The 144179-nt window shown below is 38.6% G+C and overlaps 1 protein-coding gene across 5 annotated transcripts; it reads left to right on the top strand.

The window, feature by feature from the left end:
• Positions 1-28602: 28602 nt before the first annotated feature.
• HAPLN1 (hyaluronan and proteoglycan link protein 1) lies at positions 28603-99858 on the top strand. 5 transcript variants are annotated; one of them, XM_019836379.2, is made up of 6 exons: positions 51093-51104; positions 53034-53036; positions 66746-66876; positions 87211-87582; positions 95519-95821; positions 98037-99858. In XM_019836379.2, the coding sequence occupies exons 3-6, from the start codon at positions 66774-66776 to the stop codon at positions 98324-98326; spliced, it is 1068 nt and encodes a 355-aa protein (XP_019691938.1). In that variant the 5' UTR covers positions 51093-51104; positions 53034-53036; positions 66746-66773; the 3' UTR covers positions 98327-99858. The 5 variants fall into 5 exon arrangements, with proteins under 5 accessions (XP_019691943.1, XP_019691931.1, XP_019691938.1 ...); XM_019836384.3 differs by lacking the exons at positions 51093-51104; positions 53034-53036 and adding an exon at positions 28603-28965 and having other exon boundaries at positions 66748-66876; positions 87214-87582; XM_019836372.3 differs by lacking the exons at positions 51093-51104; positions 53034-53036 and adding an exon at positions 28609-28965 and having other exon boundaries at positions 66748-66876.
• Positions 99859-144179: the final 44321 nt, after the last annotated feature.

Here is a 144179-nt window from a genome sequence, read left to right as displayed (position 1 = left end):
ATATTTTTGCATTTGGTGTCCCTTAAGCAAACACATTACTAACACTTTGCTAAAATCAAAACATCTTTTCTGTGAGTGACAAACATTGCAAATGCAAATAATTTATGTTAATAGGATATGCAGATTTGGAACACAAAGAAAAAGAATGATGGCAATATTATCCTCCTCTACCTTATTTATAAATTTTTATATATTCTGATTATACTGCTTATTTCAAAGCAGAATACGATTTTATCAGAATTTAATCTATTCGACTTATGCTATTACTATTTTTATGCATGTTTTGTTTCATTAGTTGACTTGTCATGGTTGCTGGTTATTTTTGGGAGTTTGGTAAGATACTGATGCAAAAGAAATTAAAGGAAAAAATGCTACAAAATAATCCTAATATTTAAAATGCTTCACAGGAAATGAAATGAGTATTTCCAAAAATGAATATTGTTTAATAAATCATAATTATCTTTTTCTGGAGAAGAGTCAAACTTAACTAAGCCTTGGCTACTGAAAATTCTTTATCTCTGTCAAGGAGCAATGAAATGTTTCCTAAATGGCTTTGGAACTAGAGTGCAGGGCACAATACCTACATGAAGGGTGGTTCTTTATACAGTTGGGAAAAATAAGCATAATGATTCAAGTGCCTTCTATAGGAAATGTTCAAGTATGTTAAGAAAGCTTGCAGAGTTGATTGATAAGTAATCTTTAGATAATAAATCTCTTATGCAAAATGAGCTAAGTCTTTGGGCCTGAATTCTGAAATGAGTAAGAATTTCTCATGCGAGGCAAACCCTGGACTTTAGTTTCCACCTCCCCTATTAGTGCTGGCTTTGTCTTTAGATCATCTCTGCTCTGGGTCCATCAAGGTGACTGAGTGTGGCTCAATGTCTGATGCATTAGTTGCAATCTTTTCACTCTGATGATGTGTTATGAGTGCTGTTGCTAGCAGCTGTGATTGTTGTTTGTAATTATCTCTATTTTCCTGATAGGCGGTCTCTTGCTCCTACAGCTCTGAAGCAATCATCTGCAATGTTGACTTCTCAAAGCAGTAATACTCAGGACAGAATTGCCTCCCACTTTATTTGTCTACAAATGTCAAACGTGTATTGCCTGAAGCTGCTGTCATGCACTATGTGAAATGGAGAGGGTCAGTTATTGCCTAAAAATTTAAATAAAATAAACATTAGACATTAAACTGAGGAAGACGAAGGCCAGGATGACAAGTTTTATCTGGACTGAACGTTTGGATTGGTAATGGCTGCCTGTGCTGAAGACGGTGAATCTGTATTTAATCCTAGCAGAAAGCTGTTAATTATTCATTAGCAATGTCTACCCTCAGTGCATGGGTCGTGATTCAGATCTGTTCATTTGGGCAAAGGGATTCTAGACAAATCTGATTGTCATCAAGAGTTGTTATATAATCTGTGAAGTAAATTGCTTTTAAAATCCATCAGTAAGCAGTGTAATATATACAGGTATGGGTTAACTTTAATACTCAAGGCAAGGGCATCCAGTTAGCATTTGAAATAGATTAAAGAGGAATCCACACTCAGAAAGTACACTTAGGCATTTCAAATATTTTCTCAAAATCTTTACAAGAAATTTTGTTAATCACAAAGAAACTCAGCAGTAAATTTTCATTGCTAAAATGAATGATTTCTGAAATATATGGTTGGCTAAATGCGAGACTAAATGAAGATGGCATAAAAATTCAACAAACCCAAATTGGCAATCACTTGATATTCAAGACTCCAAAGGCCTTGGGCCACTCCATTTCAGGAACAACTCTGTCATTTGACCCCAGTAACCAGTGACTGACATGGCCATCAAAATATTGTAGCATTGGCCTCAGGTTAAATTTTTCATGTACGCTACCTGTCAGAGTGGCTAAGGACAGAGAGATGGATGTTCCAGAGAAATCAAGAACAGATTTGATGCATATGTTTTTTCCTATTCATTAATAAAGGTTTATACATTAGGCAGAACTGGGGTTTAGGCTAAGACTTGCTTTCAACATCAAGTATCACCCGGGAACATCAAAGGTAGCCTCCCACATATCTCTATTTATCTGATGTGACATTGTTGAGCCAAACTGGCTTAGACTGGTTCACAAAAGTGGTTACTCTTTTGTTTGAGCGGGTTATCCCAGCTCCCTAGGTTTCTTTGTTCCTTTTTCTCAGATACATTTGATGTGTAATGTTTTGTTGAAAATTGTTTTCTCCACCATCCTTCTCTGTACTTCTTCCTTGCTATTTTTTTATCCATAGCATTAAAGGAGGCATTTTAGTAGAATGTAAGTTTCAAATGGAGTAATGACAAATTCTCTCCCAAGTTTAAACTCACAGAATTTAGAGTTATCAAAGTCTGTAAGAGCCCTGATATGCTTAAGGCGTATGCACTCTTTTTTTGCAGGCTAAAAGACCAGTCATCTTCTATTTGTCAGGTATCTAAGCCACTTAAGGAAGAACAAAACACAGCATAGGTTCTAGGCCAAGGAGCTGGAAGACCAGTTTTGAGCCACTGCCAAGTCCAGAGCACCACTGGTCACACAAATGAAACGGCAGCTTCCCTTCTGTTTTGCCAGGAAGTCAAGAGCTTCGCTGCCCGCAAAACAAAATTTCAAACATTTTACTTCATCAGTATGACCCAAGACATGTGTGAATTCTACATTTAAATCTTCCACCTTTGACTATGAAAGAAGATATTATTTGTTGTTGGGTAATTATCTGTGATATCTTTATTTCCTCAGTCTCTATTTTATATTTATTGAGAGTCTCTGGTCTGAGAGGTCCAGTTCAAGTAATGACAAAGTAGTTGGTATCAGAGTAACTCTCCCACATAAAACAATTAAAACTTTGAAAAAAATTATTAAACTGGAGATAAGAACTGCACTGAGGGATATCCACATTTACATGGCTTTTCCTCTATAGTAGAGTCTCACCAGCACACAGCAGCAAAGTAGAAACCAAGCAGAAAGCAGAAGGTTTTTGAGGAGGAGGTGTCACAGGACAAAGTTCAATTAAAGTTATGCCATTTTGTGCAATTATTAAGAAAATTGAAGGTATTTGTAAGTTTGTCATATTAATTGGAAGTATTTACTATTCAGAAAGATGATTTTTTTATTTTGCACGACTGTACTTTTGCACAAGTGAAATATTTAAGAAGAATATTCAACATATAGTATATAATCTATAAATTCAGCTAAGTATATTTGAAGATGTCAATTAAGTTTCAAATGGTGCCAAATATTATTTCAAAAGTAATTCAAAATGATGGTTAAAAGTTGCCAAACTTACAAATTACAATAGTAAGATGTGTAAGCTAAAAAGAAGTTAAAGAACTACCAAGTCTTTGAATTCACATAACTTTAAAAAATAGTTCTAATTATTGGAACCATAAGTTAACCTTTGGGTAGTTATTCAATGAAAAAAGAAGAATCGTCAGAAATACTAAACATCTTACACTGTCAGAGACAGGAACAGAACTACTCCAACAAGGTGCCAATGGAAGTTCAAAGTTCAAGCAAATAGGCAAGACTGAGGATCTGAAGGAGCTGACAAGCCAGAAAGAAGAATGCAGCAAAACACCAAATATAGCAAAAACAGGAAGGATCTTGATGACTACCAAAGTCACCCTTTGTTCTAGCCAGGAAATGTGTGTGTTGGGGGGTGGGGGTGGAGGTATTAGTTATAGATACTTAAAAAAAAAAAAAAAAAGAACTGGGCAGTAGTCAGCCTTTTCTTCCTTTTTATGAAGCCAGAACCTATCACAAACTGCAGTCACCGAACTGTAGGAGAAAGTTACAGGCCACAGAGAAAACCTGCACCAGAGTAAATTAATGAACCCTACAGATCCATCATTATTTATTCTTAGAAATCAACTGATTCTGTTCAATAGCAGAACCTTAACCAGAGTTTGGACAATAAGCTACTTTTCTTTACCATGTGATTTCTGGCTTCACTTTTTATTTTTAATGCTACCACATTTAGGAATATACACAAGAACCTAGCATAGTTATGTACTTGTTCGTTTTAAAACCCACCTTATATTTGGGAGAGTAAAATCTCTATTTATAACAACACAGATCACTAGACAACAGAGTCCTGCCTTAAATTATTTTCATCTCCACTATGAAATATATTTTCCTCCCATTTACATTTTTTCTCCAAGGCATATTAGAGTTTTCTCAGTATCGTGGAAACTCATTGAAAATAGATATTGACGGGGGCCTGGGTGGCTCAGTCGGTTAAGCATCCGACTTCAGCTCAGGTCATGATCTCATGGTCCTTGAGTTCGAACCCCACGTTGGGCTCTGTGCTGATGGCTCGGAGCCTGGAGCCTGCTTCTGATTCTGTGTCTCCCCCTCTCTCTGCCCCTCCCCCATTCATGCTCTGTCTCTGTCTCAAAAATAAATAAACATTAAAAAAAATTTAAAAAATGGATATTGACTTAACTTTTCTGATTGACTCACACTCCTAGGTACTGTTGGGTGTCCAAAAACACTTTTGTTATTCAAGTAATTATGTTTATACAGACTCTACTGCATGTGCTGTCAAGTAAGTAGAGCTCATGGGCTAGAGACTCATTCAGCCCCCTCATTATTATTTTAAAAAATCTAATGGTATCAACCAGTTGTTCTCAAACATCTCCCTTCCCTGCACTCTTGGGATGTGTGATAATTCCTATCAATAGCAGGGGCTCGCTCTGGCTAAAGTAAGGGTAGGGACCAACAGGAATGGATTTTTAAAGAAGCTTAGATGAATTTTTACTATTACCCTTCACCAAAATTCCCCTGGAAATAACTTGTACAAATGGTAGGTTAGTGGTCGAGAATGATAAGCAATTTAGGTGGGTAATTTGCTTTTAGGAAAATAAAACTTTATAGAAGCACAGAATTATTATAATTTGCAAATACATTGCTCTTACAGCATGGTAGGTAAGAGCTTCTACTCTTGAGCCAAATGATGGGTTCAAAGATGCTACCACTTACTTAGTTCGTGGTATTCAGTAAGTTCCTAAAACTCTTGTGCCTCCCATCTCCTCATTTTGTAACACAGGAAAAACAGAAATGTGAGTACCAGCTTAATAGCCTTGTGACACTTAAATGGGTTGATACTAGCAGAGAGGTTGAGACTGTGCCTGGCCAAAACAGAAGACAAACAAGCAGCAGTAGCAGAATTCAGGAAGTATAAGCTGTTATTGTTTTCATAGCGTTAAACAAATATGCAGCCCATCTGTAATTATTTTATATGCTTGCAAGTACTAATATGCATTATTTTATAATACATATGTATTAATCTGCTCAGGCTGCCATAACAAAATATCACAGATTGGGTGGGTTAAACAACAGAAACTTACCTTCTCACAGTTTTGGTATCACAAAGTCCAAGACGAAGGCCTCAGAGGTTGGGTTCTGGTGAAGGCTCTCTTCTTGGGCCTTTGTTCTGTGTGCGCACACACACAGGCAAAAAGGGGAAGACAGGGAGCAAAGGAGAGGGGGAAAGAAGGAGAGACAGAGACATGTGGGGAGGAAAGGAAAAGGGGAGAGTGGGAGAGGGTAACAGGGAGAAAGGGAGGAAACAAGGAGAGAAGGAAACAAGGAAAGGAGGGAGGGACAGTGGGAGAGAGCTCTTCCATCCTCTTCTTCTAAGGACACTAGTCCTATTCAATTAGGGCCCCTCTTATGACTTCATTTAACCCTAATTACCTCCTTATAGGCCCTGGCTTCAAATACAGTCACACACGGGGTTAAGGCTTCAAATTGTGAATTTGGGGGTAGGGAAGGGTATACAATTCAGTCCTCAACAATTCAGTCCTCTACATATAATCCATGTATTTCACATTTTTTAGCCAATCTCACCACAATATCCCTCCCCACTAATTAGCCCACATTACTTTAGCTGAATTACTCAATAGAAGAACTATTTAATGATGCTTTGTAAAATTAAATTCCTAGTTGCTACCTTCCTATAAAACTGACATTTTCAGGTAGAACTGAATTAATCATACCTCTAATCCAATATTTGCCTATGTCCTACCTAAATACTTCATAAGGGAGGGCGGATTGGGCAGAGGAAGGGGTAGCAGCCCATAGATGGTACCACAATAATTAAGTCACAATTATCTTCTGGAGCTTCCTCAAAATATACCTTTTTCACTAACCTCTCCAACTCCGCGAAGTATTATGTAGTTATCTTTAGATACTGTTCTAAGAACTCCCCAGATTTCTCCCATGACTTCCCTCTCTCCAGAAAATTATACAACAATTATTTCCCTACCAGACCCATTGGCTGCCAGAGCCCATCAGCCTCCAATTCTCAGCGAATATCAAACACAGTTATTTAGAGTTTTCTAGCAATGAGCCAGATACCTTCTTATTCTCCAAGCCTATGAACCCAATTATTTTTCAGAAGAGATTTTTTTTTAAAGAATCAGATCGTGTCTGATATATTGATGCCATTAGCTTTATAAATACTTTTAAAAAATAACTTCAACTTCCTTCATCTGGCAGTTGTTAGTTTTCCATCACTATTGTAAGGTCTTTTTGTTCCTGTTCAAATCACATTCAAGATGTGTAACTCTAGAAAAACAATTTATCTGAGAAGTGTACTGGCCACGCTAACACATCAAAATCATAATGGTGCACAAAGAGCAGCAAAAGGGGGAAAATGCATGGAAATATGAATGTTGGCAGGGACCTGGAGAAGAAAGTAGGTACTGTTCACTACAGTGTTTCAGAGTTAACTTTGAAATAACAGATATAAATACAATAGTTTACATATAAAATCAGCAGAGCTGGCTTATACTGGTTCGTAAGAATGGACTTATTAAAATTTTAGGAACTTTGTGGTAGTTTGAAATTGATCAACATGCAAGTATTTACACCACAAAAGTAAGCTAATTTTACACATTAGGACTTTTTCCCAAAGAGCTAGTGGTTCCAAATTTGCAAACTTATCACCATGATATACAGTGTAATTTATTTATGCACATGTATCACTTTAATTATGGGCAGGCGACTATGTAAATACCAGAATTCTTTCCCTTTTTCTCATCTATTCACTCCCAGTGCATCTATATAAAACTCTCTGATGATTTTTTTTAAAAATTTTTTTTTCAACGTTTATTTATTTTTGGGACAGAGAGAGACAGAGCATGAACGGGGGAGGGGCAGAGAGAGAGGGAGACACAGAATCGGAAACAGGCTCCAGGCTCTGAGCCATCAGCCCAGAGCCCGACGCGGGGCTCGAACTCACAGACCGCGAGATCGTGACCTGGCTGAAGTCGGACGCTTAACCGACTGCGCCACCCAGGCGCCCCTCTGATGATTTTTAAAGGAAGAAAAACTGAAGTGAAAAGCATATTGACTTGGTAGAAGTACTCTTATTCTCAAGTAGCAATATGTCTCTGTAGTCTTCTCACAAAGAGTCATCTGCACACCATGGAATACCTGCATCTCAGAGTCTACATCTGTAGCTTCTTTATGGAAACAGACTCTTCAATGTTCACCTCTCTTACTGTACAGCACACAGTATGCTGTAAGTCATGGATTCTTAAGTGCTAATAGACTTGGGATTACTCGGGGTCATGATAAAAACAGTCAGATTTTCCCATGTCACTCTCAGAGATACCAATGCTGCAAACCTAGGGTACGATCTAGAGGCCAGACATTTCACAGTATCCCCAGTGCTTGTGCTCCAAGTGATCCTCAGCCTGCACCTATGAAACACTGCCATAAGGTGGTGTAGAAGGTGGTGGCAGAGTGTCTGCAGAATTTTGGTCACCTTGCCAAAAATTAACTTGAACCTGCCTACTCTAAGGAGCAGTATTTGTTCCGTCTCTCTAGGTCATGCTTACATGTCAATAATAACCTCTCTTCTAGGAGCCCTGATCAAATTATCTCCTCCTCCAATTTGTCTGGATAATTCTATCCCAGCACTTTTCCTCTCCAAAATGTATTATTTTACTTGCCAGTTGATTGCTGAACAGCTACTGCTGGGTTTCTTTATTTTTATTATTATTATTATTATTATTTTATTTATGTATTTTTGGGACAGAGAGAGACAGAGCATGAACGGGGGAGGGGCAGAGAGAGAGGGAGACACAGAATCGGAAACAGGCTCCAGGCTCTAAGCCATCAGCCCAGAGCCTGATGCGGGGCTCGAACTCACAGACCGCGAGATCGTGACCTGTCTGAAGTCGGACGCTTAACCGACTGCGCCACCCAGGCGCCCCTACTGCTGGGTTTCTTGACTAAGGATCAGACTTATGTGTCCAACCTTTAAGTAAAAAAAGACTTTACTGGGTTGGGACTTCCCAAAGATCACACAACTTCTGTTCAAAATCATGCTTCCCAGGTTGCAATCTTTTCCTTAGAGCTCCTCAGAGACACCTAGTAAGAAATTTAAAGGCTTTTGAACACTCTTTTTTTTTTAATTTTTTTTTCAATGTTTATTTTATTTTTGGGGGGACAGAGAGAGACAGAGCATGAACGGGGGAGGGGCAGAGAGAGAGGGAGACACAGAATCGGAAACAGGCTCCAGGCTCTGAGCCATCAGCCCAGAGCCCGAGGCTGGACTCGAACTCACAGACCGCGAGATTGTGACCTGGCTGAAGTCGGACGCTTTACCGACTGTGCCACCCAGGCGCCCATTGAACACTCTTTAAAAAAAAATTATTAGGTAAACTCTACAACCAACATGGAGCTCAAACTCACGACCCTGAGATTAAGAGTCACACCCTCTACTGCCTGAGCCAGCCAAGTGTCCCAAAGGCTTTTGAATACTCTTAACGGTCTTCTCTTGTCTCCCTTGAGGAGCAGAACAGCAATTCAAACTACTTACTATCAATCTTTTAGTATCTATGAGGTTAATATTTGCCTAACAACTTCAAATACAGTGACTGACCAGGCTTCTGTCTTTGCTGGAGTTCTGATACTGTACTGCACACTATTCATTACCGGTACCACAGACCTATATCCCAGAGATTCGTTCTATCTGAATCCTTCATTCATGACTGTATGTACTGGCCACTATCCTAGGTATTTCCAAAGCACTCTTTTCTAAGTGATTTCCAGCATATACACACATGGTAGTATAATATTTCCAAATTTAAATCTGTTTTCCCTATATGCACACCTTGTCTGAATTTAGCTCCCTGAACTTTTCCAGTTGTTTCCTCCAGGGGCCTCTTCCCTCTCCCAAGGCTTCACAGGGAAAAGTAGATGTGAATCATCCAATGCAGAAACATAAACAGAGCCTGAGAACAACGGAAGATAGAAAGATTCAGTTATGGCAGAAGAAGTTTTCCACTGGCAGAAGCTCTGGAAGGAAACTGTTGGGAGGAAGGTATATAACACGTAGAAAAAAAAGAAAGTAAGGAAACCACTAGTCCCTGGAAGCTAACTTTTCTGGAATCTAACTAAATATGCAGCTGTTGCCTTTTGAGAACCATTCCCTTGAGCAGTCAGCCAGTTGCCCAAGTTTCCTTCAGTTTGTATTAACTTTGATCTAGACCAGAGAGACAGCCCAGAGCTCAGATCAGCCCTTTCCGTCAGCTTCTGAATCTGCTAGCTCTTTGCTAGCAGGAAATCTCAGGATTTGTGGAAGCTTCCGGAAGAGAGGGTAAAGGATGTTAGATCTTAGAAAATTTGTGAGTTAAAGAGGATACCAAGAGAAGTTCTAGTCCTCTGACCAACAGTGGAAGGTTAACAGTACAGTACCGTCACAAAAATGGCATAATTTATATAAATACTTTGTATAAATGTATAAGTGCCCCTTCTGAGTGAACCAACACAAGAAGGAGCCACACTCAACAGAGAGATTACAGAAAGGTGCCTCCTCTGGGCAGATGAATTACAAAACAGCGTATGAGAGCAAGGCAGATCATCAGGAGCTGGACTTCAGGGCACAGCCTGTGCAACTGCATCCAACATGTTGGCCATGGTGAGACTTCTAACTTCATGGACCACCCTCTATGTGGCTAGTTTTTATCCCTGAAAACTGAGTTTAAGCATTACCTCATCTTACCAGACACGGTCAATACTCTGTTCCTCAAAGTATTTGTAATGTTTCTGCCTAAATACTAATTTAAGACAATTATATCAAGATAACTTGTTCATGGATCTGTTTCTCTCTCCAAACTATAAACTCATTAGACACAAAAACCACCAACCATTGATCTTGGGGCTTCCAGCACCCTCTATAGTGCTCGCTACATAGTAGGATCTTGCTACATGTTTGCTTAACTGCCTATCCCTTGCAAAGTTGTGGCATATTTACAGTAGCATTTGTTTCTCTGTTAAACACTTCTAAACAGAAGACGAAAGCTAAAGGTGAAGAGACTTCAGTAATATACAGACATTCCACTCAACAGATTCAGTGAAGAGTTTTTTTAATGAGGCAAGTATAAATGGTTGCCTTTTGAATTATTAATGCACATGATCTCTTCTTTAACGTAAGTACATATTCAGGTGGATTCTTAGAAATAAAATCCTCCAACCTTAATCCATTCTGTGAAGTTATGTATTTCAGTGCAAATTTTGGAAATATCATGAAAGGCACTAACAAGCTACAAGCGATTATTTTAACATCTGTATTTACAAGGTACATGTAGAGACTATGACCATTTTTTTTAAGCACACAAAATGCCATCACTACAATTGGTGGGATTGCACTGCAATTACAGGAAAAATAATCTGCATATTAAATTTTTAGGTTTATAATTCATAACACAATAGTTAGTAAATGAAATATTTGAAAAAAATCATTATCATGTATTGTTCCAAAAAGATGTGTCAGGAATTCCTAATGACAGCATACTTTGCAACCTCATGATCCACTGGAGTCTATAAAGCTAGGGATGTGTAGAGCCCAGGACTGTCGTGACATTTTCATAGTGTTTTCAGTTTTTGTAAGTAGTCATTTACGTCCAAAAGTAATAAAGCATAAAAGTGGTGCTATGGTGGCAGTGGTTTCATAAAACTGCCTCAACAATGAAATTAGTAATATACTGCAATGGTTTGATAGTCTATCTTTTTCAGATATTATCTAAATGCAACTTTCAAAACCCCGGGGAGAAAGGCATTTACATTTTAATTTTATGGGTGAACTATGGTAGGTTTAGTATACATTAATTGAAATTCCTGTATGCTTGGTCAACATGATAGCCAATGATTACCCAGACTTAATGTTTTTTAACTTTTCTCTGTTTTTTCTTCATGAAGATAAGGAAGAAAGGATGGGAAAATTAGTGAGCAAAACTTGCTAGGGAAAATCATCAGAATATCGTTTAAGAAAAATGGAAACTATTATACATGTCCTATAACAGGACATAGGTTTTATCAGTTATGGTATGGCCTTGCCATGGAGTCGACTTTGCATCCATAGGACAAATGCTGCAAAATGTATTTATCATCTTAAAAGTATGTACATATTTTGGTCGGTTTAAGAATGGATAGACTATAAACCTTGAAAATGTAAAAAGTAGTAATATGCTTGACAAAAGCAGTATAAAGTTGTTTGATAGGAAGTAGCAAATTGTGTGCGCAATTCATTCCTAATCATTTACAGCAGTCATTTAATTGATAGTATCTAAAGTTACATTTTCCGAATGGCATTGCTTAAAAGATAACTCACTTTTATTTTAGAAGCCGTGGGCAAAATTATGCAGGAACAAACTGCACAAAAATTCTTTTTATTAATGCCTCTCTGAAATACTGCCTATTTTCATACTCAAACCTTTGAAAATTGTATTTTCTTCTCATGTTTGTACATTGGACTGATATGCTAATATATACACCTTGCCAAAGCTTTAGTCATAAAGCAATCAAAAAGACCAAAAGATAGTGTAGTTAAATAAACTGATTGCAATCATGTACAGAAATAGACTGAGTGTCAAAATGGGTATGAATGAAGAGCTAAAGGAGATGGTAGAACTTTAGGTCCTGAAGTGTGTATAGGATAAGGACAGAAGAGCTTTGAAGGCATAGGAGATCCAGAAACAGCTCTGCTAACAGGGACCAAATTCTTTTGCCTTTCAGTAAAGAAATGCCTTGATTCATTGATTCTGCTCTGGTTTGGGAAGGAGGGGGGAAACTAGTGTGCAGGGTATCAGTGAGAAAGCAGAGATAAAAGAGAAGAAAACCCAGAAAATAAACAGATAAATAGTTGAAAACAACCTCCATATGTACTCCATATGTACTCCAAGCACAATTGGATGAAACAGGTTGGCAGGAACCAAGCATTAATGGCAGGGTATGGATTCAAACATGGAAGGCACAGAGAGATAAACAGAGTAGTAGATTTTAGCAAGAATGAATCATCACTTCTGGTTTTTAAGCTAGACTCTGGAAATATTTCAATGGTGCAAAATGAACTAGAAGTACAAAAGAGGGAAGGGAGAAACAACCTCTCCTAACAATCAAGGGACAGAGCTTGGTAACTTCTCTTTCATTATCTATAGTAACCCGATGAGGCTTATGTTATGGTTTTCAATTTACAGATGAGGAGATTAGGGCTCACTGATGTTAAATAACATGCTTGATCAAGGTTGGCAGGAAATGAGACTATAAAGATGCTGTTGAAGAGACAGGTTTCTGGGACGGTAGGATAAGGATCTCCAAAAATCCACTCCTCCATACAAGTAAAGAAAACACGGACAAAACCAACTTTCTCAGACCTCTGAAAGTTAACTAATACACGCCAGAATCCAAGGAGTGTTTATTCAAGAAAAAATAGTTAAGTTTTGGTAAGGGCAGTGAGCTTTGAGGTGAATTCTAACAAACATTTAAAGAAAAGTAAACACCTATTCTTCTCAAACTATTCCAAAACATAAGGGAAGAAAACTTCCAAATTCATTCCATAAGGCCAGCATTACCCTGATACCCAAACCATATAAAGCCCACTACAAAAGAGAACTACAGGCCAATATCCCTGATAAACATCGAAGCAAAAGATCTTCAACAAAATACTAGCAAATCATATCCAACAGTACATTTAAAAAGTCATTCCCCGTGATCAAGTGGAATTTACTCCTGTTTTTCAAGGGTTGTTCAATACCCACAAATCAATCAACATGATATACCACATTAATATAAGGATAAGAACCATATGATCCTCTCAATAGACACAGAAAAAGCATTTGACAAAGTACAAAATACATTAGTGATAAAAACCCCTCAACAAAGTAGGTTTAGTTTACCTTTTGTATGTTTTGCTTTGTCTTCATTAAACGTGATAATGTCTTCGGTAGTGGCTACAGCAAAATCAGAAAAGAAAAAAGTAAAGTAATAAATGAATATTCCCATAATAAACAGTCTCCTGAATCATTAAGAATTTGAGTCACTTTTTACCTGTCTTTTTTTTTATGTTTATTTATTTTTGAGGGAAAGAGACAGAATGTGAGTGGGGGAGGGGCAGAGAGAGAGGGAGACACAGAATCTGAAGCAGGCTCCAGGCTCTGAGCTGTCAGCACAGAGCCCAATACGGGGCTCGAACTCACAAACCCACGAACCCACAAACCCACGAACCTACGAACCTACGAACTGCGAGATCATGACCTGAGATGAAGTCGGACACTTAACCAACTGAGCCACCCAGGCACCCCTTACCTGTTTTCTTAAGCTAACTATTCTTCCAATGAATAAATGAGCAGTGCACCTACAGAGGAGAAGTAGAAAAAAAAAAAAAAACCAACCACAGCGGATTTCTATTTATATTTAAATCTGAGCATGCCCTCTTCCTCGAAATTCCCAGACAGGTGATTTAACCTTTGTAAATAGATGATGGGGATTAAGGAATGCACTTGTGATGAGCACCAGGTGTTGAATGAAAGTGCTGAATCACTATATCGTACAGCTGAAACTAATATTACACTGTATGTTAACTGGAATTTAAATAAAAACTATACACCAATAATGAAAGAACAGAAAGAGAAGTTATGGGATCGATCCCATTTACAACTGCACCAAAGCCAATAAGATACCCAGGAATAAACCCAACCAAAGGGGTGAAAGACCTGTACTCTGAAAACTATACAACAGTGTGGAAAGAAATTGAAGACCACGCAAAGAAATGGATAAACATTCCATGCCCATGAATTGGAAGAAGAGATATTGTTAAAATGTCAATACTACCCAAAACAATCTACGCATTCAATGCAATCCCTATCAAAATACCACCAGCATTTTTCACATAGCTAGAACAAACAATCCTAAAATTTGTATAGAACCACAAAAGACCCCGAATAGCCAAAGTAATCTCGAAAAAGAAAAGCAGTAAATAAGAAAAGCAGTGTGATCTACAGGTGTAAGGAAAAACCTAGTCCTTCCTGTGTTTCTTTTTTACTCTCACGCTACCAGACTCCCACAGAACACTTCTAGTCACCTGATGTGTGAAGGTTTTCCCCACACTACCAAACAGCACTCAATTCTCGTGTGTGCGGAGGGCGAGAGGATCCTCCACACCTCCTAGCAATGCCCAGGAGACCAACTGAGTGTCCTACAATTTAACTCAAATTTCAACTCAATTCTGACATTTTCTACCTAGAGAGAGCAGCAAATCCCACAGATTTAAGAGTTCAGTCCTACAACCATGGCCCCCCTTAACTCCCAACTTCAGATGACAGTCATAAGTACAGCTTGTTACCAGGGCTAGAACAGCTTACAGAACTCAGAAACACTTTACTTACTTGACTACCTGTTTATTTTAAAAAAAAAAGGTTTTATTCAAATTCCATTTAGTTAATAACATACAGTGTAATGTTTAGTTTCGGGTGATTAAACACTTGTATACAACACCCTGTCCTCTTCACAGCAAGTACACTCCTTAATTGCTATCACCTGTTTCACCCAACCCCTCTCCTACCTCCCCTCTGGTAACCATCAGTTTTTTGTCTATAAAGTCTTGGGGTGCCTGAGTGGCTCATTCAGTTAAGCATCCAGACTCTTGATTTGGACTCGGATCATGATCTCACAGCTCTTGAGTTTGAGCCCCACTTGGGGCTCTGTGCTGACACTATGGAGCCTGCCTGGGACCTCTGTCTCCCTCTCTCTCTATTCCTCCCTAGCTTTCTCTCTGTCTCTCTCTCTCTCTCTCTCTCTCTCTCTCTCTCTCTGTCTCTCTGTCTCTCTCTCTCTCCCCCAAAGGAAATAAACATTAAAAAAAAAAGAATCTGTTTCTTGATTTGCCTCCCTTCCCCCCCCCCTTTGATTACCTGATTATTATAAAATTTAGAAACAACCAGATGAAAGAGATGTGTACAACAGGGTATGAAGGAAAGGCATGGAGTTTCCATACCGTCTCAGAGTGCATTTCTCTCCCTGAATCTCTACCTGTTCACGAACCTGAAAGTTCTTCAAACGCTCTCCTTTTGGATTTTTATTACAGCTTCATTACATAGGCTTGATTACATAGGCATGACTAAACCATCGGCCACTGGCGATTGATTCAAATTCCAGCCCCTCCCCTCTCGCGGGACGCCCTGGGGTGGGACTCAAAGTTCTAATCCTCAAATCATGGTTGGTTCTGGCAACTAGCCCCATCCTTAGGCACTGTCCAAAAGTCACCTCATTAACATAAAAAAAGACATCTTCATTGCTCTCTTCACTTTGGAAATTTCAAAGGTTTTAGGAGCTCTGTGCCAGAAACGGGGATGAAGAACAAATCTACATTTGTTATTATAAATCACAGTATCCCATTTAGGCTTATGTAAAACAAGTGAAATGTGCACCATCCCTTGCCCCACCTCTCCTTTGCTTCCTGGCTTAGGTGAATGGGCAGATGGTGGTTTCCTAAGCCAGAGCATCTCTTCTGACAAGGTCTCATTGCTTTGATGGCCTTTGAGTTGCTAAGCAACCTACCTTTCTCACCCCCAGGTCTGTCCCCATCACTGTTCATCGAACTCTGGCCCTGTCGTCTTACTCATTCCATAAGCCAAATACATACATATACATTGAATTTCCACATTCCGAGGTTCTTCCACACTTAAAGAATATTTTAGGGTTTTTTTTCCTTAAATTTTACACAAATAATCTTGTAGCTGACATTGTTTAATCTCTTATCCATTCACCCTCCTTACAGGAATACCTTCTAATCCTTTTCTGAAATTTAGCAGGTCTTTTTAGAGGTTCCCCTGACCCTTTCTCAAATTTTCAGGTGGAAAATCTCTGCCTATTCAACAAAATGATAGCACATCTGATGTCATTTAACAAGTCCTGCCCCATAAAGGAGGTAGTATGCCCTTTTGTTTTCACAACAACCAGAATAAATAAGTTTAAAATGGGCCTCCTGGAGACACTTTAGCAACAACAACACACAACTCCAATGATGAGGATTCCAAAGATGCGGTAGCCAGGTGGGGGCTATTTTTGAACAAACACACCTCTCTCTGTCCCTCAAATTATACCACTGGCATTGCCTCCCACTCTGTTTATAAGTGGGATCACCCTACCTCAAACAAATTCACTAACATTTCTTATTAATAGATCTGGAAGAAGATTTGTAAAGAGGAGCAAGTAAATTAGAATAGGAAAATATTTTTCTCTCCGCTGTCAATGTGATTCAAAGATTCAATTAAGGACACTCTGTGGCTAAAATGAACAAATCAGGAGACTATAGATGCTGGAGAGGATGTGGAGAAACAGGAACCCTCTTGCACTGTTGGTGGGAATGCAAACTGGTGCAGCCACTCTGGAAAACAGTGTGGAGGTTCCTCAAAAAATTAAAAATAGATCTACCCTATGACCCAGCAGTAACATTGCTAGGAATATACCCAAGGGATACAGGAGTGCGGATGCATAGGGGCACTTGTACCCCAATGTTTATATCAGCACTTTCAACAATAGCCAAATTATGGAAAGAGCCTAAATGTCCATCAACTGATGAATGGATAAAGAAATTGTGGTTTATATACACAATGGAATACTACTTGGCAATGAAAAAGAATGAATATGGCCTTTTGCAGGAACTGGAGAGTGTTATGCTAAGTGAAATAAGTCATACAGAGAAAGACAGATACCATATGTTTTCACTCTTATGTGGATCCTGAGCAACTTAACAGAAGACCATGGGGGAGGGGAAGGAAAAAAAAAGTTAGAGAGGGAGGGAGACAAGTCATAAGAGACTCTTAAAAACTGAGAATAATGCTCTGGTTTCTCTTCAGATTGCATAAATCTTTCGCCTTTTAAAAATTGAAAATAAACTGTGGGTTGATGGGGTGGGAGGGAGAGGAGGAAAGTGGGTGATGGCACTGAGGAGGGCACCTGTTGGGATGAGCACTGGGTGTTAGTTCCTCTCTAATTTATTTGACAATAAATTTCATATTAAAAAAATAATAAAATAAAATAAAAATAAAAAATAAGGACACTCTGGAGATGAAATATAATTTTAGTTATGGAGTTTTTGATCTTTTTTATTTTTATTTTGTTACTTTTAATTTTTTAGTGTTTATTTTTGAGAGAGAGATAGAGAAAGAGACAGAGTGTGAGTGGGGGAGGGGCAAACAGAGGGAGATACAGAATCCAAAGCAGGCTCCAGGCTCTGAGCTGTCAGCACAGAGCCTGACGCGGGGTGTGAACTCACAAGCTGTGAGATCATGACCTGAGCGAAAGTCAGACTCTCAACCGATTGAACAACCCAGGCATCCCTTTATTTTTTTTACCTTTAAAATAAACTTTATTTTTTAACATTTGTCAGATATTTGTCATTAACTTTCCACATGCTAGTCACTGAAAATAAAGTGGTGAACAAAATGACTTAGTTGTTGTCCTAGGGTAGCTTAGACCAAGGAAGACAAATATCAAACAAGTCATAAAAACATGATGTAAAGGGGTTCAGGTTGCTAAGGAAGTATATGACACAGAAACTGAAACTATAATTCTGTGTGTGTGTCTGTGTGTGTGTGTGTTTTGGTTCCAAAATTTATTGTTATTGACTGCAGCACAATGTTCCATTTAACTGAAAATTTTCTAAGCCACTATCCCTACAGAAATATTAATAAGCATAATTATTCAAGATAATAAAGCTATAATTCTTAAGAGGAAAAATTTAGATATCATTTACTTCTAGATCTATTACAGTTTTCATACTTTAGCATTCCTCATGTGAAAAATATCACAAGAGAAGAAATGAGAGCAAAAGAGAATTTAATTGAGGTCCTTTTCAGATTCCTGTTCATATATAACTGCACTTTTAATTTCTAAATAGGGTTAGAACTTGGTAGGTAGTAATCTTACATATTCTAACTATAACAGCTTAATCTAGAGTATAATTTTAAAGAGACTGAAATTCAAAGACAGCATAAGCAGAAGTCTTCCAGTATTTTGACAGATCGAGTGGTTTTTCCCAAAAACTATTCCTCAAGTACAAATAAAAATAGCAGTGATTACAGCCCCTTTTACCACTGTGCTGGTAAACACTTCTAAAGAAGAGAAAATCATGCAATGTCTCTAAGAAAAACCAACAGAACTGTATCTGGCAAGGCAATTGGGGTTCTAAACTTACTGCCCTATTACAACTTTTCCAAGCATCAAATCTTCACAGATTCTGTCCTTGACACAACATGTATTCTTTTGAATAGGAGAACACAAAGACCTCTACAGAGAATGATTTACCAATAAATAAAGTACAAGTCCATCTAAGCCTGTAGCCTCAAAACTAGACAGAGGTACTGTAATGCTCACTTGTCCAATATACATATATTTATATACCTTTTATTGTATGAATTATTATTTTTTTTAAGTAAAATGGAGATGCCCAATGCAGAGCCCAACTGGGGCTTGAACTCATGACCCTGAGATCAAAACCTGAGCTGAGATCAAGAGTTGGATGTTTATGGGGCGCCTGGGTGGCGCAGTCGGTTAAGCGTCCAACTTCAGCCAGGTCACGATCTCGCGGTCCGTGAGTTGGAGCCCCGCGTCGGGCTCTGGGCTGATGGCTCGGAGCCTGGAACCTGTTTCCAATTCTGTGTCTCCCTCTCTCTCTGCCCCTCCCCCGTTCATGCTCTGTCTCTCTCTGTCCCAAAAATAAATAAAAAACGTTGAGAAAAAAATCAAAAAAAAAAAAAAAAAAAGAGTTGGACGTTTAACCAACTAAGCCACCCAGGCACCCCTATGAATTATTATTTTCATTGCATGAATAATCCAAATAGTCTCAATAATTGCTAATGAATTATTAATTCATTAAGAATACAAACTAGATGACTCACAACATAAAGAACGGACTATTGTTATGTTATTCTACTGATCAATTGATTAATGTCATTGCCCAATCCATGGTTTGGGGTAAAACCTGCTTCCATTTTCAAATGAAAACAACAAAAATTTTAACCAAAATAGTCATCACTTTAAAAACAACAAAGATGGGTTGTATCAAATTACCCCTTTTCTAGAGGTCAAGTGAAGAATGGAAATTATAGCCATGGATCTATTATTTCTCTTATTATTTGATAATACTAGCATACATAATATCAGAAAGATTACAGGCATTAAATTTAAGTGTTTTATTATTTAAGAGTCATCTTTTTTCTCTAAACCCTAAGGAAAAAAAGATATCTTTTGCCAACCAGAACTTTGAAGAATCAGTGAGATAAAATATCCTTCAAATTCAATTATTTTTTTAAATGGTAGACAGAAATCATTTTCACAGTTAACTTTCCAAAGGGCAGTTACAAAATGACATACATATTTTACATTGAAATGAAAATAAAGCCATGAACCTTAATTTTACCTTAAATCCTAAAGTTGATTAAAAATGATTCATGATTTTTAATAGCAAAACTACAAAACAAAATAATACCATCAAAGGTTAATTAATGAATTAACTATCAGGAATGTGAACCAGCCTTAATGATAGTCTAACAGACAGAAAAAAAAAAAAAAAAAAAAAGCTTTACCCTTATTAAAGGGCCAGGAATATATTCCTACTGCACTGATTTTACCTTAAAACTTATAGGGGCGCCTGGGTGGCGCAGTCGGTTAAGCGTCCGACTTCAGCCAGGTCACGATCCCGTGGTCCGGTAGTTCGAGCCCTGCGTCAGGTTCTGGGCTGATGGCTCAGAGCCTGGAGCCTGTTTCTTATTCTGTGTCTCCCTCTCTCTCTCTCTGCCCCTCCTCCGTTCATGCTCTGTCTCTCTCTGTCCCAAAAATAAATAAACGTTGAAAAAAAAAATTTAAAAAAAAAAAACTTATATTTATCCTTTCCTATATAGAAGCTAGACAACATTAGGACATATTCTAAAATAAATAACATGTATTTTAAGCTCCCAAATTTGTGCTTTATTGTGTTTTCTAAGTGGGTGCTAGTACTTATATTCATTCAGAATGGGATCTCATAGAAACTCATTCTTAGCTTCTTCAATTATCGAGAAGCATCAAAAATGGAAACTCAGTCAAGTGATTGCTAGGAGTTAGGTGGAAAGAGGGATGAATATGTGGACCACAGAGGATTTTTAGGGCAGTGAAAATATTTTGTAAGATACCATAATAGCAGATACATGTCATTACACTTTTGTCCAAACCCAAAGAATGTACACCACCAAGAGTAACTAAGAACTTTGGAGGATAAGGATATGTCAGTGTAGTAGATCCATCATTTGTAATAAATGTATCACTCCAGTGGGGTGTTGATAATGGGGGAGACTATGCACAAGTGAGGGGAAAGGAAAATTTGGGTGATCTCTATACCCTTTTCTTAATTTTGCTGTTAACCTAAACCTGCTCTAAAAAATAAGACTCAATAAGGCAATGTACACAGTTTTCTGTTTTTATTTTCTGTTTTTATTTCTGTTTTTATTTTCTGGGGGGGGGGGTGGGTAGCTTCTGAACTCTGTACACTATTCTAATAGCGATACTCAAATAATAAGTAATACTCAAATAGCTCAAGCCTTACAGCCACAAGTAAATCCACAAAGGGATCAAACTATAACACAAAATGATCAAGTATATTTTTTGGTCTACAAATATTTCTCTATTGTTTTTAGATACGCAGAAATATAGCATAGTAACTGTCTATGAAATTGGAGTACAAAATTCCATTCAGCAGTGACCTATATGTTTAAGTTTCATGCATAGTTATATAAGGAATCAAAAAATATATTTTAGGAGCTGCCGGAGTCTGATGAACAACTATATTCACTCAACTTTATCCAAAGATAGTTTCTACTTCCTCCAAACAACTTAATTAATTCAAAGAGTAGAGAATGCCACACTCAGGCCAAGTATAGTAAAGCAATGTGGTTTTTAACATCTAGATAACAAAACCAAAAATGCATCTCAGGTTTTTAGAGCTTTGCTATCCAGCAAGCTTTGTCAAAAAGGTTTTGATAAAGGCAGTGTTATGTTCAGAGTCATGACAGAGGGATATGGTATCATGACCAAATAGAAATGGATTCCTGATGAGAGCTGAGTCAGGGAAGGCAAGCAGGATGCTAATACAAGAATGAGGTTCAAATAAGAAAGGGACATTCAAAATGAGAGAGAGGTGACAGGTACGAAAAATACTTCAGACTTCTTTCTAGGGGCAATAGAATCCTGACATGTTAATTCAACTTGCAGGAATGCTCAGGCATTTGTGTGGCAAGGCACTGAGATGATGAAGAGAAAAACTAAGAGGGAAGAGGCCATAAAAATGAGTCGAGTCCCAAATCAAATCATATTGTTATTTTTTAACAGAAGATAAACCTGAGAGTGCAGTCAGAAATCACTTTCCAGGGGTCCCTGGGTGGCTCAGTCAGTTGAGTGTCCAACTTCGGCTCAGGTCATGATCTCACAGCTCGTGAGTTCAAGCCCCGCGTCAGGCTCTGTGCTGACAGCTAAGAGCCTGGAGCCTGCTTCGGATTCTGTGCCTCCCTCTCTCTCTGCCCCAACGCACTCTCATTCGGTCTCTGTCTCTCTCAAAAATAAATAAACATTTTAAAAAATTAAAAAAAAAAGAAATCACTTTCCAGTTTCTTCCTGCTAACATACTTCCTCTGTGGTTTTGAGGTGATTCAGTTCAGCAAACTTTCCTTCATTCCTACATGTAGAAGGGATTGTGCTTGAGGTGGGTAGTAGGCAACACAGGAAGGTTTCAAAATACATTTGACATAAGCAGTCAATGTGCTTATAGTATAATGAGGGAGATAGGTATATACCTAACTAATGAGTCGAACTATGCAAAATTCTGTAATAGAGTTATGAGGTAATAAACAGAGAGGAGGAAATAATTAATTCCTAGTTATGTTCTAGAAGAAATACATTAGTTACAACCGTATTCTAAGTACTCTGATTTACAGAAATAGGTGGCTGAGAATATTTCACATGATACCAGGGTGACTGTGGGACAATTCCTTAATCTCAGGAGACTCAGTTTACTTATCAAGAAAGTAAAGGATTGAGTTAAATCATTTTAGCTTACTTTTAATTCTAAAACTTTCTACTTCTACTTAAGTATTATTGGAAGGGGGTAAGGAGGGCTTAGAGTAGAGGACATTTACAGGATTCTGAAGTTACTGATGAGGTTTTCCCTGTGTAAGCTGAGAGGTAGTCACCTCAACTTTGCTGATGTTCAGAAGACTTCATGTTCCCAAATTACCTGCCTTTAAGCTCAAAAGAGATGTGACACTGGGTATTTACACCAGCAAGCATTTTCTAGTTGACATTTAAGGCAGGATTACTGAAAAATTACAGTGTGTTCAGCAGCAAGGCTAGTAGCAAGTAGACACAAAATGGGGGAAATACTTCCTTTTTTTCTTTGTTTACAAATTGAGTCTTTCTTCCAGTTTAACCTTTCCTAACTTAATTTAGCCATATGTTGGAAAAATTAGATTATGGTTAAGAAAGGAGTTCAGATTTCCTATTTACAATGGAATGAATTGGCTGAGCCAGGCTGTGAGAGCAAGCATTGAAGATAAATGTATGTAAAGCTATTTCTACTCTCACTGTTCAGAGGCTCCTTCTAAAATCCTTTTCTTTCCTCAGCACTTAAAATAAACCACAAGTGAGCTTTCTAATGACCTTGATGCAAAAAAGGATACATATCTGTCTATATATGATAGATGTATGTGTATATATATTAAGTCTTAGCTATTCTTTTAAATACTGTCTAGTGCCTGCCTTGGATATAAAGAGAGAATTAATTCTGTATATTTGGTCATATGAGGAAAAAATTAGCTTCTACCTATCAAGTTTAGCACAGATTTGTATATAAAATTTCAAAGCATCTCAATGTTTATTCCAATCCAAGCTTAAATCACAATTTACTAAGAGGCATGTTGCTCTAAGTATTTACGTTAATATTCTCTTCCAGCCTTCTGGTAGAATTGTCCTGAAGCTTGGCACTTGACTAATCTCTCCTTTTTGAAATTCTTCATAGGCTTCTGATACAATATAATCTTGTCTTTCCCTCCATCTGTCTGACACCTCTAGACCATTTCCTTCACTTTCAAATAATCAAAGCCCTACACTCCAGTCTCTCTTGGGTAGTCTTCTCTATGCCAACCTTAGCTAATTCACCCATTTTAGCCTAAGAAGAATTACATATTAATCACTCCAGCCCAATTAGACTTGACATCCTTTTCTTTAAACGTTGTAAGAAAAGAGAATACGAAAAAAAATACAAAAAGGACTACATTTGCTGATAGTTACAATTGGTTTAAATTTAAAATAACAATATTATAACAATATAAGCAAAAAAAATCAATTCAAATGGTTAATATTAGAATTCTAAGACAATAACCTTATTTTCTCCTAACCTCAACCTAGTTTCTTAGAAGAGTAAAACAGTTTACCTTTGTTTATTATCATTTATAAAATCACTCAGCAGCCAAGCATGGAAGAAAAATATGTATTATGTTTCTCCTAATTTTATTAGATCAATAACAATGATACAAATTATTAATCAACCTTCGATGATTTATTCTTTATGCCATTGGCTATTAGGTACAAAATACTCTGAACTAGCTTGTTCGATAACTAGCTTTCCTCATTTTTTTTTTTTTTACTTTCTCTGCTGAATTTAGACTCTCATCGTTATCTTCAACAATAGCAATAAACATTTTTTGATCAGGTTCTAACAGCAAGGCTGTGTGCTAGAAATTGAATATACAAAGATATAATATTGTCTTTCAGGAAGTTTATGACATAGCCGATTAAAAAAACTGAATATATGAAAATACCAATAAAATGCAAGGCAGCATAAAGTGGCGAGTGGGTGTTCTTAACACAGTATGCATTTGTGAAAGATGAAGAAATTTTCTGATACTAGGACAATCAAAGACAACATGACAAAGGTCATGGGACTGAATCTGGGCCTCACTGCAAAATGGGGAGAATCTGGTTAATAATGAAATAGACAGCAATTTATTGAAAAAGTGAAGAAAGAGTTTGGGCATTCTGGACAAAAGAAACACACTGAGAAAACAATAGATTAGAATAAAGTTGCTATGACACCAAAACCAATCCAACAGGCAAGCAGGGGACAATGTAGGCGCTCACTTCTCAGGAGCTGAGGATATTTATCACTTGGTATGATATTCATATGGCCTCACTAGCTTCTAGAACAGCTCTGCTCTTAACATTTGAACAATTTATTGCCTAATTATTTCATTTGCCCTTTTGAAGAGGCTCTCTACAGGACACTTTCTGGGAGTGAGAGCACAAAAAGGGGGCCCTTGGAAAGTTATCCTCTCCCCATTGCATTAAAAGCAAAATAACCTTTTATCAAATGCTTTGTGACCATTTCGAATATTGAATTTATATTTTAATCTTGGAGTTCAACAGGAATATAGCCAGTGGGAAGGACTTAATTACAAATGATGTCTTTCTCATGGTTATGCCCGCAATCCCAAGGGATGTTTTAATGAAGTTCTGAGCCCTCAGACAGGAAAGGTCAAATGGCTTTCCTCCCCTGGTACCTCAAAGTGCACATAGCTGCACCTTTATCCTCACAGATGTTCAACCAGGTATAATATTAGCCAGAGGCGAAAATTCCAGGAAATGTGAACTCACAGGGTTAAGAGTTCTTTGGAATTCAGTGGATAATAGAACAGCCTCTTTCAGAGTTTGAAGAGCAGATGAATTTAGATAATCACCATTTGAATACAAATGTATATTTCATTAGTGATATAATATGCCAGGAGGAATGCCATTCTCCTTGCAAATGTATCACATATTAAAAATTCATGATATTTTGGGCTGATATTTTTTAAATGGTGAGGATGTTTCTGCAATGTTTATGCACATATTTAAGTTTGTATTACGTTAGCTGGATGAAATTGCCTGTTTTTGTAGGTCAAAAATGGTTGAATATTCCATTTTATCTGGTTCAACCTGACTATTTAAGTTGTCTTACAATTAGGAAAAGAATGCAAAGTTACATTTTATAACACCATCCTGACCTAATTTATTCTTAAAAAGTATTTTTGCACCATGCTAAACAAGATCTTTTCAAAATGTGCTGATGTGTGTGTGTGTGTGTGTGTGTGTGTGTGTGTGTGTATCCATTAGCTCTAAATTTGTATTTGCTTTTCCTCGCACTGGCCTGGATTTTCAATTTTGATTTTTAGGTTTTGTATCGCGAGCACTAGCCAAGTAACTTAAGGTAGAACCTGACATATATTTTAAGCACATAGTCGTTTTAAAAATTAATACTGGAGAAAAGATTTGGCTTTTCTTAAAACGTTAAAAAGCTGGTTGCCCTGCCTTCCCCAAACAAAACCAAAAATACCTCAATATGCCATGAAAAGCATGTGTTTCCACATGAATTACTAATGTTAATAATTAGAAGATTCATACGCAGAATGCAAGTATTTGGGTCTTCCATTTTTTTTCACAACTTATACTTTCACAAAATATTTGGTCATGAAATAGATTTGAATTTATTTAGTTAGTTCCTTAATTAGACTTTTTAACCAAAATTTATTAATATGACTTTGCCCTGATCCATAATTATAGTAACAGATGAAAGTAATGTCTACCTCTATAAAGCATTATTTAGGTGAATATTAATTAACTTAAACATAAAAATATTTTAATATTCTTAAAGCTGATTCCAGTGTAAATTTTAAATAATTACTAAAATATGTGAAATTAAAAATGAATGGAAAAGTATAATGTCAAATTAAGTCTGAATAAGACTTAAAACACACACTTTTGGCAGGTTAAGTATCTGTGATTAAAAATACTGGAGATCTTTTAACAAAGACTAGTAACTAGGTAACTTGGAAAGGGATCTAGGAAATAAGGGTAGGATAACTCTTGTCTGGAACAGTAGAGGTAAGTAGCTGTGGTTATTTCTTGAAGCTTATCTCACTTGGTGGAGTTGTACCTGAGACTGAAACAAAAAAAAATTCTAGAAGAACTCACTGCGATCCAACCAAATCGCAAAACAGATGGTCTTGTGTGCCTAACAGACAATTTCTGAAGAGAATAAATTCATGGAGCAGACCACAAAATAAAGGGAACAAGTGCCATCCATGGGCCAGCCCATCTGATGGGCTCTCCAAGCAACTCCCAGAAATTAGGTTTTTAAGCTGAAAGAACAAGATTAGGGTCTAAGCTCTCTTTACACGATTTCATAACCACACACTACCAGCCTCGCCATCGTTATGAAGCTTTGATATAAAAATTGTAAGATACTTGTTTTTAAGTCTAATTCCTTTATGTTCCTTAAAATACGGATCATCATGAACATTTACAAGAAATGGCACAAAAACTCTTCTCATGATTGAAAAGCAGAGAGGTATCTTATTTTTATTGGCAGTTAATGTGGGGGCCTATACTATAACAGCTGTCTCAATAGCCATTAAATTAACAACATAAAATCGCAAAACCTTTAGCGGCCTGTTTTCTGTGGGGAGAAATAGAAAAAAATGACTAAAACGGCGTCTTCCCGGGGTTTTGGAACGACTGTACAAGAAAGGTGTTGTATTGGCTGTTGGGAGATTCATTTTTAATTATTTCAGTTTGAATATAACTGTCTTCTTTTAGTGAGGATTTATGGGTGTTGGGTTTGTTTTTGGAACAAAATCTTTCCAAGAGGCACGTGTTAATTTACCAAGCACCTGAATGGCAAGGACGACGAGTCTGGGGCAAGAATCAGTGAAATACGTCAAGGGAAAGCTGGGGGGGGGGGGGTGATTTTTTTTAAATTTATTTTAAGATCTCTTTCCCGCCTCTCTCCAAAGGGGAAGCCACCACCGCGGTTTAGGCTTAGACTTTATCTCTGAGACAATAGCGCCGCTCGCCGCCTCGGGCGCAGCTCAGACCTCTCGCCCTGCCCTGCCCTGCCCTGCCCGCGCCCTCGTCCCCCCGCCCGGCCAGCTCATCTGCCCCGCGAGTCACCTGCCCCGCGGACGTCCCTGCCTCACTGCGCCTGTGTCCCACTGACGCCGCCACTCCACTAGCTCATCTGCCCGCAAGTCCCCCAGCCGCGCCAATCCCTCTGCTCATCAGTCCTCGGCCCCGCCGGACCCTCTGCCCCACGGGTCTCCCCGCCCCACGAGCGCCCCAGCTGGGCTGCAGCGGTGGTCGTGAAGAGCCCGCAGTCAGTCCAGCCTGCGCCTTCCCCGGCCCTCGGGCCAGAGCCGGCATGAGGCCGCGAGCCCCTGGACGCCTCCCAGCGCCCCGCGCCCACGGTGCCCTGCACCCCCGGGCTCTCGGGCGGGCCAGCCCACGTCTCGCCTCCTCGCTGGCCCGGAGCCCCTCAGGCTTGTTTGCTTGTCCTCATCCCCGGGCCAACCCCGCTCCCTCCCGGCTGCTTCAACAGCCGTTTGCTTCCTGCGGTGTGTTTCTTTTTTTCCCCTCCTAGGCTCCATCAAAGGTGGCTCTGTTATTGAAATATGAAGCCATTTCCTCTCCAAAACCCTTGGTTACTCAAGGCGGGAATCAATGGACCTATATACTCTCCCAGGAGTTATAAATAAACGTCTGTTTGTTCAGGAGGCGTTTTCCCGCGTGTCCCAGCATCTTCCCCAGTGGTTATTTTAGGGGTGTGTGTGTGTGTTGCGCGCGCGCGCGCGCTCACCCTGTGCCCATCTGGTTCTAATCCTGGGTATGGATCCATAAGCCAACCCCACCCATCTCGTCTGCCCCTCGCATTCCTCACTCTATAAATAAATCCAGGTTCTTTGAGCTCTGTCATCCAAGGATACAATAGCAGTTGTTTGTTAAGGGAGAGTCAAACCCAGATTGATAACTGAGTCCAGTTAACAAGAAACTACACTTCTTGCAATTTGGGTGGAACGGTACCTCCAGTTTATGAAATTTTGTCTCCTGTTGTCATGATTCCCTCTCTACCTATTCACCCTAGGTCTACTTTGGGGAGAGGGAGGTGGAAAAGCCAGGACCTTTTCTACCTTTGGATTTTTCTTTTAACCAAGGCAAACATACACACACACACACACGCACGCACGCACACACACACACACAAGCTAGCGCGCGAAAATGCACTGTCCTGGAGTTTCTGTCTCACACTGCTGCCCCATAGACCATCCTCCAGACCCCTTACCCAGCCCCTCTGTACAGACCTAGGAGTGGTGAGAGTTCAGGAGGTGTGGTGTGGGTGGGGGTTGCGGCTGTAGCTGCTGCTTTCCCTGAACCCCTGAGCGGGATACTCAGGGATCTGAGCAGAGTGGAAAGTCATCTAAGAAGCTGCTGTTTCACAAGATCTGGGCACAGAGCTGCCCCTCCCTTCCTCCCTGAAGTTTGCATGAAGTGCACGTTAGGCTGTAATTAGGGGATCTGGGAGGAGAACTTTCCTGGTGACGCTTTGCTTTTCTTCTGCTCTTGGTGAGAAAGTGCCTCCTTCTTCCCAGGACCAGGACCTCTGCCATCCAGCGCCACAAAGACACATTCTGCGCACACACACACACACACACACACACACTTGCCCAGAGACAAACTTAAGGTGAGGAGAAAGAGCGCTAGCTTCACTTGATCTCCAGGCTCCAACCTCAGCAGGACTTGAGAGCATCTGAACTTCTGGATTTCAGGACAAGGTAAAACTTCCATAAATTTTTCACTCTTCCTCTCAAACCTTGTGCCTTTAAGATTTCAGAGAGCAATACATATTATGATGCATACATACATTAAAACAATTTTTCTTATTTTCTGTAGTTTTCTTTTGGGTTTAACATGACATCTCCACTTTTTTTTTTTTTTTTTTGAAGAGTCATATTGTCAGACAAAATGCTGAAGTGCAATAAAAAAAGTTCAGTCTACTTTGGGGTAAGGATTAACTCTAGTATCCTGGGTTTTGCTAGTGCTACTATAAATCTGGTAGGCATGTGGTTTCCAACTCTTGGCTTTTCCATCTGTGTTTCAACAAGCATTTTTATTGCACCTGAAATTATAAAAAAAAAAAAAAAAAGATAGTATAGATTGAAGGAAATGCTAATGAATGGGAATGACCATTCCAGACTTATGAGTTTTATTTTAGGGCATATATAAGTTTGTGTGGAAAAAAAAGATACGGCAATCATGTAGGTAATACCTGTTAGATTGATAATCTTTGAGGTGTTACCAGTTTTGTTCCCAGCTTCTCTGATTAATTGTGAAATTAAGATTATAGAATTATGTGTGTCATACATAGAATGATGTTGCTAGATAATTTTAAGGCACTGAAAAATATTTTAAAGTCATAGTTATTAAGATTACTTTTAAAAGTTGGTTAAACGATTTATGTATTGAGAATGTTCACCACCCTAAGCAAATCTGAACACTTTGGGGCTTAAATGAAGTTGTTTTCTTCCATTGAATTTGACTGTTGTGTTCAAAATGAGATGGTTTATTACTTTGAAAATAAGTTATTTTATTTTCATTTATCACTGGAAAAATACACAAAGTGGCTAGTACATTTGGGAATTTTTAGGGTGGAAAGTGTTCCTGTACATGTTCCAGCGTGATGTCATAAAATCAAACATACTGGCTGGCTTCTTGGAAGCTAACGGTTCTTAAGAAATAAAGCCTGTGAATTAATTTCTAAGTGAAATGTAATATTTATTCATTACAAATGTAGTTTCTGGTAATCATTCTATTTGATTATTTCAGTGTACTAAATTTTGCAGTAATTTTATACATACTCCAGTGACTTCAATATTTTAATGGAATCATAAAATGGGAATATTGTTGTACCAAAAATATATCACACAAGTTCCTTTTGGATAACTTTTAGTGTGATAGTTCTTAATTCTTACATTAGTTTTTATCCTCATTTGCATTTATTTCTACTAATAAAAAAAGTTTTCAATTCCATTCAGTGAAATAGAATGTATGCCAGAGGTCTATTGAACATTTATTAGTCTTTAGTCATTTGCGGGCTATCTGTTCTTAATAATTTAATTGTTTAAGCTAAGAGCTGACGTTACATTTTTGGTAACCTCTTCACAAAATTGGAAACAGCTTAAAAATGGGAAAAAATAGATAAGTAGGAGTAATTTTCTTTAAGCTTAATTAAATGAGCAAGAGAAAACCAACAAACTTAAAAGATCACTGGCCCCCTGGGAGAACATGCCCAGAAGCCAGTATTCCAAACAGAAGTGTCCAGTGGGCCTGGGCTTTCCATGAGAAAAGAAGAAAGAGGAGCGCATCATGTTCTTATAAAGTGAGCCGTTTATTTATTGTCAGCAGGCCCTGTCTTTCAGAGGAATGACGGACACTGTAATTTAGAAGTACTGAAGAGACTTTCACAGAGAAGAATCAATTCATTATATCCCTAGTAGTTTCACTTCCTCTTCCTTCCTTTGGGAGCAAGTAACACATCCAGGATAAATACATTTGGCGGAATATGCAGAAAGATACTTTATGTGTAGATGGTTTACGGAACAGTCCTGCCTTTTAACATCTTGGTTGTGGAATGCTGGTATTTTCTGAAGAGTTGAAGAAGTCTTTGAATCTTAAGGTAACACTGGACTTTGTTTCAGGAAAAATGAACGTGAATCATTTTCAGAAAATAACTCTCATTTCCAGAAAATGCTAGTGCCAGCTTTCTTTTCATCTCCTTTTGCGTGTTTCCCATGCATGTTTTATTTTCCAGATTACATTTTTAAGGGAATGGTATTCCACCAATTAAAATTCCAACACAATGCAAAGCAAATTTGAAAATAACTTTTACATCAGAGTCTTCTGTTGCCTTTAGTTGATTTTCCAACATCCTGGATTCATTATTAGTAACCATGGTACTTGGCTTGTGCTATTTAAATGTACTTAGTTTGTTATTTAAAGGTAACAAAATATTGTTGGAGGAAAATGGGGAGGGATGGAACCCTGAATATGCTTAGGATTTTAATCAATAGTGTTTAAGGAGAATTAGAGGAAACAGCTGGTTAAGCAAATATTAGGTGTAGAGTGGCCGTGATAGCATAAATTAATAATGCAGCTCTTTATTTACACCATGAAATGTAGACTCTGTGATGGTGTGTGTGAAGTACGGTCCCTGTGTGCCACCTAGTGGATGAGTCAAAGAAGGTTTTTTTTTTCACCAGCCTCTCTCCCTAAAAAAAATCTGAGACTTCCATTGGGTTGACACTGAACACTAACTATATGCCAGATGTTGGGGTAGGAGCTCAGAGTAGAAAATACGGTAAGTGACTTTCATATAATTTAAAAATCAAGGCACCACTTAACAGTTGATTAAATTCCCAGTGGTTGCATTTAAAATCAGCTTAATCTTTACTGGGTAATTTACCATCAACTTTCTGCCTCCATGAGGATATAGTTTAATAACTGTAACTCACTTCCAACACAGGATGTGTTTTGTAGAAGGATGTCATGACCTACCTAGCTCAAGAAAGGACTGGAGAGTTGGAATCTTGAATCACTCTTTCTCAAATGAAAATATATTTCTGTCTGGAATCACTGTTTCTCACATGGAAATATATTTCTGTAAAGTTCAGTGTTACTGAGTTTGAATGGGTAAATAAATACTAGATTAAAAGACTAGCACACATGTACTAGCATATATTATTACATATTCCCTAGACATTTTTTTCATTAAATGTAAAAGGATAGTAGTAAAATTTGTTTGGGGGTCCTGGAGGAATATTTTACAGAATATTGCCCTCAAACACTAATAATTCATGTAGAACAACGTCTTCAATACCTGTTGCTCATATGCAGTTTTGAAGTAGGAACATCGTTTTCATTAAATTGACATGATAGAAAAAATCCTAAAAAAAGAACTATTGCAAGGAAAGCCAGTGTTTGAAAGGAGCATCAGGAAGGCATAGATTAATCCATCAGAATACTGCATTGAGAATTTGGAAAACCTTTTCTCCAGGAGATACATGAATTATTATTCCAATTGGCTTTTTGCAAGATCTATGACTTAATGGCAACAGTGTTCAGCACACTGACATTAATCAAGACAAGTTCTGAAATTCACATTAGAAGGTAAAATGCCTCAGTAAGAAAAAAATGATTAATTTGTTACTTCCTGAGCTCTAGAGGTGTCATCCACAAATCGAGTTAGGGCATGCTGGTGTGGAATGGAAGTTCCCTATTTAGGGAACTTTGGTTTTGTGTATGGCCGTGAGACCTACACGGTGAAAGAAGGACAGCCTCTCATTAAGTCCTTTTTCATTAATTCCACAAAATTATAGCCTGAGTTGATCAGAAGTGGTGGCTGAAAACACTATCAATCATGTAAAATAAGGCATATTATCTTAATTCTTATTTCCAATAAGCTGTTATCCACCAGAAACAAACCATTCTGTTAACAATTTCCTCTGACCATCCTCGTGATTTAGAATGAATCCCATACTTGTAGTTTAAGCACCTAAAAGTCAGAGGCCGTGAAAGAAGAAGTTCAGACATGGATTACAAAATTGTCATTAATGATTTCAGATGACTTAAGGATACTAGAGTTTATGAGAAAGACCCAGTCAAGCTCTCTGAAATGCTCTGTTGCTACTGCGTTCTCAGCTATAAGTAGTAGGTCCACAGAATGGCTTCTCCTGGCGATGGAGATGAGGAGGCTCCTGGGATTGAAGACTTCCTAGCCATGTTCAGATAAAGCCAGGATTTGTTTAAAATATCAAATGGTGCTGGACTATTTTGAGCTTCTATTCATTGTTTTATAGTCTAACGGGGGGGGGGGGGGGGGGGGAGAGTGACACCTGATATAGGTAGGGGTGGCAGGGATTGCTAGAAGGCCAGGAGGCCATTTGCAAAACAAGGCAAGACAAAAACAAACAAAACAAACTCACAAAATAAAAGTAACAGAAAACTGACTACAGTTCAGGGGTTGGTTCTCAGTCTTGGAAGCCATAGAAATTTCCCTACAGGGAACACAAATCAGTTGATTTGTTACTAAATTCCAATTACTATACTCCAGTTACATTTACTGTATTGAATAAAATCCAATTAAGTTAAATAAAATTCAAATTATTTTTATGGTAAATCTGGATTTTCCTAAACTTTTAAAGTTTCGTGGATATCTTGGATCAGTTTCCACCTACACTGTCTGATTTTTTCTTATTTTGACTCTCTTATTTTGAATTGGGGATCACTTCATTTGATCATTCTTGCATTCATTTTGTTCATTCAATGAAAAGTTATCAAATACTTGCTATTTGCCAGGTACTATGCTAGCACTATGTGCTGGGACCCTTCCATGAAAACTCATTCTAAAAAAATCAGAAAGTCAAAATTAATGATAATGGATCTAAAATGCACAGGATCCTAAGGTATACTGAGAAACAGAAACAACTAAAAAAGTCTAGCCTCGTAGTTTTTATATTAAGAGAATTTGGGGCATACATCTTCAAAATCATTTTCCTTATTTGCTATCTAGCTGAGCGGATAAGAGCTTTGTTTTATTCGGTTGTGTGGGCACAGATGGGCCTGGGAGGGCAGCTCTGACACTCCAGAACTCCAGGAGGGCTAGGGTTCCAATAATCCGTCTGCTTGGATGGACAGGAAAAGCAAAAATTCATTTGCACACAGTTGCTGTCTGCCAGTTTGCAGCTAAATTCAGATTGAGCACAGGATGATGTAGTGCTTACCATTTGCACCAGGCACCATACTAGGGGTTGCACAGTAATTGGCTCAAGGAGTTCACAAGCTAGTGGAGAAGACAGATGGACGCACATCATGAATCACTAGTAAAATTTGCCACATAGGTGAAGTTTGGCTTCATAGTCTCCTGGGTCTCTTTTCTTTGCCTTTATCCAAACTTTCCACCTCGCCTCTACCTCATAAAGTGAGACTCCTGCTCTCTACCCCCACTCCGGAAGATCTGATACTTCTCTGGTTTATTGATTTCTTGACTGACTGATTACACTTCAGTGTGAATGAGTTTCACTCATGCATTTACATTTCAAGCCTTTTATGTCCCTAAAGCAAATGTTTTGTTTTCTGTAAAAAGAATTTCAAACATTTGGGGGCCTTCCTATCCTTACACCAAAGGGTGTAATTAAGCTGATTTAGTCCTCCATGGTCTTCAATCTCTCAGTTACCCCATTCCGTGTGTGAGGCTAGAGGGACTCCCTCAAGGCCCATTTCTAGAAACTTGAAGGATGTTGGATCCTGTTAATGATTGGCTCCTTTCAGCTGAGCCGGATCAACCTGTCCTTTCATCCTCTTCCCAGAGCTTTGCCCAGACCAAGTTTCCCCTCTCCTACCTGGAGGGGCTTCCAAAGCCCATCCCTTTACTTTGCCAAAACCTGCCCTCACGTCCTCTGCAGCACTTGGGTCGCTGCCCCTGGACAAAGAGGGCACCTAGAGCTTCTTATGTTCTACTCTTTGAGCCCTTAGGTCACCCTGAATGTCCAGGTATAGAGGGAAAGAGCAACAGGAATCCACATACTTGGTCCCAGGACTCCTCTAAGTGAAGGGGCTGAGGGAAGAAGATGAAATATGTGTAGGGCAAGCATAGGAAAGAGGCCTCGTGTTGAAAAGATGGGTCAAAGTCAATATCTTTTAAATTATGCTCAGGTACCTAACTATGATTAGCTACAGAGAAATTTTGACATTGATGCTGATTCTAGATTCTGGAAAACTAACTACAGGAAAAAAATGAAACATTTGCTTTGGCTTTATATAAGAAACACTAATCATAGTCATTTGTGTAAATTCCCGTTTTATGTTTAATTAACATACAGTATAACAATAGTCATATTTTATTGGTTGTTTCAGATTTATGTTCTCATTGATTACATTCCTTGGATTATGCCACCATAGTTTGCTAGTCCTGTAAGATACTATCTTTTCTTATATAAAGATATGCTCACCACTTTTTAAATTGCCAGGTCAGATAACCCAGATTTAGAAAGTCCCGTTTCCTTCCCTTTCTTCCCGGCAGCCTAGAGGAAAAGGAACATTTATCTGCATTAATTCACCTAGCCAGAAGATATAGATGCTCACATTCAGTAGGTGCCCTATAAATGCTTACTGTTGTTGTCAATGCACAGTACAGTGCAGAACATGGGGCTTCCTTCATCTCCTGGCCTTTTATCCCAAGTGCCTATGTTCCAGATGTCTGAACACTTCCCAACCTCAGGCCATTCCCTGACTCAGTCTTTGTTTCCTTTTTAGTCTTCTTCCCACTTTCAGTGTTGTTAAGTGCATAAAATCTTCTCAGATTTAAACAATAATAATTGGTGTAAAATGAATAATGTAAGTAGAAATAATTGATAATTTCAAAAAATTCTAAATTTAAGAAAAGCAACACTAAAGCCTAGAAATGAGTTTAGAGAGGCTTTGGAACAGTGTAGGCATGATCTAAAAAGGATGCATTTATTGGATGAAAGAAAGAAGTCAAGGATAGTGTGACTTTTTCATGTTCTCTTCTAACATGAAGAGAAATACAATAGACCAAGATTGAGAATAAAGGAAGAATAAAGGTTTCTTGAAGAATATTGTGAATCTAATTTAGGAAAGACTGACAGGACAGTGGAGAACCCATGTGAGTTGAATGTATATATTTTAAGCACAGGAGAGAACTCATGGCTGAAAATAGATTTGGAAGTCTTTAGTATTAAAATGGTAGTTGAAAATCATACAGAAGAGGGAAAGACATCATCCCAGGGAAGAACAAAGGGGAAAACAGCTGACCATGAACTGAAACCCAGGAAAAAATTGGTAAGAATGAGTTTTGCCATTGTGTGTGATTTTAACTCTCACTTTATCAATTATCAATGTCCACTGAGTTGGATAACATCAGTGTGTTATTAATCCTTATGTCTCAGAGTCTTAGTCAGTCCTCTGCGTATAGAAGGTGCCAGACATGTTTGTTAAATTAAATGAAATTAAAATGGTATTTCCGAGCCTTGATACTCTAATGACAGATTTTCATAATGATAACTCTGAACATGGGTAAGACCCCAAAATGTCTGAATTGTAGTTATTTATTCAATTTTGTCTGATACTGAGCTAGCTTTAAATATATGTTGTTGCATTTTGTTGTTTAAAGATCAGTAATCAATGTGTGGTGTAGATGGTAATTCACCAGAGTACTTGATTAACCTTAGCCCATGTTGTTTAGCTTAACATACAAATGAGTTCGCCACAGAATGCAGCCTAGTTCAGGTCCATTTATAATTCTTTTCCTAGTTCCTTCATCTTGAAGACCTCTAAATCTTAGATCAGATTTGGAGCCCAGAATCCTGGATTTCTCTGGTTTTTCCAGCAATTTGCTTCCCCCCTCCCTCCAGTTCTTCTCCCTCCCATTGTCCTCCCCACTAGGGCTGCCATATAAAAACCAAAGGATAACTGAATAATGTTTAGTAGAAATATGTCCCAAAGATCTCATGGTACATACTTATGCTAATGAGATTATTTGTTGTTTATCTGAAGTTCAAATTTATCTGGGTGTCCTGTATTTTTCATTGACTAAATTGGATAACCCTACCCTACACTTGAAGTTCTTACTACTAGAATATGGCAAACAAGAGTTTCTCCATGAGACTTCTGAACACTTTCCTTCTAAAAGTCACCAAATGAAGTTACTGAATTTATTTTCACTAGTTAAATGTATTAAAAAGATCATCGAAATAAAATTGTCTAACTACAATATACCAACTGATGCAAATTTATAAAACATTTATAACTATGGTGTTTTGTATATATAGCCTATACACCAACAGTTATAAAAATGACATAATGTATATTAGTAATCATGTGTTTTGGTCTATGTAAAATGTTATAAAATAATGTACATGTTAAAAACAAACTTTTTAATTTTCACTTTTGCAAGTCAGCAATAATGGTAAAACAAGCAATTATTTTTAAATGAAAAAGCATACGTTCATACAAGCATGTACAATGGGTATAAACTCCCAAATATTCTAACTGCAGAAATAGCTGAAAGGGATCTTTTCTCTTCTTAACTATGTCATTTTGTAGTTGTGCTGCCACCTTGTGATGTTTTGAGGTATGATTCAACTTAACTCAGTCCATTTACCATTTGGTCAATGTTAAAATTATTCCTCAGGTGATTAATGTTTTTCATTTTACCAAAAAATGTCATTTGTTTTTATACCTCAAAAGGGCTCTCAAATTTTTAATGCAAATATTTTCTAGAAGTTTATTGTCTGCAAATTAGTATATCATTCTTAAGATAATAAATTAGAAGTCATTTAGTACTGTTTTATGTTTTATGATAGAATTTTGGTTGTATGTGCATGTAAAGTTTACTTGACCTTTCTCCCTGAATTTCCCTTAAACTAGTTGAACTCAACATGTCCATACTTGAACTCATTATCTTCCTTCTACCAAGCCTGGTCCATTCCAATTCTATATAGATACCAAGGCCATATAATTTATTAGCCAACCGGGAACACTTTGAAGGTGAAATTAGTAAGGTGACTTATTAATTATTCCAGCAAAGTAATATAAATCAAGACTGCCTCAAGCAAACTGGTTTTCTTATACATAAGTCAAAAATTGTCATCATCCCAGTCATCCTAACAAGAATGTTTGGACTTTCGGACGACCGGTCCATCAAACTGACCTGAAACTTCCATCCCAGACTTCCTGTCTTTCTTCTACCTGTTTGCTCCCTCACCCTTTGCTTTCTCTTCTGTTGTCCATCAGCTTGCCAACATTCTCACTGTCTTTGACCTGTTGTCTACAGAGGGACCCACCAGCCAGAAATGCTTTTTCAGGAAAATCTAACAGCTCACCTCTTCTATACTTGCTCCAAATTGCTGGGGACTGCTAGGAAACCCTCCTAACACCTTGCATAATGGGTCATCATATCTGGACCACAGATCATCATATCTGACCTCAGATGGATCTTGAATGCTGTGTGGCAGTTCTATCAGATTTCTTAAAGGTTTTCTGTTTCTTGAACGCCCTGTAGCAGATATCTAAGCCTCCCTAATTCATACTAAAAATAGAAGCCATGTGGAAAGAATTTTGTCACTGTTCTGCCACCAAAACTTGTTTTTGACTACCAGCACCTCCATAGATTCTCTTTTCCTTTCTATTAGGGAAAGAAGAAGAAAAAAAAAAAAAGCTATGCTTTACCTCTAAGAGTCTAAGGCAGACATTGCACCCTGAGCTCAAGATCCCATATCCTCTTCTCAGAAACAGTCCCGATTAATTAAGGTTTTTCTCTCTGCTATCTTCAACCTCTCCACTCTGGTTATTTCTTCCTATTTATTGGCATTTAACCATGGTCATAACTTTTTGTCTTAAAAATATATAACTCTCCATAATCTCACATACATTCTATCTACCAATCTCTCTCCTTCCCATCAGAGCCAAGCTTCATGAATTAATTACATGTGGTCGCTCTCTACCCTTTCACTGCATCCACTTTTTTTTTTTAATATTTTTTTCAACATTTTTTATTTATTTTTGGGACAGAGAGAGACAGAGCATGAACAGGGGAGGGGCAGAGAGAGAGGGAGACACAGAATCGGAAACAGGCTCCAGGCTCCGAGCCATCAGCCCAGAGCCTGACGCGGGGCTCGAACTCCCGGACCGCGAGATCGTGACCTGGCTGAAGTCGGAGGCTTAACCGACTGCGCCACCCAGGCGCCCCTGCATCCACTTTTCAACTCACAACAATGTGCTTTTTCCCTCAACTACTCCAGTGGAACGCTCCTCATCAGAGTCACTAATGATTTCTTTTGATACATTTTCTTTCTCTGAAATTTGAACTGCTCCCAGTTTTATCTAGTGTAGTAAATTATACTGTTTTCTCTCCATTCTATTTCCAAAAACAGAGTCACCATGTTGATTCTATCCCATAAATATCTCCTTTTCTATCTCAATTAGCATAAACCCTACCTTCCATGACCATCCCCTCTTGTCTAAATTCCTACAAACCTTACCCATTGGTGTCTGCCTCTTCAGTCTTGTTACTTTCTAATGCACTCTCCCACACAGAAGCTAGTGTTTCTCAAGTGTGAATCTGAAAAAAGTTGCCCGCTTAACCCCTTCAACACCTTTCTATTACTGTGAACATTAAGTTCAAATTATTTAATATCATTAGCAAGGTTCTCAGGGACCAGTGCTAGCTTCACCTCTTCTCATCTACAGTTACGCAGCATACCAGATGGTAGGCCCAAAGGACCAAAACAAACAAGCAAAGGGGCACCTGGGTGGCTCAGTGGGTTGAACGTAGGACTTTGGCTCAGGTTGTGATCTCGTGGTCTGTGGGTTCGACCCCACATTGGGGTCTGTGCTGACAGCTCAGAGCCTGGAGCCTGCTTCAGATTCTGTGTGTGTGTGTGTGTGTGTGTGTGTGTGTGTGTGTGTCTGCCCCTGTTCCACTCACACTGTTGCTGTCTCCTTCTCTCTCTCTCTCTCTCTCTCCCTCTCTCTCTCTCAAAAATAAAAACATTAAAAAAAGAAACAATCAAAAAAATCCAGGTAATAAAACAAAAATAGAAACAGATCAATAAGAGATCTAAATATTAGAATTATCAGATACAGATTTTATGTGAGTAATATGTTTAAGAAATTAGACTCAGAGAATTTTGCCAAAGAACTGGAAACTACAACAACGAAAAAAGAGCATTCAAATGGAAATTCTAAAACTGGGAAGACAATAATTAAATACTAATAACTAAAATTAAAAACTCAATCCAGGAGTTTCTGAAAAGTTGAGACACACTGAAGAGATAATTAGTAAATGGAAAATAGGTCTGAAAAGCAACAATGACAATAAGAAGCAGACTGAAACCTAAGAGAAGAAGGGGAAAAAGTACTGGGCTTGGGAAGCTAGGTGTGTGGGGAAAGGAGAGTAAAACATCTATGGGCATTGTGGACATTGCCATCCATCCCAGAAGGAGAAACAGCAAATGGGGCAGAAACAATGTTTCAGAAATAAATGCTTGTGAGGCGCCTGGGGGGCTCAGTCTATTAAGCTCAGGTCATGATCTCTCAGTTGGTGGGTTTGAGCCCCACATTGGGCTCTGTGCTGACAGCTCTGAGTCTGGAGTCTGCTTCGGATTCTGTGTCTCCCTCTTTCTCTGCCCCTCCCTCCCTCACACTCTGTCTCTCTCTCTCTTAAAAATAAAAAAGTAAACATTTGAAAAAATAGCTTGTGACTGTCCATGTCACAAATTCAAGAAATACTACAAAGCCACAACAGAATAAATACAAAAAACAAAACAAAACAAAAACAAAAAACCAACAACCCACACCCAGGCACAGGACATAAAAAACTGCTGACAATAACAAAGACTGTTAATATGTTCTGGCAATAAAAGGCTTCAGGTAGACTAACAAGTAGCAAAATTCGCCAGCTGGAAATTTTGCCTTTTTTTTTTTTTTCCACATTCGAAAATTCCCAAAGTCAGCAGGTTGGCTTGACTGGGTGGCTCTTATCTGCTGAGCCTACTTTCTCTGAGAGAGCAAAGTCTTTGAGCCCAGAGGGCTTGAAGGGTATCAGAGAGATACCAGTTCCCTGAAGGAGCTAAACTGAGAGACTGAGACTTCGTGGTGACTCAGTTCCTGCAGTCTGTTTTCAGATGTCATCCAGTCGTATTGCTGTTTAGGAAAAATTATGGACACGTTTGGGAGGCTCATATCCATCTGTAATATGATCTAATGTTATTTATGTATTTATTTTGGTTATCTGGGATACTTTGTTGTCAAAAAAGTGGGAAGTGCAAACATCAGACACTCAGAAAAACGTTCTAAAGAGAACAATTAAAAGATGGAACCCAATAAATAGAGTATGGCTAAAAATAAACTTCCACATGAATTTTACAGTTATTTGACCCGAAATTGGGACCCGATGGATCTTGTGAGCAGATCAGACTAGGTCTATGATTTAAAACATTATTTACTGTTTTTTTTCCTTCTGAGGGAAGAAGCTTCCTAACTTTGTAACTTTATCACTCTCCAATGTTATTTTACATTACAAAGAGGAAATCAATAGAATGATCGTAAAGTTTATGATTTATATAGGATAGTTTACAATATTGTAACTATTTGTTTAAGGCACCAAGAGGCAGATCTTGGTAGCTAAAGTAAATGCAAATTTATCACAAAGATGATGACAATGACAGTCTCCAGACTTCATTCTCCAGATCTTCTCTTCCCAAACATTCATGCAGTTCTTTCACCCTTTGCTCCTTCACTTCTCTCAGGCAGGAATCGCTTACCCTTGATCCCTCCCTCCTGAACAATGGCTCCCAATAGGATCATTAATACAACACTTCCTCAGGCAACCTTACATTGTACCGCCTGCCCGCTGAAATTAGTCATTTTTGTCTCAGTTCCCTCTTAGTATTTTATTTGCATCACCATTACTCTACGTAGCACAGTTTTCTATGTATTTATGCTGTAATTAATTATTGACATGTCTTTCACTCATTTAGAGCCTCCTTGTTAATGGACTGTTTTATCCACCTGATATTCTTAAGACTTTTGACCTGAAAGGTTAGATCAGATTCAAACCTGAAAGGTTTGAATCAGAGTTCAAAGAACCTGATCTGTTCCAGTGTTCCACCCACCACAGGAATCCCTTGTGTGATATAATTTGTTGATCTACTTCAACACCTGCAGCCTCAGAAAGCACTATGTATTTTGCAGGGCAATTCGTTTCACTTTGAGAGGGCTTACCAAGAAGTTCTTGCTGACATTGTGCGAAATCAGCTTTCCTCACTGTCATCCATTTGTTCTGGTTTTGTCCTGTGAAGCTACCTTGAATAAGTTTATTATCTTCCTAGTTCGTATTTGGGCAATTTATTTCTAAATGCAAAACAGTATGTTTTGTTCTATAAAAGTTTATTATTTGGGGCACATCATTCCAAACTCTGCAGATCCTTTTATTTCTTCTAGCTTCCAAGCCACATTGCAATCACTCTTAGTATTAGCTTTATAACCCACGTACAGGCTTTGAGCCTTGGAACTCTATGACTGAAAGGAAAAACCCAATTTGTATTACCATGACTTGAAAGCAAACCTCCTGATTGATAGTGCTCACAGAATTATAGAAATGAGTAAGATAATGTCCTTGTCACTGGAAAGGTCTCCTTTTATTAAACAAATAGCTGGTGCACCAGAAAAATGAAAAATAAATGTCAATGCAGAGTTGAAAACCTTTATTTTCAAAATGGAAGGCATTGATCTTCTGTACTCCTTTATTGTGACTATCTCATTATGTATTACTATTTCAAATTAATCTTCAGATAGCAGAATGAGAAGAACAATGCATCATCATTTAAACATCTGCATCCCATAAAAGGTTAGCTTATGTCAAAAATTGAAACCTAGCTTGGTCTCATAATGAAATCATTCATGGTAATGCATTAATTGCCCAAACATAAAACAAAATAGTTCGAAGAGTTTGAGGTCTAAACAGTGAAGGAAAATACCAATTTACTATAATTGATATAGAGCAGGGCCACCTGGGTGGCTCAGTTGATTAAGCATCCAGCTCCTGACTTTGGCTTGGGTCACGACCTCACGGTTCCTTAGTTCAAGCCGAGTCCCGGTTAGGGCTCTGCACTGACAGCATAGAACTTGCTTGGGATTCTTTTCCCTCTCTCTCTGCTCCTCCCACACTCACACTCTCTCTCAAATTAAAAAAAAAAAATTAGTATAGAGCAAAATGTGATCTTAATGTGTGTTACTATGCATTCTGTGAAAAAAAATGCACTGCCTCCCCTCATCCCTCTTTGTCTGCACCAGCATGAAAATGTCCATGCTGAGCATCAGAAGTAAACAATCTATGACTCCTGGATAATAATTATTCCATGGCTTTGCTATAGGCCAGTAGCTGCCACCTCAGAAGGGGAGAAAGTCATTCAGATATGACATACCTACAATATCTAGAATGCCAGGGTGCCCTCTTTTTAAAAATCCTGGTTTCTATGCAGCGTAGTAGTAGATAAGTGTAATTTTAAATAAAGCATGTGTTTTCAGAAGGGATTCCAGTTGTTCCATTCTCCTAATGTTAAAGTAGAAGTATAGAAATTATGCTCCTGTTATTATCAACACTTTAAATTGGTTGTTAATTAAGCCTATTATCCTAAATTATGGAACAGGACTGGTTTACTATGAAATTTATCAGGAATCAGTTCTTTCTTTGTTTATGTATTTCATTTATGTATCAGAATGTTCTCATGAATTGCAAATCCAAATTTTTGGTGCATGGGTGAACACTACAGGAAATTCAAGTTTGAATGGACTATATAAAAACATTTCCCTTCATCTGTGCCCTGCTATACAATTGAAAATTATCTAAGCGTACACAAAATGTCTTGCAGTGTATTGACTGCCTGTGAAGTTGAGATTTTGATATAATTGCATTCGTGCTCTGTGTAATGCTTAGGATCCTTCGATTAAAGAAGATTGTTCCAGAGCAGAGCAACTTTCTGTACAACCCATGGGATTTCTCTTGAAGTAAAACAAAGGCATCCTGGGCCTTGATAATTTACAACTTGAACTATTTTGCTCCTTAAGGACAACCAAAGGAGTGTTATTCAGCATGACTAGGCTCTATGTAAGTTACCCTAATAATAGTAATCATATAAAGTCACCAAAAATATTTTGGACACACCTGACGAAAAAAATAATAATCTCCTTTAAGATTCTCCGCTCTTGGAGGATTATTAACTGGCTAAATAGCAAATTGAAAAGTGGTGAATGGAGATAAAAACAAACTGTATCTTTATTTATAAAGCCAGATCTTTACGTTCAGATGCTGGAAAGCACCCTTGTTGGCTGAGATACAAAGTGTAATAGGGATTGGAAGCTTACTTCAAGGGGCAGTATGGAAGGAGAGAGAGGACAGAAAGAATAAGTTCTACCAAAACACCCAAATCCCAAAAAGCAAACAAACAAAAATGTTCCTTCAGTAGTTTATTGAAGGTAAGCTCATCACACTGGATATTTTACATTTGTTTGATTACTTCAAGGTTCTCTCTACACAGCCCATAGCTGAAGTAACCAAACAGATATAAAATATTCAGTGTGATGTACCTTACCATCATTATGCACCGAAAACAAAAAGAGCAGTATCCCTAATATGCAAAAAGTTCTTAAAAATCAATAGCATGGTTTCAACAGGAGTGCCAAGACAATTCAACGGAGAAACTATACTCTTTTCAACAAATGATGCTGGGAAAAGTAAACAGCCACATACAGAAGAATCAGTCTGGACCTCTACCTCATACTGTACACAATATTCATTGAACATAGATCAAAGGCCTAAACATAAGAGCTAAAACTATAAAATTCTTAGAAGAAAACAGAGGAGTATATATTCATGACCTCGAATTAGGCAGTGGTCTCTTAGAGATGACATTAAAAGCACAAGCAACCAAAGAACAAATGGATAAACTGGGCTTCATCAAAATTAAAAACCTTTGTGCTCCAAAAGTCAATATCAAGAAAATGAAAGAACAATACACAGATTGGGAGAAATATTTGCAAATCATACATCTATTAAGTGTCTCATATCTAGAATATATAAAGAACACTTACAACTCAATGATAAAAAAACAACTCAATTTAAAAATGGGCAAAGAATTTGAATAGACATTTCTCCCAAGAAGATATACAAATGAGCAACAGACACATGAAAAGTTGCTCAACATCATTAGTCACTGGGGAAACACAAAAACCAAAATGAAGGCTTCCCCGGGTGGCTCAGTTGGTTAAGTATCCAACTCTTTATTTTGCCTCAGGTCTTGGTATTATGGTTTGTGAGATCGAACCCCACATTGGGCTCTGAACTTATGTGGAACCTGCCGGGGATTCTCTCTCCCTCTCTCTCTGCTTCTCTCTCTCTCTCTTAAAGTAAATAAATAAGCATAAAAAAATGAGATGCCACTTCACACCCACTAGGATGGCTATAATTAAAAAGACAGACAATAATTTGTTTAATTAAAACCTATCCTGGTAAGGACGTAGAGAAATTGGAACCCTCATGCATTGTTTGTAGGAATGTAAAATAGTGAAGTGCAATCCCATTACTAGTCCACACAAAAACTTGTACATGGATGTTCATAGCAGCATTTTTCATCAGAGGCAAAAAGTGACAATATAAGCCTAATAGCCATCAACTTCTAAATGGATAAGCAAAATGTGATATATTCATGCAAAGAATTATTAAAAAGAATGAAGTACTTATATATGCTACAGATTGAAAACATGATGCCAAATGAAGGAAGCCAGTCATAAAAAAAAAAACACATAGTGTATCATTCCATTTATATGAAGTGTCCAGAATATGATAAATTGAAACAGACAGAAAGTGGATTTGTGGTTGTCAGAGAATGGAGAGTGACTATCACAGGTATAAGGTTTCTTTTAGGAGTAATGAAGTGTTCCAGAATTAGATAGTGGTAACGGTTGCACAACTTTGTGAATATGTATCTTTAACTTACTCATCTCACTTTGTAGAATTGAGCCTAAGAAAATAAATTTAGATTGCTAAAAATTTACCTATAGCTATGTGATGACAATGTTTTATTAGAAAAACAATAAAAACATACTTAAATATACAAAATACATGATTGTTTAAAATATTTTTGGCATGTATATTTTATACACACATAAACATCCATATCCATGTAAAAGAAGATTTGATGAAATGGAAAGATGCTGATCATATATTCAATTTTTAAAAATCACTTTTAAAGACACTGTATAATTTGGTTTTATTTCGGTGAAAATAAAAATAGCACTTGTTATTGGCTAAAATGTTCAGATATGTATGCAATAAATATCTTGCTATTATAAAAATAAGGCTGCAATAAACATAGTGGTACATATATCATTTTGAATTTGTATTTTTGTTTTCTTTGGGTAAATACCCACTGGTGGAATTACTGGATCGTACGGTGGTTCTATTTTTAGTTTTTCAAGGAGACCATATTGTTTCCCACAGTGGATGCATCAATTTACATTCCCACCAAAAGTGCACAAGAGTTCCCTTTTCTCTACACCTTCACCAAAACTTATTTCTGGTCTTTTTGATACTAGCCATTCTGACTATTTTGAAGTGATAGCTTATTGTTGTTTTGGTTTGCATTTCCTTGATGATTAGTGATGTTGAACATCTGTATGTCCTCTTTGGAAAAATGTCTATTCAGATCATCTGCCTATGTTTAATCAGATTATTTGTTGTTTTATGGTGTTGCATTGTAGAAGTTCTTTATATATTTTGGATACTAACCCTTATCAGATATATCATTTGCAAATATCTTCTCCCATTCAGTAGGTTACCTTTCATTTTGTTGATAGTTCCTTTTGCTGTGCAAAAGCTTTTATTTTTGATGTAGTCCCAATAGTTTATTTTTGCTAGTGTTTTCCTTGACTGAGGAGACATATCCATAAATATGTTACTAAGGGGAATGTCCAAGAGATTATCGTCTATATTTTCTTTTAGGAGATTTAGGTTTTCGGATCTCAGATTTAGGTCTTTAATTCATTTTGAGTTTATATTTGTGTATGCTATAAGAAAGTGATCCAGTTTCTTTCTTTTCTTTCTTTTTTGCATGTAGCTGTCCAGTTTTCCAAACACCCTTTATTAAAAAAGACTGTCGTCTCCCCATTATATATTCTTGCTTCATTTGCATAGCTTAATTAACCACAGAAGTTTGGGTTTATTTCTTGCATCTCTATCCTGTTCCACTGACCCATGTACCCACCTGTCTTTTTGCAATTGATTTCTAACATAATTCTACTATGGTCAGAGAGTATATTGTGCATGTGTTGGATCCTTCTACATTTATAAGAATTATTTTATGGCCCAGAATGTAGTATCTTGTAGAATCCTGGTAGATGCCTGGTATACACATGAAAGGAATGTATATTCTACTGTTATTGAATAGAATGTTGTATAAATATAAATGAGATCAGGCTGATTTATAGTGTCCAAGTCTTCTTTGTGTTTACTGTTTTTTTGACTAGTTATTCTATAAATTACTGATAAAGAGATATTCTCTCCTTACAGTTGTATCAGGTTAAAACCTTCATGTATTTGAAACTCTGTTATTAGTGGCATACATTTTTTTTTTAAGATTGTAATGTCTTACTAATGATTTTATCAACTTATCATTATGAAATTATCCTCTTCTCCTTGCTGATATTTTTTGGTTCTGAAATCTACTTTCTGATTTTAATATAGTCTCCCCATCTTTTTTTATTAGTATTAGCATGTTATATACTTCTCCATCCTCTTACTTTTAATATATTTTTCTCTTTTTCATTTAAAGCTACTATCTTTTAGGAAATATACAGTTAAGTCTTTCTTTTCAACTAAATCTGACAATCTCCGAATTTTAATTGTTTTATTTGGATCACTTACATTTAACATAAATATTGATATTGTTGGTTTTGAATCTATCATCTTGGTAATTTTGCTACTCGCTTCTTCTATTCTTCATTCCCTGCCCCCCTCCTTTTTCTTTTTTGGATTAATTTAACATTAAAATTTTTTCAGGGCATCTGGCTGGCTCAGTCAGTAGAGCATGACTCTTGATCTCAGAGTTGTGAATTCCAACCCCACATTGGGTGTACAGATTGCTTAAGTTCTTTCTTTGAGCCACTCTCTCCTCCCCACACCCCTCCCCTCTCTTCCCCTATCCTCACACCTCTCCTCTCATCTCCTCTCTTCTTCTCTTTCCTCTCCTCTCCAACATTCTGCCCTGTGATCTCTGACTTCATTGGATTTCCAGAACACTGGGCTCTATCCCCTCAACTCAAGTGTTCCAGTGGCATCGATGTAGACTCCATCATCCTGCACTGTAGCATGGAAACTTTCTTTTGGCAATAACCTCGGACAATCACACACGAAGCACATTTTGAGTGCTGTTTTTTCTATATTTTGTCCATTTTCCTTTTAGTTATTTTAGACAAGAGGTTATAGATCCTGCCCCTCTTACTCCATCTTTATCAGAAGCAGAAGTTCTACATGGTTTTATTTTCATCTTTTGCTTTTCTTTATTTTTGTAGTTTTTCTAAAGTAATACACATATATATAAATAGAAACTTATGATAATAAAAATATGTGACTTATTTTAATAAAGTAGACAGGACAGTACTAAAGGATTTACTTAGTTATTAATCATACTAACATGCTTGAATATCTAACAAATAGTTACATAAATGGTTTTCAAATTATATCAGGTACTTTTCCCTGAGTGGAGAAAAGGCAGACAAATATCATAATTTAAGAGAGGAAAATGGGCGAAATCTTTAAGAAAATGGACTTGTGGCTCTTGTCGCAATATCAAACTCATATTAATAACCCTAAAATGCTACAATTGTACTGATGAAAATACCATTAACTTGGCTCTAAATAGAAGTTGCCCAACATTTTTCTTATTCTAGGTTCCAATGTGTTCCCTCAATATTTTTTCATAAACCTTTTAGTCCCGATTTGCAGATGTTTCTCTCATGACCAAATAGTTAATGAGAATTCCAAGGCCTAAATGCTCTACTTTGAATTACATCTTTCACTTTTCCCAAACTCAGATTCATCACACTACTAAAAACCTGTTTCTACATCTGTGACTTTGGCTTTTATGATCTCCTTGGGTGGCTCGTTTATTCCTGGCATTTCTAAACCTCAAATTATGAAGGAATTTTTCTGAAAAAAAAAGTATCAGAGATTCTTAACTATGAATGTCTTGGGCTTTTAAGGGCAAAAAGAAAAGACCAAGGTATTTTCAAAATGATTGTCCTTTGCATTATATCCAAGTAGATATGACCAAGGACTAGTGCCAGGAATGTGTTCCATGCAGTCTTTCTTCTCAAGTAAGCTAAAGATTGCTTCCTCAATTAGTTCAAACTTCTGGGTGGTCTCTTAACAAATAGTTCTTTGAAGAAAATAGTGAACAAATAATACTGCAAATGTAAAATAATATTAGTTATTTAACTTTGAAACTAAGGAAGGATGAATTTTAATGTTTTATGTTTATTAATATAGAATTTCCTATCTCCGACTTTTAAGAGGGAAAACTCTATGTAAATCCAGTGGAAGAAAAAAAGTTTAAAGATGCATATATATTTGGACTTAGAATTAACTGAGTGTAATTGTGTGTGTGTGTGTGTGTGTGTGTGTGTGTGTGTGTGTGTAAACTACTTGGTTTTATTATTTTTATGTGGAAATAGATGCCTACATGCATACTACATTCTGTATTAAAATCAGCATACAATAAATTTAGAATATCTAAGGATATTTGGCAAATAAATAACTTCTTCCATTTCTGAGAAAAATTGTCCATTACTTGGCCTCAGTTTGCATATTTGATTCTACTTTCAAGACTGAAGTCACCCCATGTGTTCTACAGATACCATCCACCCTCTGTCCCCCCCAACCCCCATTACAGCCTGCCCTAGGCAAAACACTAAAGTAGTTGAAGTAGGTTTTTGTCAGCACTTCATTCTTCCAAAGTCTCCTTTTTCCTTTTTACACTTCTTGGCTGGCCAGTGGAAAAAAAATTGTATTTCCGTTTTGAGGACATTTATTGCCCAAAAAATAACCATTTGGGCAGCTGTTCCCTCCAGAGAAACATAAGACAGGCTGACAGTATTAGTAATCGTCACTACTCAAATACCCATAACTGTGGTTTTCATTACTACACTGGCTTTGTCTACCTAACAGTTTGACAATGAAAAGAGTCACCATTTAGGCTCAGAATATTCAGTTAGAGACTTGGCTAAATCCAGTGACTCCAAACCCTCCCCACCATCCACCCCAAACAGAAAAGATGGCCAAATTAATTTTGTCGTGAAAAAAGAAAATCTTATATAAATGGGGGCCTAATAATTAGAATGATTGGTTAATGGACTGAGAAAACTCCAATAAAGTAGACTTTATCTGTACCTGTTGTAGACTTTGCAAGTCCTCCAGGCAAGCTCATTTTAAATGGCATTTTTGTCTGTACCAACACAATGTCTGTACGAAGAATTGTACATAAGCGTGAATAAGTTCCCCCATGGTGCTGATAGGCTTCATCTTCTATTGGCCAAATGGGCACCAGTGAGCAAATGAATATTGTCTGGCCTTCAGCTCAGTTTTCTTAGTTTAAGGCTTTATTCGTAGAATTATTAGTAGCTATTTCTCATTGTACATAAGCAGAAAGTGATAGAAGTTTTCTGCCTCTGTCCACTATTGCCCTGAATGCATCATCTTACAGCGTTATTGTCTCCTCAGTCTATACTAATGTCTCCCATTTAAATAACATTTCCTCAAATATCCATTTTCCAAAGTAAAAAAAAAAAAAAGATTCAAACCTGCCCGCATTTGCCAAATACTATCCCAGGAAATTATCCACAATCATGGGCACCCACAAAAGAGGTCAACAACCATTTGCTTTTCATGTGCATTTAATTATTGGAGAGAATTTGATTTGCCAATTATGGTAGTATTTTAAAGCAACTTCATTTTACAATTAAGAATGAAGACTTCTTAAAGTGGGGACTATGCCAGTGATTTCATGCCAGATCCATTGTGGATATTGAAAAGTTTAACTAGTGAAGAGAACCAAATAAAGAATGGCAGGAACTATTCTGCTATATAGAGATAAACATAGCCTGTGCCTCAGAAAAGGCAGCCAAGGTGGATGGTGTGATTCAGTGGTCATTGGGATGACTTCCTGAGCAAAATATTTCTCCCACTGCCTAAAATGTTCACTATGGAAGATAAAAATCAAAGGCATTGTTCAAGAAGCAAGAGACCAACAGAAGACTAAAGGCAAAGGAAATACTGGATTTAAGGGTAGAGAGGGTCAGAAAATAGCTATCACTTGGGTCAGGGATGGCAGGTCTGAGGAGAGAGCCTTGAAATGTAAATCCATGAATAGGTAAAATGTCTCAGACATCAGGGTATTCTAGAAAAAGGAAGAAGAAAGAAAAGAAACAAAGGAAGGAATTGAGGGATATGAGAACACATTTTCTTCATCCCATTTGGCTTATTTTGTGACTAGAAATTCTTGTCTATCCAGTATTTGTTTCTTAATGAAACCAAGGGGGTAAAAACAGCCTTTTGATGTGTCAGTTGAAGAGCAGTAACGGGGAATGTTCTTATAAATGCACTTCCATAATTTAAATATTGTAACACCAAAGAACAAAAATACAAAGTTAATCAATTCTCCTGATACTTTCTTTTTTTTTTTCATTATCCATATTAAAGAGTAGGATGTCCTAAAATATTAAAATTGACAGATCACTTACACAATAGTCTGAAGACATTCTTCCAGCCTGCATGCTGGAGATTCAAGGGCTGATAATACAATAAGGGCAATGGAGTTACATTTTAGTTGGGGAAACTGAGCATCTAATCACATTAGTGTCACATCCAATGCAATCCAATGGGATTTCAAGAGGTCATTGCTGGTTTGGATTCCATAATGGTAAGATATTTGGGGCTATGGATTGCATTTTATATGCTTACTTCTAAAACATTGTTGAATAAATGCTTTGAATACTATGCCAGTGAGTAGATATTTATTCTGTCATTCTGCAGAACACTAAACAGAAATTTATGCTTTTGCTGAACAGGGTATTTTTTGCCAATTGTGCAGTTTTTAAAAAATTGATTTTGACTGGACTAGATCATTGAGGTTAATGATTCAGTGAGATCATTGTCTTTCCCTCTTTTCCTCTGTGTGTGTGTATGTGGGTGTGAGTGTGTTTTGCTTTTTAATAACTAGTTGCCCTTGTTATACCAGTTATGTTGAAGTCCTTTCAGTATTTTCAAGTACATTTCCTCTTTTGCATATACTTTAAAATACCTGTCACATTAACTATCTTAACTTACAAACAGCCAACTTAACCTATTAGCTTTTTTTTCTCTAATGGAATTTTTACAGAATGAAATTCTCCCCTTGAAAATCAGGAATGAAAAAACAAAAACAACAACACACCCTCCCAGATGTGGAGAAAATAAACCTTATCCTGCTTTGAACTTCCTGAAATTTAATTGACCTTCTTTTGTTTTGTGTCACTTTGCACCCCACCTGTTTTACTCTCCTCTCCCACCCTTTGGCCTGGCAGTGTAGATTCAAGAACTTTCCTGAGTTCACATGCTGAGTCTCTGAAATGGCTGGGATGGCGTGAGGGGTGGGGCCTGTGCCTGTGTTGGCATTGGATTTGCTGCACTACATTTTTAGTCAGCATCAGCAGAATGAAGAGGTGACACGGTTGCTTCAGAATTCATTGCTAGAAATTACCACCTGAAGTCCAACCACACTGAGCCTTTTTATTTCGTTGCTGCTCTTGCTATTACCAACTCAGATGAGAATTAAAGTACGTGGCTTTCACTATCTTTGCCTCTCATATAAGCCAAGGGAGGGTTCTAGAAGCTGTGCAGGAAGAGACCAGCAGAGTTCAGAACCCCTCACTAAGGTGATTATATTGGACAGACTGGTCTTGTTCCCTACGCTACCTTTTCACCACTCACAACTGCTGCTTCTTTGTTTTCCTGGTCATGTCTTTCCCTTTTTAACACAGAGGTCAGATAATCATGCAAGGAGTTGGCCAGAGGACATGATTCTTAAGTAAATTTAAATTAGCAGGTAGGAGGAAATGAGACAGAAAATTTGGCCTCAAGTCCTGTTCTTTCCTTTCCTGTTCTTCCCCCTATTTGACTGCATATTACATCCCTAATTTTTGTCTGACTCTGCCTTCACTGGAGGTACAACTTCAGACAATCTCCAAAGTACCAGTGTGAAGAAATAAAATGGGAAATACTGACGAAATATGGGCTCACTCACACTAAGCTTTCAGAGGCTTATGCTATGTTTATTTTCCGCCAGTGTGAGAATACTCTATCAAGAAGATGGCTGAGGGATTGGTGAGAGAGGTAGAGGAGGTGGGCAGTTAGCAACGAGAGCCTGTGTAAATGCTTCAGTAACTTTCATGCTTTATGTTCTTCCACAAACGGACTCCAAAAGCTTGTGTGGACATACTTGAGAAAAGGCATGGGAAGACATAGGCCCTGGGCCAAAAGTGGTCTTTTATGTTAGATTATGTGCTTCAAATGAGCAGCAAACGTGCAAGATATGCCCACGGCAGGTTGAGATTGAGGTAAGCGAGAAAGGATCGTAGCAATCCACACAAGCAATGGAGTAACTGAGTTACTCCGGTAACTAGTTACCTCTGGATCACCCTTACATCAGCTGTAAGTACTGAATAATTCATTCGTTATTATTCATGTACACTCAGAGGAAACTCACACGATGCTAGGAGTATCTTTATAAAATATCATAAAGTTCTGAAATCCAGTTTTTGTCCTCAGTGGGGCTTAAACTTCTGTAACATTAACATGGAATCACTTTGAGGTGGTTCATTAATCATTTGAAAATTTTATGATTGTTTCATTTGTATAAAATGTGATGATTGTTTCAACAGGTTAGTTGTGTGTATGTGTGCGTGTGTGTTATGTCTCATATCAAGAAGGCTAAAACATATGGTTGTGTAGGTTGTGTACTGTACAACACTGGGGGTTGCCATCCATTCTGCAGTGCACAGTGCAACACCAATGCCCCTGAACTCCCAGTGGGTCCCAGGGGATATCATGGTACATAGTTTCTACCCTTCTGGAGTTTGTATTCCAGTAGTTACGCACCCATGCAATGGTGTATATTCTGCTCTTGAATCCCACACAATATTCAGAGAACTACTTTCAAGTATGCGGCTTGACACTCTTTTGATATAACCCAGTATGAAAATGTATTAAATTTTTGGTGTGCTCTGTGACTACACTGATGTTGAACGTACAGTAACATCTGTGTGAATCTGGCATTTCGGAACAGTAGGTGAAACCCAATACTAAAAGTTAGCCTAATAGGCTTTGAAATGTTTACATCATACTCTTGTAAAACACTAGAAATCTTTGGAAAGTGTGTTACGGATGCATCTTCCTTAGTCAATAAAACACGACACGTGTAAGAAAATCCCTGTTTGTGATGTGCTCTAGCAGTTATATTTTTAGGGTATTAATTTGAGATATGTAAAGATAAACTAAGCCACTTGCAGTGGTGGTGAGGATTTGGTTAGAAAACCGGCTGGCATCAAGAAAAATGCAAATTAGCGTGCCGTGCAAGGCCTTCTTGCCCGTGCCCTGGATGCCTGTCCAACCACGCGCCAGCTTATCCACATCGCTGTTCTGATTATCCTACTCTGCAGTCACGCGGGGCCTCGTGCAACCGTTCAGCGCCCCAAGGCCTCTCCCAGCTCATTTCCTTTGTGCGTGCTATTCTGACAGACAGCAACATCCTCTGCCCCCTTCTCTACCTCCTTGTCTTGCAGATCCAGCTGTGCCATCATCCTCTTTGTGAAACCACGCCTGTCCCCTCCCAGGCTGGCTTAGGTGCCTGCCAAGGCTGCTGCGTCCTACAACTCCAGAGGGTTCCCATCCCATTGCATTCTGGGGAGCCCTTCCTCTTTCTCCAACAGCATCCCGAGTCGTCTCTATGCACTTAGCATTCTGCTCCGTGCTACTTCTTTGCAGCCTCCCTGAAGGGTGACTTTGGGATCTGAAGCCTTATATCTACTTGCCTGGCATAAAGCGGTGCTTAGTGGATAATTACGTGAATTGTGGCTTCGTATGGCACAGTACATAATTTAGGGGCCCTTAAGCTATGTAAAGCTGGGTTTTCCCTCTCTGGATCTGCTCAGATTGTTCACTTAGCCTATCTGGTGGGTTTTTCTTGGTTGTGATTTCTGTACTTCAAGTCATTTCTCCCATTTCCAGTGGCTGTTGCTGCCGGCCGCCTTTTTCAGGTGTCCATTAGCACTAAGGAGCACTGCTCCTTCTCTTCCAGCGGCTGGGTTTTTCCTCTCCTTCTCCTCCTCCTCCCCCCTCCTCTTTCTCTTCCTCCTCTTCCCCTTCTTCTCTCTCTCATCTCCCCAGTTCCCTATTCCCCTCTTGCTTCTCTTCTCTTGTTCTGTTCTCTTCTCTTCTCCTGTTCTTTTCGTAGGCTTCTCATTGGTAGGGGCTTTGGCACTTTAAACGACTGCTTACAAAAGCACACTTTTCTAGAACCCAATCTCTGAATCAGCCATGGACATTTTATTGCCCATGACATTTGTAGCTTTAGTGGTCCTCTCGGTATTTGCTCTGTAGCATGCACTACACATTATTTTCAGGTGTGCAGTTATTACCAACATCTGAGCACAGTGACTGAGAGCTGTGTATGTGCTGTTTTTGGACAGCAGTTTCTTTTTTGAAGAGTTGTGCAAATGTTACCATTTCTCTTGCTTTCTAGGTACTGTGTATTCTCAGGATCACATTTCATCACCTAGGTATAAATACATCTGCATACCTGCTAAAGTTAACAAGGTAAAAGAGATTACTCATAGGTCCTTAGTACACAAATAATTCTCAACTGTCATTTGCTCAACATTGATGAGAATTTGGGACTTTTATGTTCGTGGAATGAATGCTGCTTTCTATGAAAATTATGGAAGAGTAAAAAACATAGTTTTTATAGTTGTTCCTTTCCTCTGAACTTTGGCAAAACCCACCCAGGAACAAAGGCACCTCTCCTAGGCTCTCACTTGCAGGGACTTGAGACCCTCCATTAACATTTACAAAGCCACGGTCACATTTGAAATGGAAAAGACCCTGAGAAACTTAGCATTGGTAACTCTAGTGGTGGGAATTTGGAGCCAGGTTGAAAGGAAGGGTCTGTGGAAGGGGTGGGGGTGGTAATTTTATGGTGTTCAAGGACACTGAAAACCTTTGAGATTCAGGTGTACATGTTTTCCTTGCTTCTTGCGAGAATACAACTCACTTTTATGTTTTATACTCATAGATGATTATTTGGTTCTAAGTCAAAGGCAAGCCTAATACATACTACAAAAGTTTTAACTGATATTATTATTTATAAAAGAAAGTTATAAATTATGTAGATATTTTTAGAGTCTAGAGTAGTCAGTTCTAAGTGACTAAGTCAGTGCTTCAGCGCCTATAAAGAAGATTATTTAATGATTTTAGTTGCTTTCAGAATGAACAAATTCCTCAGCTAAAGAAGATGTAAATGAGGATAATTTTGTTTTAAAAGCTTAAAAAATACTTTCAAAGATTACTATAACTTAAAAACCTATCAAGATGAATTCTTAGGCTGTATCTTGCATCATAAAATCAATTTGGAAACTCAATTTAATGAGCTTCACTGTCGATATTTGCCAAGTTAATTGAAGAATATTGTATTCTCCCTTTTTGTGCAGTGTAGACACAGCCTTTTGGGCTGGAACAAGCTTTGTTACTCATAAGCCAATGAACTGAATTCTGATGAGAATTGTGCTTTGACGTAGGATGTGAACCAATACTAAACCTGCCTCAGGGTCTTGGAAGAGACCTTAAAAGTGGCAGCCAAAAGAGGTGGGGACTGCACCAAGCAAGAAGGAGACAGAAGTTTCTGCTGCAAACGATCATTAATGGATTTTTTTGTTTTTATCATGACTTAGTACAATCAGATACCTCAGTAAATCATCGATCATAAAGTTCTTCCGTGTATTTAGTAAAAAATCAGAATTGACATACATTTAAAACCTTTCTACACCTTCTCAGAGTCTGATCACCGTAAAAAATATATGTGAGTTGCCTGATTCTTGTTGTTTGTCAACTATTTTAGAATTAGATGTGGGATGCCGTGGTGAGTTTAGAGTTGGGTTTTGCATTGTGTAGAAAACTTGTGACTGTTACATCTGTGATGCCACCAAAGCTGTCTTGTAGATGATGTGCAGTTGTATTTTTAGATCCAGTGTTAATATAATGTTTAACTGAGAGATGTTTAAATTTTTGAGCTTTTAAAAAAATGCTAAGATTTTAAATGAAACGGAGTCCTAAAATATTGTTTTGCTACCTCAATTAGACATACTTTCAAAGATAGTTTAATTGAAAGTGATGCTATGATGAGTTTTCTACCCATATAAACCCTGCTTCTAAATATTTTATTTAAAAATCTTTCTTTCAAATTCTAAGGCCTGTGGACGTTTGCATCCAATTACTAGTATTCATATGAGCTAGATTCTAAACTCGTTTTTATGTAACCTACACTTAAAAGCAGTTCTAACATTTCTCAATTTTATTCATATTTGCACATTAAAATATTAAAAAGGGAGTAACTTTCCATGGTTTTAAGATGATGTAAATGAGTAATAAAAAATGGAAGTGGTTTTATTTTATGTGCTATTGTCTGTTTTTGGATTTGTTATTTGTTAGGACAAAATGAGGTAGCAATCTAAATTCTTAATCTTTTATATATATATTGATTCTTTTATAATGTTTTATAGTGTTTATATGTCTATATTGTTGGTTAAAGGGCTCCTTTCAATCTCTTTTAAATGCTGTGTTTAATTAAGTTCTATTTGAATTGCCGTTCACTAGGGAATATGTCTACCTTTGTAGAGTTCTTAATTTAGTGCCAAATTCCTAGTTCCATGTTCAAAAATCATTTACTGTTACTGATAATGACAATAAGTCATTTGATTTTACACATTAAGAAAAAAATATTTTTGAAGCCTAATTTTCTATTACTCAACGTAAGTTGTTGATGCTACTGAGATTTTTGATCATGGAATCAAAGAGGAATGAATTATAAAATGAAGTCTTTCTTGCACAAGTGTGCCTAGCAAGAATACTCTTTAGAGCATACTTATTCACTCTACAGAGAAAGCTTTTTTTTTTCCCCCCAGAACGATGCTAACATAGGTACATGCTTTAGTGTTTGGTTTTTGAAGAAATTACTCTAGGCTAGAAATGAAGAAAATTTTAGTGAAATTTTTATTTTAGTCAAAATTTAGCATGTGGACTTACTACTTCTGTAATATAATCACTATTATAATGTCAATATAATGCAGCATTTAGCCTAGTAAACAATAAAGAAACTATGAGATGGCCTGAGAAGTGGCAGCAACATTAATTTATATTCTAACAAATTGAATTATCTTTTAAGAATTGTTCATGATGTGATTTGATTTTTGACCATTTTCTTTATGTGTAATGATAGGAAATGAGTATTTTCCTCTGTATTCCATGAAGGATGCACTTTTAAGAACAAGCAATATAATATTCATATCAAATATGCTCTGATTTTTAATGTTCTATGGTAAAATTATGCTTTTCAGGGCAGCAAAAGTAGGATCCATTCGCCAAAGATAAATAGAAGGGAAGATAAGAGATTTTCTTTCAGCATCGCCATCATCAAAATGTATTTTTGTTAATATGTTAACAATGTACTTATTGACTTCCTCTACTAAGAACTGTCTGGTTAAGAAACAAACTATTAATTATTGAAGACATGTTCCTGCCTGAACCTGAAAACTTAGAAACCTCATGTAAAGGAAAGCTTTTGAGTAGACAGTGAGAACACCTGCAGATAGTATGTAGCCAGAGCTGGCAAAAGTACACTAAAGCTACTGTGCAATTTCTTCTACACTCTAAGGTTTTGAAACCATAAGTCTTCTTGTCCACCTATCATACCATTTTTTTTTCTCCAACAAACTGTGAATTATATGCTAACAGTAGAACCAGAATATTGGAATATATTGACAGCATGTCTGTGATTTCCTTTGAATGACCAGAAAGGAGGGTCTTACTGACTGTCCATATAAATGTGCAGAGAAACACATTTTTAAGTATGTAATTTCAGAATGAATAGGTGTGTCTGTGTCCACATGCCATCCCACCCATGTGATGTGGCTACACATGCAAAAGTCACTAAGAACATATGATCGCGAGAAAGTCATCTTTTACTATAGTTTCAATGTACATACTTTCCTTCCTGTCACATGAGTGAATTTTGACAACCACCTGTCCTGTGGTATTAACCCACTTCGAGAGATTCTTGGGTGAAGAGGACACACTACAACATTGGAGAGCCATAGTTTACTCTGCTTACTCTTTTCATAGAAGAAAAATGAGTCAAATAAGATGTAAAATAAATATAAAATACTATATTATATCTATAAATCCATCTCCAACCTCAATATGAGCTGGGATAGATAACACAATTCCAAAGGAAGGTATTGCATGCCAATAAACTTTGAATGACATGTTTGCAACTTTTAAGTATTACTTTCAGTTTAGGGTTTTACATAGTTTATGACCTAGACATATCAGAATCCTGCTACATGTGCTTCATTCATTTATTCATCCAGCAATGCCAGACTGTTACTCAGAAACAAGTTCTTAAACTTATTAATATGTGTATGCACTGCTTCCTCCACACCCCCTAGATATTCAACAAAAGCTTGCAGAATTGAACACTATAAACATCAAATACAGTTCCTACTTTTATTCATGCACGCCTTGTTTCAATTTATTTGGGAAAACCTATCAGCAAACAAAACCACTGTAGAACTCTTTCATAAAAATGGTTTGGGGGAAGTCTAACTCTTAGCTCAAGAATTATTTAAAGCAGTTTCAGGTGGGTCAATGAACAGCTTGAGCAAATGCACTTTGATTAAGTGAAGGGATGCTAAGTTTGTCCCAAACTCCATCAATATTCTTTCAGAGAGAGCTAGCAAAGAATAACCAGCCAAAAGCAGTAAGTGAATTGAATTGGCTATTTAAACAAGTATTATTGATATCATCCCTTTAAAAATCCATGAATTTGTTTGCTGAGGAGGACAGTCCTAAAATGCAATATAAGCAGATTGGAGGAGGGCCTGATCTCTCCAGTAGGAAAAAAAAATACATAAAAACAATAATAAAAATGTGTATAAAGCAGTGACATTTGTCATCAGCTGTTCCAATTGATGGATAAAAAACTTGACCCCTTCAAAGCAGCTGCATGACTTCTCTCAGGGTCACATAACTAGATAGTGGCAGAGCAAGGAAGGAAACTAAATTCTGCCTTCCCTTTTTTACCCTTCTACCCTATCTCCCCATCTGCCTAGGAGAGCTCCAATTTACACGCTACTGTTTTCCATGTAATTATACTTGTCCTGTACATTCTATGCCCTGCTTTGTATGATAAATCAGATGACTGTGTCAAATATCGAATAATATGATAAATATAATAAAATATAGGAAGAAGAGAAGAGTGGAGAGGTAGGGTAAGATTTATATTCAATGAGTGGAGAAATAGAAGTAGAGAGGAGAAACAAGAAGAGATAAAACAATGATGGAAAATGTAGAGAAAAATTGGAAATAAAGTAGGTGATTTCAAACTACAGAGGAAGAAAAAGAAGTAACTAGTACATTTTAAGACGCAAGTTATTCATGTTCAAATTAAGACGCAAGAGTCATGAGGATCCTAGGAAGCAACAGACTGACCACGACCAGACTAGAAAGCGACCATGGCTGGCCATCTAATTCAGGGCATCATAAATGCTCTTTAGCTTCTCCAACAGCTTGTGCTTTCATATAACAATGCAAGATGACAGGCGAAAATGCCACGTTCACTTGAAGTTTATATAGACTCACTCCCTGAGGGGAGTTGTATCACTGAACAAAGATTTCTTTTTTTTTTTTTTCAATTATGGCTTTTCTCTTGAGCAATGGGTATATTCCAACAAGTTCTGCATTCTACTACCCCCATGTGTGCAATAAATCTCAGGGCTTAGGTAAAAATCCAAGTGTCCCTCTGCACACTGAACAATTCGAACGCATCATTAGGGTCAATTCCTTAGCCATCATTTGGGTCAAAGGTCTGACTACTGGATTGCACCTATGTGTAGAGTCAAAACAGAAAACAAGGGCGCCTGGGTGGCTCAGTTGGTTAGGCATCTGACTTCAGCTCAGGTCATGATCTCACGGTTTTGTGAGTTTGAGCCCTGTGTCAGGCTCTGTGCTGACAGCTCAGAGCCTGGGGCCTTTTTCGCACCCTCTCTCTCTCTCTCTCTGCCCCTCTCCCACTCATACTCTGTGTCTCTCTGTCTGTCAAAAATAAATAAACATTAAAAAAATTTTTTAAAAGCAGAAAACAAGGCCAACCAACAACAGTAAAACAACAGAGAAACTGACATAAGGTTATTCTTTTTAAAAAAAAATGCTCAACACACAAAAAATATACAATTTGAGAAGTCTACAACTCTTAATTCCAAGAAATAAAGGCCATTCTAATAGCAAAAGGGTAAAAGAAAAAAAAAAGGTTACTTCAAAAAAGAACTAATTTTTTAATGGATTAATGTTACCTAATGAAAAATTACACTTTTGGAGTCCCTTCTCTTTCGTTTTTCTTTCTTTTTTTTTTTTTTTATTGACCAAGTTTTACCACTGACCAAGTTTGAAGAAACACTGATCATAAACCCTCTTCTGCCTGTAACTAGATCAGACTTAAAAGATACCGAAGAGGAAAAGATTCCATTTCGAAGTAATTCTGTCAAAGGAGATTCTTAGTCAATCTGTAGCAACCTTTGTATTGATTCTGGTAATTTCTAAACTAAGTTTCAAGTACTAAACTGAAACCTGGTTTACTTCATTAAGTTCTCAGTGGAGAAGAAGTAACTCTTACCATTCTCCATATAATAATAAGTGTAACTCTTTACACAGTATTAAACTCTCCTCAGTCTCAGCTGCTTTAGTCCTCATAGCTGTTTCTCCCAGATTCAATTTTCCATTCATTCTTCCTCTTGGCACAGGGAGGTTCTGGGTGCTGGGTGTGCAGTGAGAAAAGCATTCATACTGTGCACTCAAACATGTCTTGTGCAAACAGGGCTGTGATTAAGTGCTACTCCTATAACCCAGTGAGAAAGGGATGAAAGACAGCATTCCAACCTGTGTGAACTGTAAGAGATCTGGGAGACCGGACTGGGAGAGTTGAAGGCCTTTCTCAAGGCACAAAGGACAGACGCCGTGAGTGGCGCTGGAGAGCGCAAGCCAGAGCTCGGGGGGGGGGGGGGGGGGGGGGGGGGGGGGGGGGGGTCAGACTGCCCAGATCCCCAGTTTCTCGTTTTATGTGCTTGGGACTCCACCACTCCGACTCTGGTTCTGTAACTGTAAAATGTGTATAATAACACAATTCTTCAATTGCATTGTTTTGAGAAATAATAATTAAATGGGTTCAGGAAATGTGTGGCATAGGCCTCTTGGCACAGAAAACAGCACCCATGCCTTCCATTGGGTTTTACTAACCTACTACCTCATACAGTAATTTTATTTTTTGTTATTTTCTTAAACTGAAGTAGCGTTGACACACAGTGTTACATTAGCTTCAGGTGTACAAGAGTGATTTGACAAGCCTATACGTTACCTTGTGTCACAGTGTAGCTACCATCGTAACACAAATTTTAGCAGTGTTTAAGAAATAGCAATTGGCGGGTGCCTGGGTGGCTCAGTCGGTTAAGCGTCCGACTTCAGCTCAGGTCACAATCTCGCGGTCCGTGAGTTCGAGCCCCGCGTCAGGCTCTCTGCTGACAGCTCAGAGCCTGGAGCCTGTTTCCAATTCTGTGTCTCCTTCTCTCTCTGACCCTCCCCTGTTCATGCTCTGTCTCTCTCTGTCTCAAAAAAAAAAAAAAAAAAAAAAAAAAAAGAAATAGCAATTGGCCACTTCGCTATTAGACTACTGGTATTGGTATATCTATACTTGTATCAAACTACTAGACTTCTATGTTGACCACACTATCTTGCTTCCGAATAGCGGTTTAATTATCACCAAAGCAGCACTGGAAAATTACAGCCCTATCCTATGTCTTTGACCAAGAACACAGGCATTTCTGTTTGAACCCATCTTGAAGCTGACTGCAGCATCAGGCAGCCAGGTTTGGTCGGCTATAAAAAGAGACGTCAATGGTGTGAGCTGCAGGTGAACTGAGTGCTAATTCAAGGTTGGTAAATAGGTGGTGGTATAAAGGTCCCCTAGATTTCCTAAATTTTACTCATATCAAAAACTGAAACTTTTTACCTAACACACCTGGATATTCAGAGAAAATGTTGTTACAAAATGCAAATAAGCAGGATTCAATTCATTCCCTCACATGACCGCCTGCTACCTCCGAGGCATCCTTCTCCACTGAGCACCAGCACGCAGGCCTCTGGCACAGCCCTGGTGCTCTAGGACCGCACCCTAGGACCTCACGTCGCAGTGCAGTTGGCTTCGACACCTGAACACTGTGGCCCTAAAGTTCGTTCTAGGGGAGCTTAGCATGTCATAGTCCCACGCTATCCTGCCTGGAGTGCGTTAACGCCAGTGAGGGTGCTTGAAAGTGTGCACCGACCCACGCCTGTATTTGAATCAAAAATCACTGAAGATGTGCCATATCCTTGTTAAAATGAAGATGGTGTGTGTGTCAGTGTGTGTGTGTGTGTGTGTGTGTGTGTGTGTGTGTGTATGTACACACGTGAGCACCAAGGCAGTGTTTGTGGCCCTAGGTTGGTATCACAAGTGAGGCAGGGCACAGTCATATTACAAAAACTGCCATCTGACTTCTCATCTATAAGCTGTGAAAAAAAAAAGTTTATATTCACATATAACACAAATTAAGGTTTTCAGAGCTTGGTAGGTTCAAGTTAAAGAAGCTAAATAAAAAAGGCAATAAAACAAATAACAAGTTTCACTTTCAGAGCAACAAGCGTAGTTCAGGGTAGGGGTTGCTTTTCCTTGAAAGCAAATACAACTTACTAGATGTGTGACCTTCAGCAAGGTAACTGTCCGTGTCAGGAAAAATGGAAATTTTGGTCTCATGGTCTCAAGGCATTGTAGGTACCGTGCTTAGCATAGCACTTGGCAAATAGTAGACATTCAACTAAAAGGAACTGCTGTTGTTATTATTATTATTATTGTTATTATTATTTATACCCCTCACCCCACCTGGGATGTTTGCATTTTAAAATTGAGCTGTTGGACAATGAATATGTTAATTCAATGGAAAGAACCTCCAGTGATACAATTTCTAATTCTCTGGTATGGAATTAAAGGAGATGCACAAATTTGTGTGGAATATGCTTTAAGTAGAAGTGAATAAAAATGAGGATGGCTGTAGGTCTAGGATGTACAACTGTAACAGTGTGCATGTGTATGTGTGTGTGTGTGTGCATAAATTCTGCTGTAAATGACCATGCAAATGTGGAAGTTAACATAGCAAATTCTCTGCTTCTGCTCATCTGATCCCTCACTTAGAATTTTTCTGCTCTTTAAGTGATGAAATTATATATGCTTTCCTCCCACTCCCTCTTCAACATCTCCCTGTACTTTAAAAAAAAAAAAAAACTTTTTAAATGTTTGTTTATTTTTGAAGGAGAGAGACAGAGTGTGAGTGGGGGGGAGGGGCAGAGAGAGAGGGAGACACAGCATGTGGAGCAGGCTCCAGGCTCTGAGCTGTCAGCACAGAGCCTAACACGGGGCTCGAACTCTCGAACCTTGAGATCATGACCTGAAACAAAGTCGATGCTTAACCACCTGAGCCACCCAGGTGGCCCCACATTTCCCTCTCCTTTGATTCCTGTAGCAGGGAGAGAGCCCATGATACCTCTTGTGTTGGTTTCCCCACTGTCTTATGCTTGAGTATGGAATTGTCCCCATTATATTCCAAACTCGAAAAGATCACTTTTATTATGTGTATTCACCCAAAGTACAGTTGTGGGCTGAAAAGAGGTAATATTTGTTAATAATATTCCTATGGACAAAAGTCAGTATCTTCAAAAACGTAATCATTTCTGGGCCATCTGGGTGGCTCAGTTGGTTAAGTGTCCGACTTTGGCTCAGGTCATGATCTCACAGTTAATGGGTTCGTGCCCCACATTGGGCTCTGTGCCGACAGCTCAGAGCCTGGAGCCTGCTTCGGATTCTGTCTCCCTCTTTCTCTACCCCTGCCCCACGCATGCTCTGTGTGTGTCTCGCTCTCTCAAAAATTAATATTTTTAAAATTAAAAAAACAACAACAAGCATTTCCAAAAAACCCTCAGAGACACAGTCAAGTGAACTTCAGAAAATAAGATGAGCAAATCAAATAACATTTTAAAAGCGACACCCTCAGTGTCCTGGAAAAGTAAGTTTCTTCATTTGCTCATCCACTGTCTTCTTTCTGTGTCATAAGGAAGAGAAAGAAAAGGGTTCAAGTTAACATGAAAGACTGAAGCCACAGGCACCACAGCAATGCCCAGTGTTAGGAGAACGCAAAGAGGGATTTCTGTCCCAGGAGAGACGGGGACGCCTGTGTCTTGTGTGTCATCAGGCTCTGGAGTCAAGGCAGGCCTGCAAGGACCTCCAGGAACAGACTCAGCGCTCTGTAATGAGTATTCCAGGGAGTCAGGCTTTCCTGGAAGAAACAAATTAGTGTGAGAAGCCAGTACTGTGCAATTTCAGTTTTAAAAATAGCCAAGTGTTGTTAAGGCTGCGATGTGCATGGGAAAAAAAAGAAAGCCCTTGTTAATATCTGCCTCGGCTTTCACATGGAAACAGAGGAGCTACACTCAAATTCTTCCCTGGCAGCTATTGCCAAGGTCATAAGGTTTGTATCACTTGGAGTCACTTTTTGGCCCTTCCAATGACAACGTTTGGGGGCATTGTGTCCCCTTTGATCAAATTGGTCTCGCAGTAAAGAACAGCCAAGTGAGGGCTCTGCCTCTTTCACTTAGGACCAGGGCCGTGCTTAGCTGTCGGCTCAGCCCTTCATTTGCATAATTGCCCTGGGAGGCTGGCAGGGACGCTCCCTGCAGCCGTGCCTCTGCTGACTGCAGAGACCCCACCTGGCACTCTAAGTTGGTGCGTCAGCATTTTAGGGAGGAATGAATGAAAAATCAATCAGGATGACTGCAGTGGTACCATGCACAACTCTAACCTAGTTTGTCCATAATCTTCAACTCTTCACCATCGACCCAAGCAGTGTTTAAGATGGTAAGTGAATCTGTAATAAATGTGCTGCTTTTACTTAATCAGGGATTTTTGTTTGTTTGTTTCTTCTTCTTCTTCTTCTTCTTCTTCTTCTTCTTCTTCTTCTTCTTTAGAACAAGCAAATCCAACTTGCTTAGGAATCCACATGTAAAATGAATGACAATGTCAAGTTTCATGCAAATATTTTTCATTTGCTCCGGTTTAAGATTCAGTTTCTAATTAGACCCGGTGATACTCACGTGCAGGGCAGCTATGTCAGATGGTGGTTTTGTTAAGTAATACTTCAAATTCAGAGATCAAAATAATTTTTAAAGTCTTTTTATATCCTTGCCATATCTTTTTGTAACTAACTGTAACTCTCTATATCAAAACAATACTGATTTACATCTCTAGATTTACAATTCTGCAAAGATAGAGTTAAACACTATTTGGACTCTGGCTGCATAAGGGAAACTGGAATTGTTCAAAGCTGCAGTCTTCAGCTCCCAAAGACAGCTACAGTAACTTTCTGAACAGATTGGGTTAAATATTTTTACAGACCCATTCTATGATGATAAGGCGGTAATAAGTTGTGCAGTGCAACACTCCAAAGGGTTCCAAATCTCACAAGCCTCTTTGTATGTGATGCTCTCACAGTGAAGAAGATTCTTTGGGTTATAAAGATGATGAAGAGCCTACTTCTCCTGGTGCTGATTTCAATCTGCTGGGCCGATCATCATTCAGACAACTATACTCTAGATCATGACAGAGTTATTCACATCCAAGGTAAGAAAACGCAGGTTCTCATGAAAGTCAAATTAATTTCAAGTTACTTGGAGTTGGGGTGCTTGGTTGGTGTTTCTTAATTTTAGCTCTGCTGCATTGGCTTTTTCTTTTCCTTTCTGTTAATTGGTGAACATGCTTTTCTGGTGTTTGAATGCTATTGCATTACAGTAAAGAATTGAGGACAATTAAAGCAGAATGGCTTAGGAATGTCCAACCGCAAGGGGCTGATGCAATTTGTTCAGGGCTTTTTACTACGGTTGGTGTCTTCCAAGTAGAATGAAGGGCATAAAGTTTATTTAAATGTAAGCGAAAGGAGGGAGAAATAGGAAGTAAAACTCACGATGGAAGGTCATTCTGTTCGAGTAATCATTAAGAAAAACCATGTGAAAATGAAAGTGGGACAAGCTAAGGTTCAGGAAAGAGTAACTCACTTTACGACAATCTCCTCTGGCAAAGCTTTAGTTCCCATAGACCAATGTGTTGCTCCTGCATATTTTGCAGCTCAGCTGAATCCTAAGCTTGAGAGCTGTAGCAGGATTTAAGGCTGCAGTAGAATGCAGCTGTTTCCTCAGTCCCAGCTTCAGACGAGGGACATCCTGCACTAAGAAAGCCGACAGACTTATGCAATAAGAAAAAGATAGTTTGCAGCTTCTCTCTTTGCCCTTGTAGGCTGAATAATTAAAATAAGAATTATAGACTTTAACAATTCAAACACACGAAGATATTAATTTTAGATGAGCTCGGTTTGAGGACCAGAGGTATTGTAAGTTTGCTAAGAGACATAAAACATTAAGTTACATATTCAAGGTCAAAAGCATAGCCTCCAAAAACCGCATCCACTGTTGGAAAGTATGGTTGGTGAAGGTCAAATGCTAGTCTGGCTAGAAGTATTTTCCTGTACTATATTATGACTACACAAATCGAATTCTGAATTTGATGACGTCTAGCTATTTTAGACATCTCTCTTTCAGTTCTCTTTGCTTCCCGCAGCTTTAAGTTGTCCAATGCTGGACCATGAAAAGGAATTATATAATCATAAATTTTACTATGCAAGCTGCTGACTCAGCTGTTCCCTTGAATGTGTATAGTAGAATCCAGGCTGTCTCCCAAAGACTATACGGTATTTACACATAGAGATTTTCTAATGAGGGATAACATCCTTTAACATCTAATCACAGAATTAAATGCAGCCAAAATAGGAATACCTAGTCATTAACAATAGCAGTTTGAAGCGCTCTATAAAATAAATTCTAGCTGTGGTTTCAAGTAATTATTAAATTCCTGTGACATTATGAACTATGTACAAACCATTTAGTCTAAAGTGCACCCAGAGTATGCAAATACTATTTTTAAAACGTGTTAACATGTTAAAAATTACTCTGGGGAGTCTCTAAGACTCAGGTTATCTCAGCAAGGAAAACTTGGTTTGCTCCTGCCTTTCCAACCCTTATATTCTGCTGAAATTTAGCGCAAAGGAATTTCTTACACAGGGATCAGAATTATCCAGATCATTTGCATACACTACCCAACTTTTTTAAGTGACCTGGTAGTCCACCTCATTTTAATTGTAAATTCCTATTCTTAGAAAGTTACTCACAGCTTTCAAGTAATAACACTCATAGGCCTATACTTTGCTTGTGGAAGTGGTTACTGAAAGGTGATTTGGGACACTATTCTGATGCTAGGTCCATAAGTCAGAATTTATTTTAAAATTGCTCTAAATATTCATCATCGTTACTTTTGTTTAATAGAAAGTTTTCTTTTTCCTTTATGATTGTACTCAGATGGAACTTTCATATTTTTCAATCCTTCAAAGAAACACCTCCAGTGGTCTGCCACAATTTCCGTTGTCTTTTACAATACAAAAGTAAAGCAGACAGCAAAATAGATAGTCACTGAAGTAGGCAACCTTCATTATTTGCTGAAATACTACATTATTTTCTCACATTTGGAACTGTTATTAATCAAACTTGGCCCAGAAAGGATTCAAGGGAGCTGAAATCCTTGTGAATTTTCTATGAATTTTGCAGTCAGATGATTAAATTAGGAATCTAAATCTCAGATTCCTGAACTGGACTGAAGAGCAGTATATGCTTCTCTCAGGGATAGAAAATTGCTCAAGATTCATGTTACTGCAAAAATACTTCTTCTATATCCCATTTTTCATTAAATATCGATTTTTGTATTCTAAGTTCTCCAGGCCTAAGTAACACCCAGAGGAATAATGCTCATCACCCTCAAATTCTCCTTGGCTGCAATGGTAAAGATGTTCAACACTTTAATACATCCTTGAATCTCATGCATAAGAGTTACCTAATTAATTTTCTGAAGGCTTCCTGCCAATTTTGTTTTAGAAGGTTCTATGGAGATATAGGCACAAAAAAACTTAATCTGGGTTTTTTAAAAAAAGTCAGATTACCAGGAAAAAAAAAAAAACAGCAAGGGTAGGTCCCTGTGCAAAGTGTTTCTAGTAAAAAGAATTTTCTGGTGATGAAAAGTCTCCCAGATTCCCATGGGGGGAAACACAGCTTTAAATAAAATTGCACGCATACTAATTTATTCTTTTTTTTTCTTGAATCAATTTGGTTACACAAGAAAGCAAATGTCACTTGTCCATAAAGTGTGCTAAAAATGAGCAGTCAAGGTATTACATTGGCTGTCATACACTGCTCTCAATATAGGAGAGGGCCATTTCCTCAAATACTTGTACAGGAAGAGACAGTTCTTGTTAATGCCTTCTCCATAACCCTCTCAACTAATGGATTATATTCCTCATTTCATAATGTGCCTAGTCAAACAACTTCCAAATCCTTTGAAACTTGAGATCTTTGGGAAGGATTTTGTATGGAAATCCAAAATACACAGAAGCACAATTTTTTAAATATTTGGATCAGGCCCCAAAACTCTTTGTGTAGACTTTCAATGACTAGTAGAAGTTCAGAGATGATGAATATGCTTTTTAAAGTACAAGTCTTAAGACAGAAGAGAAATGTTGTGGTCCTTTTCCCATTGACCAATGTGAAAAGCAAAGCAGGTACAGTTATCCTGAACATGTAACTGTTTGACCTTATCCAGGTCAGAGAGCCAGCACTTCCTGCCTCTGGTGTTCAAGAGAAGGTCTTCTGATGGCAAGTTCAAGAGTTTTACCCATTATGCCACTTACTGGCTTTAGCACTTGGACAATTGATCTCTTCAAGTCTCAGTTATCACATCTAGGAAACTGGGCATGATCACTGATTCCAAAAAGTTTTGTGAGAATTTAAATTAGGTAATACATGGAAAAGTGCTTAGCACTGAACCTGGCACACAATAAGCTCCTGCTAGATAATAGTTGTTGTCGTTGCGGTTATTACTTCCTAACCATCATGGAAAACTGGTTTTTATGGGTGGAGGGGATGGGCTAAATGGGTGATGGGGATTAAGGAAGGCACTTGTGATGAACATAAGGTGTCGTATGGAAGTGTTGAATCATTAAATTCTATACCTGAAACTAATATTGCACTGTATGATAATTAGCTGGAACTTAAATAAAAAGTTGAGGGCTGCCTGGATGGCTCACTCAGTTAAGCGCCTGACTTCAGCTCATGCCATGATCTTGCAGTTCGTGAGTGTGAGCCCCGCATCAGGCTCTGTGCTGACAGCTCAGAGCCTGGAGCCTGCTTGGAATTCTGTGTCTCCCTGTCTCTGTCCTTCCCCAGCTTGTGCTCTGTCTCTCACTGTCTCTCAAAAATAAACAAACATTTAAAATAAATAAATAAATAGTTGTGAAAAAAATAATAAAAATAATAACAGCAGCAACAACAACAACAACAAAACCCTGACTTTTAAATAGAAAAAGGAGCACAAATACCAGTGGAAAACCAGTGGTTATCTTTTCAAATTCATTTGTTAACAGAACCATATCATTACCTTAGCTCTAAGGGAGTAAACATTTTATAAGTTGCCTCTTTGTCCTCCTTAATTTCACAATTTAAGATTTGTTCAACATTGTTAAACATCATCTTATAATTTTTACTTTCCTATGGAAACTGAAGCCTTCCAAACATAAGTAATATTTCCCTTAACATACTTACTAGGTAAACACAGATAAGCTACTTTAAATTTTTTGAAAGAATATTAAAAGGAAAAGATAATGTGTACCAGGAACCCTTGACAGAAATGGACATTCCCACTCATTGTGGTTGGTCCTTCCATTCGCTGTGTGTCCCAAACGACTCCTCTGTTCCAGTTTAATGTGCGTTCCTTTTTGCTAACTAACGTGCCTCCCTTGCCTCATCAGACCGTGAGCTTTGTAAAACCCCAACTGTATAGTAGTGCTTGGCACATAGTAGGTGCTTAACATATGTTGGTTGAAAAACGAGTAAGTGTAATGAGATACTTCCAAATTATTGCTATCGTAATGAACATTTAAGTCCTGTGTCATTCACAGCATTTAGCATATGTGACACTTTACACTATAGGATTGCTTCCATTCTGTAATGTTGGCATAAGTTGAATCATAGTTTATAGAATTTGAGAATTCAAAAGAACTAGTGTAGATCATCTAGATCAATAGCCCATTGTACAAATGAGGAAATCAAGACTCACAGCCTTTACTTGCTTGTCCCAGGTTGCATGGCTGATGAGGGAATTGACTCTCAGCTAATGCCCTCCCTTTCTTCAAATCTGGGCTCATTTCTCATTTTCTTAATGAAATTTCTCTCTCAGCAGCATTCTGCCCCTCCTCGGACACCCCGATCTCTCTCACACCTTCTCTTCCTTTTCTCTGTAGCGCTGATTATCTACCCTACTTATTGTTTTTAACATTTATTCATTTATTTTTGATACACACAACATGAGCAGGGGAGGGGCAGAGTGAGAGAGAGAGACAGAGAATCTGAAGAAGGCTCCAGGCTCTGAGCTGTCAGCACAGAGCCCAGAGCGGAGCTCGAACCATGAAGCAGGACATGATGCCCTGAGTCGAAGTCAGGTGCTTAAATGACTGAGCCATGCAGGCACCCCTCTACTCTACTTATTTTTATGTAATTGTATCCATCTCTGCTTCATGTGTCCGTCCACTCCACAAGTGTAGATAGGGATCTTCGTCGGATATATCCAGTCACCTGAACCACTACCTGGCACCTAGTAGGTGATCAATACATGTTTGTTGAATAAATGCAAGACCAGAATCCAGGTACTTTTTCTAATCCAGCCCTATTCAGTGATACCAAAGCCATGAGGTGTCTTTCTAGTTCGTGGAATGACAGGCAGTCGATGAGGAGGAGGATTGGGAGTGTGGTAGCAAATTTTGTTTGCTCGTATGCATGGCTCCCATCCTGCACACAGCATGTTACGCTCCATGAGAGTCCACCAGAGGCAGGAGGCAGCAATCTTCCTGATGTGTGTAGGCAGCTTTGAAGAGTGTTCGATTTATGTTTGGTCACTGCAGTGCTATCCTGTTCCTTATGTAATATCTGCAGAGTTGGGATCTGGTGGTGCAGAGTGGATCACAGTGGGTGGAATGAATTTAATAATGTATGATCACAAACCGTCTGCAGAGCCAAAGTTTAATGTGAGAACGGGATAAGTGTTATTCCAGCTTAATTTTCTCTCTTCCACTTAAAACTCATTTGGACTCTGAGTCTGTCTTGAAAAGTTAAATTAATTCATTTTTGTAGTTTTGAGGCAGAATAATGCTATTTGGCACAAATTTAAAATCCACAAAGATTAAGTGTATTTTCCAAGTTGCACTTACAGAAATATATATACTATTGATAATTCTATCTAGAAACTACTAGCTATAAAATATCAGCAAAGTTAACCATAAAATTGTAAAACTTAGCAATATCATGAGTATTGAATGAACTTTCTGAAATCTATTAGTTTACAATAGGACATAAAGCCAAATACGATAATAAGAACCAACTACATTAAACACAGGCTTATCATTTGGTCAAACTAAGAATATGACTATAATAAATGAGCCATCAAAAGAAGGAAAATAATCATGTACTGCACACAAACGTACATGCACTTAGTGGGGCTGCTATAAGGGAATACCATAAATCGGGTGGCTTATAAATAACAGAAACTTACTTCTCACAGTTCTGGAGGCTGAGAAGTCCAAAATCATAGCACTGGAATATTTGCTGTCTGATGAGAGCTAGCTTCATGATTCACAGAACAAGGTAGAAAAGAACAAGGTAGCCCTCCTGTCTCTTTTCTATAAGGGCACTAATCCCATTCATGAGGACTCATACTCATGACCTAATCACATACTAAAGGTTCTACCTCTACAAATCATTACTTGGGGATCAGTGTTCAACATATGAAAAAAAAATGTTTAAGTTTATTTATTTTGAGAGAGAGAAAGTATGAGTGGGGAGGGGCAGAGAGAGGGGGAAAGAGAGAGAATCCCAAGCAGGCTCCACACTATCAGTGTGGAGCTCGATGCAGAGCTCGAACTCATAAACTGTAAGATCGTGACCTGAGCCAAAATCAAGAGTCAGATGCTTACTGACTGAGGCACCCAGCTGTCCTTAACATAGGAATTTCGAGAGCATACAGACATTCCGTCTGTGGCAAGCACCTACTCTTACAGGCATTGGGGACAGAATGATGAACAGAACACACAGTCTTTGTCTTCATGCAGCTTTTCGTCCAGTAAGAGGATGAAACAGACATTACTATGAATATAGAACTAAGGACTATGATAACTGATGGAAAAATCATGGAATGCTACAGAGAGAACACCATTACCTACTATTACTTTTATTTAAACAGAAGCATTCAGAAAAGCAGTTTCTTTAAATTACAGATAAAAGTCAAACATGGCAACACCTTTCTTCAACTATATAGTCCTGGATACACACACATTGTATAATTACACATACATACATACGTACTCAACGGTCATGAATAGAAAAGGCAAGGGATTAAATGATTATAGATTAATATATAATTTCTATAAATTCCTTAATCTTGATTCAGAAATACGTACATTTTCATACCAACTTTGCATCTGCTAGCCCATGCCCTAGCCTTCTCTGCATTTGTGTGTCCTTTTGAGAAAATCTGCAGTCAGGCACTTGATGAACATTGGCCTCTTTCAAGCAAAGCACTGGGTTATTCTCTGAGGAAGGACAGACCATGTCCTCAGTGAGATTACCAACAAAATTATGGCAACAAAAGGTAACCAAAAACGAACAAAGTAAGTGTTAAACAGAGGTGGAAACATGGAGAAAAGAGTAAAGAGCTACTAAACAAAAAACTCTTATTGTTTAGAACTTTGTATCCATACTCACTAAAGTTTTTATCACTTAGTAGATTTAAACTCATAAAATACATCTTAAGAATATTTCTAAACTTGTTACTGAGTAACCTAGAATGCTGATTCTATGTTATTCTATAAAGCACATTAAAGCAACACATTTTATAATATTTCCAGGTATAAAAACCTACACTTAAAAATCTCTTGGGCCCGCCTGGATGGCTCAGTTGGTTAAGTGTCTGACTTTGGCTCAGGACGTGATCTCACAGTTTGTGGGTTTGAGCCCCATGTCCAGGCTTTGGGCTGACAGCTCAGAGCCTGGAGCCTGCTTCAGATTCAGTGTCTCCCTCTCACTCTGCCCCTCCCCAGTTCTCTCTGTCTCAAAAATAAATAAACATAAAGATTTTTTTTAATCTCTTCAGGTAGCAACAAATTCACACCAACAGCCATTGCTTTCTCTGTCCCATTCTGGGTGCCGATATGCGCAAATCATGCAGGAAACCAATAATTATTTGGAAACTTTCCCAAATACTGAGAAAATCCATTTAATACAGAAACCTTTCCCTTCGGTTGCAGTTTTGCAAGAACCAATGTTGACTCAGCTAAAGCACTGACCTATAGCTTAATGGCTTAATGTTAAAGTAATTTCAACATGCTATGTTTCTTTGACTTTACTAGATATCAAGAAAAAATAGATTTAGATTTCTTTATTGATTTGGCACTTTATTTTAAATGTGAGGTAGAAAATTACTGTTTTAGGAGAGTCTTTTGGAATAGAAAAATCTACCAAAATGGTAAAAAGTTAAAATATTCAATTAGGGGTTATCAAACTGATAATATCCAGTGGGGATAAATCTTTGTTATGGAAATATTTTTATTTCAAAATGAAGACAATGAAAGAACAAGAAATGTAAAATTTCTATAAAACTTCAGAAATATTTTGTGTATACTGTAGTAGCACTAAACATATGTGCCCTCAAAAATGTAGTCAATACAAAGAGTAGGTATTTTAATCTTATTTAAATTACATATGTTGGTTACTTGACTTTTATGCTTACTCAGTGACTAGTTACCACATGTATGAGCTCTGAGTAGTATGTTTTCACACACTTATGGATTATTCTGTGAAGTATATTGAACAACTGAAGTTAAACAAGAATTCTCCAGAACTACCTTTTCCAACCCTGCCCACTCAGAAGGGTCAGGGACATTAAAGATAAAAACACATAAAGTCGACAGTCCATCACATATGAAATTAACAAGGCATGTTAGAACAGGGAGCATTCACTATAGTCAAGTGGGTCAGTTAGGTGAAGAAGGAAAAAAAGGAGTGCCCTACCTTGTTTCTAAAGAGGGATTATAAACTTTAAATAAGAACACCACTGAAAACCTATCCTTGAAGTATGGAGATTCCCACTTCTAGATGATTCTATTTGTAATCGTGCTTGCTTTGCCTTATTCCTGGAAAGCATTGGAAATGATGTCTGTGTATTTGGCTCAGAGTTACAGTTATTCACTGAATTACAGTGAAAGCACAGGTGAACAAGAGATGTGGAGGTTGAAGATAGGTTTCCTTATAAGTCACGATAGGCATTATGTAAATTTCTTATGTTCTTAGTTACAGGACTCTATTTTTTCACTATGGATTTTTGATTATCTGTGGCTAATTATGTTGGTAAGAAAAAAGAATTAACATCTTCACACAAGTTTATTTTTCCTGTTTTGTTTTTTTTAAGAATAGATGGGTAAATTTTAAAGTTTTCTTCCCTAGTGTAATGTGGGTTATGAATAATTATTACTTTCTTTTGAAAAGTATCATAAGTTATACTGATAGGTTTTAAATCTCCAAAATCTGCATATAATTATTTTTAATTCTCACTTTGCTTTTTCTTTTATCACACAATCATTAACAAGGAGTCTTGTAGCGTAAAATAATGAAAAGCTGATTAGATGCTTAATACTGTATTTCCCTGAAATGTTTTCAAGGAAACAGAATACCTTATTTTAAAAGATGAATAAAGTAATGGGTTTTTGTAAACTGCCTACAGTATACTAAGATTGTGAGGGGGCCTCCAGGGGGGCATGGGATGAATTGCTGTAGAGGAGAGTCAAGCAGGGTTCTGTGAGCTGAGATCTGAATAGTAAGCAGGAACCAGTCACATCAAAAGCCAGGGACAGAGCACTCCAGGTAGAAAGAGTGAGAAATGAAAATTCGCTGTGATAGGACTAATATGGTGTCTTTAGGCTGGAAAGAAGCTGGAGGCACTGCAGCCTCACAGGGAAGAGGGTGTGATTTAAGATGAGTTGGAAGAGTAGGCAGGAGTGAGACCACATTGCTTTGTATTTGGTCTAGAGTTCAGACTTTATTCTAAAAGCATTTGAAAGTGGTTACAAGGTTTTGAGCAAGACAGTAATGTCATATGGTTTACAAATACAAAAGTCCACATTAATACTGAATTATGACGTGCCAAGTGGAAAGGTAAGATATTTAAGGTCTTGAGGTACTTTAGATGAGAAACTATGGTGGTGGAGATGAACCAGTTAGAAAACAAAAGGAGTAGAGATAGATACAGAGATGAAGGGAAAGAGGCACATCAAGCTCAACTTCGAGATTTTGCCTTGAACAAATGAACAGATGGTAGAGGCATAAATAAATGGAGGAAAATTGGGGGAAGAACAGGTTTGGGCAGGGGAAGAGGGACTCGAGTTGTCTATTCGGCATCCAATACATGCCCAGCAGATAGGTGGATTTATTCATTTGGTGCTCAGGGAAAATTACACTGCTAGAAAGTTTTGGAATCGTCAGCACATAGTGCTATTTATAGCCATGCCTCAGCTGAGAACACCTAGAGAAGGAGGAAATGCAGGTAGAGATAAGGAGACAGCCCCGTCTGAGCTTCAGAGGTGCTCAATACCAACAGGTAGGGGGAAAGAGGATGCAGATACCACATATTTGCTTCCCAGAGTCAATCCTGCTCACTGAAATGCGGTATTTTTTTTTCATGTAACTTCTTTAAAAATCTAAATTAATTGCAAACATTTTAAAATTGGAGATATTTGCATGAAAATCTTCATTTCTAGCATCTGCTGAAAATTCCAAAGACCTGCTGTTTTTCAACCTGCATTCCCGTTGGACAACATCAGCAGGAATCGGTATCCTGCTCCCCTTCAGAATGGAGCATGCGCTCACCGCAATGGCATGGTCCGTTCCACTCCCTGTCATTCTCAGCACCTTGGTGTTCCCATCACTTCCCTCAGCCTTGCCCACCTGGGCATTTGTGTTCAACTTACCTTTCATTTGTTTCAGCACTCAACTTAATACTTGACACATTCTAGACTATCAATTTATGATTGTTTATTAACTAAAGAAGCAAAAGATCCCTTATGCCTCCAGGGCTGACTCTGTGACAGTATTATCTTGATGTCCGGCATACTAAGTGAAGACTTTAACCATACTAGTGTATAAAACCAACAATGTCTTTTCTTCAAATTACGGATAATTTGACCTTACATTTCACCACAAAGTGGAAGTGGTCTGAGCAGAGACAAGTAGATTTGATCTCTACCCCTTTACCACATAAAGCCACATTTCCACTAATTAAAGAGTGTGTGGTTAATTACAGCCTAATGAAGATAAATGACTCATGCTAATGTTTTGGTTTCCCCATACCCTTTGAAAGAAACCTGTAGGACATTTAAAACCCTGAAAAGTATATTTTTATTAGGAATGTCATTCACCCTATTAGTGAAATATTCAAATTTTATTTTTTATTTTATTTTCCTATAATGTATTCCTTAATCTCTCTATCACTATGATTTGGTTTAAAATAACAGTAATTAAATACTAGTTCATTATGCATAAAAGTCTTTGATAACATAAATTTAAAATCTGAAAATTGTTAACCAGAGTAGATAACGCTGAGTTGACAACGGTAGTAAGGTTATCTCTAGTCCAGGGGCCAGTTATATTGGATGAAGCAATGGCAATAATATAAGCTAATATTAACATTTAAAACCACTAACTATGTGTGATCCACAACAGAAAATGCACTACCGCAGTCATCTCGTTTAGGACTCACCACAGCACTGAATGAAGGTGGTTATCCTCACTGAAGTTGAGAAAGGTTCAAAGCTTGCCCCTGATCATATGGTTATTAAGGGGGAAGCTGAGATTCAGACTCAGGCAGGTTAATCCTCATGTTCCTAACCCAAACAGGAATCAACTCTTGAAGACTGTTGAGCGAATTAATAGGTGAGAAAGGCTCTCATTTTATTGTATTCCATCGATACAACTATGTTTCAGAAGAAATCAAATCACTACAAAAAAACATTTGGCCTTGGACCCTGAAGAAACTATTCTTATGAACTATTCCTATTTCTTGGAGAAATCCTGCTACCATCATGATTCTTAAGAGGAGTTAGAGGAATGAGGTGGAGCAGGGGACAGCTGCCAATGAATACATGCCATCCCTGTCCCCAAGTGAAGACTGTCTGGAACCCCCAGGGAAATTGAAGAGGAGGCAGGAAGAAGTTAGATTCTATAGATGTAGATAGATTTGGGTTTTCTGAAAAGGCTTCAAGGTGGTGGTCCCGGGTGTACTCCTGTCCTGCTAAGAACTACTAGATTAGAAGAATCAAAGAAAGTTGATGAGATGTCAATTTCTCAGGAAGCAATACTTTCTAGGAAAGTCTTCTGAAAGAGCACAGGAAAGAAGCCAATGTGGAAGAGAGAAGCTGGTTTGCATACCTGGCACAATTTGGATCTCAGCAAATGTTGGTTAGTAAGAGTCACTGGGCACTTACGGTGTGCGAGGCACAAGGCTAAGTTCTAAGCGAATTACCTCATCTAACTCACACAAGAATCTAGGAAGAAGGTGGCTTGACTCCATTTTACTCAGGAGGAAACAGAATCACAGAAAGGTTAAGTAACACAATACAAGAGCCCATATGTTTCATCAAAGAATTATAACTACCAAAAACATACATGAACAAATCATGAACATGGAAAAACAAAGCCCACAAAGAACTTAGCAGACAGAGCTAAACACTCTCATCACAACTTACTTCTTCCTGCTAGAAAAACAGAGAAGAGACAGAGTATTTTTCAGGATATTAACAGTTTCAGGTTTACCTCTGAGAACAAAGATTTTTACACTGTGTTCAATGGATGGATCCCTTAGAGCTACTTGGAGTCTCCTAATACCTGTTTCAAGCAGAGAAGCTCACCTTTTATCAGATATATGTGGCAAAGGTTTGTCTAATATATCCGTTGGGAAGAAAAAGTTCCACTGTCCCAAGGGGAAAAAAAATGGTTGTTTTTTTTTTTTAATCAAATATTGCCATAGATCAACCTCTAGGCTCTAAAACAATGACAACATTTATCCTTATTTTTTACTATGAAACTTGGATAAGACAATAACACAGTGCACATTCATGATAAACATCACTCAAAACAATACTATATTTTGGTGTGGGCAGTTTCCCATTACAGAATCCATTTAGCTCTAAGGCAAGGAAGGAAGATGGATATGGTCAATATCTAAGAGAGTGCTCCATAGCACATCACATCAGATAATGCAGGTCTTGACAGAAAGGACACGTGCCGTTTAAGGACATCGGGAAGCCACAGTTCTAGGTAATTTGGTTCAGCTGCAGATTGATAGGAGCTAGCAGGGCACAGACTATACAGTAGTTGGAAACAAAGTGGGCCCTGGCAGGAGGTCAGGGCCAATGTGGGGAGAAGTGTATTCTTATAGTGTGTGAGTCCAAATGGCAGGGTCACAGATGGTCACAAACAGCTGTAATCACTTTACAGCAAAGAGTAGACCTCACTTCCCAGATTTCTAGCATTGGACTTACCCTTTATAGTCAAAACTAGACAACAGTCAGGACCTTTGTCAATGGCTTGGGAATAGGGAAAATGAAGTAAAACTTTCATGCTTCGAAGACATATTTAAAGGTAACATTTTTATTAACAGACGCATAGGTCTACAAAAATATACTCCTGCAATCACACAATATACTGTAGTTGTGGCTACCATCTTCCTGTGCATCTCTCCAGAGATAATTTTGGCAAAGCTTTGCGTTTACTTGTCAATTAAATTTCCCCGACTATTTTGTTTATTTTTGTATCATTCTATTTAGTGTGGGCATGGGTTATATATTTGCACAGTTCCAAATTTTTTAAATACATGTAAGTGTACACAATGAAAATCTCTCAAGGTTTCTCTCCCAAATATCCACCTTACCTTCCCACAGGCTACCAAAGTTATTAGCTGCTTGTGTTTCTTATAAATCCTTTCAGATACAGTTTAAGCAAATAGAACTATTTCTTTTGAATTTAAGTAAATGGCAAGAAACACACATACCTTTATGTATCTTCAGGTCAGACTTTATTTTTTTTTTAATGCTTATTTATTTTTGAGAGAGAGAGAGAGAGAGAGAGCAGGGGAGGGCCAGAGAAAGAGGGAGACACAGAATCCAAAACAGGCTCCAGGCCCTGAACTGTGAGCACAGAACCCGTCGCGGGGCTCAAACCCACAAACCATGAGATCATGACCTGAGCTGAAGTCAGACACTTAACCAACTGAGCCAGCCAGGTGCACCAGGTCAGACTTCAAACTCCAGATGAAAGCAAAGATGGGCTACAGACAAATCCAAGAAGGTCTCAAACCCAGATCGGCTAGTTGAGGACAGGGCAAGAATGGATCATTAGAGCCTGTCCTCTGGCCTTTTCAGGTTGGCTTTTCCTGAAATGCTGAGTCCCGGAAGAGAGGCTCAGCACCCTTTGCATTTAGGAATAGCTGGTGTAGAAACTGAAGCTGTCTCTGACAAATTAAAAGCAACGATCCCTTGGAAAGGACACTGAAGGCTGTCTGGGGACCGAGGGGGGCAGCCAAGACAGCAGAAAGGGCCCTCATAAAAGTTTTTGATGCACAGCTGACTAGACACAACAGAATCATAGCCAAACAATGGGAGGCTCTGACTCCTGGCGAGCAACTTTAGGAAAAAACTAGAGTCATTCCAGTTTGAAGGAAACAAAATATTCTCAGCTAAATGAGTAAGATGCTCCTTACTTTTTTCCGAAATTATGCATGCTACTCAAATGTAATGTGTGAGGTACAGTGAGAAACCAAGATCTCACTTATGTATTCTGCTTAAATATTGGGCTCTTAACAGGTATCTTTAATTGTGTCTGTAAAATGTGTTTATCTTGGAGCCACATCAGGATATAAAGCAAACCCCGTCACACCCACGTCTCACTGCCATAGCCGGCTGAGGCACTAGGCAGCACCAGCCCGTGGTGGTCCTAGACCCTTGTTGCCGCCAGGCACTACATGATGCTGGAGGAACAATGTTAACAAGGCATGGCCTAGAGAGACAGAGCGGTCATTTGCAGCAGATTATGCTAAGCACAGCCATGAAGACAGAAACCCATCTCAGTTGCTCATTCTCCAACAGGTTTGGCTTATATATGGTATTTTCACCGTAAGCGTCTTCACCACAAGCATTTTTGCTGCAGATATTTTCATGGCCTAACTAACTGGCAGTAAGACCACTGTGCCATAAAAAACTACAAATTTTTTTTTAAAGGCACATTCATTTAAAAGGGCATAATGAAGGGTGCCTGGGTAGCTCAGGTGGTTAAGCATCTAACTCTTGATTTCAGGTCAGGTCATGATCTCATGGTTGGTGAGTTCGAGCCCCACATCAGGTTCTGAGCTGCCAGTGTGGAGTCTGCTTGGGATTCTCTCTGTTCCTACCCTGCGTGTGCTCTCGCTCTCTCTCGCTCTCTCTCTCTCAAAATAAAAAAATAATAAACTTTAAAAAAGGGGCATAATTAAATATGAAATAGGAATAACAAAATTAAAAAGACTTTATTACGAAATACTAAATACTTGAATACATTTAAAATGTGTGTATAGTCATGGCAATACGAACAAAGAACTGATTTTGTTTTGTGGATGGTTGCTAAGCACTTGTCTTCAAAGTCTTTCATTCATAGTATTAGGACTTTTTTTTTTCCCTGTTGATTCAACTCCTTGTTCAGCATCTCGCTTCTTCTTTCTTCTCTACAATCTCGTCCTTCATTAAGAGGCTTAACAGTGTCCAAATATGAGGATGCACATCTGTAACTGAGCTTTGTATCACAATAGAAAAGCCTGTTATGTTGTTGTTTGTTCTTGGCATATTGTCACCTGTCCCTTTGAGACATTCCAAAGCTCTATGGGAAACATGGGTTCAAACTCTGTGTCACTGTACGAAGGCTAAAATTTGTGTAACATAAAATGGGAGTACTGCATCAACGAACAAATAAAACCAAACTGTCAACCAGTTGATGAAACCAACAAACTACCAAACCAAAAGTGCAACCAGTTGTTTTTTCTTTAATCTTTTATGGCAAAATTGCCTTTACCATTTATTCATGCAGCTGAATATTTGTAGCAAAAATACTTGCAGCAAGGATGCTCATGGTGAAACTACCTAGAACCAGTCTGTGTGCCCTAAGGAAACTAACACCTTCCACAGTGTTAGTCTCACAGATCCAAACCAGCCAAGTGGTAACAAATGTCACAAAAATAAGGAACCATTTTTAAAACCTGTGCAATTTTCTCAAATGACTCATCGTGGAGCTGACAATTGAATTTTTGCCTCCCAGTTTGGAATGCCAGGGAGGAATTAGCTTTTTCTTTGAAGTGATAAAAATTTTTAGAAATACTGGTGGTGGTGGTTACACAACACTGTGAAAGTAATTGATGCCAATGAAATGTATACTTAAAAATGGTTGAAGTGGCAAATTTTATGTACATTTTACCACAATAAAAACAATTCAAATGATGTTGGTGGAGTTTTTTCTTGGGAGAAGAGTATTTTTAATGTCCTTGTTTAGCCATCTTAAATATGTTCCCCAGTTTTATTGTTTTATTTTTTTTTTTACATTTTATTAATCTAAGAAATCCTCAAGTCTTGAGGCTACTTCATCTGTGTACCCTATTGAGAAAGTAACCAATACTAACACTGGTTATTTTGCAGAATCTGCAATTCACTTTTAAAAGACAGACTTTAAGGGGTGCCTGGGCTCAGTAGGATAAGCAGGCAACTTCGGCCTAGGTCATGATCCCAGGGTGAGTTCGAGCCCCATGTCGGGCTCTGTGCTGACAGCTCAGAGCCTGGAGCCTGCTTCGGATTCTGTGTCTCCCTCTCTCTCTGCCCCTCCCCAGCTCACACTGTGTTCTCTCTGTCTCTGAAAAATGAATCAACGTGAAAAAAAATTTTTTACAAGGCAAACTTCGGTTTGTAACACCTTCTCTTTTTTCTGTTACATACATTTCTTTGGCAATGAACTGCTAAATAATAATAATAATAGGGGTGCCTGGGTGGCTCAGTTGGTTGAGCATCCAATTTCACTCAGGTCATGATCTCATGGTTCATGAGTTCGAGCCCCACGTCAGGCTCTGTGTTGACAGCTCGGAGCCTAGAGCCTGCTTCGGATTCTGTGTCTCCCTCTCTCTCTGCTCCTCCCTTATTCGCGCTCTGTCTCTGTCTCTCTCAAAAATGAATAAACAAAAAAAAAATTAAAAAAAAAATAATAATAATGACACTTTTAAAGGAACGAAAAACAATGGGTAATAGTCCAATACCATATTTCTAAATTGTTTTTCTGCAACTAATTGCTTTTGTCCTATTGTTTAAAAGACTTCATATAAATTACACAGCAATGCAAAGATCTGTTGTTTGGTCATGCCGATGCTTTCATAATTTGGTGAAACTGAATGATGTCCTCTAGATTTCACAGCAGAATCTGTAAAATAATAATGAGGGCCTGCTGTTTCCCCTGGAGACAACTGTGGTCTTTGAAGTGTATCAAATCTGTCAAGTCACTGTCTTGGACACTAATAGAAATAGGAAATTTCTGTTACTTACAAATTAAACTTTAAAAAAAAATCCAGTCCTTCCAAAATGAGCATATGTATGTTGCCCAGTTTTATTCTTTCATACTTTTTATTAAAAAAAAAAAGGAAACCAAGCAATTCTCATTCTGATGATCAAAGTTTATTTTTATCCCTTGTTTCTTATTTGCTTTGCAACTGCCTACTTATCAAACAGGCTGATTTAAACATTAATTTCAAATTTCAAGGCACTTAGGTATTTGCATCCAATGATGAGATTCAAGACCTACCCTAGACAAGATGGGTGCAAAGTTTGTCATGCGCACACTCGATTCCCTTTTCTGTTCTTTGTATCTGCCTTCTCCCCTCTCTAGCTGATGTTTCCTGGCTGACCCCTAACATGATTGCCTGTCACGAGGAGCCTGGCAAGAATCTTAAACTGAATGTTCTCATGAGGCAGACCAGTCAGTCAAACACCCCGAGCTCCTGACTCACTGGCCAGTGCTCCTTCCTACATTTCACTTGTTCTGCAACAGATCACTCTCACCAACGATCCTCAGTGCTGTATCATGTGCAGTGTCAATCTTCTAAAAACAAGCAAACAAACAAAAAACCATTGTTCTCAATGCCAGGCTGGGGGTGTAGGCTAATGAACATTGATGGCCCTCAGTCACCCAATGTGTTACATATTGCACATCTTTCTTAGAGTTCTTTGAATTTCAGCCACAGACTTGTGGCATTGATTACCACAACACCCCAACCTCCCTTCCCAAAAAACAAGAATGGTAGAATTTTATACATTCTGGCAGCCTTGTTAGAAAAATTATTTTGTGGGAAATCAGTGGATTTTTGGTGTCTGTTCAATTCTCAATATTATACCACATAAATCATCACCTACTCACAATGTTGGATTACAAACAAATAGTACCTAAAAAAAATCAGAAACCTGTAATTCTAAAATACTACGAGATGATGTGCAGGTAACCACAGGAAAAAAAAATTAGAAGTCTCAGTCCCTTGTGCAAGGGTTTTGATCTTTGCTTGAACTCTTTAATTTATGAAACACTCAGACCTTGTATTCATTCTGGAACACCTTATGATTATGTAAAACCACACAATAATTTCTACATCTCCTTTATGACACAAGTGGCATTTTATGTATCTGTCACCCCACATGGTTCATAACTTTATAAGTAAGTAGAACTGTGGAAGGTTAATATATGCCAAAATTAGGCTCAATATCAGGCAATACCATATTTGAGAAACACTATGCAAAATCTATGCAGTAGGAAGAGTTAGCAGTGAGTGCACGCTTACTTTTGGTCAGACATAATTCTAAGTATAAGAATACTTAATAATATCCCCTATCCCTGTGTATTTGGACATTGGTTTTAACTTTAAAGTGAAAGCCTTCAAAGAATCATGAGACTACAACCTCCTGGAGCAGGTGTCCTTCCAGGAACTAGGTAGGAGATATTCCCTACACCCTTCAGGCTCTACTGAGCAGTCGACAGCACTTTCCTCCTCCCAGAAAGAAGATACTTGGATGCACTCATTAGGGATGTTGTAGGGGAAAAAAATTACATGTAGGGTAGAGTTGGGTAGATTTACCATTCATCCCTTATGATTCTATGATCCTAAATAAAAAGATAAAGAATAAAATCTAAAGGAAATGCTTAATGAGCTGGATTTATGATTCATTTTAATTAAGCCATTATCCTTAATTTATTATCTATTCCAAGTGGAGGCATTAATGGCTTAAACTTTTCAGTTTCTGAGCATTGGGCTGACTTCTAAATGAAATATATTCATTTTAAAATACTCATTGCTATATGATAAAAATAAAACTACCATCTCTATTCCTCACGCTTTTTATTTTAAAATCTGAATCCTGTGTATGCCATTAAATAAGTAAGGCATGGATCTGTCCAGAGGTGAGTGGGTACTCTTCCTGACCTGTATATGTTAAATGACTGATGGCCAAGGTTTATTCACTACCTGCCTGCCACAGGCAGGAAGAGTTGCAGAACTTCGTGAAAGGTAGCTTTTGGCAAGCTTCGAAAGCTGTGTGGAGATGAGAAGGCGTGTGTGTCCTAGAGTTTTTCAATTGCTTTCTCATTTTCAAATGTTGCACGTCCTCAAGAGACCTTGTCAAGGTCAAGAGCACAATGAGCTAACCAGGGGGAACCCCAGAGAAAGCCAAGATGTGAAAATAACAGCTGGCTCCCTAGAGAACAGGAGCCTTGCTGGTTTGGCAGGCTTGGACTCTTGCGGTGCTCTCTGGAAGGCTCTCTTGCTCTTGGGGGAGGGAGGAGGGAAACCAAAGGGCAAGAAGAAGAAAGGTGGGAGCGATAAGATAAACTATAAAACAAAATGTAGCAGAAAGCAAAGACAAGAAGTAGAAGGAGATTTTAAGGGTACAAAAGAACCAGTAATCTTTTGGTTAATCAGAAAATAACATGTAACTTTGGATATACTTTTAACATTCAAGTTTTGAGGGATATATTTCAAAACCTGAATCTCTTTAAAGCATTGGCTGAAAGTACCTTTCCGATGTCTAGTCTTCATATGAAAATAAAATATATACATACTGCTTGAAATGCTCCAGAATGTCATATTACAAGTGTATATGTGAATAAAAGCCACATATGTGAGGATATTCTAAGTTCTTTGCCCAGAACAGTGCAATGAAAACTGATCATGTAGTTTTATATTCTTCCCATAAATAAAAAAGAGATTTATTATATCAGAAATCTTAGGTGTTTTGTTTGAAATCTTGAGATGTTTTGGTTTATATTGATGAAATTAGTCATGGAACTATGCCATTTCTCTTGGTCTTGTTTCTACATTTTTGATATTGAAATGTAGAGAAAATAAATGGAATTTGCTATTAAATTATCAAATTTTGATGACTGTGGAGTTTTCTATTCAATACTTCTCAATTAGTATAATTAACACCCTTCTTTTTTTCAGTGGTTTCAAATGCATGACTCCCTTATAGATGCCCTCTAGGTATTAGAGGTACCTTTCCATGTGCTTCAGAAAAGATTGTGTTCAAGAATGCAGAGAAGCTTTGTCAGATACCCTGTATAGATATATAGATAGCATATTTTATTTTATTTTTTTTAAAAAGTCTACAAGCATTTTAATGGTTCTTTTCTTTCTTTCTTTCTTTCTTTCTTTTTTTTTTAATAGCAGAAAATGGCCCCCGTCTACTTGTAGAAGCAGAACAAACCAAGGTGTTCTCACATAGAGGTGGCAATGTTACACTGCCATGTAAATTTTACCGAGACCCTACAGCATTTGGCTCAGGAACCCACAAAATCCGAATCAAGTGGACCAAGCTAACTTCAGATTACCTCAAGGAAGTGGACGTTTTTGTTTCCATGGGATATCACAAGAAAGCCTATGCAGGCTACCAGGGCAGAGTGTTTCTGAAGGGAGGCAGTGATAATGATGCTTCTCTGGTGATCGCAGACCTCACCCTGGAGGATTATGGGAGATATAAGTGTGAGGTGATTGAAGGATTAGAAGATGATACTGCTGTGGTAGCATTAGATTTGCAAGGTAGGTACCTATAAATCATGTTAAGCTTGGAAATGATAATTAATCATTTTTCATGATGAGTAACGTCTAGTGGTTACCACAGTGATAATGTGAGAACTCAAAAGCCCATGAATGGAATGCTTCTGCTCTTTTGTGTTTTGCAGTCTGTCACTGATTCCAGCTTTCATGTTTGAAATGTACACACAATGGTTATACGTAAAAGTGAAGCTATTTGCAAGTAGGAGAAACGTGCAGTGGAACTGAATTAACAATACTTGGAAACTGCCTTATGCTATTCAAAATTTAAATCTCATTACATAGTTATTGAGAAATTCAGATTGAATGCATTTTTATTATGCTTCTAAAATTATCTCAGTTTCAAATAATGCCAACTTTTGTGAAGGACATCTGCTAGCTAAAATACATGTAATTGTATTCTATCAACTAACTGAAAACTTAATTTAACAAAAAAGTGCCCTCCAGATTTACTTAAATAAATAAGTAAAGAAGTAAACATTTTTAATGGTCCAGACTCTTTTAGACACCGAATACCACATACTCAAGGCATTCTGGAGGAATTTTATTTCTTAAATAGGCAATCTTTTCAGAAGTTTTAAAAACCAAAATGTGAAGAATGCTAAACAATAAAAAGTGTCCTCGCCATCCCACCTCCCCTCTGCCCAAAGCCCACCGTCTATATGCCCCACTGACAGGGAAACTCCTCTCTGTTTCTCATATCTCAAAATATCTCATATTCATGAATTTCAGTGTTTCTTTACACTGAAGGATGACTAATGGCTATATTGTTGGAATACTTTCCTTCCTTAGGCACATAAACTATAGGTGTATGTTTGTTAGAAGCTCCTTTCACATCCTAGGACAGATTTGTGCCTTTTCCACACGTGTGTTGGTTCATTAACACATCACTGAAGATGTGACCTTCTGAATCCCATAGAATCCCATCACACGTATGGAGATTTATTAGCTTTATGTATCTAATAAATTGCACAGTATCATAAAGTACATTTTTGTGACCTTCTCTTGTGTGTTTTAGTTGTACTTCTTGGCTCCTGATTATATGTCACCTTGTACTTTCAGTTTTTATTGATTTACATTAATATCCATAAACATTAGCATTATTCAAGATAAAACAAGTGATTGGCTTAGAGAAGACTGTTAACCATCAAATATGAATTGACAGCCAATTTCCTTTATCAAAGGGGCATCAGACAGTGGACGGAGCCTTGAGCTAGTAGTCCCAAGACTCTTAGGTTAGTCCCAGCTCTGCCAGTATGAGTTTTATAACTGGGGAAAGTTATTTATATTTACTGTACCTGGCTTCCTTTTCTACGAATAATAGGTTGAACTGTTACTACCCATCGAGTTACTTTTTCTTCTAAAATTCTATTTTTATACCATGTATTTCCCAAACCCAAGTAATTCACATACCATATTTACTGTCTCCCCACATTTATTTTAAAATGAAATTTTAAGTGAATAGAAACCCATATAACTCACCAGAAATAGAAGGACACCATAAAAATAAATACAACTAATATAAGATACTTCTATCTTCCACCTGGATACCTGCGTGCTAATAGCTTTGAGCATGAAACCTGCTTTACCCTTGTCTGAAAAGGAGATTCATGTGTTAGAGGATGAGGCACTCTAAGGTCAAGCTGAGACTGTATTCAAGACATAATTAAAGGTGCTGAAAAGGAACTATAAGAAGAATAATTTTTTCCTGCCTAGGCCCTGCACCATCCCAAATCATCATGCTTTCCGCCCTATTGGAACACTTCCATACCATATAACCCATAAGCATACGAGCCAAGTAAATGTGTCCAAGAAACCAATTTAACTGATAAATATTTTTCCAAGGACTGTTTTGGTGCCAGGAGATATAAAGACTTCCAAGTCTTGGTTCTTTTAATTCAAAAGTCTTACAGGCCATTAAAGATCCCAATATACTTTACAAAGTAAGTATTTTAAAATAAGGCAGAAGTTATAATTTTGTAGGTCAACTACACTTCAGTTAAAATAAATAAATGAAATCAGGTAGAATTTGGTAAAGTAAGTGGGTACAAACCAGTTGCTATAATCGTGCTCACTATGTATTTTGCCCACTTGCAGTAATCCCACTTGACAGATGAGACTTAGGGAAAACTCCTTTTCTAAGGTAACATGGCCAGTGGTAAGAGCTAGAATTAGAATTTGATACCAAGACATTGGAAGAAGCCTATGCCTTTATCCACTATGATCCAGGGATTCACGGGAAGGAGAAATTCTCTGTTGGAGAGAAGACCAGAGGCTTCAAAAAGACAGCAGTCTTTGGCAGCTCCCAGCTTGAGAGGATTCCTAAAGGTCCCAGAGTTATTTGGGGGATAACCGACAAACTATCTTTTGGTCATACTGCATTAATTGGTGTATTCATGGTAGCTGTTGAAATTCCCCTCAATGCAGGTAGTGTTTTTCCATCTTTCTTGTGTGCTGCAGAAAGGGTAGGAGCCATCAGTAACCAGCGGACCTGCCTTGAAAAAGCTAACATTTTAACATTTAGTCTCATATACATGAATCCATTTCCAAACAAGTGAAGAAAATACAAATCTTCAAAGAATAAGATCAGAGTTCTATCTTGTACCTTCTGCCTCCTCTCCTAAGCTGTGATGTTTTCACAGCACCTTACACAGCTTTCCATTTAGCTCTCATCACATTTTGTCTTGTAAATATTTGTAAACTTGCTTGTCTCCACTTGCTAACTACAATCTACTTGAGGGCAATCAAGTGCCAAGAATAAAATTAGTGCTCAGTAAATCGTTTACAAGTGATTGAATGTTAGATAAAATGCGTTTAAACTTTTAAATACAGAAAACAAAAAATGCCTGCCATGCAGGGGCCATGGAAAGTAGGAAGCAACACTTGATTTGGACCATGAAAGATGAAAGGGTCCTTCCAAAGGGTAGAGAGTGTGAAAAAGCAAGGGAGAGGGCATCGTGGGTATGAGAGAGAAACTCCTGAAAGGTAAACATGTGAACACCAGAGGCCATAGACAGTCGGCATCCACCTGGACTGGTTTAGGGCTCTAAGCTCAGTAATAGGGTGGGATACAAATTTTTATTATAGCCAATTTCAAATATTTGGAAAAGTAGAAAGACTGACCCCCCATATACTATTGTCCAGCTTCAGAAATTATGATAATGGCATCTCATTTTATCTTGCTTTATATAACCCTATTTCTACTGAATCTTTTCAAGAAAAACTCAGAAAGCATATTATTTTATCTATACCTGCTGCAAGAAGAGATAAGGACACATATTTTAAAATGCAATTGCACACAAAAAATTTAAGCTAACCCTTGGAGAATAAAATTTCAGGAGCTTGCTTGCTGCCTGAAAGTGACTTGATAGTTTCCACATAGTCTGGGATAGAGGAGCAAGGTGTGTTGTAAAGGCTCAAATAAACTGCATGTGCAAACGCAAGCTTGCAGTTATCACTTACTAGCTCCACCCCAGTTTTTGACTTTTTTTCATTATCATTTACATTCTTAATGTGACCATCTACCACTCAGGCAGCTTTCACTCAAGCTCCTTGTCAATGTTCTCATGCACATAAATAAGAGCACCAAAAACTAATATCATTTTAAATGTCATGACTATGCTGCCTTTTCAACTGTAATTGTAACAACGTCTTAAATTATATTGGCCCTTTATTAGAGACTAAATGCTATGTTCTCCAAAGAATTTTTCTAATTAGGAAAAAATCGTTCTTCTTCAAGATGTCCAAATTATATGCTTTGTATTTATGTTCCAAGATTTTATTCTGTCTTGGATTCAAATTGCATATCAAATCATGAGCTGTCTTCAGTAACAGGCACACCCCAAACCTGTATCCTAGAGAACCGAGTACAGGGCCTTGCTCTTAGTTGTGACTTATGAACTTTTTGAATCACACTGATAAAAAAAAATATATACATTTTTTTGAGAGACTGAACTACATATAAATTGGAGTTAGCCGTGCAATTTCTTCATATAGAATCTTGAGTAGGGTAACGCCCTCTGACTACTCCCGATTACCCACCATGCCCAAAACAGCACCCAACAAGAGAATAGCCTCATGTCAATATAATGAAGAAATTCATGTCACCAGAAATTAATGAATAGCTGGGTCTGCAGAAATCATCTCAGCAATCAACACATATATAAATAAAGATACAAAAAAGAACATGATGTTTGTGCTTCCGACCTTCCACTGTATTGGTTTTCCACTGGTGACAACAGCTCCAAATATACAAAAATATAGTATGAGAACTTTTACAAATAGAAAAATAATTTCAGATATGTATGTGTACAGGATGTGTACAGAACTAATAGGCACTGAAGACAGTAAAATTATACTCCATGATTTCTGTCTTTTTATTACTAAATATATTTACTTTATAAAGTTACTGAAATTTACATTAGCTTTCATATGGGCCATGGTATGAACATCTTATGTGTCTAACAAATTGTTATTTGCCAACAACTAGGGTGAATTGGACTGCAAAATTATAAATATTAAGGAATGTGTTTTCAAAACATACTTCGACAACTGAACTTCTCACGTCATTTGATATTATTTTTTCCATACAATATATCATTCTTATTAATCTCCTTTGTCATGATACATACCAGCCCTTCATGGGAAAAGATATGGTTTTTGATAACATTTTGACATATAACTATAAAATAATCATACGTGGAAAATAATCACACACCCTTGGTGTCACCTGTGTAAGTGTAACTTTTCTTATTTTTGTAATGCTGGATGAAAGCAATAACCATTTGCTCCATAATTCAGCTGTAGGAATTACACATTTTTCCACAGAGCCAAGGTTTCTGCAATTATAGTCTTAGATATTAAAATATTAACTCAATGGAAGCAAAACAAGTAAATAAATAAAATGCTAACAAACATGTAGTTTCAGAAATGCCCCTGCTTGTAAGAATCAAGATTATTGAAATGTGTGCACCCAATGTGCTCAATACAGTGAAACTTCTACCACTTTGGCTAAGACATAGAAAATGACCCTTATTTCCCTGGAATGTATTATTTCCATAATCATCAAACATTAAAATTCAAGTAAATCTTTTGAGTTGGTATAACAATAAGTTGACCAATTATTCCTACAATTAAAAAATAATAAAGTTGTCATATAGGGTTTCACTTTGATTTTAAGAAGGGGTTGCATGAAGTTATGTTAAATTTGAAAAGAACTTAAATAAAAATACAGTACACTAAATTTGGAACTGAATCAATTGTGTTTCAGTAACATTCAATTGTTAATCAAGAATAGCCACTAAAGAAAATTTTTTCCTAATGTCCATGATAGTCCACCAAATATACCACAGTGAGTTTAAACCAGAAAGGTTGTCTAGGTCTTTAAAATTATTACAAATTAAAATATCCTACATCCTCCACTATTTCCATCTTGAGACATCTGGGAAACAAAATCCAACCCAAAAGGTTTCTTTCTCCAGGTTGAAACACTTTGAGATTTTCCTTTCACTTGGGGTCTAGCTGCCAAGGAAATCTCTACTGGATAAATTAATTATTTCTCTTTTCATTGGCATTGCTGGAGTTCTGAGCAAAGAGGACGAAAGGCATGAGGGGACAGGCAGGGCTACAGCAGATCCTTCCAGCACTAACTGGGGTTCTTAGCTGGATGCCTGGAAATAGGTCTTCTTAGATAGAACCATCTCAGACTCCCCTCCACCCCCATCACTGCAGGGGGCAGTGGTAACTGACAGAGTCTTTTCCTCCTTCCTTTTGGCTCTGATTCAGCTTACAGATCCCTCAGCCAAGAACCTGAGAAGGCAGGATGAGATCAGGAAGCCTTCCTGGATCTCTGCCTCCAGTGAAGAGTGCCAGCTGGACTGCCCTAGAGGGACAAACGTGTCCTGCAGAGGCCCTGAGTGGACAGGACTTGATTTAGGCTATTGAAATTTCTTCTTGTAGAGTCTTCCAGGACAACTTATAAAAGAAAACATTTCCTGTGTCCTGGTTACACTATTAGTCAATTGTAGATTCATCTTGAATAGGGTCTGCGGTCTCATAAAATGGCACTTATGATATAACCTACCAATTACTGTGTCAGTGGGACAATTTTTCATATTCCACATGCTCAAGTATTAATCATTTCTAATTATAGTAAAAAATCCAAGGTAAGGCCTTCCTTGAATAACCACTCTAAATTAATAGTCATTTATTTATTTATTTATTTATAATGTTTATTTCTGAGAGAGAGAGAGAATGAGTGGGGAAGGGGCGGAGAGAGGGAGACAGAGGGCTCTGTGCTTACAGTAATGAGTTTGATGTGGGGCTTGAACTCATGAACCATGAGATGATGACCTGAGCCAAAGTCCAATGCTCAACTGACTGAGCCACCCAGGTGCACCCCCTTTTTTAAATGTTTATAAATTAACAGTCTTGTATGGGGAGACATTTTGATGCAGTGGTCTTTCTTAAAGTCCGGCAAATGATACAACTTCGCTTCCTTGTGATGTGATTCTTATCCTTTAAGGAAATTGTACAGAAAGTTACGAGAGGGTTCAATGACCGCTAGTGATGATCTGACCAAAAAGAATGCTTTTGGAAAGTAATTGCATCTTCCCAGGCAAAGTCAAGTGCCGAAGTCACACTGTTCACTTTCGTTAAGTGCTTTTGCATTTTCAAATATTTTACTTAATTCTTTGGCATTAACTCAAAAGATGTTTATTCTGTATCTACCTTGTATAGGACAAGTTTTGGAAAGGTTTTTCTATTTTTCTATTTGCAATAAAAATGTTTTTAAAAGTTAGTTTCAATTTTCAATATACGAATATGAAAGCTGAAAAAGGTAATAGAAATATTTTTAAATGAAACCTTTCATTTTAGCTGCACCATTCAAGGACAGAAAAAATAAAATAAGATTAAGGGCTACACTAAAAGTTGAAATGGATAAGAGTCACAGGGAGCCTGGGTGGCTCAGCTGGTTGAGCGTCTGACTTCGGCTCAGGTCCTGATTTCGCCGTTCAAGAGTTCGAGCCCCACGTTGGGCTCTGTGCTGACAACTCACAATCTGAAGCCTGCTTCAGATTCTGCCTCTCTCTCTCTCTGCCCCTCTCCCGCGCGCGCACGCGAGCGCGCGTTCTTTTTCTCTCTCTCAAAAATAAATAAACATAGAAAAAAAAAGGATAAAGTCAGGATACTCTCTATGGAGGTTGTGCTACACTGGAAAGAATTATCTTATTAATATGAAGTATGGGTGCTTAATTAGGTTTTTGCTAGACATGTAAACTCACTTTAGAGTTTCTCCAAATAAGAAACCTCCTAAATGAAAATTTCTTATCTGTAAGTTTTTAGAAACATATGTAAAAGCAAGTATATATCTACATTTGAATCATTTGTTACCGTGTTTGTTCATACATTTAAAAGGCTATATTAAGCAAATTACTAATTATATAAGAAAGATTACTAAGAAAAACATGGAAAAAACAAAATACCTTCTCTCTGAGCACTGTTTCTATACCCTCTACCACTATTAGTATTCATTATTGACTTTTTCCCAGCTAAAAAGGACTCAGTAGAAATCCCTTTTAACATTAGTGACTAGTAGCAGAAGGTAAATTCTCAAGGGGGGCTATTTGAAAAACATAACCTGTGGATGAATCATTCCAGCAAAGAGAATTTTAAGGCTTGGATTGAGCTCTTAGCAAAAGGGTAAAATCACCGAAGTTATGAAACCGCATAGCTGACTATGACATGCTCAGAGCTAAGACACTGTTGATGAGGAAAAGGGACCGTGAGAAACCATTTCAAGTTGACCAAAAACTGCAACTTCATTGGATGGAGATTCTATTAGGTTTTCACCAATCAAGTGGCATTTGCTCAGAGTTGTTCCTTTTTGTACCACTAATCCCTTGGCCTCTCCTTTGGACAGGTGTGGTGTTCCCTTACTTCCCACGACTGGGGCGCTACAATCTCAATTTTCACGAGGCACAGCAGGCTTGTCTGGACCAGGATGCTGTGATTGCCTCCTTTGACCAGCTGTACGACGCCTGGCGGGGCGGGCTGGATTGGTGCAACGCCGGCTGGCTCAGTGACGGGTCTGTGCAATATCCCATCACAAAGCCCAGGGAACCCTGTGGAGGCCAGAACACGGTGCCCGGTGTCAGGAACTACGGGTTTTGGGACAAAGATAAAAGCAGATACGATGTTTTCTGTTTCACATCTAACTTCAATGGTAAGCTATTAACTGTACTGCCTTCTTTCCTATCCCGGGGACCAATGCATACTATGACGCCACGCTCAACTTTTAATCTTACCAATTAGAAAAGAACATGGTTTTGATGCACTGTTCCCGTTTGAACATGTAAAGTTCTTTACTGTCATAATTTTTTAAAATATTCACGCAGGGCAAGCAAAAATGCTTATTTCCACTATTCTTAGGTTTTATTGCATCAGATTATCATAAAATAGTTTAAACTGTAAGGGTTCTCTTTCTTATTGACAAAGATGCTGCTGCCCCTGTGCGCAAAAGAGATGTGTGCCCTGGGATACAGAGCTCTTAGTGAAGTGAAGGTAGCTTCCGAGTCATACTCTCCTTCTCTAAATTACAAGGCCAGTTATGTTCAGGGTTGGTCAGCAAAGCGCACCATCAGGAGAGAGCTCAGAGTAAAGAGAACTTGGCAAGAAAAATTAAGTAGCAGTAACACTGGAGGTGAACGCAGAAGAAGAGAGATCAGGTTGCCTCGGTGTTGCTGATTGCCTTCCGTGTAACCCCCAGCCCTGTCTTGCTCCATCCAGAGCCAGCTACGTAATTTGTGGGGCCCAGTGCAAAATGAAAATGTGGGCTCCTCATACAAAAATTAAGAATTTGGGGGGCCTGGGTGGCTCAGTTGGTTAAGCGTCTGACTGCAGCTCAGGTCACGATCTCACGGACCTTGAGTTCGAGCCCCCCGATGGGCTCTGTGCTGATGGCTGGGAGCCTGGAGCCTGCTTCCGGTTCTGTGTCTCCCTTTCTCTCTGCCCCTCCCCCATTCATGCTCTGTCTCTCTCTGTCTCAAAAATAAACGTTAAAAAAAAATTTAAGAATTTTAAGATGGTGACAGCAGTAGGTTAAAGCAAGCATGGGGCCCTGTGTAACTGTACAGGTCACACATCCATAAAGCCAACACTGGCCCCATCATTTTATATTTTTGCTCCCTGATGACATGGTTTAGGAAAAATAGCAAGGGATCAGGGATCAACAAACTTTCTGTGAAGGGCCAGATAATAAATATTTTTGGTTTTGTGGGCCACAGGGTCTCTGTTGCAACCACTCAATGTGGTTTTGTACACTGTAACACAAAACAGCCATAGACAATTCTACACGGATGGGTGTGGCTGTGTTCTAACAAAACTCCAGCGGACTCTTGTGCTCCAGTTTGGGGACCTCTGGTGTGGATGACAGAACGAACCTTGTAGCTAATGTTGCGGTGGCCTCTACCTTCCCTCCAAATCGCATTGTCTTAGTCACAGAAGAATTGGCAAGCATTAATTTATTCTTCAATAATCTGTAGGTAATGGAGGACAAGAAGACATCACATTGCAAAGGGTAATCAGATAAAAGAGTGTGACTTTATGCTACCTGAAACTAAAAGTCTAAGATAATCTTCACTGTTTCACCACAGTCAGTCGGTGTTACTTCACACTTTGTATGCATATTTAATACACATTGAAGGCATCTCAGTAATGAACTTTACTCAGTAAGTGGTGGAGACTAACTTGCTCTTTCTTGTGAAATCAAGATATGGTTAGGTGTCAGGGCTCCCACGGAGACAAGTTGAAAAAAAAAAAATTCATTCTCTTTGCTAGTAGGTGAACAGACTGGATTCGCATTCTGAGTCCGTATTATTTATGGCAAGTGACTTCCTGTATTTTTTGCATTTTCATACTGTAGTCTCTGAATAAGAATAATGTCTTATTGATACCTGTAATGAAAAGGACTTGAGGGCTTTTGAGTTTTTTTAAATGGACTTTTATGTCAGGAATGTGTTTTGATCTTTTCACATTCAAATTTTGCCTCTCCAGAAACTTGTGCTGGGGCTCAGTCTTGCTACAGCTAGAATTTAAATAGCTCTTGCTTTTAACATGGAATTCTCGCTCTAGTGCTACAGAAGGGCCCTTTGAGTCACTAATTAGCTAACAGAAACTGCAACTGTCATTTCCCTTTTCTGTTTTCAAGCTATAAAAGGGCATGTCTGAACACATATTAAGGGGCAAGGAATAAGTTAATTTAACAGCAAATGACTGAGGGGCACTACATTAAAGTGACAATCCTATGTTCCCAGAGCTTTATAGACATTGCTCTCTATCCCCCTTCCTCGAGAAACGCTTCCGTTTGGGCTCCTTCCGTCTCTGTATGGCGCAGTCGCAGACAGGCCTTTGACGCGCGCTCTCTCTCTCTTCCTCCACAGGCCGTTTTTACTACCTGATCCACCCCACCAAGCTGACCTATGATGAGGCGGTGCAGGCTTGTCTCAACGATGGTGCTCAGATTGCCAAAGTGGGCCAGATCTTCGCTGCCTGGAAACTTCTGGGATACGACCGCTGTGATGCGGGCTGGTTGGCGGATGGCAGTGTCCGCTACCCCATCTCTAGGCCAAGAAGGCGCTGCAGTCCTACTGAGGCTGCCGTGCGCTTTGTGGGTTTCCCAGACAAAAAGCATAAGCTGTATGGCGTCTACTGCTTCAGAGCATACAACTGAGGGTGCCCCTAGAGCACGCCAGTGTCAAGGTCATTGAGAACATGTGAAAGGTGTTTTTTTTTCAATACGAACTCATGCAAGTTTTACCAAAACTGTGATAACCCTTTTTTACTTACTGTAAAGAGTCATTTTCATAAAGACCAATTCATCAATTTGTTTGTTTTGTAAAGCTATCACTCAGTATATATTATAAATTAATATAATTTTAAGGGAAGCGCTACACAAGGAGGCTTTAGAGCCAAACTGTTTCGGCTACATCATCCCAGCGAAGTATCCTTTCATGAATGGGGCACGCGATAGCTTGAGAATTGCTAGGATTAAATTAAGGGAAGCACGGCTACTCAGAGCAGCAGCTCCCACAAGCACAAATTTTACACATTTGTACAATTTTGAAATGTACTACAATCAGCAAATTAGAGCAACAGATTTGAAATACAGGCTTCTTTACATAAACTGAGATTCTGAGAGATTGCACAAAACTCAGTTACACATGGGACAATCTACACTTTTCTAAAAGGTATTATTTCAAGTCTGCAATAGACGCAATGTTTTACTCTTAAAAATCCTGCCTTTTGACCAAGAAATAAAAATTTAAAAAAATTCATATGGACTCCAATGCATATTAACAAGCACAGTTAAAACTCCTTAATAACCCCATTTATATGAAGTACGAAACGTAAATAAGCAGATAATATTTAACCAGTGAAAGACTCCTATCTTCTTTTAATTAAAATTACACATGCCTGAGAAGAATTGTTCTATCTTTTGAGTAGCTTTACTGAATTATATTTAAATTCTAAGGGCCGTTTGCTAAGCAGCATTAGCATCTACTCAGGGCAGTTATATAGATAAACTGCTGGACAGAAAAACTGTAAAATTTAGCAGCTTGATTTTATGTTAGCCTATGAAATATTATTGTCCTATAAAAATAACTTTAAACTATTTAATATTTCCTTATTTACCTTACATGAATAAAATTTAAATCACCAAAATAATGTATAACTATACACTTGCCTAAACAAATACAGACCCGACATTCAAAATTCTTACTATTCTTATTTGTATGTTTACTAGAAAGCCCAACTGGTGCCTGTGTGGGAGGAAAAAAGTGAACACGTGGTTCTAAACCTTCCTCCATATAGAAAATGTGGTCAATGATATCACTTTCCTTGCTGGTCGTCATTAGGCTCAAATGAAATGTGGAAGCTCTCAGCAAAGAAAGAGTTTACACTAAAATCTTCAAGGCTGTAAATGAAAGGGTAAGACCAGCTTCAGAAAAACAACTTTAGACATTAGCAGCTCCAATATTAAATAAAGCTCTGTTTTCCTATATTTTTATGACTGTTGAGACCCCGCAGGGACCAATATTTGTATTCAAATTACATTTCATGGTTTCCCATTGTTTCACAATGAGTTCTAATAAATGGGATTTAGTATAATAATCCAAGTATGACATAGCTGGTATGCTTTCATGAATGTTTTTATGTAGATTTTCCTCCCATGAACATGAGTAAATAAACCTGTTTCCTGAATTGATTGTGGTTGCATTTAAAGCTCTGTAATAATTCTAATAAATTCACTCTATATAAATGTAGAGTTACATATGTGGAAGGTATAGAACAATCGGAAGTCCATGAAACCATAATTATATCCATACATTATTTAGACAAAATATTGTAAATAAAAGTAGGCCATTTCTTTTGTCAAAGTAGATCTGGGAAATTCCCGATGCTTTAATATTTAAAGAGGACAATGTATGCATGCACTTTTTACATTAGGTTGGATATGCAAATTGTACAAAAATATAAATCCAAAGAGATTGTGAAGTTCAACTCAAACACACTGCTGATATAACTAGAACTCAAACTTCAAAATTAAAAATACCTGAATGGTCTAGGAAAAGATGAATATATTATTTAAAGAGGGGTATCTCCAAAATAACAACTTTAACACCTCCAACATGGGGGTTAGCTTATTGGAGGAAGCCCATACTTGAATGATTATGACCCACATTACAAGAATTTTATTGGAAATCCAAGTGGGAACAAATTTCTGTTGAGGCAGATATATTATTTTCAGTTATTGCTGCAGAACTCTACCTTTATAATATTAAGCATAGTAGTGTTTCTTAACTTTTGAATACTTACTAGTATTGGAATTGGTGCTGATCAAAATCTCTGGAGTGACTGTTAGCTAAATAAAATCTATACTGATTGCACACCATTTTTCCATGCTTGTAAAAAAAGAAAAAAAAAAAGAAAGAAAAAAAACCTTAACAGAATGAATACTGCTGGGCAGAATTTTTATCTTCTGACTTCCCTCAAAGGATCAGAATCCTCTTGTCCCTTTGGACTTCTACCTGAGTAAGGGTTTTTTTAATGTTCTTATTTTGCTGTTTTCCACCAATGTCTATTTTCCTACTTCATTCTCCAAGATATCTCATTAAGAATTTCTAAAAAAGAAAAGTTATCCAAATACAATTCCCAACAGAAAGTCAGTATAGCACTGACAAATTCAGAAATTACTCCTCAGACTAGGGTTCCAAGAATATCAGAGGGATGAGATGGGAGTCTGGGTTAGGAAATCCTGTTTTGATCATTTTGTCCATAATTAACACTTGTGGCCCATATAAAGGACAAAGTTGATTTGAAAATTCCACTGAGATACCTACATTTGAAAACACAAACCAAAAGAAATGATTCATATGAAAAGAAGGAATGGAAATGAAAATAAGTCACATTAACACTGGAAACCATCTTTAAATGACTGCTGCCATATTTTATCACAGTAAGTTTTAGTCAAATATGGTATTTGTAAATTTAAACTTTCTGTCATAGAAAGGGGGCCGGTACCTGTTAAAGCTTTATTGTATGCAATAATATAGTTGCTTATTATTTTGGCAATTAGAAGTAGACTCAAAAGAGATTCTGATTTGGTTGCTGGCAGCCATACTGGATTTCTTGATTTCAGTGCTCCAAAGAATATGGTGGTCTCATGGAGTAGCTGACCACTAAGGAGGGGAGGATTAAAAGGGAATGACCTGTCAGTGTTCAGCATAGAATGCATCAAGAACAATCAATGGATAACTGACATATTTTTGTTGATAAGTGAACTGTATCATAGCTCACTACTGCCAGAGCAGCAACGATGTACAACAAAAGAAATGCAAAATTCAAAAGTCATTAAACCACCTGATTAAAAGAGCAATCAGTACTTAAAGGCATTTAATACCTACTGAGTACAAATCTGAGGAGAAAAACCAATCTGTATTACCAAAAAAAAAAAAAAAAAATGTTTTCATTTTCTGTAAGATACAATGAACTGGTAAACAAACATTAAAAGTCAATTTTGTGTTACTGCAGTATCTTTTGATTCTTCTGAGTTGTAGAATCTTAGCTATTATTCTTCAGTGAAACTCTGTAAGTTACATCATTTCAAGAAAAGGCATTTAACCCATTCTTGTTTTCATACATTTCAGTTCAAATTGTAAACACATAACATTTTCCATTTCCTATTATTTTTGCAAAGCTAAGGGGGGGGGGGGAAGGTACATATCTATGATAATGATAAATCAGCAATAGTATGTCCCCAAATCTATTGGCTTTTTAAAAAATATTTTTATATAACTCAAATATTTTAATTTATTTTCTTCACCAGGTTAGCAATCGCAGAAATCTGTGGTACTGATTAAATTAATGTACTTGAGACACTTTATGACTTCAATTATTAGTACTGAATTAAAAGAAACACCTTTATTTTCATAGTAAAGTTTCTATACTCTAGCAACAAGGAATGTACTTTTCGAGGTTTCCATCCCTTCCCTGAATTTTCAACATGGAAAATAGTTTCTGGAGAGTGCTAGTATATAGAAATAGATTCTTGGATACAGAGGCTGTTGCTGGTACAATGAATGACTTGAATTCAAACACACCCAAAATAGTTTGAGGCATTGACATTCAAATAGAAAAGAGCCCTTTAACATTTTACCCCTATTTATGTGGAATACAATGAACAACCTTGGAAAAGAAAGTTCAAGGGTAAATATCAAATTACATAATCTTTAAGTGTTTAACTTCTGGCAGAGATGAAGGATATCATCTTCAACTTTGCCAGCAAATTTCATGTATGACTACTGCCCGGTCAAACACAAAGCCTGGTTGGTACTAGCATCGAAGGGTCCCATGGAATTCCATAGTACTTACATTAAAAACAAGTTAAACTGTTCACATGTGATGTCCTTAGTCCCCTACCAAGTGTTAACACCTCATACTGAGACTATTCTGAAGTAAAAGGGACCCTGTCTACTATGGTCAGATATGTAAGGAGACTAAAAATAGTAAAAGATTATGGGGTAGTATGAGGGAGCTATGGATGCACTGAGAAGAAACTGATACCAAAAGTGTAAGAAAAGGATATTTCCTTTCCTGTCTCAATTTCTTGGGCTTTCTATTTAGAATTGCTTAGAGACACAGCTTAAGATGGCTCCGGAGTCTTTGCTTCTCTATAAGGTGATATATTTAGGAAACTGACATCAGGCTATGCACACCAATCTTAGGGAGGAAATTCACTGCACACAGTTTTTTTTTCACTAAAGAAGCTAACAAAGCTTATTTATTTTCTCTATATTTCTTCCAGGCCAATAAATTTTGTCACCTCCATAGCCACTCATCATCTTAAACAACTTGGGTCAGCCCAGAAGGTGATTCCATGTCTTTCTTGAAATCAACCAATTTTCCTTCTCCGTTTATCTCTGTCCACTGGGGCTGTTCAGTATCACATGCTTCAGCTATTAAAAGATGGCTCTTTATTTAGTTGTTATCTGACTATAGGCTGAGCTCTATTTATCTAGGGGAGTATTCCCAAGGTGTAGGAAAAAGCTCAGATTCTTCATTTACCTAACAATGAAAAGCTAGTGGCTTTAACAACAAATGCAAGATTCTTGGATGACAAGGAATTCTAAGAATGTTTTCTTCTCATATTTTTCTTTCTAAGGAAAGGGCCCCATTGCCAGTTCTTCATCCTGCTTGAAATATCTGGGTTTTTAAAATTTGTTTGTTTTAAAATTTTTCTCCTTTTGATTTTGGTCAATGAAAATTCTACCTACCAAAACCTATATATCTATATACACATATATATATATATGTGTGTGTGTGTGTACACACACACACACACACACATATATGTATATATAGATATATATACACACACATATATATATATGTGTATATAGATATAGATATAGATATAGATACAGATATAGATATAGACAGAGAGAGAGAGCACAAGCGAGAGAGCAAGAGTGCAGAAAAAGATAAAAATCAAGTGAGTTTGAGGTTTTCGAGTCTTTGAATGGCTCTTCTTTGAAGATGCTGAGAATCTTGCATGTGAATCTAAAATGGAGCTTGCAGAATGAGTCTTTTACTATTTTGATAAATAAGCACATTTGTGTATAATGATTGCTGTGAGCCCAGAGAAAAGATGAATTAAGTCCTTACTCCATTGGAAGGTACTTATTCCTGTGAGGAGAGTCAAATTTCAAGTGGCTGAGAAGCAAATTCTGTTGTTTTAATAGGAATAATGTTTTTAAAAGCCAACCTTTAAGTTCAATGTACATGAAAACTTAGTAATATGTTAAAGCAGTTGTATTCACATATTGCAATTACCTAGGGAACTTTAGAAAAACACTAAGATCTGCATCTTTCCCCAACAGATTATGGTGAAGGGTGCGGTCTGGACTTTGGGAATTTTTATTTTTAAGTTTTTTAATGTTTTATTTTTATTTATTTTTTAGAGACAGAGAGAAAGAGTGTGAGTTGGGGAGGGGCAAAGAGAGAGGGAGACATAGAATCCCAAGTAGGCTCCTTACTGTCAGAGTAGAGCCAGATGTGGGGCTCAAACTCAAGAACCATGAGATCATGACCTGGGCAGAAATCAGATAATCTACTGAGCCACCTAGGTGTCCCTGGACTTTGGGAATTTTTAAACCACTCCCCCCTCCCCCAAACCACAGTCAATTCTAATATGCAACCATGGTTGAGAACTACCAGTCTTAACTGATTAAGAAACTAAGCCATTCAAGTGACATGTGGTTCAATTGATATTTATAACTCGCAATTAAAAATTTTTAAACTAGTATAATTCAGTTGAATTTATTGAACTTAGAATATTCTTCAAATATAAATATTTTATTCATTAGATTTGCTCTTTGTCTTCCAGTGTTAATTCCAATTACATCAGCAAATGTGTATCTAGTAAGCTATTTATCTGTCTGCCTGCCTGCCCTATTATTGTCACTCCTTCTATAAAAACTAATTGAAGCCATTTATATGTCATCCTGAAATCAAACTCTATCCTATTTAAAGTACTGGGCTATAACAATAACTGTGTAGAATATTTTGGGGACAAGAATTCAAACTCTACCCTGAAGTTGACAGCCTCTGAGATTTCAGTTGTATCTCAGGAAGAAAAAAAAAAAAAAAGATCTAAGCCCACTGTGAGCTTTACTTTACAAACATGGACACTTAGACAAAAAAAGAAAGAAAACAAAACAAAACAAAAGGAAAGAAAAAAGACAACACAATGCCAGTAAGAGAAAGAAGAGAATTGAGGGTACAGGGATGGAGGGGGCAGAGAATAAGTAAGATATAGGAAAGTGAGAAGAGAAGATAAAGAATTCTACCCCTGCCCTAAGTAAGGACATAAGGTTCAATTACTTGATAATTCAGTTATTTGATAAAGTACCAGAGACAACTGTTTACTTTTTTAAACTCTAAGGGTGCACATGGCATGCATTCCTTATCACATTACCACTAATTCACTTATCAAATGAAACATATTGGGCTACTTATAATTTGAAGACAGAGTTCAATACAGTGGTTAAAAGCACAGACACTAGAGCCAGGGTCCCTCAGTTCAAATCTAGCTCTGCCACTACTGTTCCTCGGAAAATCATCTTGGCGTTGATTTCCCCCATCTAAAAGTACAGATATTAATGTTAATATTAATGATCTCATAAATGCCTCCCTCATAGGGTTATAGAATTTGATTGAGGGAATATATTTTGGTAATGGCTAAGAAAATATACCACACTATATTGAAAGTATTTTACATATACAATCTGTTTAATTCACTTAACCCTACAATGATACATGTATTATTACCTACATTTTTACAAAGAGAAAATGGAGGTCCAGAGAGGTTAAATGACTTGCACAAAGTCACAGAGTTTCTTAGAACTAGCAAAAAAAAGATGTAAATCAAGCAGATGGTCCAAAGAGTCACCCTCTTAACCACTGTATCATACATAACCTCATGGAAAATGATGAAACAGCTCCTGGCACATTGTAAGCACTCTGTAAGTATTAGGTATTATATTAGAATTTATACACAGACTCACAAATCAAATAGAAAAACAGGTCTCAGTTTCCTCATCTCAGAAAAAAGGTCACAATACCAGCATTACAACTTCTTTTTTCTCATAATTAAATGAGATTATCTAGAGGCATAAAGTTATTTATCACCCATCATTACATACTACCATGAAATATCTTTATTGTTCATTTTGTTACTTTGGAAATTTTTAATATATAATTATTTAAATTTTTATTTGCATAACTCTTGGACAATATGCTACATTATAAGCTTCCAAAAGCAAGGACAATTATAATGCTGTTTTAATAATAGTTCACCTCAAAGGCTAGTATTAGGTGTAAATTGATAATTAATGTCTTTATCATAAACTAATATATACTGATAGTAAAAATTCCACAAAATACAGATAAGCATCCAAACAATGAAGATCACTCATCCAAATACCCAGAGGGAGAAAACAAAATCACTGTTAAATTTTGCCTTATAGTATCGTATTTTCCATTGTATATGTCAATAGGTCATAATTTTTAATAAAATTAAATTATAGATTTTATTTAAACACTTAATTGATTAATCAATTCTACAAAGTATAAAACATATAAACTATGTCATTAATAAATCTATTAAGTGATTTCCTAATTTGCCTATGGCTCTGGTACAGCTACTTGAATCTGCTACAACATACTCCAAGGCAAATGTAAGACACGAACAATGCATAGCTTGAAATTCCGTTAGCCACCCTTCAGCCTCCTTAATTCTATGGCTTCTGCAGAGCACAGAGGCCAACCATCTGACCCTGGCAGAGGGGATAAAGGCCTGCCCCTTCATCCCTAGCTTTAGACAAAACAAAGGAAAGATTAATGGCTAAAGACATGAAGACTTCCTATCAGAATACTTCCTATATGAAAAAGAAAGAAAGAATAAACTTCTATTTTATATCCTCTCCACTGGGAAGAATAACTAAATTTCCAAGAAAAGAATGATAACCAATTACTTGGATGGATTAAAAATAGTAAACGTTAATTAGAAAGTTGCACTAACCATATGACAACAGTTAGTTGCCACCAAAAAGATACAGGAAACCACCAAAGTATGACATTCATTGAGAGGTGACTCCGTATTAAAGGCTCAGTGGAGGAAATCCCAGGCATCGGTGTTTGGAGGGTTTGGCGGAACAACACTGTTCAGGATGGACTTTGGAAACAGAAACATTGAGCCAGCATATAGCTTCACAGCATCCAGAAACTGCTGCCTATGTTTTAAGAGTCCATGGAGGAAAGCTATCAGGTAACAATTGTTCTGCAGAAATACCCTCATCTCACAAGGTAAAGCTTTACTGCACAAGTCAGTTTTGATGTGTAATGTAAATAAACTCCCTCCAATCTATTTGAAATAATACAGAGATAAATAAAACAATGAAAATATAATTAAAGCTTACCTCTATCTATCTCTTCACATATAGAAACCTTCAAAAAACTCCAAAATTTACAAGCATACAGTATTGATCTGAGGCTATGAGAGTTCTTCACTTCTATGCAAGTAACAAAAATGTCGATTTAATAAAGTCTGTTGTCTTTATGATCTCAACTAGCTGCAATCAGTCAGTTCACATGCCTAGTAAAACTACTTCTAAAGTTTTCACAGCAAAGATATATTATTCAAAAATTATTTAACAAAGTGACATGCCACAATTTTAGTGCATTGTCATTGGAGCCTAACAATTTCCCAAAAACCTGGAAAAACATTCAACATTTAATTCTACAAACTCCCCCACCCCCCAACGCATCATCCTCTATGCCAGTTTTGCCACTGTAAAGCCACAAGGACCTGAATTACCTCCAGCATTTCTCAAGAAGGGCCATGGGCATTTTAGATAAAGTAATTCTTTACTGTATGGGATTATCTCACCTCTCAGGACACTTAACACCCCCCACTCTTTGAGGCACTCAATGCCAGGGATTACCCCTTTCCAATCATTGCAACAACTCAAAGCACACCACACATTTCCCTACATCCCTAAGGTAGGCAGTAGTTCCTTTCTAAAGAAATGCCTGCCTTTTTTATTGCAAGGTGGATGATCTGAGTAGAAGGGGGATTAAAGGAACTGTAATGTTCCCCAGTGGAGCTGTTCCATCTGCTAAATGACCACAACGAATCTCCTGCCTTAATGTCCACCAGAGCTGGATGGGAGTGCTCCTCCCTCAACCGGCCACCTCTCTGTGGCTCCGTCAAGGTTGACTGTCTCCAGGAAGCCGCTGGATATTTTACCCAACCCTCATCTTTTATCTGGGCAGTCCTTTTAGGAGTGCCTTCCATTATGAAAGAAATGAACTCATCTCAGCATTTATCCCATCGGTTAAGATTATTTGTTAATTAAATGAGTTAATGTGTAAGCGCCTCTAAAAATGCCTAGCACTACCAACTGTTCAATTAATGCTATTTTCATCGCCAATATCATCACCACCATCATCATCATTTGTGATTTCCTTTGCAGGCACAGTACATCAAGTAGCAATTTTTTCCCAAGGTCCAAGCCTTAAAGCTTAAAATGATTACCCTTCAGTCTACTATATGCCAAGCTGTGTACAAAGCAAGTTATTCCTTCTCCAATCTGGCAATGATCAGCTTAAGACCTAAACAGTTTTTGCCCAAAGGTCAAAATGTGAAACTTGCAAGTCATACTCATATTTCTAATTTTTTTTTTCAACGTTTATTTATTTTGGGGACAGAGAGAGACAGAGTATGAACGGGGGAGGGGCAGAGAGAGAGGGAGACACAGAATCGGAAACAGGCTCCAGGCTCTGAGCCATCAGCCCAGAGCCAGACGCGGGGCTCGAACTCACGGACCGCGAGATCGTGACCTGGCTGAAGTCGGACGCTTAACCGACTGCGCCACCCAGGCGCCCCCATACTCATATTTCTAATAGACCCAATGAATCTGGCTTTGGCAATATATTTTTCAAAAAAAGATCACGAAAATTCTTAATAAATACGTTTTTACCAACATGTATTGAATTGTGAAGCCAAATACAATGTCAAATTTGTATCAACCATGTGCTCTGAAAAATTTTCTCATGGTCTGACCTGGCTGGAGTTTCTTAAAATAAGAAACAAGTGACACTTGAACTGAAAATATTTTTTCCTGCTTTAGCAAATCCTAAAAGCAAGTGAAGCTTTTTTTCATTGACTAAAGATCCTCTCTCTGGGACTTAAAATTAGAATCAATGGTCTCAAAATTGTTTACTGTCAAAGACATTGCATGAAAAATTTGAGATATCATTAAGTGATAATCCTGAGACATCTCTTGTCTCAGCCTGTGTTGGTCAAGACCTTAGAGGAGGTAAATGCAGTATAGGTAGTTAGTAGATTGATTTACAATGTATTTTACAGGTATGGTTTAATTTCAGGGAAAGAATTTTTCATTCAATTATTCACAAATGTTTGCATCCTTCTAGTTCTCTCTGAAGAAAAGACAACATCATGGAGCATAGCGCTCACAACAGATTTATTCATTAGTCCTTGCTAAGTATCTGTGCATAGTCTGGGTTGCCACATTTTACGTCCCAATTTAAAAGTCATTCAAGTTCAAATTCTTTTCAGTTGCAAATATGGTCAGGATCCCTGGGGTGTTTGTGACTGAACCAGATGGCTGGCAAATATGCAGAGTTCCACCTAACCTAACTTTTTATCTTGAAATAATTGAGTTTCTCCTCTTGATGTAGCCTTTAATGAAAATGAAATTGTGTAAGGGGGAAAATGTTATTGATGCTTGTTCAAGTTTTGTTGGGTGATTTAATGTGAGTTAGTCTTGGTAAATAGGAGAAGAAATTAGGGTCATAAGATAAATTTCCAAGTCTGCAGGTATTCCTCAGCTTGGTAAATACATGAGTGGAAGTGTATGTAACTTGTCCCAGTGGAACTTACAAAAGTCCACAAATTTTAAGAGCAGACCAATTTTTCCAACTTAACTGAAATGTTTCCTGATTGGTCCAGTCTGACAATGTTATGTATTTCAGCAGTTCTCAAACTATTTTCTGTTACCTCACATACCACAAACAATCAAGAGTTTCATGAAATGGTGCAATAAGATTTTGAAGTATCAGTTTGCATCTTTCTGCTGAAATACTCAATTTGTTCACTTACATCCCCCTAGTGCTTTCTCACCCGAGTGCTCGGAGGCAGACATGAGTCACCAATGCAGAGCCTGAAAAGAAAGCTAAGATACTCAACTCTCCAACAACACTCTGGCCAAATAGTAGCTGAGAGCTTCAGATGGATGCTTGCAGAGAGGTTGCTCCCCAGGATTAGAAAAATGATGGAAGACCACAGATGAAGAAAAACAGGAAGGCTCTGGTCTGGGCAGAACTGATGCCACCAATCTGCATCATTCAGCCCGCTGCCTAGCCATCAACCATCCACTATGGTTTGCACCCCAAGACTTCCCAGCCCCCTAACCATCCCATCCAGAACAGAGGAGACACGTTACACCTTGCGAAAAAGGGAAAGCCCCTTCCCAGAGCAAAGAGGGCTACCCAGAATGGGCTCTGAGGTGGAACACACAGCCCCCAACATACTCTCTTTCTCAGGACACACATGGTGAACAAGCCACCACCAACAAAAACAGCCTGTGAGCCATATGCTAATAGGGACAACCCAGAATGTAATGCATAATTATGGACTGCAAATGACCTCTACCCTGGAATTCAAAGAATACAGCACAAGTTTTGTTTTGCTTTTCTTCACAAATTCAACTAAGCCAGTGTTTTCTGCTCTTATGTGATATATCCACAGAGCACACTCACCTCTAGCCTGTATCTCGTCTTTTCCACTATTGGTCTCAGCCGTTGTCACAGTTCTCCTTTACTCAGTGTGGGCCATTACTTCTTCCAAGCTTTTAAGAGCTGTGTTCAGAACGTGTTGGCACCATCCCCCAGGTCCGTGTCAGAGTGTTACTTCCTCTGTCACATACTGAAAAACTCCACTTGTCCAACTTCACATTCTACTCCTGTGCTCCAGCACCCTCAGAATCTGGTCCAATCCATGGTCTCCCGACTCCTGGTGGTATGTGTTGGCTAAGTCCTATAGCTTCTTCAAAGTACAGTGTCTTTCCTGCCTTCTTTGGCCTGGCACTTTCTGACCAGGTTATGTTGTGACTCAACTCTAGCAATTGATCTGGTTTTCACTAGCAGAGGTGGGGTTATATCCTAAATGAGGTGCTTGTTATCTTCCGAGGCAGACCCCTGTGTGTCATCTCCAAAACAAGGTCAGAGCACTAGCCTCTTACGGGGAGGGGTGGGTCACTTCCACAGGCTCAGAGGGTTCAGAGATTTAAGGTACTTCAGTGAACCAAATACAAGTCTCAGGGTCCGATACTTTCCCTCTGGCAGGCCAGACCTTGACATACAGACTTGGTAGGGGTGGGATTTCCACATTCCTTCTCTGCAGCTTTGCTACTCTTCTAATTAAGTCCTGAGCCCAATCCTTCATGCTTCCAAAAACACCTTCTGACTCACACTTTGCCAATAAGTGGTGATTAATCACCCTCAGCTTTTCTTTGTCTTTCTCTAATGTATCAGTGGCCAGTAGCAACAGTGATCCCATTCCACAGCCCTTATAATTATCGTTTCTCCCCGAATCTCTGGGACTTTCAAGATATTGCACCCACAAGTGCATTTCCTTCGCCAAAATCCATAATTCAACACCAGTGAAAGTCTTCCCAATTGCAACACCATAATAAGCCAGGGGCTCTACAAATTCTACCTGTAAGTGGAGGTTGGGTTTTAACTGCCAGCCAGCAGCCCAGGAAGGATTCAAGTCCAGCATTTCATTTTACAGTCCACTTCTGTGGATTAGTCCTGGCAGCAGCTGTCTCAGGTCTATTTCTCCTGGAACCATCCAGATTCTAAGATGCAAATTTGCACAGGAAATGGACAGAGCAGTGGTCTCAGAAATAACATTTATGAGGGAGCCACAGCAAGCAGAGCTGGACAGAAGGAGAAGCTGAACTGCCGGGTACTTGCAGCAGAGGCCAAGGCCAACCCCACAGACATTTAAGAGCTAGGATAGACCTTTCTGAATTAATGGCTTTCCCAAATTAAGAAAGGAGCAAGGTCAGGGGAGCCTAGGTGGCTCAGTTAGTTAAGCTTCCAACTTGGGTCAGGTCATGATTTTATGGTTTGTGAGCCTGCTCAGGATTTTCTCTCCCTCTCTCTCTGCCCCTCCCCTGAGTGCAAGTGCACATGCGTGCTCTCTCTCTCTCTCTCTCAAAAATAAACATTAAAAAGAAAAAAAGGGGCAAGGTCTTTGTGTCCTTGAGCTGACCAGTTTTTGGATGCAGGCTGTTCCAAGGAAAAGTCCCTTCAGGAGAGATCAACTCCAAGGGAGGAGCTGAGATGTGAGTCTTTTGCAGCCAATGTGCCCAGTAGCTGAGAGAATGAGTGCCTCCCCAAACCAGGTTCTTTCCTCCCTGTCTGCAGACCATTAGTATCAATCCCCTTGGCTTTCTGATTACAAGAATTGTAAAAGTCTTGCAAATCTTATGATGTCAGCTCTTTCCTCTCAAGTCACACTTTGGATCTGACCCTTAGGGTGTTCTGGGACCTGACGGTAATTACAGGTTTGGAAAAACAAGAAATGGAAAGGATCCATGAGGGAGGCAGCTTCACCTTTGCAGGTTTCCAGGCAAGGCAGCACCAACTTCCCCAACAAGGGAGAAGGGGCTACTCTGCTGGCAGAGGAGACCCTGAGGGGACCAGGACGCTCAGCATCATTGAAACTGATACCGATGCTCCCTTTCCAGTCCCCTTGGTCTTCCTCCTTCCCAACCACAGACAAGAGATCCAGGGAGGCTGTAAATTCAACTTCTTCCATCATCGGCAAGTCTCAGGTCTTATTTTAGCTACGACAACCCTGTGGTAATGAAAGAAACATCAGTCTAAAATAATCCTGATCCTCTGACCGTGCCCTGAGCCAACAATTTAAAATTCTAGTTGATAATTTTTTTTTTCCTTGTGGCCTTGCCGAGCACTTAGAAGCAGCCGACCTGTATCCCCATTTCTGCCAGAAGGAATTCTGTGCAGCGTCATCAAGGGGCCGCATCTGCACCATCACTGTTCACCAGAAACAAGCTGGAGAAAAGAGGGTTTTTGTGACCTCCAGAGTTAACTTACCTTCATATTTCATCTGATGGATCAAATGACTGATTTTCAAGATTCTGATATACGTTAGCCATGGTGATAAAATACGTTTTTAACAGTTCTTTTTTACATATTCTGTTTCAACAAAAAACTCAAGTTAAGGAATTGTGTCAATAGCATCAAAGAATGGTAATTACTTTAAAGAAATAAGCAGTTTAAGTAAACAACTTCCCTATAAAGCATTGAAAAGGAACTTCATTTTTTTTTTCCACCTATATACATTTTTTAAGTGTTGAGAAGAGGGAAGCTTTGTGAATTCAGAATAAATTCTATATTAGCTTTGGTGACAACCTCATGATAATATAGGACTAGTGTTGATCAGAATGCTGGAGAAATGGGATTAAGATTGGCAGAGATACAAAACAAACATGTTCAAGTAATTCAAGATTAGGCTAAGAAAGAAGAGAAAATTACACACACACACACCAAAATGCATTGATTTATTTGCCTTTAAAAACATAACTCTTTGGGGGTGCCTGGGTGTCTCATTCGGTTCAGTGTCCAACTTCGCTCAGGTCATGATCTCACGGTTCATGAGTTCGACCCCAGCGTTGGGCTCTGTGCTGACGGCTCAGAGCCTGGAGCCTGCTCCGGATCATATGACCCGCTCTGTCTGCCCCTCCTCCATCCACACTCCGTCTCTCTCTGTCTCTCTCTGTCTCCCTCAAAATTAAACATTAAAAAAAAATTTAAAACGACTATTTGGATTATTTTTATTTGTTAGACTCATGTCGTGTTTACGTAAAAAATATTTAAACATTGGAGCACCTGGGTGGCTCAGTCAGTTAAGCATCTGACTTCAGCTCAGGTTATGATCTCATGGTTCTTGGATTCAAACCCCACATTGGGCTCTGTGCTGACAGCTCAGAGCCTAGAGCCGGCTTCAGATTCTGTGTCTCCCTCTCTCTCTGCCCCTGCCCCACTCACACTCTGTCTCTCTTTCCTCAAAAATAAATAAACATTAATAAATAAATAAGTAAATAAATAAATAAAATAACTGTGTTTTTAGATAAATAGTCCCTAGAGAAAAGCGTAAGTTGTGATTTCACATTTAAACAAGAGAAACCTTCAGAAAGAATTAAATTGCTAACTGGTAACATTTCTGGACAATATGTTTTTAGCTTACAATGTATACGCAAAAGATATGTAAAGCTTTAGAAGTCACCATAGATTTCCAGCACCCAAAGTTAACTGGTTATGACAATTTGTCAAATTAGAAAAATAAATTGCTTTTTAAATAATAACAATCATAACTTGCCATAAAAGAGGTAGGATAAAGATACTTTAAGCCCCCAGATAAAATTACTTTTTAAACAGTTCAGACAGAATTTCAAGTGGGTTACCAAAAAATGGAAATAAATAGAAAAGCACAGTGGGAAACCACTTCTAACTATTGTTTAATTCTATAAAGGCCCTAGACATGCTGCATATATTAACATTCTGATTAACATTTTAACATTTTACAACTGTACTTAAAGGGGTGAAGACAGATGTCGGACATTGCACATATTTTTATTTTTATATTATTTGCATATGGCTCTGATGGCCAAAAAAAGAACTATCTTAGCAACTGCTTAAAGCCTTGGAGTACCCAGCTGACTCCATTGACTGTCGTTGTGAGCAAGGAAGAGACGTGTTGTGTGCAACATAACATTTTAAATTGAATATTAGGAGTACCTATTCTTAAATGTTATTTGCCATGTGTACCATACAACCATATCTCTGTTTCTCTTCCACTTATGTCTTCCTTCTCCCCAAATCCTAATGCACAGCCACTCCCCATCTCTTCATTCACGTCCGTGCTCTCATCTTTCACCTGATCTGTTACACAAATGATTTCCCTTTTCGAGGTACTTTTTTCTTTAACAGAAATTCCACGGTGGGTGATTAAAATCTTTTCTTCAAACCACTACCCAAGCAAAAATCTAGAACCCATAGACAGATCTACCTAAGTGAGGTTCAAACAAGTACACATGCAAGAGATTACCGGTCTTCAAGGAGACAGGTTGGAGGAACGTTCTTCCCAAGGCTTCCTCTGTCCTGACTTTGTGATCTATCTTGTCTGCTTCTCCTCTTCTGTGTTCCAAATTGGCCAGCAATGAACGTATCACATCTTTGGGTTAGGGATAATATACCAACTATGGAGAAATATTTTTCGGCCATTATTAACATGGTTCAGTTTCTCTGGAAAGTGTCCGTATGCACTATGTCCAGAGTCCTGCAGAGCTGGACTCTGAGAGGTTCACTGTCTGCTAATTCCCATTTGCAAATGCACCCTGTAGGGAAGACTCAGGCAAGGACGCTTCTCTCCCTGTGGCTCTATTGGTCATGATTTCCATACACTGCTATAGACTTTGGTAAGAGGAGAGAAATTTTCAGGTGGATCCTTCTTCAGAAACCTCCCTTCACTTCCAGCAAATACTACACTCTGTATTATACCTGTAAAACATTATCATGCACCCTCCTGCTTGCAAACCCCTGGGGTTTCTTGATTTAAACCCATATCTTAGCAACATGCTTAGACAAGATCATCAAGGGTAACATTGGAAGAAACAGGCTTGTGTCATCAAGAAAGATAGCTAGTAGATACTCCTTGGTGAGAAAACAAAACAAAACAAAACAAAATAACAGCCTATAAATTTTCTATTTTTTTTCCCACGGAAAAGGGCCTAAGCCCTTTTATCTAAATAAAAACCATTTTCAGAGCAAAAAGATCTTTCCAAGTTACTCTGCCCAGTATATTTAATTCAAATATATTATCTCAGCACCTCCTCAAAAATACTTAAATTCTGCAAACTAAAACAATGGATCAAATATGGCCCCTTTAATAGTGATAACAGCCAAATTTAGCTTCTTCCACTAGCCAATTCTCAGATACTTGCAACATTATCCTCAGGTTCTGATATATACAGTAAATTAAAAGCCCATTTAGTAACTTTATTTGACAGCTCAACTGTCTCTAAGCAGCCTTAGGCAAAGGATACAAATGTCTGGTTCTCTCACAGAGAGCCATAACTTACAAACAACCTTACAATGTTTAGTCTTACATTCTTTGGTCTATAGGCTCTGCCATTAGTAATGTGTTTATCAGTGAAAATATTATGTAGGCTTGTTTGCTAAGGCACTAAAGACATGTTCAGAATAAAATGTCCACGAACATGCTATTAAAATGCAAAAGAATTATGTGAAAGTCACCTTTTCAAAAATAGTCGTTTTACTTGTGACCTTTATAAGTGAATAATAGAGTTTCATTTGGAACATAATTGCGTGATCTAAACCATGTGCACTCTATACAATGCTGTCCACAAAAAACCAAGATACTTCTTGATAAAGTAAGCTGTAAGTTCCTAGTTTAAATAGGCAAAATGAGAAGTGTTTAAGGATCTATAGTCATCGGTGCCTTTTAAGTGCTCTTAGAATTAAAATTTTTTTTAATGTTATTTCTGAGAGAGAGACAGAGCACGAGCGGGGGAGGGGCAGAGAGAGAGGGAGACACAGAATCTGAAGCAGTCTCCAGGCTCCATCCGAGCTGTCAGCACAGAGCCCGTCGTGGGGCTCGAACCCACAGACCGAGAGATCATGACCTGAGCCAAAGTTGGACGCTCAACCGACTGAACCACCCAGGCGCCCCTAAAGTGCTCCTAGAATTAAATAGTGTTTATAGCAGCTTTGTCTTCTTTCCCTTGTGACAGATTTGAGTCCTTTATTCATGGCTCAGGGAACTGTCTCCCTATCTCCACCTCAAACCTGAGCCTTTCTAGGGCTCAGATGCTGGACGACTCTGTTTCCAAATGGTCTCTGTCTGCTCACCCTCTACTTCCTTATCTCCCACACCCTGGAAGTTCTGGACAACTGAGCTGAAGTACATTTTCTCTAGATAGGCATGTATGTAAGGACACGCATACATGCACGTGGGCATACACACACATCTGTGATTTGACCTGAAATCCCATGTTGTTCACTTGAGGTGGTTCACCTAACTCCAATGTCCCCTACCCACCAGTCACAGATTCTGCCATGCCTATTCACTCACCTCAGGCCCCAAGTATACCCAAACGAATCACTGTTCCCATTCCTGCCAAAAATGCCCATGCCCACTTGTCCCTATAAAAACTCCCCAAGGACTTTCTTTTTTTAAAAAAAAATTTTTTTCAACGTTTATTGATTTTTGGGACAGAGAGAGACAGAGCATGAACGGGGGAGGGGCAGGGAGAGAGGGAGACACAGAATCGGAAACAGGCTCCAGGCTCTGAGCCATCAGCCCAGAGCCCGACGCGGGGCTCGAACTCACAGACCGCGAGATTGTGACCTGGCTGAAGTTGGACGCTTAACCGACTGCGCCACCCAGGCGCCCCATCCCCAAGGACTTTCAAGATTCTTTTTTTTTTTTTTTTTAGATTTTATTTCTAAGTAATCTCTACACCTAGTGTAAGACTTGAATTTACAACCCCAAGAAGGAGAGTCATATTTTCTACTGAGCCAACCAGGCACCCCTCGAGATACATTTTAAACATCACCTATTTCTACAGGTCTATCCTAATTCTCCCAGAAAGATTTTAAAACGTACTAGTTATTCTTCCCACAATTCCCCATAAGTAAGACTCTGTACTGCTGTGATTGGTGGTGCTTTTTTCTCCCCAATATATCTGCCTTCCTGTTATATCATAAGCTCCTGGACAGCAAGAGCCAAACTGAATTATGTTTTGTGTCACCATGCATCCACATTGTTTGACACCATCATTTTAATTGAAGTATCTATTATATAGGCCCAAACTGGGAGCCAATCCTCTGAAATAATAGTGGATAAGGGAGAAATATTTCTGCTTTGAGATCTGCAATGCCTAGAAAGAGTTATTAGTGTATAAAGAAAACATAAGTGCAATGAGAGAGGTGGAAACAAAACAGAAATAAATGGAAATAAGCATTTGAGGGGGCACCTGGGTGGCTCCATTGGTTAAGTGTCTGACTCTTGGTTTCGGCTCAGGTCATGGTCTCATGGTTTGTGAGATCGAGCCCTGCATTGGGCATCGCACTGACAGCGTGGGGCCTCCTTGAGATTTCTCTCTCCCTCTCTCTCTGCCCCTCCCCTGCTTGCACTTTCTCTCTCAAAAACTAAAAAACATTTTTTAAAAATGGAATTAAGTTTTTAAATAAACCATTAAAGTCCTACAAATTTTGACTAATTTTGGATGGCTCTTTGGGATTTTACTAATAGATATGATCCTTTTCCCAGAAAATGCAACTGCTTGTGCACATGAACATATAAACACATACACACAGACAAACAGACAGGCAGATACACACACACACCTCTTGAAAATAGTTTAAAGGGTCTTTATACTTATAGGGTCATTTCCCCTTGAAATTATCTGTGGAATCCAGTGGTAAGCTTTTGTGCTAGAATCCTCAGCCCACAGATTAAGAACACTGAGCCTTTGAAAATGATGTGATTTGGCTCAGGTCATGATCCCGCGGTCTGTGAGTTGGAGCCCCACATCAGGCTCTGTGCTGACAGCTCAGAGCCTGGAACCTACTTCAGATTCTGTGTCTCCCTCTCCCTCTGCCCTTCCCCTGCTCATGCTCTGTCTCTCTCTGTGTCACTCAAAAATAAATAATCATTAAAAAAATTTTTTTAGAAAGAAAATGACATGAGAAGGCAGAGCCTTATAAGACAAGAAGGAAAGAGTGAGTTTTAGGAGAAAGTGGAAGAAAACCACAAGATAGACAGGCAGTGTCCCTTTGGACCACTCTGGCTTAGAAAGCTTTTGCCTCAGTGTTTGTCTGAATTTTAAGTTGTATCTGCCTTATAATTGCAACTAGCTGTTGAAGGAGTGTAGTTTTGATGTTATTGTTGTTGTTTCCTTATGAAACAAAAAGATACCACTGATTAAAGGTCTCTACCCTTTTCACCTGTGGAGGTGAAAGCTGAGATCTTGAGGAGCAAGTCACTCTTGGGAGAAATGCCAAAGGCAAGGGTTAGGCCCCTGGAAGGAAGGAGGGCGATGGCTTGGAGAGAAGAGGGGTGGGTTGGTAAGCTTATTTTTGTCATTTGAATTCAAGTTTGGAGGAGTTTTGCAGTCCTCAAATCTTCTTAATAGAAATAAGAGTGAGTGGGAGCAAGCAAACAAGATGGAATATGGAAGAAAAAAGAAAAACAAAAAGGGGCGTCTGGGTGGTTCAGTGGGTTAAGCGTCTGGCTTCGGCTCAGGTCATGATCTTGCGGTTTGTGAGTTCGAGCCCTGCGTCGGGCTCTGGGCTGACAGCTCGGAGCCTGGAGCCTGCTTCAGATTCTGTGTCTCCCTCTCTCTCTGCCTCTCCTCTGCTCATACTCTGTCTCTCAAAAATAAACAAATATTTTTTTTAATTTTAAAAAAAAAGAAAAACAAACTTCAGCAAATAAGATGTAGAAAAATGTTAAAATTATATGAAAGGTTTACCGTATGAAAATACTACTTAGGGGAAGTATGACATGTTCGCAGTTAGCAATCAAAATATGTTGTGTCTACAGACTACAGGAACCACTGCAGAAGTAGAATGATTTGATTCTTGGCGCTGTACTTTCAGCAAGCCCCATGGTCTCTTCTTGGTCCCATCTAGCTTGCCAGGAGACCTAATTTCTTGCTGGAGACTTCCGAGGATTCTGTTTTATTTTCCCCATCTAGCAACATAAACAATAAAAGGATGTGATCATTTATTCAGCACTCGCGCTAGGCCAAATACTGAGCAGAGAGCTTTCTATAAACATGATTTCACTTAATCCTTGCAACCGTTCCATGAGGCAGGTGCTACTACGACCCTGGTTTGCAGATGAAAAATAAAAATGTAAGCTAAGAAAAGTGTTAACTCTCTCAAGGTCAAACAGCTAATAAATGCAAGGACAAAATTTCTTCTTCCAATACTCATTTTCCTGCAAGGCAGTTGCAGACCTTAATTAACTGGTCAGCTAGTTACAACGAGACATGAAGTCTGGAGCGTAAAATGACTTTTCTAACACTATGGCAGACAAAGCATAGTCCAACACCCAAAAGAAATTTCACAGTAACTCAGATTCTTTATTTGAACAATGCTTCTTAAAATCTCATTTCTTCCCTGTCTCTTTCCTTACCCACCCACAGCTTCTCTGGTCCTTTCTCCCACTAACCACCATACAAACCTCTTTTCCCAGTAGTAGACATTTTCTCTCTACCCCCTTTCCTTCTCTTTTTAATTTTTTTTAACGTTTATTTATTTTTGATACAGAGAGAGACAGAGCATGAACAGGGGAAGGGTCAGAGAGAGGGAGACACAGAATCCGAAACAGGCTCCAGTCTCTGAGCTGTCAGCACAGAGCCCGACGCAGGGCTTGAACTCACGGACCACAAGATCATGACCTGAGCCGAAGTCGGCCGCTTAACCGACTGAGCCACCCAGGCACCCCTTTCCTTCTCTTGTCTTGCCCAGATGTCTTCTGTCCCCCCAACTGTAAATCACAAAAGCCAACTCTGCAGGGCTTCTGCGCATGTAAGACAAACATGGCGCCAACGGCAAGCACATCTTGGGAGGCTGATTATGCGCTAAAGCTCAGGCCTGCTCTCCACTGCCCCAGGTACCTTTGGGCAGCCATCCAACTATGCCACCAGGCAGTGGCTGTGCACAGGACACTGGAAGAACTCTCCTCAAAAGGAAAAGGAAAAGAAAACTCTGAGCAGGGCAGAGCCAGACCACTCTTTAGTTGGCAGAGAGAAGAGAAGAAAATTTGAGAGTTCCCATATGTTAGTCATTTTGGTTCTGTGACATTTATTTGTATGTTTTTTTTCCCTTCAACTAACCTTAAATGTCATGAGATTTGGGGTTACTTTATAGTACTAGGAAACCACTGATGAGATTTGATGAAGCAAGTGGCTTAAACTTATCCATATATATGCAAGATAGTCTGGCTAAAAGGTAAAGGATAGATTATAAAGAAAAGAAGGGTGACGTATGCAAAAGAGAATTTTCTTTCCTTTTTGTCCTCTTCTCCTAATCCCCTGGAAGGAGTCTTTGCAAAGACTCATATAAATCAGAGACTTGTTATGAAACAATGCATAAAGTTTGCATTGGGTGGGGAAGTCACTATTAGCAAGAGAAATGTGTGTGTTCGTTCTGCTCTGTTTGCAGTCATGGCTAAGACACTCACTTGGAACTGTCAGACATACTTGGATGAGATTTCAGAGGTGCTAGCCCAGAGCCTGGCACATAGTAGTTAATATTTATTCATTGCATAAACAATTATTTATTACAGGAGTGCATGCAGAAATACATGGGTGTGGCAGTCCTGAGTAGGCAAGTAGAGACATGGACTAGAGACATTTAAATTATTACTGTTACATGACTTCATCTATCCCAATAGGTTGGTGGTTCCAGGAAAAGTAAAGTTTTGAATTAATACTTGTGAAAAATTTGAAGAAAATCAAGTTTGAGGGAGATGATAATGACACTGATTTAGGATGTTGGTTGAGCTTTAGGGCTAGAAGACTATTATCTCTGTAATAACCTGCTGCTCCCACATGTAAATGAAGAACAGAATTACTGTCTTTTATTTGTTCAACTAAATATTATCGGTGACTACTGTGGCCAAGAATTATAATAGGGATCATACAGAGATGACAAAGAGGGAGCAAAAATCAGCCACACTTAAATTAGACATAGAGAACCCATGGTCTGGGGTAAACAGTATAATATGAGGTGATAGGTGCTATAATGAAGGTATATACTGAGTCAGAGTAGGCCAAGGTGGAAAGGAGTGTATGAGATATAGAGAAGCACTCCTCATGGAAGGAAGGAAGGAATATTTTGTCAAACTGACATTGTTTAGAGTTGCCAATGCATGGTGATAATAAAAAGCAGCTGACCTCTAGTCAGTTTTATTATTGTTTTTCAATTGTCCACAGTGTATCCCCTCTATGCTTGCTCTCAGGGAAGATTTCTCTCCCTTCTCCCCCACCTACCATCCTTGGTATGACACTGATTCTAACTGCTGTGTGATCCAAGTGAAAGAAGAGACTGACTTTTTTATGAAGGACTTACAGAAAGAATAACAAGGCCAGTGACATTTTAACTGGACTTTGAAAAGGACGAAGAGTTCACCTAGTTATCTAGAATCAAATATCATAAAATATCAATTCCCTGCAGGATTTTTGAACCCACTGCTCTGCGTGGGGTACCGCTATTCATTTACACTTGTAACCAGTATTATCTTCAGCTGTAATCAGCTGAGAAGTACCACTACTATTCTTCAATAGAACAAGTCAATTACTTTGCTCACTCTCCCATCTCACTCTTGGGAGTACCTAGTTTTGCTCCAGGATGGGAAAGAAACCCTATTTTCCATGCACATTGATACAGGTTAGGTTCTCCAAGAAGCTGACTCTGAGGCAGAGGTTCATGTGTAGTATGTTTATTAGGAAGTGCCTGTAGAAAGAGGAAGAAGCAGGATTAGTCGAGGGAGAAGACAAGCTGAGATGCAAGCCTAATAAAAGCAGCTTCAGCTGATCCTATGGGAAATTCTGGAGTTAAAAGTGTCTTTCAGAGTTGTCCTACACTGCACTGAAATGACTGAGCCTTTCTTTTTTTTTTTTATGAAATTTATTGACAAATTGGTTTCCATACAACACCCAGTGCTCATCCCAAAAGGTGCCCTCCTCAATACCCATCACCCACCTTCTCCTCCCTCCCACCCTCCATCAACCCTCAGTTTGTTCTCAGTTTTTAAGAGTCTCTTATGCTTTGACTCTCTCCCACTCTAACCTGTTTTTTTTTTTCCTTCCCCTCCCCCATGGGTTCCTGTTAATTTCTCAGGGTCCACATAAGAGTGAAACCATATGGTATCTGTCTTTCTCTGTATGGCTTATTTCACTTAGCATCACACTCTCCAGTTCCATCCACGTTGCTACAAAAGGCCATATTTCATTTTTTCTCATTGCCACGTAATATTCCATTGTGTATATAAACCACAATTTCTTTATCCATTCATCAGTTGATGGACATTTAGGCTCTTTCCATAATTTGGCTATTGTTGAGAGTGCTGCTATGAACATTGGGGTACAAGTGGCCCTATGCATTGGTACTCCTGTATCCCTTGGATAAATTCCTAGCAGTGCTATTGCTGGGTCATAGGGTAGGTCTATTTTTAATTTTCTGAGGAACCTCCACACTGCTTTCCAGAACGGCTGCACCAATTTGCATTCCCACCAACAGTGCAAGAGGGTTCCCGTTTCTCCACATCCTCTCCAGCATCTATAGTCTCCTGATTTGTTCATTTTGGCCACTCTGACTGGCGTGAGGTGATACCTGAGTGTGGTTTTGATTTGTATTTCCCTGATAAGGAGCGACGCTGAACATCTTTTCATGTGCCTGTTGGCCATCCGGATGTCTTCTTTAGAGAAGTGTCTATTCATGTTTTCTGCCCATTTCTTCACTGGGTTATTTGTTTTTCAGGTGTGGAGTTTGGTGAGCTCTTTATAGATTTTGGATACTAGCCCTTTGTCCGATATGTCATTTGCGAATATCTTTTCCCATTCCGTTGGTTGCCTTTTAGTTTTGTTGGTTGTTTCCTTTGCTGTGCAGAAGCTTTTTATCTTCATAAGGTCCCAGTAATTCACTTTTGCTTTTAATTCCCTTGCCTTTGGGGATGTGTCGAGTAAGAGATTGCTACGGCTGAGGTCAGAGAGGTCTTTTCCTGCTTTCTCCTCTAAGGTTTTGATGGTTTCCTGTCTCACATTTAGGTCCTTTATCCATTTTGAGTTTATTTTTGTGAATGGTGTGAGAAAGTGGTCTAGTTTCAACCTTCTGCATATTGCTGTCCAGTTCTCCCAGCACCATTTGTTAAAGAGGCTGTCTTTTTTCCATTGGATGTTCTTTCCTGCTTTGTCAAAGATGAGTTGGCCATACGTTTGTGGGTCTAGTTCTGGGGTTTCTATTCTATTCCATTGGTCTATGTGTCTGTTTTTGTGCCAATACCATGCTGTCTTGATGATGACAGCTTTGTAGTAGAGGCTAAAGTCTGGGATTGTGATGCCTCCTGCTTTGGTCTTCTTCTTCAAAATTACTTTGGCTATTCGGGGCCTTTTGTGGTTCCATATGAATTTTAGGATTGCTTGTTCTAGTTTCAAGAAGAATGCTGGTGCAATTTTGATTGGGATTGCATTGAATGTGTAGATAGCTTTGGGTAGTATTGACATTTTGACAATATTTATTCTTCCAATCCATGAGCAGGGAATGTCTTTCCATTTCTTTAAATCTTCTTCAATTTCCTTCATAAGCTTTCTATAGTTTTCAGCATACAGATCCTTTATATCTTTGGTTAGATTTATTCCTAGGTATTTTATGCTTCTTGGTGCAATTGTGAATGGGATCAGTTTCTTTATTTGTCTTTCTGTTGCTTCATTGTTAGTGTATAAGAATGCAACTGATTTCTGTACATTGATTTTGTATCCTGCAACTTTGCTGAATTCCTGTATCAGTTCTAGCAGACTTTTGGTGGAGTCTATCGGATTTTCCATGTATAATATCATATCATCTGCAAAAAGCGAAAGCTTGACTTCATCTTTGCCAATTTTGATGCCTTTGATTTCCTTTTGTTGTCTGATTGCTGATGCTAGAACTTCCAGCACTATGTTAAACAGCAGCGGTGAGAGTGGGCATCCTTGTCGTGTTCCTGATCTCAGGGAAAAAGCTCTCAGTTTTTCCCCGTTGAGGATGATGTTAGCTGTGGGCTTTTCATAAATGGCTTTTATGATCTTTAAGTATGTTCCTTCTATCCCGACTTTCTCAAGGGTTTTTATTAAGAAAGGGTGCTGGATTTTGTCAAAGGCCTTTTCTGCATCGATTGACAGGATCATATGGTTCTTCTCTTTTTTTTTGTTAATGTGATGTATCACGTTGATTGATTTGCGAATGTTGAACCAGCCCTGCATCCCAGGAATGAATCCCACTTGATCATGGTGAATAATTCTTTTTATATGCCGTTGAATTCGATTTGCTAGTATCTTATTGAGAATTTTTGCATCCATATTCATCAGGGATATTGGCCTGTAGTTCTCTTTTTTTACTGGGTCTCTGTCTGGTTTAGGAATCAAAGTAATACTGGCTTCATAGAATGAGTCTGGAAGTTTTCCTTCCCTTTCTATTTCTTGGAATAGCTTGAGAAGGATAGGTATTATCTCTGCTTTAAACGTCTGGTAGAACTCCCCTGGGAAGCCATCTGGTCCTGGACTCTTATTTGTTGGGAGATTTTTGATAACCGATTCAATTTCTTCGCTGGTGATGGGTCTGTTCAAGCTTTCTATTTCCTCCTGATTGAGTTTTGGAAGAGTGTGGGTGTTCAGGAATGTGTCCATTTCTTCCAGGTTGTCCAATTTGTTGGCATATAATTTTTCATAGTATTCCCTGATAATTGTTTGTATCTCTGAGGGATTGGTTGTAATAATTCCATTTTCATTCATGATTTTATCTATTTGGGTCATTTCCCTTTTCTTTTTGAGAAGCCTGGCTAGAGGTCTGTCAATTTTGTTTATTTTTTCAAAAAACCAACTCTTGGTTTCGTTGATCTGCTCTACAGTTTTTTTAGATTCTATATTGTTTATTTCTGCTCTGATCTTTATTATTTCTCTTCTTCTGCTGGGTTTAGGCTGCCTTTGCTGTTCTGCTTCTAGTTCCTTTAGGTGTGCTGTTAGATTTTGTATTTGGGATTTTTCTTGTTTCTTGAGATAGGCCTGGATTGCAATGTATTTTCCTCTCAGGACTGCCTTCGCTGCGTCCCAAAGCGTTTGGATTGTTGTATTTTCATTTTCGTTTGTTTCCATATATTTTTTTTAATTTCTTCTCTAATTGCCTGGTTGACCCACTCATTCGTTAGTAGGGTGTTCTTTAACCTCCATGCCTTTGGAGGTTTTCCAGACTTTTTTCTGTGGTTGATTTCAAGCTTCATAGCATTGTGGTCTGAAAGTATGCATGGTATAATTTCAATTCTTGTAAACTTATGAAGGGCTGTTTTGTGACCCAGTATATGATCTATCTTGGAGAATGTTCCATGTGCACTCGAGAAGAAAGTATATTCTGTTGCTTTGGGATGCAGCGTTCTAAATATATCTGTCAAGTCCATCTGATCCAATGTCTCATTCAGGGCCCTTGTTTCTTTATTGACCGTGTGTCTAGATGATCTGTCCATTTCTGTAAGTGGGGTGTTAAAGTCCCCTGCAATTACCACATTCTTATCAATAAGGTTGCTTATGTTTATGAGTAATTGTTTTATATATTTGGGGGCTCCGGTATTCGGTGCATAGACATTTATAATTGTTAGCTCTTCCTGATGGATAGACCCTGTAACTATTATATAATGTCCTTCTTCATCTCTTGTTACAGCCTTTAATTTAAAGTCTAGTTTGTCTGATATAAGTATGGCTACTCCAGCTTTCTTTTGGCTTCCAGTCGCATGATAAATAGTTCTCCATCCCCTCACTCTCAATCTAAAGGTGTCCTCAGGTCTAAAATGAGTCTCTTGTAGACAGCAAATAGATGGGTCTTGTTTTTTTATCCATTCTGATACCTTATGTCTTTTGGTTGGCGCATTTAATCCATTTACATTCAGTGTTATTATAGAAAGATATGGGTTTAGAGTCATTGTGATGTCTGTGTGTTTTATGCTTGTAGTGATGTCTCTGGGACTTTGTCTCACAGGGTCCCCCTTAGGATCTCTTGTAGGGCTGGTTTAGTGGTGACAAATTCCTTCAGTTTTTGTTTGGGAAGACCTTTATCTCTCCTTCTATTCTAAATGACAGACTTGCTGGATAAAGGTTTCTCGGCTGCATATTTTTTCTGTCTAGCACCCTGAAAATCTCGTGCCAATTCTTTCTGGCCTGCCAAGTTTCAAAAGAGAGATCAGTCACGAGTCTTATAGGTCTCCCTTTATATGTGAGGGCACGTTTACCCCTTGCTGCTTTCAGAATTTTCTCTTTATCCTTGTATTTTGCCAGTTTCACTATCATATGTCGTGCAGAAGATCGATTCCGGTTACGTCTGAAGGGAGTTCTCTGTGCTTCTTGGATTTCAATGCCTTTTTCCTTCCCCAGTTCAGGGAAGTTCTCAGCTATTATTTCTTCAAGTACCCCTTCAGCACCTTTTCCTCTCTCTTCCTCCTCTGGGATACCAATTATGTGTATATTATTTCTTTTTAGTGTATCACTTAGTTCTCTAATTTTCCCCTCATACTCCTGGATTTTTTTATCTCTCTTTTTCTCAGCTTCCTCTTTTTCCGTAACTTTATCTTCTAGTTCACCTATTCTCTCCTCTGCCTCTTCAAGCCGAGCTGTGGTGGTTTCCATTTTGTTATGCATTTCGTTTAAAGCGTTTTTCAGCTCCTCGTGACTGTTCCTTAGTCCCTTGATCTCTGTAGCAAGAGATTCTCTGCTGTCCTGTATACTGTTTTCAAGCCCAGCGATTAATTTTATGACTATTATTCTAAATTCACTTTCTGTTATATTATTTAAATCCTTTTTGATCAGCTCATTAGCTGTTGTTATTTCCTGGAGATTCTTCTGAGGGGAATTCTTCCGCTTGGTCATTTTGGATAGTCCCTGGCGTGGTGAGGACCTGCAGGGCACTTCCCCTGTGCTGTGGTGTATAACTGGAGTTGGTGGGCGGGGCCGCAGTCAGACCTGATGTCTGCCCCCAGCCCACCGCTGGGGCCACAGTCAGACTGGTGTGTGCCTTCTCTTCCCCTCTCCTAGGGGCGGGATTCACTGTGGGGTGGTGTGGCCCATCTGGGCTACTTGCACACTGCCAGGCTTGTGATGCTGGGGATCTGGCGTATTAGCTGGGGTGGGTAGGCAAGGTGCACGGGGCAGGAGGGGCAGGCTTAGATCGCTTCTCCTTAGGTGATCCTCTTCAGGAGGGGCCCTGTGGCAGCGGGAGGGAGTCAGATCCGCTGCCGGAGGTTTGGCTCCGCAGAAGCACAGAGTTGGGTGTTTGTGCGGAGCGAGCAAGTTCCCTGGCAGGAACTGGTTCTCTTTGGGATTTTGGCTGGGGGATGGGCGGGGGAGATGGCGCTGGCGAGCGCCTTTGTTCCCCACCAAACTGAGCTCTGTCGTCAGGGGGCTCAGCAGCTCTCCCTCCCTTTGTCCTCCAGCCTTCCCGCTTTCCGAGCAGAGCTGTTAACTTATGACCTCCCAGATGCTAAGTCGCGCTTGTTGTGGGAACACAGTCCGTCAGGCCCCTCCGCTTTTGCCAGCCAGACTCGGGGGCTCTGCTTGGCCGGCGAGCCGCCCCTCCGCCCCGGCTCCCTCCCGCCAGTCCGTGGAGCGCGCACCGCCTCGCCGCCCTTCCTACCCTCTTCCGTGGGCCTCTCGTCTGCGTTTGGCTCCGGCGACTCCGTTCTGCTAATCCTCTGGCGGTTTTCTGGGTTATTTAGGCAGGTGTAGGTGGAATCTAAGTGATCAGCAGGACGCGCGGTGAGCCCAGCATCCTCCTAAGCCGCCATCTTGCCGCTTCTCTCTCTGACTGAGCCTTTCTATACCAGATGATCCTTGGATGTGAACCATCCCAGGAAAGTATGCCCTTGGGCAAGGTGGCCACACCTACCTGTAACCAGTACCAGCCCTGAAATGCTTAGTCATTTCCCACCTTCTCCATCATTCTAGAGAAAAGGACCATTTGACCTCATTGAACCACATTCTTGGCTCCTTAAACATTTGTTCCCAGTAAGAACCACACTAGATAAAGAGCCAGCCCACCTATCCCCACTTCTCTGACTCCTTTGGTTTAGATATCTGACCATTGGACTGCTTGTTTTTTTCCCCCCCTCTTCCTGTGCTTTAAATTCTTTCTCTAATGTTTTGAAATTCATAAATCAAAGTGAGCTCTTAAAACCGTAGGCTTCAATCCTCTACTCCCAAAAAGCAGAAACAGAGGCCCATACTCATTCTCTCCATCCACAAACTCGTGGTGTACCAACCTTTTATAAAAAAACTTCCTGATGGTTATTGCTGAAAGTATCTTGCAATCGTAATGAGAACCACAAGCGTGGGTCCAGCCACAACATTGGTTATTGATAGGCTGAGACTGGCACTGGTCAGTTCTTCCCAACTTGACCCAGAGTTTCAGAGCAATCCCAGTCAAAATCCCAACAAGTTATGATATGGACATTAACAAAATGAGTCTAAAGTGTTTATGGAGGGCAAAAGATCCAGAACAGCCAACGCAGTATTGCAGGAGAAGAACAAAGTTAGACCAATGTCACCCAACTTCAAGACTTACTATGCAGCTAAAGTAATCAAGACAGTGTGGTGTTGGCAAAAGAATGGAAGTAAAGACCAATGAAACTGACTAGAGAGCCCAGAAATAGACATCTATAAAAATAGTCAACTGATCTTTGATAAAGGAGTAAGACAGTACAACAGTCCCCCCTTATCTATTAGGGATATATTCCAAGACCCTGGTGGATGCCTGAAACCACAGATAATACAAAACTCTATATATACTATGTTTTTTCCTGTATACACATACCTGTGACAAAGTTTAATTTATAAGTTAGGTAACAGTAAGAAATTAACAACAATAACAAATAATAAAATCGAAGAGTTATAACCATATACTGTAATAAAACTTATGTGAATGTAGTTTCTCTCTCTCTCTCAAAATACCATACCACGCTTACTCATCTTCTTTTGGTGATAATGTGAGATAATAAAGAAACTTCATGATGAGATGAAGTGAGGTGAATGACATAGGCATTCTGACACGGAGTTAGGCTTCTAGGAAGTTAGACTTCAGAAGGAAGGTCATCTGTTTCTGGACTGTTTGATCACAGGCTGACTAAAACCATACACTGTGAAACCAGATAAGGGGAAGGGAGGACTGCTGTACAGTATAGCAAAAGTAGTTTCTTCAACAAATGGTGCTGGAACCATTGGCCATCAATATGCAAAAAGTGAATTAGACACAGACATTACAGCCCTTCACAAAATGGATCACAGACCTAATGTAACATGCAAAACTGTAATACTCTTAGTAGATAATATAGGAGAAAATCTAGATGACCTTTGGGATGGTGATGCCTTTTTAGATACAAAACCAAAGACATGATCTATGAAAAAAATAATTGCTAAGCTGGACTTCATTACAACTTAAAACATAGATTCTGTGAAAGACACATGTCAAGAGAATGAGAAGACAAGCCACAGACTGGAAAAATATTTACAAAAGATACATCTGATAAAAGACTTTTATTCAGAATATACAAAGAACACTTAAACTCAATAATGGGAAATCAGGGGCACCTGGGTGGCTCAGTTGGTTAAGCGTACAACTTTGGCTCATGTCATGATCTCACGGTTTGCGAATTTGAGCCCCGCATTGGGCTCTATGCTGATAGCTCAGAGCCTGGAGCCTGCTTCAGATTCTGTGTCTCCTTCTCTCTCTGCCCTTCCCTTGCTCATGCTCTGTCCCTCTCTCAAAAATAAATGGACATTAAAAAAAATAAAAAATAACCTGACTTAAAGTGGACCAAATTCGTTAACAGACTCCTTACCACAGAAGATATACAGATGGCAAATAAGCATAATGATGAATATACGTCACTATATATGTGTTCAAATCCATAGAATATACAACAACAGGAGTAAACCCTAATGTAAACAGTGGACCTTTGGTGATAATTATGTGTCGATGTGGGTTCATCCTTGGTAAAAAAAAATGTACCACTCTGGTAAGTGATGTTGATATGGGGAGAGCCTATGTATGTGTGGGCAAGAGGTATTTGGGAAACTCTGTACCTTTCTCTCAATTTCACTATAAACTTAAAAGTACTCTAAAAAAATAAATCTGTTCAAAATATTTTGTTTGGTTTTTACAGAAGGATAATAGTGCATCACCATCTCTCCTTGCAGGAGAAATCACAGAGCAGAGCAGAACACTTCCCCATGTGTGACATCTAGTGGCTCTGCATCTGAATGACAACCTTTTAGAGAAGGAAAATCTGGCCAAGTCAATAGTGGCTGTGCCTGGGTTTCGCCAGTTCCTAAAAAAACACTAAAGCATTCCTAATTTCCCAGAAGAGCTCAGCAGTGTTCCAGTTTAATAGCCAAGTAGATTAAAATATAAGGCATTTGTCTGTCTGCTGACTATTTATTTGGATTTAGGAAAGCACAAAAGACAAAATGCACCAGATCTAGAAAATAATATAGATAGGGAAGAATTGAAAACCTAGTTCCCATCCTCAAGCTATTCCGTAGCACAAGAAAAACGAGCAAGGAGCCAGCTACCCTCCGTAGCAGCAACTTACATAGCAGTGGGAGGCAATATGCAGAATGGATCTTCAGGCTGGATAGCTGGTGTCTTCACGGATGCTGGCTCCTTAGGAAAGAACTGGGACATCAACCCGGACTTCAATCGTCTCTGTGACCACGTTGACTTGGCTAGTTGGTATCGTCTTTGTGTTTTACATATGTTATCTCATTAAATTTAGACCCCACAACAACTCTAGAAGGTAGGTACTTTGCTTCCTTGCTTTGGTGACAATACAAAGTCTCAGGGAGACTACGACTGGCCCTAGTTACAGTTAGGAAGGAGCATTGTTGATATCCAATTCCATGTCTCTTTGGCTTCAGGAGTATGTTCTATATCACATTCATCCAGATGGCAGTTTTCATAAACTAATATTCTTTGCTTTTCCACCAGTATTTTCCACTTTTCTTGTTCCCCCCCCCCCCCAAGCATAACAAGTATTCTGGGTTTATTGACTCAGGGAAGGGACATGGCCAATGGCTGCAAAATATTTGGGTTTTGTATTCCATAAGTCTAAGTTAGGAAGTTGGAGGATTTGGGGCATAGAGAGAGAGTGTAGGAAGAGTGTCAATAATCAAGGTGGAGGGAACTGGATCTACTTCTTTTTCCACCACAGAGGTGGGATAAATTTGCAAGAAAATAGGTGTGTTTTGGGAAGAGAGGCCTGCAGAGCCCTCATGACAAAGAAGAACTCACTGTGGAATTGTCCTTAACACCGCAACTAGGTGTACATGCATGTAAATTGCCTGTCTGGGAATCTCATCCCCTGTGGTAGGTTGGAAGCTGCTGGAGCCATCCGATCTCTAGAGGCCATGGGCACAGAAACAAGGCATCACCAGACAACTGGGCTGCACTGACATGCATACATCATAGCTTAGACACAGCCCTGGGAGGTAAGGGAAGCTTAAATGGATTGGGCTTTATGTGCTTACCCCCTGGAAGTACTGAAGGACAAAATAAACCTCATGTTGAATTACACAAAAATAAAATTATATTTAATACCCACATTGTATTAGCTTCCAAGGACTGCTGCAATGGATTACCACAAAGTGGGTGGCTCAAAACAACAGAAATGTATTCTCTAGTTCTGGAGGCTAGAAGCACAAAATGATGGTGGCAGCAGGGCTGTGCTCCCCCCTGAAAACTGTAGGGGAAACTCTCTTTTTGCTTCTTCCTAGCTTCTGGTGGTTGCCAGTATACAGGAGGAAAATAATTTTCCCTTTATCCTTCTAGGTTCTTTGCTAAGGTCCACCTATGATAGAAGACAGATTAATAGGAGAGAATCAAACAGAAGTCTAATAACACGTGTACATGGGAAAACTAATACCCAGTACCCAGTACACTAGTACCCAGGAAAAATAACTTCCCCAAACGGTCCAAGTCACCACCTTAAATACCATCTTCAGAAAAAGACACAAGAAGATGCTGAGGGAGGGTAGTGATGGGATGTTACCAGGCAAAGCTCAACAAATGAGATCATGGCTGTGCAGGTTGAAGTCCTTGCTGCCTCCACTGGTCAGAGTTTCTAGAGATTTAGTCTTCTTCCTCTCCCTGGGAGAGAGGAAGACACCCTAAAATTGGAGATTTTCTTTATAAATGTAAATGTCTCTTACAAAAGGGTAACTTCTACTCAGTCTTCAAAGCATTCCTGTGCCTGCTACTTCTTAAACTTAATCGGCCTAAAATAATCCTTATGCCAAAGAGGTATATTTTGGGATGGTGTATTCAGCTCCCCTTCACCAACAATGCCTGAGGTCCTGCATCACTTCCGTCTCTGCCTCCATGTTCACACAGCCTTCTGCCCTCTGTGCATGTCCGTTTACGTCTTCTCTTCTTCTCATAAGGATACCAGTCATTGGATTTAGGGCCCACCCTAATCCAATATGACTTTATTTTGATTACATCTGAAAAGACCTGATTTTCATATTCACAGATTCTAAGAGTTAGGACTTGAATATATCTTTATGGGGGGCACACTTCAGTACACTGCACACCTGAATCTGTGGTCTGGGATTCATACCTGCTACACACATGAGTTTGGTGTGAAATACGTGTGTCAGGAAGGCTGGTCCTGGTCAAGTGTCGAGGTAACATAGGATCCTGAGCAAAGCAGTTAGCCTCTACTGGTCTTGATTTCCTCATCTCCATGGTGGAGACTCTTTCTAGTGCTGACCACTAACACAGTGTGGTTTAAGAGGTACCGCAAGATTCTACTGGTCTGAAAACACTACCCTGCCACCATATGACCCTTCCTTCCTGCCCTGCTTTTCTCACCATTAGAGTGACAAAGGTATTAAATGACAAATAAACAAATACATTGTCACTTGAGGGCCTCTGCAAGGATAATCTAGATTCTGGAAAACCAACAATTCTCTTGAGAGCAGGATTCAGTTTTGAAATGCTGAAGCTACAGGGAGACCTGCTTGGTGGGGGGTCAAGCTACATGGTTGCCAAGGGAAACGAGGACATAATTCAGAGAAAACACTGGGCTTAGGGGCTGCATGATTTCTTTGTTATAATTGCAAATGCATTCTTAAAAGAAAGCAATGACAGAAGAGAGCCAAAAGCCAAGGAACGAAGCCCAGCCCAGGCTGCACTACTCATCTCCAGGAGAGCTAGAGAGCTGTTCAAGTGGGCTGGAATCCAGCCTGCACCAGGAGGCAGTGGCGACGTCTCACTCTGTTATGAGACAATCTCAGGGATTTGCACAGCCAAGCTGCAGGCGTTTTCAGAGGCAGAGGCCTGGCTGAAATCTGGGCTGCTTTTCAATGCCTAAAAGCTCTGTAAGTAAAAAATAAGCAGCCCTGAGAAAGAATGAGGTGTCTGAGAGCTTTGAATTCTGGAACCAGAGATGCTGCCTGGATGCCACGTTTACTAGCTGTGTAACTTCAGGCAAGTTATTCTCTTCTCTAAACCTCAGATAAAATAAAGATTATTGTCCCACAACCTATCTAGACACATCGTTGTGCAATGATGTAGGTCAAGTGCTTCGCAGAAGCACAAGGGAAGTATTCCGTTAGTGTTACTTATTATGTTACAGATATAGAACCAAAGCTAAGGGATACTAAAAATTAAGTGGTGCTAAGGCCACAAGGCTAAACAAACACCTCTGAGGTGAGAATTCAGGGTTGCTGACACCTTAGTTCTTCCACAAAATAATACAGAAATTAAAAAGGAAAAGCCAGGCATACTTTATTTAATTTATTTAACAGTTATCATCATGTTTACACTGTGCCAAATGCTATTCTAGGCACTTTATAAATACAAAATCACTTGAACCTCATAACGACCAATGAGGCAGGCACTATTATCAATTTATAAATGAGGAAAGTAAAGAGAAGGTAAATGACTTGCCTAAGGTCACCCAGGGTCAGTGGGTACTGTGCTATGTCTTGGGGTTCTGAAGCAAATTGTACAAAAATAAAGAGTATCAGTACGTTTAGACCATCTCTCATTTACTAAAGTATACTATTCTTTTTAAGAAGTATTTTAACTTTCTAAGACATTTAGTAGACTAGATGGCAGGCATAAACCTAAAACTGCCAGTCATATATGAATAAAATGAGCCTAAAATTTCAACCTGTGGAACACAAATTCATAGTCCAACCAGCAAGTAGCTGCTATGAGATGGTAACTATCTTCCATGAGACAAGCCTTATAGAATTTACCTTATAACCCCTATCATTAGCTTCCAAATTTCTAAAGTCTCTCAGAAATTATTTAAACATTAATCACAAATGTTCTAAACATCTAAAACCAAGCATAGCAAACATAAATTAATCTGTATTCGATGGCTTTGGCCTTGCCTATGACCTTAGGTACCTGTCCTCTGCTGTGTTTTCAAAGTTCACAGCCCCTATACTCTCAAATACCCTAACAAAAAAGACTCTGATGGGAACTGTGTACTTGACCCAGAGCAGAGAAAGTAAAGTCCTCAGCCAGCAAAGAGATGAACTCTCACAAACTTGAAAGACTAAGGAAAAGATGAGCTACTGAAACCTGGTGTGTTGAAATGTGAGGGAAGAATCCAGGTTATTCCCAAGTGTCTGGCAAGGGTAACAGGCAGGGCAGGGAGGGTGTGGAGGATGATGATGTCCTTTACTGAGATAAAGAACTCGGGAAGAGGGGGAGGTCAGCATACAGCACAAAAGTAATTCAGCTTTAGGCACACTAAATTTGGAAATCCTTGTGAGTCATCCGAGTCGAGATCTCTGGTAGGCTATTAGATCCAAGTTGTGAAGCTTAGAAAAGGGTCCTGGTCTGGGAATATAAATCTGACAGTTTCCACCATAGTGTGGCAGTCATCAGATTTGAATGAGATCATCTACAAAGGGCTGTGGAGGCAGACGCAAAGAGCACCTATCAGAGAGCCTGTGAGGGGCCCCAACATTAAATGTTGGATAAAGGAGAGTTAAGTCTACAAAGAAGACTGAGGAAAAATGGTCACAGAGGTAGAAGGAATTCCAAGAGTGTGTGACATGAAAGCCAAAGACAGAAAGGGGCCAGCTGTGTCAAATGCTAAGAGAGAGAGTAGAATAAGGCCTGAGAAGAATGCCCCCGAGCAGCACCATGGAAGTTAGTGGTGACCCCAGCAAGAGCAGTTTCACAGGAGGAGTGGGATGGAAATTACCTTCCAGTGAGTTGAAGAGTAAAGGGGAGCTGGTTCCAGCCATGGAGGAGCATCTTGTATTGGATTCATGCTATGACTGGAACAGCAGTAAGAACTGGATAAGACATGCAAAACAAATCCATGAGCCAGCCAGCAATACGGGTGCTGTAAGCCTTCAGAGGAGAAAGCACAGAAAGTGAGCCCCCATGTCCTCTGGCTTTTTCTCTAAGATGTTTTTCCACATTCAAGCATGAGGAAATAGGGCCCACATAGCAAGTGGCTGTCTTGCAGGGGTGAGGCACTCCAGAAGCAACTTTGTGGATAGTGAAAGAAATTCAGAAAAGGAGCCCAGAAACCCATGTACATATTCCCCACAAGCTGTTGGACAGTGTCTAAGCTGTGCATGAGTCGAGTGAGATTCTGCCAAACCAGATGAAAATAGCAGCTGGAGATCTAAAAATCTGATCACAGATTTCAGCAGCATGCTGTACTGAGAAAACAGAAGTTAGAATTTAAGCCTTACCAAAGAGGAGATGCATCAGTAAACACTATAAGATTTTAGTCAAGACTTCAGAAAGGGAATGCCTTAGTAGCAAGAGAAACCAACCAGAAATAAGGTCAAATAAGGTAAAAAATTTAACAGTCTGGCCTTAAGAAAGCCTAAAATCACACCTCAGCAGGATCTGTCTGCCTGCCAAAAACAAACAAACAAACAAACAAAAAACTAGCTCTTTTTGAAAGAAATCACAGAGCCTCTACAGTTCTTTTTTTAACCCACAATATCCAAATTTATGAAGCATGATAATACATAGGACACACGAAGTTTGCTAACAACCAAGGGGAAAAAGAGATCCACAGGTGATCCACATATTAGAAGAAGTTGGTTGAATGGCAGAAAATATTGAGAATTAAGCAAAAAAAAAGGAATAAATAAGAAATCAAAAGGACATTTTAGAATGAAAAACACAATACTTGAAATTAGGAAATTATCGGGTAGGTTTTACAGCAGACTGAACACAATATCAGCCAGGGCTGAGGAATGGAAGACAGGTAAATAAAAATAGGCAAAACAGAGGCATAAAAATCAAATAGAGTAAACAAAACAGAAAGTAAGAGACATGTAAGGCATAATCAAAAGGTGTAAATCTGTGTAACTGGAGTACTGGGAGGACAGGACTGAGGGAAGGGGACAGAGGCAATATTTAGAGAGAATAGTCAATGCAACAACATTTTCTCCCTTATTTCTGAAGTCATCATTGTATCCTGAAGTGACAATTTTTGCTGAAAGTCTGAAAACTGGTAAACATTCTCTTGTATTTTTGAACGCCTGCTGTCTTAGTCAGCTTGGGCTGCTATAAAAAAAATATCATGATTGAGTGGCTTACACAACACACATTTATTTCTCACAGTTGTGGAGGCTAGAAAATCCAAAATCATGGTGCCTGCAAATTCAGTTCCCACTAATGATCCTTTTCCTGGCTTGTAGATGTCTGTCTTCTTGCTGTGTCTTCCTATGGTAGAGAGAAAAAGAGAAAGCTCTGGTCTCTCTTTCTCTTCTCATAAGGACACTAATCCCATCATGGGGCCCCACCACCATGACCTCATCTAAACCTAATTACCTCCAAAAGGCCCCCACTTCCATAAACCATTGCATTGAGAGTTAGGGCTTCAACATATGAATTTGAGCAGGGGGTAGGGGGAGGGCACATTCAGTCCATAACACCTGCTATGTGCATAGTGCAAAGAGAAGAATTGAGCTTGAAGGACAGGTCTGTCCGATACCAGAGTTTTATGATTGCTCTTTGCGGGCACTGTGCTGCACCTCTCCTCACCCACTGGTCCCTACTCCAAAGCTAATATACCCTCTATATTCTATCATAAAGGTAAGCAAACTACAGCCTGTGGCCCAAATTTAGCCTGCCACTTGGTTTTGTAAATAAATTTTTACTGGAACCAAGCTGTGTATCTTTGTTTACACTGTTATCTATTGCTGCTTTCACACCCCCATGGCAGTGCTGAGTATTTGCAACAGACACCATATATCAGAGAGGCTAAAAGTATTTACTCTCTGCCCCTTTACAGCAAAAAGGAAAACGCTTGTTGACTCATGTCCTAGCTCATGGTAAAAAGGAATTTGACTATGGTAATTTACAAAGCTATTACTGCTATTAATTTCTTCATTAACTGGCTAAGTACCGTAAACTTATCACTCCTTAATATAAAGTAAGTGATGATGTTGATGCTCTGGGAGACAAGATAGAGGTTGGTGCTCGGGATGGGAAGAAGTACAGCTTCAGCCATAATGACCAAAGTAGATAATTAATTTTAGACCTATAGAGCAAAAAAGTGTCTCCTCCTTTAAGAATGGGGAGGTGATTCGAGTGACGCAGTGGATCCCCATATCTCTCAGAGTAAAACCCAAAAGTCTAGCTCTGTATTACCTATGATCTTTTTCCCAATACCCTACCCCCATCCCCATCCCCAATCCCACCCCTGGCTTGTTCATTCTACTCTGCGCATGCTAGCCTTCTTGCTGTTACCCACTGTCTTTCGAGGAATCTCCCATCTTAGAGCCTTTGCACTGACCACTCCCTCAGCTTGGAACACTATTTCTTCTGATATCATTTAGCTAAGTACCTCATCTCCTTCAAGTTTTTAATCAAAACATACTTTTTGCATGAGATAAACCCAGACATTATTGACACTGCAGCCAGCTTGCCTGCCCCTACTTCACTTTCTATTATTTTCTCCAAAGTTCTCACTTTCTCTACTTTGTAATATACTCATCTATTATGTTTATGTTTATTGTGTCTTTGTCCTCTAATAGGACTTAAGCTCTATCAGGGCAGGAATTATAGGCATTTTTGTTTTTGTCTACTGATGTTCCCAAAATACCTAGGACAGTGACTGAAACATAGTTTGTGCCTATCATATATATATATATATATATATATATATATATATACACATGTATATATACACACATATATATATACGTGTATATATATATATTGAATGAATGAACGTACTTTCACATTTTGTTCCACTGTCCCAGAAAAACTTTTAGGTCAATTTAGAACTATCATTTTGGGATTTATCCCTGTAATTTTGATTGAGAAAATCATTTTTTTCCTTTTGTTCCTTGTCATAATTCTCCTATTGTATCCTACCCAATAATAGCGAGTGTCTCCTAGAGATTTCTGATGAACGAGATTTTCACAAGTCAGGTCTTCTAGGCAACTTATTAACCAAAATACTTTAATGAAGCCTTTAATCCAAGTTAGCACCTAAAATCTAGACACTGATGTCAGGCCACTATGGTTAACCTAGTAGTATGGAACAGGAAATTTGAATATTCTATTTACATCTAAAATTCAAACTACATTATAAAAAACTCACTAGTTGATATTCTCCATTTGTATTAGAACTAATTGTTCAGTGTAAATTAGTGCTTTCCCCTCCTTCCAGGGTATCATTATATGTAGGGTATGTACAACTTCTTGGAGCCAGACTAGGTCTCAATACAGCAACTGGCATCACACATCAGAACAATTACCAACAGAAGGTCTTTTTCAAAGTTCTTTATGTATTTCCTTTTGATTACACAAAGAACTAAATATCAAACAGTTTTCAATGCTGTAATAAAATTACCCGTTTTCAGCCTTTTAACTGATGGAGAAAACTAGTTTCGTTCTGAATGAAAATAGAAAGTGTAAGTGTTAGTGGTTGAATTCATGTCTAATTATCCACTTCTTAGTTTGTAGAAAGGCAATTCTAGGATATTTAAGTTGAAATATTTTGCCTCGAAATCAATGCAATAGAAGCCTGATTTTCCATAGAAATATTTCTTTTTGTTTTGAACCATATTTCAAATTCCAAGTATAGATCTATTGAATAAGTCTATTTAATTTTAGCATTTAAATATTTTTCCAGGGTGGGAGGTGGGGGCATTCTTCTTACAACAAAAACTTTGTGTTGACTCTCAAAACAATTAAATTCTTGAAGGTATCACCTCAGTGTGTTCCCTTTTCTAGCACTGTGTTTAGAAACAGTCTATCTGGTTTAGGGAAAAATCAGCAAGAATTGTTCAAAGCACCGCATAGGGTCCAGTGACATGTTGGATTGTGGGTCTGCAGCATCTAATCTTGGATCTACCATGGTTCTTCAACACACAAGATCTGAAATAACAGAGATGAGTCCTAGGGAAAGAGCAAGGAAATGCTAAATAGACCCTTCTAAGTTTGTATTCATACATCTCCCCGTGACATGCATGGTATCCCAAGATAGTAGTGTATTGACTTAAGTATCAAGGACCTGGGATACAATCGAAAGGAAACACAATACTATACACGAATTGCTTTTATTGAGATGCCCTCCATTTGTTAAGGTCCATACGAAGTAGATCCATTTGGAGTCATGAAAATCATATATGTGGAAGTGTTTAGTTTCCACCAAGACAGAGAAATGGGAATCAGATTTATTCTTTGTTTTTAAACAACAATAACAGCAACAATGACAAAGCAAATAAAACATATAAAACAATGGTTTTCAGATACTGAATGACAGGCAGTACCAGACAACAATCCCTGAGAGAGAAGAACAAATGAGACAGCTAAAAACATGCCTTCCCATCTGTGCAGCTAAGTGGAAATAATTCACAACCTCCAGGAAAATATCTTCAATCATTCTTCTTTCATTTTTCAGAATATGTAAAAGAATCCATTTATTCAACAAATAGGTATTGAGTCCCTAGTATATAATAGTTATAGGCTGTCACAACTAGTAACGAAGACATGTATACAATGAAATAATTAATGTAAATAAGTAAACAATGAAATAATTAATGTAACTTCAGCTGAGAAAGAGTCTAAAGTAAAGAATAAAACAGTAAATGATTCACAGGGATGAAGGACAAAGTATCTCGCTGTTTATTTATTTGTTTAATTAAAAAAGGTTTTATTGGGGCGCCTGGGTGGCGCAGTCGGTTAAGTGTCCGACTTCAGCCAGGTCACGATCTCGCGGTCCGTGAGTTCGAGCCCCGCGTCGGGCTCTGGGCTGATGGCTCAGAGCCTGGAGCCTGTTTCCGATTCTGTGTCTCCCTCTCTCTCTGCCCCTCCCCTGTTCATGCTCTGTCTCTCTCTGTCCCAAAAATAAATAAACGTTGAAAAAAAAAAAATTAAAAAAACAAAAAAAAAACAAAAAAAAAAAAAAAAAAAAAAAAAAAAAGGTTTTATTTGGGGCGCCTGGGTGGCACAGTTGGTTAAGCGTCCGACTTGAGCCAGGTCACGATCTCGCGGTCCGGGAGTTCGAGCCCCGCGTCAGGCTCTGGGCTGATGGCTCGGAGCCTGGAGCCTGTTTCCGATTCTGTGTCTCCCTCTCTCTCTGCCCCTCCCCCGTTCATGCTCTGTCTCTCTCTGTCCCAAAAATAAATAAAAACGTTGAAAAAAAAATTAAAAAAAAAAAAGGTTTTATTTTAGAGAGAGAGAGACAGTGGGGGAGGGGCAGAGGGAAAGAGAAAGAGAGAGAGAATCTTAAGCAGGCACCATGCTCAGTGCAGAGCCTGACTTGGGGCTCCATCCCACAACCTTGGCTGGGGTCATGACCTAAGCGGAAATCAAGAGTCAGATGCTCAACTGACTGAGCCCTCCATGTGCCCCAGTATGTGCCTGTTTAGATGCAACAATCCTGAAAGTCATTTTTAAGAGGTTATTTGAGCAGAGAGGTGAAAAGTGAGGAGTGGAGAGCTAGAGAACGCACCCGCTGGAGATGGAAAACGTGACACTGAAAGTCTAGGAGATGAAAATAAGATTGAGACAGAAAAACATAGTGAGTGAAGGGAACCTGGTAGAAAACGAGGCCGGAAGGGTAGGCAAAAGCCAGGTCGTGGAGGGCCTTAAGGCCCATGGAAAAAAGCCTGGTATTTTATTCTAAGTGGATTTACTTTAAATCTAGGAATGTTTTGAGCAGATGAGTGGTATGATTAAATTTCAATAAAAAACAATTCTCCCTGATTTCTGTGTGGAGTATGGATTATACTGGCTTGTGAATACAAAGAGCCAAAATAGAAAGCAGTTTTTTAGGAATAGGGCAAGAAATGGTGGTGGACCAGAGTAGATGCTGCACATGTGGTGAGAAGAAATTGAATTCAGAATATATGTTCAAATTTATATTAAAATATATACTACATGACAAATACTGTTTTAAGTAATGTAATGTAATGTAATATAATGTAATGTAATGTAATGTAATACTGTTTTAAGTAATGTAAGGTTATGTAATGTAATGGCTCATTTGATAACCCAACAACTATATGAAGTGGGCACTAAAAATATGCCCATTTTACAGATGAGGAAACTAAGGCACAGAGTAGTTAAGTAACTTGTCAAATATGACAAGCCAAATAAAAGGCGAAGCCTGGATGTGACCTCTAATCTCTTTACGATTACATGATGCTGTAGAACCTACAGGAACTGTCAATCTCTCACTTCAAACACATTGGCTTTCTTTTGGTTTCTCAAAGATGTCGTGGGTTTTTTTTTTTTTTTTTTTTGCTTTTGTTTTTAATTCCCTTGGGTCCTTCATATGGGTTTGTTTGCTTTCCCTGAAATGCACCCCCTCCAGACTGTATGGGGTCTGCTTTACTTGTTCGTTCTCATCTACACCTTCACTCAGCTCTAATGTCACTATAGTACTGTTTCCGCCCTCATAATCCTTTACTACCATTTATAGCTTAAATGTATTTGTGTTATTTAGCCAGTGTCTTTCTCCAGCAACCGTATGACAGGCTCCATGATAGCATGGATAATGTTTGTTTCATTACAGTATTTTTCAGCACCGAACACAGGGTCTGATACACAGCAGTCCCCCTCAGTAAGCAATAAACAAGAAAGCAAGAAAGAAAGTGGAAATCTAGCTTTTTGAACAGACAAGTAACAAGGAATAGGGAGAAAGAGTATATTAAGAAACAGTTCTGGGGGCACCTGGGTGGCTCAGTTAAGTATCTGACTCTTGATTTCTGCTCGGGCCATGATCTCACGGTTTGTGAGTGTGAGCCCCATGGCAGGCTCCAGGCTGATACTGTGGATCCTGCTTGGGATTTTGTCTCTCTTCCTCTCTTTCTAACTCTCCCCTGTTCATGCACTCTCTCTCTTTCTCTCTCTTGAATAAATAAATAAATTAATTAATTAATTAATTTAAAAAAAAAGAAACAATTCTGTAAAACAGGCACACATGGATCAAATGTTCAATAAATGACTAATAGGCTAAAAGTAAAAAACAAATCAAAGAAGGAGGGCAAGAAGTGTTGAACAAGAGAGTTATAATTTTAAAGAGATGTTCAGGGAAGTCTTCACTGAAAAGGTAACATTTTAATAAAGATCGGAAAGAAGTGAGGGAACAAGGCAAGCAGGTATCTGGAGCCAGAGTGATCCAGGCAGACAAAAAAGCAAGTGGAAAGCATGTAGGCGGGAGTGAGTGTTAAGTATGCTTTAAGGAACAGCAAGGAGACCCATATGGCTGGAGCAGATTGAGCATGAGGCGGAGCAGTAGAAAAAACAATTAGAGAGGTACTATGGAGCCAGGTGTACAAAGACCCCACACAATTTTGGTCCATTCGTGGCTTCTACTCTGAGAGAGACAGGGAGCCACTGTAGAATATTCAATAGTGGAATGACATGTTCTGGCTTAGGTTTTAACAGGGTCCCTCTAGCTGCTCTCATAAGAGTAAACCAAAGTGGAGCCAGGATGGACCTGTGAGTCTAGATAATAGGTTATTTCTCAATCCAGGTAAAAGATAACAGTGGCTTGGATCAGAGTGGTAGCAATGGATGTATTAAGATAGGAAAGACAATAGAGGGAGGAGGGAGGAGGGAAGAGCAGGAGTTTGTATTGGGACATGTTAAGTGTGAAATGCTTGCTAACATTCAAGCGAAGATGTAGGGTAGGTGATTGGCTATGTGAGTTCGGAGTTCAAGGAAGACATCCAGGCTGTGTCATAAACATACATATGACATTCACAGTCACAAGAGACTGGATGAGATCAACAAGAGAGAGTATATAAACAGAAAAGATGTGGATGAACTAACAAGGAAGGGAGATGACCAAAGAGTAAAACAAAAACAGGAGAATGTGATTCCTGGAAGCCAAGTGCAAGACTGTTTACAGGGGAAGTTTAATTGAATGATCAACTGGGTCAAATGCTACGGACACAAAACATGGCCGTTGTGCCCTCCTTGGCGAGGGTTCCTTTGGACAACCTTGTCTTTCTCAATTTCTTGTTTGTTTTAAAATACTAGACTACAAAGATTATTTATCTATCATCTATCTATCTATCTATCTATTGATTTAGGATAGCCAACAAGAAGTATCAAAGATCAGAAAG

The sequence above is a fragment of the Felis catus genome, chromosome A1 (genome assembly GCF_018350175.1).
Source record: "Felis catus isolate Fca126 chromosome A1, F.catus_Fca126_mat1.0, whole genome shotgun sequence".
Lineage (NCBI taxonomy): Eukaryota > Metazoa > Chordata > Mammalia > Carnivora > Felidae > Felis > Felis catus.
The sequence above is the reverse complement of the archived record's forward strand: the minus strand, read 5'-3'. Positions and strand labels throughout refer to the sequence as shown.

Excerpts from the sequence above, each read along its gene's own strand:
- HAPLN1 (XM_019836372.3), top strand. The coding sequence starts at position 66,774 with ATGATGAAGAGCCTACTTCTCCTGGTGCTGATTTCAATCTGCTGGGCC. Across the intron at positions 66,877-87,210 it reads CAGAGTTATTCACATCCAAG|CAGAAAATGGCCCCCGTCTA; the intron begins GTAAGAAAACGC and ends TTTTTTTAATAG. Across the intron at positions 95,822-98,036 it reads TTTCACATCTAACTTCAATG|GCCGTTTTTACTACCTGATC; the intron begins GTAAGCTATTAA and ends CTTCCTCCACAG.